This window comes from Salmo trutta, chromosome 12 (assembly GCF_901001165.1).
Source record: "Salmo trutta chromosome 12, fSalTru1.1, whole genome shotgun sequence".
Taxonomy (NCBI): Eukaryota; Metazoa; Chordata; class Actinopteri; order Salmoniformes; family Salmonidae; genus Salmo; species Salmo trutta.
The window spans coordinates 53921326-54065504 of NC_042968.1; the positions used below are offsets into that span (position 1 = coordinate 53921326).

At 42.8% G+C, this 144179-nt stretch overlaps 4 protein-coding genes, 1 long non-coding RNA gene and 1 other non-coding gene across 17 annotated transcripts; 2 read left to right on the forward strand and 4 right to left on the reverse strand.

Moving 5' to 3' along the window:
• The first annotated feature begins 19524 nt into the window (after window positions 1-19524).
• Window positions 19525-20692, forward strand: LOC115202728 (uncharacterized). The gene is made up of 3 exons (XR_003880032.1): window positions 19525-19714; window positions 20425-20494; window positions 20660-20692. It is a non-coding gene; the product is annotated as an uncharacterized LOC115202728 (long non-coding RNA).
• Window positions 20693-30834: 10142 nt separating this feature from the next.
• LOC115202572 (uncharacterized) lies at window positions 30835-32743 on the reverse strand. Its single transcript, XM_029766687.1, has 4 exons — window positions 32634-32743; window positions 31640-32118; window positions 31139-31531; window positions 30835-31006 (listed from the first exon to the last, which is right to left on the reverse strand). The coding sequence occupies exons 1-4, from the start codon at window positions 32741-32743 to the stop codon at window positions 30846-30848; spliced, it is 1143 nt and encodes a 380-aa protein (XP_029622547.1). The 3' UTR covers window positions 30835-30845.
• Window positions 32744-52453: 19710 nt separating this feature from the next.
• On the forward strand, window positions 52454-62497 carry LOC115203788 (RING finger protein 122). 2 transcript variants are annotated; one of them, XM_029768772.1, is made up of 6 exons: window positions 52454-52849; window positions 54083-54268; window positions 59775-59820; window positions 60197-60238; window positions 60380-60462; window positions 60573-62497. In XM_029768772.1, exons 2-6 carry the CDS (start codon window positions 54159-54161, stop codon window positions 60685-60687), a joined length of 396 nt encoding a protein of 131 aa, XP_029624632.1. In that variant the 5' UTR covers window positions 52454-52849; window positions 54083-54158; the 3' UTR covers window positions 60688-62497. The 2 variants fall into 2 exon arrangements, with proteins under 2 accessions (XP_029624632.1, XP_029624633.1); XM_029768773.1 differs by having other exon boundaries at window positions 60383-60462.
• A 6238-nt stretch (window positions 62498-68735) lies between these two features.
• Window positions 68736-75218, reverse strand: LOC115203791 (peptidyl-prolyl cis-trans isomerase A). The gene is made up of 5 exons (XM_029768786.1): window positions 75052-75218; window positions 72113-72143; window positions 71312-71400; window positions 70670-70842; window positions 68736-69212 (listed from the first exon to the last, which is right to left on the reverse strand). The coding sequence occupies exons 1-5, from the start codon at window positions 75118-75120 to the stop codon at window positions 69080-69082; spliced, it is 495 nt and encodes a 164-aa protein (XP_029624646.1). The 5' UTR covers window positions 75121-75218; the 3' UTR covers window positions 68736-69079.
• On the reverse strand, window positions 70915-70994 carry LOC115204808 (small nucleolar RNA SNORD35). The gene has a single exon (XR_003880476.1). It is a non-coding gene; the product is annotated as a small nucleolar RNA SNORD35 (small nucleolar RNA).
• A 1185-nt stretch (window positions 75219-76403) lies between the features above and the next one.
• On the reverse strand, window positions 76404-119534 carry LOC115203789 (zinc finger MIZ domain-containing protein 2). 11 transcript variants are annotated; one of them, XM_029768785.1, is made up of 22 exons: window positions 119022-119534; window positions 94856-94909; window positions 94570-94657; window positions 93294-93408; window positions 92712-92902; window positions 90874-91045; window positions 89979-90227; window positions 89687-89872; window positions 88997-89086; window positions 88373-88559; window positions 87805-87946; window positions 87518-87614; window positions 86563-86715; window positions 86242-86347; window positions 85942-86099; window positions 85726-85793; window positions 85551-85619; window positions 85056-85294; window positions 84862-84977; window positions 79140-79373; window positions 78639-78675; window positions 76404-78302 (listed from the first exon to the last, which is right to left on the reverse strand). In XM_029768785.1, the coding sequence occupies exons 3-22, from the start codon at window positions 94617-94619 to the stop codon at window positions 78292-78294; spliced, it is 2670 nt and encodes an 889-aa protein (XP_029624645.1). In that variant the 5' UTR covers window positions 94620-94657; window positions 94856-94909; window positions 119022-119534; the 3' UTR covers window positions 76404-78291. The 11 variants fall into 11 exon arrangements, with proteins under 11 accessions (XP_029624645.1, XP_029624636.1, XP_029624644.1 ...); XM_029768781.1 differs by having other exon boundaries at window positions 78210-78302; window positions 78606-78675; XM_029768776.1 differs by lacking the exon at window positions 78639-78675 and having other exon boundaries at window positions 88997-89083.
• Window positions 119535-144179: the final 24645 nt, after the last annotated feature.

The following is a 144179-nucleotide window of genomic DNA, read 5'->3' on the forward strand; positions in this document are numbered from 1 at the left end:
CTCCACAAGTCTGGTTCATCCTTGGGAACAATTTCCAAATGCCTGACGGTACCACGTTCATCTGTGCTGCTGTTCTGGGATTGATTTGCCCTTTTCGCACCAAAGTACGTTAATCTCTAGGAGACAGAACGCGTCTCCTTCCTTAGCGGTATGATGGCTGCGTGGTCCCATGGTGTTTATACTTGTGTACTATTGTTTGTAAAGGACCTTGTGAAGATGCTGGAGGAAACGGGTACAAAAGTATTGGTATCCACAGTAAAATTAGTCCTATATCGACATAACCTGAAAGGCTGTTCAGCAAGGAAGAAGCCACTGCTCCAAAACCACCATAAAAAAGCCATACTATGGTTTGCAACTGCACATAGGGACAAAGATTGTACTTTTTGGAGGAATGTCCTCTGGTCTGATGAAACAAAAATAGAACTGTTTGGCCATAATGACCATCGTTATGTTTGGAGGAAAAAGGGGGAGGCTTGCAAGCCGAAGAACACCATCCCAACCGTGAAGCATGGGGTGGCAGCATCATGTTGTGGGGGTGCTTTGCTGCAGGAGGGACTGGTGCATTTCACAAAATAGATGGCATCATGAGAGGAAAATTACGTGGATATATTGAAGAAACATCTCAAGACATTAGTCAGGAAGTTAAAGCTTGGTCGCAAATGGGTCTTCCAAATGGACAATGACCACAAGCATACTTCCAAAGTTGTAGCAAAATGGCTTAAGGACAACAAAGTCAAGGTATTGGAGTGGCCATCACAAGGCCCTGAACTCAATCCTATAGAACATTTGTGGGCAGAACTGAAAAAGTGTGTGCGAGCAAGGAGGCCTACAATCCTGACTCAGTTACACCAGCTCTGTCAGGAGGAATTGGACAAAATTCACCCAACCTATTGTGGGAAGCTTGTGGAAGGCTACCCGAAACGTTTGACCCAAGTTAAACAATTTAAAGGCAGTGCTACCAAATACTAATTGAGTGCATGTAAACTTCTGACCCACTGGGAATGTGAAGAAAGAAATGCATGCTGAAATAAATCATTCTCTCTACTATTATGACATTTCACATTCTTAAAATAAAGTGGTGATCATAACTGACCTAAGACAGAGAATGTGTATGTAAACTTCCGACTTCAACTGTACCTGCAGTTTGCATAGATTGCCCACCCAAGGTGTTGCCTAGGTCATTGTTCTGAGTTTGGAGGCTCATCAAGAGAATATCACACCTCTGAGTGGGTGTTTCACAAGCTATTGGCCTGGAGATTTTCTGCTGAAAATCAACAAAGGTAATCCTTATAGTAGCCTGATGAGTTGTCATTGAAGGTGAGTTTGCAAGGGTAATCATACATTTACCCTTGAGGAGCAATGCAGCTTATTTAATGATAGTGTTGTATAATCCCCTTTTTATGAGGGCTGGACTGAGACTTATTAAAGACTTTGTATTTGAAGTTATTCCTGGTTTTCTAAGAGACCAGGCCATTTATGACACTGTGACTGATGTGCATGATACAGTTTGGAAAGGTACTATATTGCATGCTTTTGAACAGGTGAAAAGTAGCATTCCAGCAGACTGTGTTTCAGTCCTAAATAGAGATGAAATTAGGGAAGATTTGTATGTATTACCGAATCTATGTATTGGCAATGGGGATAAATGGAAATCATTGTCTAGTGTCAGAACAAATGTTTTTTATAAAATGTTACTGGTTACTGACAGGCCTGCTAATGAGAAGATGTGGGTAGAACTGTTTCTGAAGTTGGATGTTAATGTATTAAGGAAAAATGTATACTTACCTGGAAATAAATTGTAATGTGAAAATAATGATTAATGGTATACAAAAGTGTATATTCACAAAAGTAGTGTTGCATAAAATTAATAAAGAAATAAAAAGAGAATGCGATATATGTGGTAGGGTACCGGAAAATGTATTACACTTGTTTGTAGAATGTGAGGAATTAAAATATTTTTTAGGAAAGTAAAGGAAATGACAAGTAAAAATTGGGGAGTGTTTTTTTGGGGGGAAAGTATGTGTGGGAGGAATTGGTTTTCTTTGGTGTGTGTGATGAATGGGATGGGGTTAATGTGCATTTGTTGAATGTTGTTTTGAGGTTGTTAGGTATGCTATTTTTTGTTGGAGAAATTATACGTATTTTGAGAGGAAGAGGGTAAGGGTGTGGAGTATTTTTATAGCATCGTTTAAGAAGCACATTGATATGTTTTATCGTTATGGAACGGAACATTTTGATTTTGATGAAGCTTTTGTTGATTGGAGTGGGGTAATTGCAAGGGTGGATGGTGGAGGAATCACATATAATTTTGAAAGCATTGTTTTGGTATATTGTTTGGTTTTTATAGTTGATAGGGGGTTGCTTTAAACCCTTTTCTTTTTGTTTCTTTTTGTGAGTGGAATTTATGTCTTAGTCTTGACTGTATTTGTATTTAATTTTTGGGGTATTTTTATTTATTTGCATTCTTTGATTTGATAGGGGGTGAATTGCTCACCTGTCCATGTTAGTCTAGAGTTTTGTGTATTGTTCATTCTATAGATATTGTAATTTAATATTTTTTTATATAATTAAAATACAAATAAATAAAAAATATGCCTGATTTCCTCTGATCTCGGAAGCTAAGCAGGGTCAGGTCTGTTTAGTACTTGGATGGGAGACAACTTCCAGGTGTGGACATCAACATCATTGTGTTGTTGTATGTGTCGAACTGCTTTGCTTTATTCTTGGCCAGGTCGCAGTTGTAAATGAGAACTTGTTCTCAACTTGCCTACCTGGTTAAATAAAGGTGAAATAAATGAAATAAAAAATTGCAGTTTCCTGTTGCAACAGGAAGTGCCTTAGATTGGGGTCAAGGGCTGTTTCGAGAGGTTAAAAAGGTCACATCTTTCCAAAATGTCATATGTGTGATTAGGCAACCCTCGTGAACGGTACATACAAGAAAAACTGGTTTTAAAGTTGTGTTCAATAGCCATCCCATCATTTGACAATAGTTGAAAGGCTGAGTGAATCATCTCCTGAGATGAGGTTACCATCCTATCAACATTCAGTTTTATTAGAGGGGGTGGGTGCGCCCCCTGTTGGCTGAACCCGGTTGGGGGGTTCCACCTTAGCAAGCAATGGACTCCAGCACCCCACTGAAGCCGTTAAGAACCATATTGAAAAACTCACCTGGTACCCAATCAATCACCAGGCGCACAGCTCAACAGTGCAATGGCTGAGGCTCTGGACTTAGACATTTTGTGAAAATTAATAAAATAAACTTGCAGCTGTCTTTGAGATGATCAAACTGAACAAACTGCTATCTTGAAATGTTACATTTGTGGAATTTCTTTCCTTCTTAATGCGTTTAAGCTAGAGGTCAACCGATTATGATTTTTCAACGCCTATACCGATTATTGGAGGCCCAAAAAAGCCGGTGCCGATTAATTGCCCGATTTTTTTGCAATGTATTTATTTGTAATACTGACAATTACAACAATACTGAATTAACACTTATTTTAACTTAATATAATACATCAATAAAATCAATTTAGCCTCAAATAAATAATGAAACATGTTCAATTTGGTTTAAATAATGCAAAAACAAAGTGTTGGAGAAGAAAGTAAAAGTGCAATATGTGCCATGTAAAAAAGCTAACGTTTAATTTCCTTGCTCAGAACATGAGAACATATGAAAGCTGGTGGTTCCTTTTAACATGAGTCTTCAATATTCCCAGGTAAGAAGTTTTAGGTTGTAGTTATTATAGGAATTATAGGACTATTTCTCTCTATACGATTTGTATTTCATATACCTTTGACTATTGGATGTTCTTATAGGCACTTTAGTATTGCCAGTGTAGCAGTATAGCTTCCGTCCCTCTCCTCGCTCCTACCTGGGCTTGAACCAGGAACACATCGACAACAGCCACCCTCGAAGCAGCGCAAGGGGAACAGCCACTCCAAGTCTCAGAGCGAGTGACGTTTGAAACGCTATTAGCGTGCACCCGGCTAACTAGCTAGCCATTTCACATCGGTTACACCAGCCTCATCTTGGGAGTTGACAGGCTTGAAGTCATAAACAGCGCAATGCATTGCGAAGGGCAGCTGGCAAAACGCACGAAAGTGCTGTTTTGAATGAATGCTTATGAGCCTGCTGCTGCCTACCATCGCTCAGTCAGACTGCTCTGTCAAATCATAGACTTAATTATAACATAATAACACACAGAAGTACGAGCCTTAGGTCATTAATATGGTCGAATCCGGAAACTATCGTCTCAAAAACAGAAGTTTTTCCTATCAGTGAAATACGTAACCGTTCCGTATTTCATCTAATGGGTGGCATCCCTAAGTCTAAATATTCCTGTTACATTGCCTAACCTTTCAATGTTATGTCATAATTACGTAAAATTCTTTTACGTAATTTTTTTAAATTGATTTTAAAGAAAGGCATTGATGTTTATGGTTAGGTACATTGGTGCAACGACATTGCTTTTTTCGCAAATGCGCTTGTTAAATCAACACCCGTAGGCTATGATTCAATGATAAATTAGCAGGCACCGCATCGATTATATGCAACGCAGGACACGTCAGATAAACTAGTAATATCATCAACCATGTGTAGTTAACTAGTGATTATGTTAAGATTGATAGTTTTTTATATGATAAGTTTAATGCTAGCTAGCAACTTACCTTGGCTTCTTGCTGCCCTCCCATAACAGGTAGTCAGCCTGTCATGCAGGCTCCTCGTGGAGTGCAATGTAAGGCAGGTGGTTAGAGCATTGGACTAGTAACCGGAAGGTTGCAAAAACGAATCCCCAAATCCCCCCTGAACAAGGCAGTTAACCCCCTTTCCTAGGCCATCATTAAAAATAATGTGTTCTTAATCTGACTTGCCTAGTTAAATAAAGGTGTAAAAAAAATTCGGTCGACCTCTAGTTTAAGCCAATCAGTTGTGTTGTGACAAGGTAGGGATGGTTTACAGAAGAAAGCCCTATTTGGTAAAATACCAAGTCCATATTATGCCAAGAGCAGCTCAAATAAGCAAAGAGAAACAACAGTCCATCGTTACTTAAGACATGAAGGTCAGTCAATATGGAACATTTCAAAAACTGAAAGTTTCTTCCAGTGCAGTCGCAAAAACCATGAAGCGCTATGATGAAACTGGCTCTCATGAGGACTGCCATAGGAAAGGAAGACCCAGAGTTACCTCTGCTGCAGAGGATAAATTCAGTAGAGTTAATAACCTCTTACATCTAGGCGTTCCGCTAGAGGAACCCCGTTCCGCCAGCGGAACCCCTAGCCAACAGCCAATCGCATGGCGCGAAATACAAAACCTCAAAAATGCAATAATTTCAATTTTTCAAACATACGACTATTTTACACCATTTTAAAGATAAGACTCTCGTTAATCTAACCACATTGTCCGATTTCAAAAAGGCTTTACAGTGAAAGTAAAACATTAGATTAGGAGAGTACATAGACAAAAATAATCAGAGCCATTTTCAAAGCACGCATATATGTCACAAAAACCCAAAACACAGCTAAATGAAGCACTAACCTTTGATGATCTTCATCCGATGACACTCCTAGGACATTATGTTATACAATACATGTATGTTTTGTTCAATCAAGTTCATATTTATATCCAAAAACAGCTTTTTACATTGGCGTGTGATGTTCAGAACATGCATTCCCACCAAAAACTTCCGGTGAATTTACTAAATTACTCATCATAAACGTTGACAAAATACATAACTGTCACGTCCTGACCAGTAATAGGGATTATTTGTTATTGTAGTTTGGTCAGGACGTGGCAGAGGGTATTTGTTTTATGTGGTTCGGGGGTTATATGTATGTAGAGGGGTGTTGTATTTATGTGTTCCGGGGTTTTTGGTGTATGTTCTTGTTTTGGTATTCTAGGTTTTTCTAGTTTGTGTATTTCTTTGTTGGTCTGTGTGGGTCTCGATCAGGAACAGCTGTACATCGTTGTTCCTGATTGAGAGTCATATTTAGGGAGCTTGTTTTCACCTGGTTGATTGTGGGTAGCTGTATTTGCTGTTGTTTAGCCTGCAAATCTGTTAGCTGTCATTCTTTGTTTATTGTTTTTTCCATGTTTGCTATAATAAATATAATTATGAGCACGCAACCCGCTGCGCCTTGGTCTCTACATTACGACACCCATTACAGAACTACCCACCAACCACGGACCAAGCAGCGGGGAAAGGAGCAGCAGGAGAATAATTATATGGACTATCTGGAAACCTGGACATGGGAGGAAATTCTGGACGGGGCTGGACCTTGGCATCAGGCTGGGGAATACCATCGCCCACTGGAGGAAATAGAGGCAGCCAAGGCGGAACGGCGCCGGTATGAGGCATTGTACGTGCCAATGGGGAAGCACGAGAGGCACCCCCAATAAACATTTTTGGGGAGGGGGGGTACACGGGTAGTTTGGCTGGGCCAAGGGTGAGCCCTAAGCCAGCTCCCCGTGCTTATTATGGGAAGCATTTGGAGCGAAGAGCGCCGGAGTATGCTGTAGTGCGCACGATATCGCCCATGCGCACACACAGTCTGGTGCGAGCGATCCCAGCCCCTCGCAAGTGCCGTGCTAGAGTAGGCATCCAGCCTGGAAGGAGGATGCCTGCACAGCGCATCTGGCCACCAGTGCGCCTCCTAGGCCCAGGCTACCCTACGCCTGCTCTACGCACGGCAACCATCAGGCCTCTGCACAGCCCAGTTCGCCCTGTACCAGCACTCTGCTCGTGCAGGGCTGCTATTACCATCCAGCCAGGACGGGTTGTGCAAGAGGTGCGCTCCAGACCTCCATTGCTTACCCATGGCCCGGTGTTTCCAGTTCCTGCTTCTCGTGCTGGCCCTGAGGTGCGAATCCCTAGTCTGGCACGTCCAGTAACAACACCATGCACCAGACCTCCAGTACGTCAGCCCAGTCCTATTCAGCCTGTTCCCGCTCCTCGCACTAGCCTTAAAGTGCGTATCTCCAGTCTGGTACCTCCACTATACCAGCCCCACGCACTAGGCTTCCAGTGCGTCAGCTCAGTCTCGAGCTTCCGATGACAGTACTCCGTCCAGAGTGTCCGACGACGGTGCCCCGTCCAGAGTGTCCGACGACGGTGCCCCGTCCAGAGTGTCCGGCGACGGTGCCCCGTCCAGAGTGTCCGGCGACGGTGCCCCGTCCAGAGTGTCCGACGACGGTGCCCCGTCCAGAGTGTCCGACGACGGTGCCCCGTCCAGAGTGTCCTACGACGGTGCCCCGTCCAGAGTGTCCGGTGACGGTGATCCGTCCAGAGTATCTGGCGACAGTACCCCGTCCAGGCATTTGTGGTAGAGGTGGACGCCTAGGATCAGGATGAACGAGGATGGGTTCGGAGGTGAAACGTCCCTTGAGCTCTATGAATGCCCTGTCAGCCTCGGGATTCCAGCAAAAACCTGCTTGAGTAAGGTGGGACAGGGCCGTATGTGTTCCGGAAGGGTTTTTGGAGAAGATCAGGATGTCATCGAGGTAAACAAAGATGAACCGATTCAACATATCCATAAGAGTGTCATTGATTAATGCTGGAAAGAATGCCGGTGAGTTCGATATTCCGAAGGTCATGACTAAATACTCAGTGACCACTAGGGGTGTTAAAGGCAGTTTTCCACTCATCTCCCTCCCTGATTCTCACCAGATTTTAAGCGTTGCAGAGGTCCAGTTTGGTGAAGAATTGGGCTCCTAGGGCCAACTCCAAGGCGGCGGACATCGGGTAGGGGGTAACGATTGTTGATCCTAATCCTTTTCAGCCCTCTGTAATCGATGCAAGGACTGAGGTTTGGGTCAGAGACAGAGGTACAAGGGATGCGTTTAGACAGGCAGCCCAATTCTGATATTTTTTCCACTAATTGGTCTTTTGACCAATCACATTAGATATTTTCGCATCAGCTATTTTTCAGAGCATATCTGATTGGTCAAAAGACCAATTACTCAAAACAATTGCTGAATTGGGCTGCCTGTCTCAACGAAGCCATAGAAACCTGGACATGCTCCAACTGAAATGTTCCCTCCTGTCAGGACTGATGTTGAATGGCATTAAATACACTTTTTTTGTTCTCTCCCATCCCCTGTAGGTTTGTTGAACATGAGTGGAAATGAAACTCCAGCACACTGGTAGCACTAAAGACGTGTGAGTATAACTGTTCCAGGTGAGGTGAACCTGCCTGTGGGTGCAGTGGGGATATTCCTGGGAGGTCTACTGATGAAGAGGTATAAGCTTGGTGTTGTGTCTGGAGCCCAGCTGTCTTTCGTCACCTCCTTCATGGCCTACCTCCTCCTCCCTCTGCAGTCTGGCACTAAGTGTGACAACGTTCAGGTGGCTGGTCTGACCGTGTCCTACAACGGGTAAATATGACATCTGATTGGTTGGTGGGTGGGTGGGTGGGTTGATAAAAACTAAAGTTTTGATCAGTGGAATATGACGGAGAGTTAGACCAAAACACACATGGGCTTGTGCCAGGGCTCCCTCTTGTGGGAATATACAGTATTGTTGTTACTGAGCCAGGATTCCTGGCTGTTTTGTCACTGTGCCTATGCCAATGATAGTTCAGCAACAATTATTTAAATATCATTATTACCAGCCATTTTCTCTGTTCCCCACGTCCCTTGGTGTATGATGGCAGCCTGTTGTCAGAGTGTAACAGAGACTGCTCCTGCTTCGCTGGGGAGTGGGACCTGTGTGTTCAGACAACGGCATCACCTACACCTCCCCCTGCCTCGCAGGCTGCTCCAGCTTTACAGGTTACGGCAAGAACACGGTACCAATACTATTAATGTACTGAGTGTACAAAACATTCACAGGGATGCTGGGCCATGTTGACTCCAATGCTTCCCACAGTTGTGTCAAGTTGGCTGTATGTCTTTTGAGTGGTGGACCATTCTTGATACACACGGGAAACGGTTGAGTGTAAAAAAACAGCAGCATTGCAGATCTTGACACAAACTGGTACCCCTGGCACCTACTACCATACCCTGTTGAAAGGCATGTAAATATTTTGTCATGCCCATTCACCCTCTAAATGGCACACATACTCAATCCATGTCTCAATTGTCTCAAGCCTTACAATATTTTTTTAACATGTCTTCTCCTTTTTATCTACACTGATTTAAGTGGATTTAACATCCATAAGGGATTAAGTGACATCCATAAGGGATTATAGCGTTAACCTGGATTCACCTGGTCAGCATATGTCATGGAAAGAGCAGGTGTTCTTAATGTTTTATACACTCAGTGTAACTCATTGGCACTGACATAAGTTATTTTCAACCATTAACTGGGGCCGTAAGTAATTGCTGATTGACAATAAAGTATTATTTTGATGTATGGAAAAAATATGGTATGCAATTCCTATGTAGAGAAGGTTCTCTCTGGTAGTTGTTCAATATGACTTCAACTTTTACAGGGCACTCTTTTTTTATTTTATTTATTAACCTGTTGGGGATAGGGGGCAGTATTTTCACAGCCGGATAAAAAACGTACCCGATTTAAACTGGTTACTACTCTTGCCCAGAATCGAGAATATGCATATAATTAGAGAATATGCATATAATTAGTATAACAGAACTCATATGGCAGGCCAAAACCTGAGAAGATTCCATACAGGAAGTGCCCTGTCTGACAATTTGTTGTCCTTCTGTTGCATCTCTATCGAAAATACAGCAACTGTGCTATAACGTGACACTTTCTAAGGCTTCCATTGGCTCTCTAAAGCTGCCAGAAAGTGGAATGGGGTGCCTGCTGTCTCTGGGCAAAGTAGAGGAGCAGAGTTTGTAAGTGGTCAGCCTGGGGACAGTGAGACTGAGATGCGCATTCACGAGACTTCTCCATTTTTTACTTTCAGTCTTTGAATAAATACAACGTTGCCCAGTTGGAATATTATCGCTATTTTACGAAAGAAATAGCATAAAAATTGATTTTAAACAGCGTTTGACATGCTTCTAAGTACGGTAACGGAATATTTAGATTTTTTGGATATATTTGGATATAACTATGGATTATTTGGAACCAAAACAACATTTGTTGATGAAGTAGAAGTCCTGGGAGTGCATTCTGACGAAGAATAGCAAAGGTAATCCAATTTTTCTAATAGTAATTCTGAGTTTAGTGAGCCCCAAACTTGGTGGGGGTCAAATTAGCTAGCCTGTGATGGCCGAGCTATGTACTCAGAATATTGCAAAATGTGCTTTCGCCGAAAAGCTATTTTAAAATCTGACATAGCGTTTGCATAAAGGAGTTCTGTATCTATAATTCTTAAGATAAATGTTATGTATTTTGTCAATGTTTATCATGAGTAATTTAGTGAATTCACCGGAAGTTTTCAGTGGGTATGCTAGTTCTGAACATCACATGCTAATGTAAAAAGCTGGTTTTTGATATAAATATGAACTTGATTGAACAAAACATGCATGTATTGTATAACATAATGTCCTAGGAGTGTCATCTGATGAAGATCATCAAAGGTTAATGCTGCATTTAGCTGTGGTTTTGGTTTTTGTGACATATATGCTTGCTTTGAAAATGGCTGTGTGATTATTTTTGGCAGGGTACTCTCCTGACATAATCTAATGTTTTGCTTTCGCTGTAAAGCCTTTTTGAAATCGGACAATGTGGTTAGATTAACGAGAGTCTTGTCTTTAAAATGGTGTAAAATAGTCATATGTTTGAGAAATTGAAGTTATAGCATTTTTGAGGTATTTGTATTTCGCGCCACGCGATTCCACTGGCTGTGGGGGCAGCTGATAATCGTTACCTCTAATTGGGGATCATACTTAGTGTGTCCTTTTTCCCACCTGCGATGTGGGATATTGTTTTGTTTGAATGCCTATGTGCGCTACGTGTTTTATGATCGTTATCGCTTTGTTGTTTTTGGAAGTTTCACTATTATTAAAATGTGAAACTCTACTCACACTGTGCCTTGGTCTAATTATTCATACAACGGCCCATGACAGCTTGAATCTTTCCAAAACATGTTTCACAGGATAAATTCTATGTAACATTTTAAATGAAACTTTCTTTACTTTGTTACTGATACAATATTTGTTAGCAATTTTCCATGCTTTCCCCAATTGTATATCACCATAGATATCTGACCAAAATAATCTTGCTGAGGGAATTGCAGTATCACAAGCAATTTTCCTAATCTGTTTATTACTACATTTATCTTTGATGTTAATATTGCCAATTAATATATTTATGTAAATCTATGTTACTTACATCAACCACAGAGGAATTTAAGAGACACCCCCCACCCTTGGAATCGCATCAAAAACAATTGCATATTCTTTCGGGGTTATTGGAATTTTAAACTTATCAAGATATTCCTCATATGAGAGTAGATATCCATCCTTATTCAGTAACTGACCAACCAAAATAATTGTATACTCAAACCAGTTATGAAAAAGAGAGTTATTTTTCAATCGTATATCTTTGTTCCATAAAAAGTATCTGTGGGTAAAAATTGTGCTTATACGCTAACATCCAAGCTAAAATTGCCTGCTTATGGAATTTGGCCAACTTTACTGGGATTTTATCAATATCAAAATTTCATCGAAGCAAAAATTCTAAACCAACAACAGAGTCAAATAAATACTTAGGGAAGACATTCCAAATACTGTTCTGGTTCTTAATACTTCAGAATCCAATTTATTTTAAAAGTATTATTTAGAGTATTGAAATCTCAAACTTCAAGACCTCCTTGTTCTTGGGTATTAGTGAGAATATCTTATCGTAGATAGTGAGGCTTGTTCCTCCAAATAAAATGATAAAGAATCTTATCTAAGTCCTTTACAATTTCAGGGGGTAAGTCAAGTGATAACGAGACATAAACCGATCTGGATAACCCTTCAGCTTTGGATAATAAAACCCGACCGTATAACGAAATATCTCTCATCAACCAGAGGTTGAATTTCTTCTTTGTTTTCTCAATAATTGTCACGGTTGTCGTTGGAAAAGGAGGACCAAAATGTAGCAGGTATGTGTATGCTCATCTTGACGTTTAATAAATTCAGAATGAACACCAAAAGAACGAACGATCAACAAAACAGTCTGGCAAGGCACAAGGATAAACACAGAACAATCTCCCACAAATGACAAACACACCCTAATATATGGGACTCTCAATCAAAGGCAAATAGACAACAACTGCCTTCAACTGAGAGTCCCAACCCCAATTAACCAAACATAGAAACAGACTCACTAGACTAAACATAGAATACATGAATATCAGACAGTGCCCAACAAACCCCGGAATACTTAAATCAAATGCCCTTCTAGACAAACACCATCCTGAACCACATAAAACAAATACCCTCTGCCACGTCCTGACCAAACTACAATGACAATTAACCCTTATACTGGCCAGGACGTGACAATAATGGGGTTAAAGTTCAATTCGCTCCTTTGTTTTTCATCCTTGGATATAACAATTTCAAGATACGTAACCTTATCTTGTCACGTCCTGACCAGTTAAGGGTTATTTGTTGTTGTAGTTTGGTCAGGACGTGGCAGAGGGTATTTGTTTTATATGGTTCGGGGTGGTGGTGTAGGTAGTAGGTCGTTTTATTTATGTATTCCGGGGGTTTTGGGTACTGCTCTGTGTTTATGTATTTCTATGTTTAGTTAGTTAGTTGTGGGTATAGGTTCTAGGTTTGTTTTCTATGCATTGTTAATTGGGGTGGGACTCCCAATTGAAGGCAGGTGTGTTGAGTTGCCTTTGATTGGGAGTCCTATATAATAGGGTGTGTTAGTCTTTGTGGTTTGTGGGTAATTGTTTTTGCACTGCGTTTGTTAGCCTGCAAAACTATTCTTGTCGTGAGTATCATTTATTGTTTTTTTCACTGTGCATGCTTTGCGTATTTTTTCATTAAAGAAAGATGAGTATCCACATTCCCGCTGCGCCTTGGTCCTCCCTTCAACAAAACAACATTTTCTGTGACATATCTTTAATTGGGATACCATATACTTCCTGTAAAACACAATCCTTGAGTGTAAATAAGACTGACTTATTGATATTAATTTTCAAACCCGAAACTAGGGAAAAGTCTTCAATACAGGAAACTGCTTTAGAAACCTCATTCCTGTCTCTTAAAAATATGGTGGTATCATCAGCCAGTTGACATAGTTCAAATTCCTTGCCAAGTGCTGAAATACCTTAAATTCCCTTTCTTGATATGAAAGGCCATAATTTGAGTAACCAATAAAAGTACAAATGGACTAATTGGGCAGCCCTGCCTAATGCCACGGCCAATATCAAATCTTTGGGATCTCCCGCGAGCTAATTTTACAGAGCTAGTACAACCACTATAAAGTTTGGACTGCTTTCAAAAAATAGTCACCAAACCTAAAAAAAACGTATTGCTTTGAACATAAACTCATGTTCTACAGTGTCAAAAGCTTTATAAAATCAACAAACATAAGAAAAATGTCATCAAGGATGAGGTCATTATAGTCAATCATATCTAATATCAACCTGTTATTACTAATGTGTCGAGCATGCATAAAACCCAGATTGTTGTTCATCAATTATATGATGCAAGCCTTGTTTCAACCTCTTAGCAAATACAAGGGCAAATAATTTCCCATCAATATTCAACAGGCTAATGGGTCTCCAGTTGTCTATATAAAGAGTATCCTTATTAGGTTTGGGAATCAAAGTAATTACACCTTGCTTTAAGGAAGCCGGTAACTCCCCTTTTTATATTGATTCTTGAAACATAGCAAGAATGAAAGGAATCAATTTATCATTGAATGCTTTATAAAACTCGCTTATTAAACCATCATTTCCAGGGGACCTATTGTCCTTAAGGCTATTAATACAGTCTTTTATCTCAATTTCAGATAACTCATCACAAAAATCCCTGAAATCATTATCTATCTTCTTAGCAATTGTCTAAGAAAAGATCGATATTGGAAGTTGGCTGGGCTGATGTATACAGATTCTGATAAAACTGGGCAACATGCTGAGAGATTTCTTTTAGATTTTTATTGGGAGTATTATTAATCATTAATTTACATATGGAAGTCTTTTCGCCTGCCCTTTTTTCTAAATTAAAGAAATATTTTGTATTTTTCTCTTCCATCCATTTGTCTTGATCTTAAAAACGCTCCCCGGGCCTTTTCCTCGTAGATACAGTCTAACTGCATTTGCAATGAATAGCTCCAGTAATTCCTGATTTAGTTCACTTTTTTTCTTGTATAATCCATTATTCCCTTTACGATGTCATATTCTTTCTCTCTCTTGGCACGAGCAATTTTTTCCCCCATTGAAATACCCAAAAGCCTTAATCAAATTTCATTAGCTCCCAGTAACTTCCAAACGTATTCATAACACAGGCACAATTCCAGTATTTATCATTAATTCCTGCTACTTCCTTCTTAAATACTTCATTCTCTAGTAAAGTCTTGTTCATTTTCCAGTAACCTTTGCTAACTTTTTTTGTTGACAAACCATGCATATTTATCTTTATTGAGATCCGTTTGTGGTCTGTTAAAATCGATGGTTCAATCGAGACTGTATCAACCTTGTCAGCCATATCTTCAGATATCAGCCTGAAATCAATACGGGATTGCATAGATAAATCTTTAGTACTCCATGTAAACATAATCTTATCTGGGTTCTTATGTCTCCAAATATCTAGAATACCTAACCTTAGACATATATTCCTTATCTCACAAACAGAATTGCTATCCTTAGGAGGCCATCTATGTCACGTCCTGACCAGTATTAGGGATTATTTGTAATTGTAGTTTGGTCAGGACGTGGCAGAGGAAATTTGTTTTATGTGGTTCGGGGTGGTTGGTTGTGTATTAGGGTGTTTGATTTGTTAGTTCTGGGTTTTGGGTATGTTCTAGGTTTGTATTTCTACGTTCTGTCTAGTTTCGTTTTCTATGTTTAGGTTTGGGTGTTGGACTCTCAATTGGAGGCAGGTGTTTCTAGTTGCCTCTGATTGAGAGTCCTATATATAGGTATGTGTTTGGGTTTGTGAGTTGAGGGAGATTAATTGCTGTGTATGGCTTTGTGCCTTACAAGCCTGTTCGTCTTCGTCGTGGTTTTCCTGTGTACGTGTTTTGTTTTCGGTTTACCTTCTTATCCATAATAAAAAGAAGATGAGTACACATAACCCCGCTGCGTATTGGTCCACTTTCTCCGACGATGATTTCTCTATATCTTCAGACGACGAAGAATGTGACAATCTATCTGATTATCATGTAATACTGTATTAAAATCTCCACCCCATATTTCTTTGGCCAATGGAAATTTAGACATAATCTTACTTATTTTCCTCTCAATTTCTCTAAATAAAATCTTGACTTGTTATTGGAAGCATAAGTATTTACAACAATGAATTGAACATGGTTGACATCTACCAATAGTTGGTTGACATCTACCAATAGTATAATCCATCTGCTTCATGACTCAATATATGACCCTTAAAGTTGCCTTTTAAAATAGCGACACCTGCTGACCGATTAGTACCAAATGAAAACCAAATATCATTCCCCCATTGACACTTCCAAAACGCAGTATCTGTGGAACAGGCGTGAGTTTCTTGAATGAAATAAAAGTCAACACTCTTACCCTTACAATACAAAAATAAAGATTTCCTTTTCAAAATATTACGGATTCCCCTGGCATTAATAGAAAAAACAGAAATGGACATTTACTATCACAGTGACTATATGAAGAATATTAAACTTGTATACGTTCACATGAATCAGGGTCTCACAAAAGAAAAGTTCTTACTAGTTGCAAATAAAAACAGTCCTTTGCACCACGCAAATGGTTGACCTAAATTATACACTGCTCAAAAAAATAAAGGGAACACTTAAACAACACAATGTAATGCCAAGTCAATCACACTTCTGTGAAATCAAACTGTCCACTTAGGAAGCAACACTGATTGACAATAAATTTCACATGCTGTTGTGCAAATGGAATAGACAACAGGTGGAAATTATAGGCAATTAGCAAGACACCCCCAATAAAGGAGTGGTTCTGCAGGTGGGGACCACAGACCACTTCTCAGTTCCTATGCTTCCTGGCTGATGTTTTGGTCACTTTTGAATGCTGGCGGTGCTTTCACTCAAGTGGTAGCATGAGACGGAGTCTACAACCCACACAAGTGGCTCAGGTAGTGCAGCTCATCCAGGATGGCACATCAATGCGAGCTGTGGCAAGAAGGTTTGCTGTGTCTGTCAGCGTAGTGTCCAGAGCATGGAGGCGCTACCAGGAGACAGACCAGTACATCAGGAGACATGGAGGAGGCCATAGGAGGGCAACAACCCAGCAGCAGGACCGCTACCTCCGCCTTTGTGCAAGGAGGAGCAGGAGAAGCACTGCCAGAGCCCTGCAAAATTACCTCCAGCAGGCCACAAATGTGCATGTGTCTGCTCAAACGGTCAGAAACAGACTCCATGAGGGTGGTATGAGGGCCCGACGTCCACAGGTGGGGATTGTGCTTACAGCCCAACACCGTGCAGGACGTTTGGCATTTGCCAGAGAACACCAAGATTGGCAAATTCGCCACTGGCGCCCTGTGCTCTTCACAGATGAAAGCAGGTTCACACTGAGCACGTGACAGACGTGACGGAGTCTGGAGACACCGTGGAGAACGTTCTGCTGCCTGCAACATCCTCCAGCATGACCGGTTTGGCGGTGGGTCAGTCATGGTGTGGGGTGGCATTTCTTTGGGGGGCCGCACAGCCCTCCATGTGCTCGCCAGAGGTAGCCTGACTGCCATTAGGTACCGAGATGAGATCCTCAGACCCCTTGTGAGACCATATGCTGGTGCGGTTGGCCCTGGGTTCCTCCTAATGCAAGACAATGCTAGACCTCATGTGGCTGGAGTGTGTCAGCAGTTCCTGCAAGAGGAAGGCATTGATGCTATGGACTGGCCCGCCCGTTCCCCAGACCTGAATCCAATTGAGCACATTGGGGACATCATGTCTTGCGCCATCCACCAATGCCACGTTGCACCACAGACTGTCCAGGAGTTGGCGGATGCTTTAGTCCAGGTCTGGGAGGAGATCCCTCAGGAGACCATCCACCACCTCATCAGGTGCATGCCCAGGCGTTGTAGGGAGGTCATACAGGCATGTGGAGGCCACACACACTACTGAGCCTCATTTTAACTTGTTTTAAGGACATTACATCAAAGTTGGATCACCCTGTAGTGTGGTTTTCCACTTTAATTTTGAGTGTGACTCCAAATCCAGACCTCTATGGGTTGATAAATTGTATTTCCATTGATTATTTTTGTGTGATTTTGTTGTCAGCACATTGAACTATGTAAAGAAAAAAGTATTTAATAAGATTATTTCTTTCATTCAGATCTAGGATGTGTTGTTTAAGTGTTCCCTTACTGCTCAAAAAAATAAAGGGAACACTAAAACAACACATCCTAGATCTGAATGAATGAAATAATCTTATTAAATACTTTTTTTCTTTACATAGTTCTATACTGACAACAAAATCTCCGACTATACCGGTCATTCTCGTTTACCTTTGACTCCATTTCAGTGAGTTTCTTCTCCTGCTTTGCAACCTGAATGTTCAGTGTTGCGTTGTGCTGCTTCAGAGTTTTTACTTCCTCAGCACTGAAATCAATCAATTTCTTCAGGTTAACGATACTGATAGTGCTCTTTTACACCAAATTCATGATGTCATCTGCGCTGTCTTTGATTTTAGCCGTGAGGATACGGACGATGTTGTCCTGTAGCTGGCTTATTGATGGTTCACTTCTCAGCTTCTTTTGAAGTTGCTCCTTGGTTGGGGTATTCGGGTATGAATCACATTCACCCCCTTTTTTACACTGCAAGCATATGAGTGAGTTTCAACAATGCCTCTTTTCTCCTTGGAAGTTTCAACATCCATTATCTCAGCAACAGTTTGGTCATGTCATGATTACATGCTACTAGCTATGAAGACGTTAGCAGGCTAACAACTACACAGGCTAAAACTTTTCGATAGCTAGCTTGTTCGTTGGAAATCATCAAAAATATATGTCAATGGTTTGATTAATTACAATATTATTCATTGTATGGTTAGATATCATTTTTTGTGACAAAAACAAATTGCAACTGCAGTCTAAAACTATAAACTTTGTGAGAAAACCCTAAAATTGTTCCTCAGCTAGAAATGTTAAAACCTCTCATGTCGCCATCTTGACCATGTCCCTGATTTCATAGAGCTCTCCTGCGCATCATTTACTTCACAAAATCCCGCAAACGTGAAAGCGCCAGAAATAAACATCGCGAGATTGTAAATATGTGTGAGAGTCAGAGATTTGAAAGCAGACGCTTTCATCCAAAACGATGTACAGTAATGCGTACATACATTTTACTTTTGGGTGGCCCAGGGAAATTCGACTTTTTCGAGCTTTTCGAAGCAATTTTTAATCGATTTCTTTGTAATACTGTATGTATTCAATCATTTCGAATTGATCACTTCCCACTGGGCACATACATCAATTCAATGTTTATTCCACGTTGGTTCAACATAATTTAATCGAAATTACATGGATATTGTGTCACAGTGAATTGTATAATCTGCAGTCAATTTCATTATGTTTTCATGTGCCATGATTCTGACATTTCACATATGATCCTCATAGGATTAGGCTACATAATTACAGTGGTGCAGTAAATGTAATCTCAATTCAATACGATGTGCATATACTGTACATATAGCCAATATAGCTATTAAACCCATGTTCAGCGACTGTAATCTGTGACGCAAGTGGCCTAATATGTTTGTGACGTTCCATGGAACCCACGGTATTGTTTAAAACTAGATTATGATTGGCTTGTAGGTCATTCTACAGTGTAAATTGTAAATGAAAACGTGCTTTTATATCAGTGTTACAGATTCACATTAACGAGCATGTCTCAACCCGTACCGCGCTTTTATCTGCCTAAAGGTATCTTCACGCACAACTGGATAGGCCTTTTGGATACGCTTGTCCAAGGTAAGGATATGGTCAGGCTATAGCCTACTTTTAATGTTTTAGTTCCGAACTCAAGTTACTCCAGTCAAGTGATTAAGCGTGAAAGTTAGTTTTTTTGACTGAGCAGTCCAATGGCCAATGCTGTTTTTGGACTATGAGACCCTCGGCTATATACTATGATGAGTCAATAACATGCATAGATTATGTATTAGGCATTGCAGGAGTCAGTGTCTAGGTCAGAATATAAAGTTGCTACTTCCGTCAACTTAAGTTACTCAAGTCAAGTGATTCATCGTAAGAGTTAATTGGTTTGACTGTCAAAACAAATAACTTTGATGGAATATTCCAAATTACAATGACAATTATGCATCACAAATTCACAATAATACTTGTATTTCAATGATTCATCCAGGCCCAAGACATAAAGTCGCCTGAAAGCTGAGTAGCAATCATTCCATTGCTGACCCATAGGATGGTAATCACATACATGATTGGCTTAATCTAGAATCATGGATACCTTTCATGTGAGTACTCACACACCAGATTTGTTTACATACCTCAGAAGGAAGATACCTCAATATCTGGAAGCACTGTCTCATGTACAATTGTTAATGCTATCTCTGAAATGTCTAACAAAATGTTGACCTGATCATTTCATCAAGACCTTCTCATCACAAGTTGGAACTAGTGGTCAACATTGGGGCAATGCAGCCCAAAATAACAGGGGCCGATATTTTCATGGAGGTAGCACTACACTTCTGATGGGTTTAAAGATTGTATTACATTATCTAAAAGTGAGAAAGTAAACCCCAGCTGTTGTTATTCTTTTCACAGAGAAGGACAATCCCCATTATGCCATGAATGTTTCATTCAAATCAAATCAAATTTTATTTATATAGCCCTTCGTATATCAGCTGAAATCTCAAAGTGCTGTACAGAAACCCAGCCTAAAACCCCAAACAGCAAGCAATGCATGTGAAAGAGGCACGGTGGCTAGGAAAAACTCCCTAGGAAAAACTCCCTAGAAAGGCCAAAAACCTAGGAAGAAACCTAGAGAGGAAACAGGCTATGAGGGGTGGCCAGTCCTCTTCTGGCTGTGCCGGGTGGATATTATAACAGAACATGGTCAAGATGTTAAAATGTTCATAAATGACCAGCATGGTCAAATAATAATAATCATTGTAGTTGTCGAGGGTGCAACAAGCACGTCCGGTGAACAGGTCAGGGTTCCGTAGCCGCAGGCAGAACAGTTGAAACTGGAGCAGCAGCATGGCCAGGTGGACTGGGGACAGCAAGGAGTCATCATGCCAGGTAGTCCCGAGGCATGGTCCTAGGGCTCAGGTCCTCCGAGAGAAAGAAAGAAAGAAAGAAAGAGAGAAAGAGAGAATTAGAGAGAGCATTGCTGAACAACCATAGATATTTTTCCTTTAATTTGTCTCCCATTCCTCCAACAGTGAGCAAGACCTGCCAGCAGAGCTCACTGGAGCAGGGAGACATCCCGTCATCCTTTTGGCGCCTGACAAAGTACACTTTTTTTCTTCTAAATAACACTATAGTAACATCTTCTGCACAAAGTTACATTCCTAATTATATTGGTGTTAAGTGAGAAAGAATCCTAAAGATGGTCCAATGGGCATGGTCTGAAGCCTCTTGTCATCTCAGTATATTGAACCACCTGATTTCTTGCAGGCTTGAGATTCAGATCCTGCTGAACGATGTTAAGCATTCGATTAACCACATGCAGGGGACACTGAACACCATGCAGGGGCAGTGTATTGAGTTGCAGACTGCCATATCTAAGGTAGTGTCAGATGAGTCTCAGATACAGAAGAATAAGACTATGATGGTATGGTGATAATGATTGAGATGGTGATTATAATAATGAAGACTAGCGGTACCCTACCCTACGGGTGGTAAATCATTGGATCTGATTCATTCAATTCAATGCAATTCAATCTTAGAGGACTGCAACCATAGAAATACAATGTATTTACACTAATAATAAGCTATTGTCAACTTCCCGTCTATGGTTATCTTGCCCATTGCTCACTGTTACCCTATGTGTGCAACTATTATTGATTTCTCACAGAAAAATAATTTGGTTGCAAATGTACCTGGGGCCATGTAAATAATTGTTAGGCTACTCATTTTGAATCCACCGGTGGAAACTTGTGTGACCATAAAAGTCTGTGCGTCTGGGCACAGTAAAATAATTTGGTTACTGACCTGCCCTACATCATAGAAGGCCCATCAAGTCGGAACTAGGAAATTCTGACATTTCTGACTCATTAACTCATTATGGAATGATGATTTCAAGTTTCCCACTTGTGAAGTATGAGAACCAACCAGTAGGAAGCTCTACACTAATAACTTACATTCATTTTAACTCTGAGGTTCCAAGTTTCCGATGGCATGTGAATGCGTCTGTCACGCATTGCGAGTGCGTCTGTCATGCATAGCGAGGTTTTTTGTTCTCTATTTTGGTTAGGCCAGGGTGTGACTAGAGTGGGCATTCTATGTCCTTTTTTCTATATTTTGTATTTCTTTGATTTGGCCGGGTATGGTTCTCAATCAGGGACAGCTGTAGATCGTTGTCTCTGATTGGGAGCCATACTTAGGCAGCCTGTTTTCCTTTGGGTTTTGTGGGTGGTTCATTTCTGTTTAGAGTTGATGTTCCTGACAGAACTGTTTGGCTGTTGTTCGTTTTCTTGTTTTGTTTAAAGTGTTCTATTAAAATTAAATGATGAGCACTCTCCACATTGCGCCTTGGTCTACTCCTTCCGACGGCCGTTACAGAACCACCCACCAAAAGAAGACCAATCAGCGTGGATTGGAGCATCGGGGAGAAGGATGGACATGGAAGTCGGAACGACGATTCTGGGAGGACAAGTTAAGGGAGCTACGGGAGCCTGAGAGGCAGCCCCCAAATAATTTTTTGTGCTTATCGTGGGGAGCAGTTGACGTGGAGAGCACTGTGCTATGCGGAAGTGCGCACGGTCTCGCCCATCTGCACGCACAGTCCGGTGCGGTCGATACCAGCAACCCGCAAGTGCCGTGATAGAGTGGGCATCCAGCCAGGGAGAAGTGCGCCGGCGCAGCACATCTGGCCACCAGTGCGTCTCCTAGGTCCAGCCTACCCTGCGCCTGCTCTACGCACGGCAGCCCTCAATCTCCAGCATAGCCCAGTTCGCCCTGTGCCAGCGCTTCACCCGTGCCGGGCTACAATGACAACTCAGCCAGGACAGGTGGTGTCAAGCCTACGCACCAGATCTCCAGTGCTCCCCCACAGCCCGGTGAATCCTGTGCCTGCTCCCAGAGCCAGGCCTTCTGCTTGTCTCTCCAGCCTGGTGAATCCTGTGCCTGCTCCCAGAGCCAGGCCTCCTGCATGTCTCCCCAGTCTGGTGAGTCCTGTGCCTGCTCCCAGAGCCAGGCCTTCTGCTTGTCTCTCCAGCCTGGTGAATCCTGTGCCTGCTCCCAGAGCCAGGCCTTCTGCTTGTCTCTCCAGCCTGGTGAATACTGTGCCTGCTCCCAGAGCCAGGCCTCCTGCATGTCTCTCCAGCCTGGTGAATCCTGTGCCTGCTCCCAGAGCCAGGCCTCCTGCATGTCTCCCCAGTCTTGTGAGTCCTGTGCCTGCTTTTCTCCAAATGCACATAGTCAATTGAAATCATCTGGAAAGGAGTTGTAGCTCGTACATGTTGCATTGGGGCCCTAGTTATTACACTGGGTTTCTTTGGTTTGATACACTTACACACATTGGTGATAAAATGTTCAATGTCATGTTGCATGTGCGGCCAATAAAAGCGTTCTCGTGCTAAGTTCAACACTCTTTCTGTTCCTAGATGGGCCATTTCAGTGTGAAAGTACTTGTAAATCAGTGTTCTATACTGACTTGGTACCACAACCTGTGCCCTTTTTGCTGTTTTCCTTTGTAATAATCCATCTGGTGAGACATGGAGCCTGTTCCACTCTTGCAGTAACGGTTTGACTTTGTATGACTCTTGTTGACATTCTGTTGGTTTAGGCTTAGTCCTTTGATTTTTTCAGTTCCAAGATTCTCGATACAGCCGCATCCTTTAACTGAGCCTGCATGATATCGTGTGGAGGCAGTCAGTCGGTCTGTAACTGTTCCCCCCCACCATGACAGCTCATCTTGCACTGATGGCCTTAGTGTGACCGTGGATATCCACGTTACACAGTCATTCTGTTGTGTCTGAACATTATTGAGTGTTGCTTTTACCATTTCAAGTGAGTGTTTCTCAGTGCATTCTTCCATGTAATGTTCAACATTTCTCCATTCCTCAGTTATGATGGATACCTGAGCCCCTGTGTCTTTACACCCCCATATAACACCACACTTGACATTTTTCTACCAATGAGCTGTGCTATATTACAATGTCCTTTGGTAGCTGGGGTAGTTGGTCCCCACTCTCTCTGTGTCATGGGACAGGGGGCGTTGTGGTCAGTCTTGCGAGCTTTCATACATGTAGGTTGGTGCTGTTTCCAATGATCTGGTTGGCACACTTTGGAACAATAGGCAGCTTTATGACACAATGAACACAACTTAAACTCTGAGATTCTCTTTACCTTTGCACTGCAGCCACTGCAACACTGGATGGAACTAGATGTATCTGAGGTCACTCCCCATTCCATGGTTGTGACCCCCCCCATGTTTCCCGATGGATGTGCGTAGCCGCTGATCCTACATCCTGCTGTCCAATGGCTATCCCTGCCACATTTGTAGCAATGATGGCAAGTCTGTTGACCAGTCTCATAACAACTTTTGCATTTTCTTTTCTCCCTGTTGGTTGGGCTTGGTTTTCTGTTGGAGCGATTCCTAACTGAACAGTCACCCTGGCCCTGCACTGACTGTACTAATGAGGCAACCTGACAGGTCAGTTGTTTGATTGCTTCATTGCTCGCATCAATTTTACTCAGGAGAGGATTGTATTTATTTTGTTTTCGGACTGTGGTCTGTGAGGGCTCTGCCTGTTCACATTCCTTTCCTTTATCCCCGTTATCCTCACTCTATATTGCGTTCACTCGTGTGAGTGTGAACTTACGGGAAATCCTGGCCTTTTGCATGCGTTCGCTTTCATTGCCCTGGGCAATTTGCATTTTCTCAAGCAATAGTTCATCATTGGTGTTAATATTCTGGAGATGCACTCTCATCTCTGCCCTGACATTATCATTTGTTAAACCTGTAACAATGGCCTGCAGGCATTGACTCTTGACTAACTCTGTGCCATATTTCAGTCCTGATTGGGCACGAGCTGAGGCTGATAACACTTTCTGTCTCAGGTCAAAGACTCGGACTAGAAAGTCCAAGGCAGTGTTGTTTTAGTCAATTTGTGATACAGTTCAGTAGCATCCCTCTTTGCATAATGTGTCCTCAAGATAGATGTGTCCCCAGATAACTCCTCATCTTAAGCCCTGGGCTCATAGCTCTGATTACTGCTTCTATGATTTCTAATTCATGGTACCCTTTTCTCCATCCATTTTCAATATGATGTTCTAGGCTGCTGAAGCTGAGCTTATCTTTTTGATTCTGATCTCCGATCTGTCCATGAATTTTAAAGTCTTTATAACTGGACATACTCACTCCATTCTCTCTCTGTGTTGGGTGCCTTTCTGGAGCTGAGACCACTTCTCTGCTGGGCTGAGGAGCCCCTCCCTCTTCTTTTCGTTCTGCCGCAGCTCCCGTCTCTCTGCTGGGTTCGCTGTCCACTTGCCTCATTGGCGCCGACTGGCTGGGACTTGTAGGCAGACTTTTCCCAGTATCCTCAGAGTCCGATATTCCTTTGATTTCGTCTTTCAGTTGAAGCAGCCAAGACATTCCCTCATCCTCTGATTCCATTAAATCCTCTTTCTCACTGTAATCTTCCATCAATTTGCGCCCCAAAGCGCGATGGCTCTTTCCTTTTACTTCAGTCATCTACACCTCCTTGTAACAATGCCTCCTAGTAGGAGGGAGGGTGTAGGAATCAGGAGTAGGAGAGCAAAGAAGTTCTAGTGTGCACACAGCGTTTAATAAGGCGGTCCCGAACTCACAAATACAAACAAGTGGGAAAAAACACGCACAAACGTAGTTGCCACCCACAGGGAATAAATCGCACACACAGAGGAGAAACCTCGACTCCAAAAACACAGTCACGAAGCACCCGGTAACATTTACAGAAAAGAAATCGAAACCCCGTGGTGCAGGCATGCACCCCTAACATGCAATACACACAAATTATCCCGCACAAAGCCTAGCATGCAGCGGGGTGTATATAAACCCACCGAAATCAATTTAACTGAACACAGGTGGGGAAAAAACAGACAGACGCAAACGAAAAGGAAAATGGGATCGGTGGCAGCTAGTAGGCCGGCAACGACGACCGCCGAGCACCACACGAACAGGGAGAGGAGCCACCTTCGGCGGAAGTCGTGACACTCCTATTCCACAACGTACACACAAGTGCTGTAAATTGTCCTCAATTAAAGTCCATACACTCTGTTTGATTTCATCCAACAACGTTTCCCTCTCTCGACTCATATTGTCCTACTCACATGGCAACAATGACAATGCAGGCAATGGCAAGATAGCTACACTCCGTTAGGTGGTTAGCCTGCTAACGTTAGCTAGCTAGCTACTCTCCCAATGTCTCTCACTCACAGGAATATGGGCCGGTGCTCACATGAAAATAAATCTCAGCGGTGCCGCCAAATTTGTTACCCTTCCAATGAGCTTATCATATAAACTACAACGCGAAAAGTACGGTTTACTTCACTTTTAATCATGTCAGCACAGGTAACAGCCATTTAGTCTTTCTTTAGTTTTTCATTTCTTACTCTTCCCAATTCACTTAAACTATATTTCTTTATTTCCCATGGTGTCACGACTCCTGCCGAAGTCGGATCCTCTTCTTGTTCGCGCGGCGTTCGACGTCACCGATCTTCTAGCCATCGTCGCTCCACCTTTCATTTTCCATTTGTTTTGTCTTGTTTTTCCACAAACCTGGTTACATCCTGTCACGCCCTGGCCATAGAGAGGTTTTTGTTACCCATTTTGATTAGGCAAGGGTGTGACTAGGGTGGGCATTCTATGTCCTTTTTTCTATGTTTTGTATTTCTTTGTTTTGGCCGGGTATGGTTCTCAATCAGGGACAGCTGTAGATCGTTGTCTCTGATTGGGAGCCATACTTAGGCAGCCTGTTTTCCTTTGGGTTTTGTGGGTGGTTAATTTCTGTTTAGAGTTGATGTTCCTGGCAGAACTGTTTGGCTGTCGTTCATTTTCTTGTTTTGTTTAACCTGTTTAGGATAGGGGGCAGTATTTTCACGGCCGGATAAAAAACGTACCCGATTTAATCTGGTTATTACTCCTGCCCAGAAACTAGAATATGCATATAAATAGTAGATTTGGATAGAACACTCTAAAGTTTCTAAAACTGTTGAATGGTGTCTGTGAGTATAACAGAACTCATATGGCAGGCCAAAACCTGTGATGATTCCATGAAGGAAGTGCCCTGTCGGACAATTTGTTGTCCTTCTAGGTTATCTCTATCAAAAATACAGCATCTCTGCTGTAACGTGACATTTTCTAAGGCTTCCATTGGCTCTCAGAAGGCGCCAGAAAGTGGAATGAGAGCTCTGCAGTCTCTGGGCTAAGTACAGCAGCTCTGTTTCTTACTGGCCTGCCTGGGGACAGTGACACTGGAGATGCGCGTTCATGTGAATTCTCCATTTTTGTTCTTTAAGTCTTTGAACGAATACAACGTCGCCCGGTTGGAATATTATCGCTATTTTACGAGAAAAATCGCATAAAAATGTATTTTAAACTGCGTTTGACATGCTACGAAGTACGGTAATGGAATATTTTTTAAATTTTTGTCACAAAATGCGCCCGCGCGTCACCATGTATTTTGTGAACGTTAATCGTGAGTAATTAAGTAAATTCACCGGAAGTTTGCGGTGTGTATGCTAGTTGCTAGTTTTGAACATCACATGCTAATGTAAAAAGCTGGTTTTTGATATAAATATGAACTTGATTGAACAAAACATGCATGTATTGTATAACATAATGTCCTAGGAGTGCCATCTGAAGAAGATCATCAAAGGTTAGTGCTGCATTTAGCTGTGTTTTTAGTTTCTGTGACATTTAAATTTGGCGCTCTGATGTGTCACTGGCTGTTGAATAGTGCAGGACGATTTCGTCCCACCTACCCTAGAGAGGTTAACAAAAATACGGAATGGAGGGGGAGCCAGGCCATTCAGGATCTTGAATACAAGACATGCGTCAGTGTATTGCACAAGATTTTCCCAACTCAGGAGCTCACCACCTGGAGCTTCTCCCCTGACACATAGACATCTGGCTCAGTAGCATCTGTTGTGAAGAACATGCAGACAGTTTTTTCACATTGAGATGCAAACACGAGTCACTGAGCCACTTTGTAACCTGGACTATTACAGTAGTGAGTTCTTGTGCAGCTTGTTGTTTGCTCTTTGCATGCACATATATCACTATCATCTGCAAACATTTGAACTTCAGACCCAGTACAGACAGAAGGCAGATCATTAATGTACAGGAGGGGCCCCAGTATTGACCCTTGGGGCACGCCCACATCATAGCTAAGAGTGAGCGACAGCTCATTGCTCACTGACACACTGAGTTCTGCCTTCAAGGTATGATTTCATCCATCTCAAGGCATCGTTGGAGAAGTTGAACTTGGACAATTTTGTGATGAGAATCTCATGGTTAACAGTATCAAAAGCCTTCCTTAGGTCCAGAAATACAGCCCCAACAACGCCCCCTTTCTCCATCTTGGACTTCACATTTTCCAGAAGAAAGCAGTCAGCCGTTTCTGTGGAGTGTTTCGCTCTGAAGCCAAACTGCATGGAGTGTAATGTGAAGGGGCTGTTGTTGAGGTGGGCAATCAGTTGTTCTGCTACACACTTTTCAACAACCTTCGACACCACAGGTAGTACTACTAATGGGCCTGTAGTTACTCACGTCAGCAGGGTCGCCCGATTTAAAGATGGCCGTTATTATGGCCGACTTCCATACCCTTGGAAACACCTCCAGACCAATAGATGTGTTGGTGACCTTAGTAATGGGGCCAATGAGTGACTCTTTGTAGTTTTTAAGAAAGGTAGAGTCCAGCCCAAACACATCTTTGGCTTTAGAGTTCTTTAGTGAGCTAATCACCTTGTTCACCTTTGACTCAGAAACCTCCCTTATGATGAAGACAGGTTGAGCGTCATTTACTAGCACTGAGCCCAAGAAACCAGTGGAGGGGTTCTGTGTCAGTACCCTGACAGAGTCAATAAAGTAGGAATTAAAGGCTATTGCTAGTTCGACTGCATCCTGTGTTCGATTGTTATTCACCATGATTTCTAGTCTTTTTGCAGTGTTACTATGGTCTTTCCCTGTTCACTTTTTTAGATTCTCCCAGATCAATTTAGAATTTCCCTTTGCTTCATCAATTATGTTAATAAAAAAGTTTACCTTGGCCTGTCTGATTTCTTTCATCACCCTATTTCTCAACATGGTAAACCTACGTCTGTCATGCTCTATTTTGGATTTTAGGGCTGTTTTTAGAGCATAATCTCGTTCTTTCATCAATTTCCAGATTTCTACATTTAGCCAAGCTAGAGTGCTCTTTTGGCCAGGTTTGGATTTGATTTTCTTTAGGAAACCATTTATTGTAGTCTGGATTGTGGATAGAAAAACCCGACTATCAGCTTCCACATCTGTATAGGACAAGAGATCATTCCAGTTAATTCCCTTAATTGCGTTTTCAAAATAGTTTAATTCACTCTTAGGAATTCTTAGTTGATCCGTCTTTCAAACAGTAGAGAGGTTAAACCTGCTCTTAGAAAGCTTTCTGGCTATAAGTGTCAGATTATGATCAGATAGCCCAGTAACCATATTGAATGATTTAGTCACTCTCTGGTTTATTACTGAACACCAAATCAATCTGTGTTTTAGAGCAACAAGTCACCCTGGTTGGCCCTTTAACTAGTTGTGTAAGGTCAAAGGTATTAGTGATCCGTTTGAGGGTTTTCCTACAAGACTTGTCTTCATAATTAATATTAAAATCTCCCATTATGATGACCTCTTTCCCAAAATCACATTCCCTAAGCATGTTATTAAACTGATCATATAAAACACACTTTTGGTGGAAGGTGGTCTATACATTCCAATAAGGGTAAAATACATTTGGGGAGACAGTGTAACGTTCAGGCCAATACATTCTAGTTCATTATCACATGACCACTCAATTTGTTTACATCGGATATGTTCTTTAATGTTCTTTAATGTAAATCATCAGACCTCCTCATCTTCCTTCAATCCTGTCTCTCCTGAAAACATTGTAGCCAGGCACAATCAAAGCAGCATATGGAGAGTTTTTATGGAGCCATGTCTCTGAAAGGCAGAAGAAGTCAAGGTTGGAGTCTGTGAGAAGATGTTGAATTGATCACTTTTTGGAATGACACTACGAATGTTCAAGTGCCCTCCTAGTAGTCCCTTGGGCTTAGCTCGTGGGTCCCAGATGACTTGAGAGTTTTTTATTTTATTATTTCACCTTTATTTAACCAGGTAAGCTAGTTGAGAACAAGTTCTCATTTACAACTGCGACCTGGCCAAGATAAAGCAAAGCATGGCATGCAAATGGCATGAGGAGGTATTGCAATAAATAGACCATAGTAGCAAAGTAATTACAATTTAGCAGATTAACACTGGAGTGATAGATGAGCAGATGATGATGAGCAGATGATGGTGTGTAAGTAATGATACTGGTGTGCAAAAGAGCAGCAAAGTAAAGAAAAACAATATGGGGATGAGGTAGGTAGATTGGGTATTATAGATGGACTATGTACAGCTGCAGCGATCGGTTAGCTCCTCAGATACGTAGTGTGATTGACACATTGAAAAAAGTTAGATTTTCTGTGTTTTCTGGGTTTAGGCCGTTTTGTTTCGTTTTGATTAGGGGCATTTCGGTAGCGCAATTAACAATCCCTCCCGCTTGCACTGGATGCTGGGAACTAATTAAAACAGCTTGCGTACCAGAAGCAAAGTGAGGGATCGCATATAGCGACTATGTTTGAAGTGTCAAGAGAAACCATGAGACCATAGCATTCCCCCACTTCCGCAGCGGCGACGATCAGTGGACGAGGCCATCCACTGCTTTCCACTTCAGTGAGTATCGCTGGCTCGGTGATGTTAGGCCCAGGATTGAGTTGCACATCCCCGGAGAGCAGGAGGGTAGTGAACAGGTAGTTGAACAGTTTCCGATAAATGTTGGACTTGTGTTTGTTACGCCTAAGCAGGTCAGTGGAATAGGGAGCGAGGTAGACTTGGCCATTATCCAGAACATTATGGTATGCTGTGTACTGTCCGCTCCCGTGGAATGGTGAACCAATGTGTTTGGTGTTGATATTCTCCGGCAGTAGATTGATTGTGTCATCCCAGCAAGGACGCACTGAGATTATAAATAGAGCAGCTACATAACTGACAATCATGGCAATGTACTGGAGATAAAACACATCATTGCGCTTTAAATCGTTGCATGAGTTACTTAGCTGGGGTCGGCGTACACCTGATGTTTTAGATAAAATAACAGCATTTGTATGAGAAGCGGCACCTGCCACACCACCCTCCCTTCCGTCTGCCATTTTCCTTTCCCTTCATTTTTTTGTTGTCGAATAATGTTTTTTAAATGTACTAAGTAAATGATTAAAAGCATTAAAATTGGGATGTTTCCCACGTATTTACACAACCTACTCCACACTTGCAAAGTGAAAGTTTATAGAAAAGTTCTGAAATTAAGTAGTAAACAGAAGAAAAGCAGAATTGAGTTCAATTATAATGCAAATAATTTAATGGTCTTATGGTTCAATCCCATTTCTGAATGTCTGATGAATAATTAATATTGTTCCTCCTCTTCCCTGTAGCAGGCGCAGCAGCACACTGCCCTCCAAAGCCTGCAAAAAAATCCAGTGTCACGTCCTTGGTGACGTGTGGGGTGACATCCGGGATGACCACAGCAACATCCTCTGGAAAGGGAAAAAAGAGGAACAGAATGTAAACAAATGCAAACCGTAGGTTCTAAACACTGGCCAGTTGAAAGGTTCTACTAAGATGTCATGACAAACGGCACCTGTCAGAGTGCTCTAAGTGTTACTCACTTGCTTGGATGTCAGCTGGCAGAGTGGTGAAGACGGCCATCGTGAGAGTCTTTTCTTCAGGTGTGACGTCCACAACATTCAGGTGGGAAGAAGCCGGGTCTGCCTCTGTATTAGGGGTGATGTCCACAACATTCACTGTTTTTGGGGTGATGTCTTGAACCTCCAGGTGGGAAGAAGCTGGGTCTGCCTCTGTTTTTGGGGTGATGTCTTGAACCTCCAGGTGGGAAGATGCTGGGTCTGCCTCTGTCTTAGGGGTGATATCCACAACCTCCAGGTGGGAACAAGCCGGGTCTGCCTCTGTTTTTGGGGTGATGTCTACAATATCTAGTTGGGAAGAACCTGGGTCTGCCTCTGTCTTAGGGGTTATGTCCACAACCTCCAGGTGGGAAGAAGCTGTGTTATGGGTGACAACAACAATCCTGATGAGCTCTACTACTACAAGTCACCAAGATGTCATCACAACAGGCATCTGTCAGAGTGCTCTCTATCATTGCTACTCACCTACTTGGATGTCAGCTGGTCGTGTAATGGAGAGGGCCACGGCAAGGACAGGGGGGACTGGTAGGGTGGCTGCAGGGGGCTGGAAGCAGCTCTGAACCTCGTTCACCACGAAGGCACAGACAGAGCTTATATAAAAAGGGATCTGGAGGTCATCCGTGGAGAAGGACTGACTGATTCTCCCGAGGATCGACCGCACAGAGTCAAAAGCAGCAGCCCGGGAGAAAGGGATGTGAGGAGAAGGGTCCTTTAACATGCAGGAGAGCTTCTCCACTACGGCCGCCACCATGCCCACGGCCATCCCGCTTATTAGGATTGGGTGCTCTGAATGGCCTTCCTCTGGTTGAAGCCACAGGGCCAGGAGGAGCCTGGGCACCACCACCACCTGAGATGGGCTGAGCAGGTTGCTACGGGGCTCATTGGACTGCTCACCCAGAATGCTCCTCACAGCTCTCTCCACGATGCTGTGGACTTTAGGATCGCTGAAATCAACAAAAAGGAGAAGACAAAGCTAAACGATGTGCAGTGTGCTCACAGAGAACACTGTCTTAGTCTGTTTCTGCGTAGTTCCAGATGTGTAGATAAATAGATTAAGTAATATGCAGGGCAGTACATGGAACTCGCATGTCAGCTGGCGAGGTGGAGTGCATGGGGCGGCGGAGCTTGCAGAAAACCTCATGCTCTATGTCCATCATTTTTAGGCAAGTGTTTACTTCCCAGGCCTGCAGTATGAAACAGGAAGTCCCATTAGTGTAATTTCACAACAGATCTATCCTAAGAGCTCACTAACTTGTAGTATGTCTCTAACTCTCATTCTCTTACCAACCGAGCGAGGTTGTTTCCCTCCTCCAGGGTTTCCTTCCACACCCTTCAAATAAAACACAGAGCAATTCAACTTTCCTGGCTTCTGATTTTTCTGTTGTTTATTTTACCCAAACCTGGAGTGCTGCTGGTGGCAGGGAATGGCAGTGAAGGTGAGTGCTGACATGGTGCTCACCTCTCCCTAAGGGATGTTTTGCCCAGAGACACCAGCCAGTTTCTCATGTGCTCCGTGGTGACATGGGGCGGGACCTGGCCTTGACTCTGGAGCAGCAGATAATGGACCATGAACTTCTGCAAGATGAGGTAAAGTGTGTGACCATGCCACGAAATACCATATCATATGCTTTCAGAAGGGCCTCTCGCAACATTTCACAACTACTCATGCCTGACAATTTGCAAGTGATATTAAGAACTCTTATGACCAACTTCTCTAAACTGTCTTGAAATACAACTCTCTTTCTGTTGTTTATGTTTTTGTGGGATGAATCTTACCTGTTTATTGTAATATGTTTCCTCCCAGCAGGCCAGCAGAGTCTGAACATAAAGGCTGCTTCTACAGAATTCCTTTGAAGATAATGAAAATAATTATGCTTTGTTATGCACAGGCATTTACACTATGCTAAAATGAATTTCTCCTAAGATTACCTTTGTGGGACCATAAGTGAACTCCGGAATGCACCAAACCCTATCCATCGTAAGATGGGGAAGAAATGCACCGCTATAGATATACGGGATGCTCTAGAGATAACAGGAATGACTTAAAGTCGCGAATGATCAATGATTGTGGAGTCGTCCAATATGCTGCACTTAGAATTGAGTTGAAGGCGATGTTTGGCAAAAAATAGAATGTTTACATTCTATTGCCATGGAGAAATGGAATGTGTAGAACCTGTATAATTGGGTATGCTTCTATCCCATAGTGGGCAAGGAGGTCTAGATGCCCCCTGAACGCATTTAAAACCTTTGAGTGTTTTCTTCCCATTCAATCACCAGGCCGACAAAAGTATGTGGACACTGACAGACTATGTTTTTTCAAACCTCCATAATTTTTGCATGCCGGCACCCATTAACTTGGGTCCGTAGTAGGGTGGTCTTACAGTGGGCATGGAGGTCTGTATGTCCACCGAATGTATTTAAAACGTTTTTGAGTGTGTAAATAGTATTGTGTTCCCATAGTGGGCAAGGAGGTCTGTATGGCCCCTGAACGCATTTAAAACGTTTGAGTGTTTTGTTCCCATTCAATCACCAGGCCGACAAAAGTATGTGGACACTGACAGACTGTTTTTTCAAAACCTCCATAAATCACTCATGCCGGCCCTCATCTACTTGGGTCCGTAGTATGGTGGTCCCATAATGGGCATGGAGGTCTAGATGACCCCTATGGATAAAATATCATTTTGAAAATGTTGTTACCCATTCATTCACCAGGCCGACAAAAGTATGAAGACACTGACAGACTATGTTTTTTTCAAACCTCCGTAAATAACTCATGCTGGCCCCGTTGACTTGGGTCCGTAGTAGGGTGCTCCCATAGCGGGCATGGAGGTCTGTATGCCCCATGAATGCATTTTAAACTTTTTTGAGAGCTTTGTTCCCATTCAATCACCAGGCCGACAAAAGTATGTGGACACTGACAGACTATGTTTTTTTCAAACCTCCATAAATCACTGATTTTGTCCCACATTGACTTGAGTCCGTAGTAGGGTGCTCCCATAGCGGGCATGGAGGTCTGTGTGCCCACCGAATGCATTTAAAATGGTTTTTAGTGGGTCCGTAGTATGGTGTTCAAATAGTGGGCATGGAGGTCTAGATGCCCCCAGAACGCATTTAAAACGTTTTTGAGTGTTTTGTTCCATTCAATAACCAGGACGACAAGAAGTATGTGGACACTGACAGACAATTTTTTTTCAAATCTCCATCAATCACGCATGCCGGACCCCATTGACTTGGGTCCATAGTATGGTGGTCCCAAAATGGGCATGGAGGTCTAGTTGCCCCCTATATGGATAAAATATCATTTTGAAAATGTTGTTACCCATTCATTCACCAGGCCGACAAAAGTATGTGGACATCCAAAGACTGTTTTTTTTTATAACCTCCATAAATCACTAATGCTGGCCGCTGTTGCTTTGGGTCCATAGTAGGGTGCTCTGGTAGCGGGCATGGAGGACTGTATGCCCACCGAATGCATTTAACTTGTTATGGATAGGGGGCAGTATTTTCACGGCCGGATAAAAAATGTACCCGATTTAATCTGATTATTACTCATGCCCAGAAACTAGAATATGCATATAATTATTAGCTTTGGATAGAAAACACTCAAGTTTCTAAAACTGTCTGAATGGTGTCTGTGAGTATAACAGAACTCATTTGGCAGGCCAAAACCTGAGAAGATTCGAAACAGGAAGCGCCCTCTCTGACCATTTCTTGGCCTTCTTGATCATCTCTATCCAAAACAGGGGATCTCTGCTGTAACGTGACATTTTCTAACACTCCCATAGGCTCTCAGAAGGCGCCAGAACAATGAATGATGACTTTGCAGGCCATGGCTGAAAAACAGTAGCGCATTTGGTAAGTGGTCAATCTGAGAACAATGAGACTGGTGCGCGCGTGCACGAGACGACTCCATGTTTTTATTTTCAGTCTTTGAACGAAAACAACGACTCCCGGTCGGAATATTATCGCTTTTTTACGAGAAAAATCGCATAAAAATTGATTTTAAACAGCGTTTGACATGCTTCGAAGTACGGTAATGGAATATTTTGAAATTGTTTGTCACGAAACGCGCCGGGCGCGTCACCCTTCTTTACCCTTCAGATAGTGTCTTGAACGCACAACAAAACGCCGCTATTTGGATATAACTATGGATTATTTGGAACCAAACCAACATTTGTTATTGAAGTAGAAGTCCTGGGAGTGCATTCTGACGAAGAACAGCAAAGGTAATCCAATTTTTCTTATAGTAAATCTGAGTTTGGTGAGTACCAAACTTGGTGGGTGTCAAAATAGCTAGCCATGATGGCCGGGCTATCTACTCAGAATATTGCAAAATGTGCTTTCACCGAAAAGCTATTTTAAAATCGGACACCTCGATTGCATAAAGGAGTTCTGTATCTATAATTCTTAAAATAATTGTTATGTTTTTTGTGAACGTTTATCGTTTAGTCAATTCTAGGGGGCAGTATTTTCACGGCCGGATGAAAAACGTACCCAAATTAAACTGGTTACTACTCCGGCCCAGAAACTTGAATATGCATATAATTAGTAGATTTTAGTAAGTACTATTTTGCTGTACTGTTTAAACTCGATGAATGGAACATTGTTGACACTTTTCAGCATGTTGTCATCATGAAATACAGAAATAAACAGTTTTTCAAAAACAAGGTCCAAATCATGTTTGATGCACTCTGTAAGTACCATTTTTGCTGTACTGCTTAATCCAGATGATAGGAACACTTTTTGACACTTTTCAGCAAGTTGCAATCATGAAATACAGAAATAAACCGTTTTTTTATAAACTAGATCTAAATCATGTTTGAGTCACTCTGTAAGTACCATTTCGCTGTACTGTTTTAAACTCGATGAAATTAACATTGTTGACACTTTTCAGCAAGTTGCAATCATGAAATACAGAAATAAACAGTTGGCCACGTTTCGAAAATCATGTTTTTCAGCCCTCTGTACAGTGCATCCACATCGGCATGGCAGGAGACACTGTGGGTCACAAATTTGAAACATATTTTTGAGCAGTTTTTCATGGACATGGACGAAAATCATGTTTTCAGGCCCTCTCCAACGTGCCTCTCGTTCGACATGACGGGAAACACGTTCTGTGGGGAAACAACGCTTCTAGGACACTAATTTGAAATATATTTTGAGCAGTTTTTCATGGACGCGGCAGAAAATAATGTATTCTGCTCTCTCCACCTTGCCGCAACTTCAGCATAATGTGAGACACCGTTTTGTGGGTCTGAAATTGGAAATATATTTTTTTGCATTTTTTTCATGGATTTGGCTGAAAGTCATGTTTTCTGCCCTGTCCACCATGCCTCAACATCGGCATGAAGGGAGACACAGTTTGTGGGTCACAAATAAAAAATACAAAAATTGCAGTTTTTCATGGACATGGCCGAAAATCATGTTTTCTGCCATCTCAACATTGCAGCAACTTCGGCGTGACAGGAGACACAGATTGTGGGTCAGAAATTTGAAGCATATATTTGAGCAGTTTTTCATGGCCATGTTCGAAAATCATGGTTTCTGCCCTCTCCACTATCCTGCATGTTTCGTCATAACGGAAAACACCATTTGTGGGGCACGAATTTGAAACACATTTTTGAGCAGTTTTTCATGGCTACGTTCGAAAATCATGTTTTCGGCCCTCTCCAACATGCCGCAACTTCAACATGAGGTGAGACACCATTTGTGGGTCACGAATTTGAAACACATTTTTGAGCAGTTTTTAATGGACTTGGCCCGAAAATCATGTTTTTGGCCCTCTCCACCTGACTCTCAATAGGTATGACGGGAGACACCTTTTCTGGGTCAGGAATTGGAAATATATTTTTGAGCAGTTTTTCATGGACTTGGCTGAAAGTCATGTTTTCGGCCCACTCCACCATGCCTCTAATTCGGCATGACGGGAGACACCTTTTGTGGGGAAACATGTTTTTCATGGACATGGCCGAAAATCATGTTTTCTGCTCTCTCCAACGTGCCACAACTTCGACATGACGTGAGACACCGTTTGTAGGTCATGAATTTGAAACACTTTTTTGAGCAGTTTTTCATGGACTTGGCCGAAAATCATGTTTTCGGCCCTCTCCACCTGACTCTCATTAAGTATGACGGGAAACACGTATAGTTGGTCATGAATTTGAAACATAATTTTGAGCAGTTTTTCATGGCCACGTTCGAAAATCATGTTTTCGGCCCTCTCCACTATACCTCTCGTTCGGCATGAAGGGAGACACCGTTTGTGGGTCACGAATTTGAAACATAGTTTTGAGCAGTTTTTCATGGACATGGCCGAAAATCATGTTTTTGGCCCCCTCCACCATGCCTCAACTTCGGCATGAAGGGAGACACAGTTTGTGGGTCACAAATGTTCAACATTTTTTCTTGCAGTTTTTTTGGGGGGCACACGGGTAGTTTGGCTGGGCCAGGGGTGAGGCCTGAGTCAACTCCCCGTGCTTTTAGTGGTGAGCATGTGCCTGCCTCTCGCACTCTCTCTCCAGTGTGCCTCCATAGCACAGTACGTCCTGTGCCTGCTCCTCGCGCTCTCCCTCCAATGCGCCTCCAGAATCCAGTACGTCCTGTGCCTGTTCTTCACACTCTCCCTCCAGGGCGCATCCATAACCCAGTAAGGCCGGTGCCTGCTTTGAGCACTCGGTCCTCAGTGTGTCTCCCCAGTCCGGTGAGACCGGTTCCTGCTCCACGTACAAAGCCTCCATTGATAATCGATGGCCTGACGCCTGTAGAGATGATCCATGGCCCGGAGCCTGTAGGGATATTCCATGGCACAAAGCCTGAAGAGGTAATCCATGGCCCGGAACCTGAAGAAATAATCCTTGGCAAAAAGCCTGGAGGGATTATAAATGGTCCGGAGCCTGTAGGGATAAACCATGGCACGAAGCCTGTAGGAATAATCCATGGCCCAGCACCTGTAGAGATAATCCATGGTAAGAAGCCATAAGCGCAGCCATGATAATGGCTCCATTGCAGCCTCCACTTCCAACTGTTCCTGATGATCTTGGAACAGAGCAGCCACCCTAGGTTAGCCTAGAATCCTACCCTAACCACAGGTTTACTGGGCTACACACAATACCCCATATTTTTCAAATATTTGCAAATTAATTAAACATAAAAAGCATGTTTACGCTGCTGCTACTCTCTGTTTGTTATGTATGCATGGTTACTTTACCTCTACCTACATGTACGTATTACCTCAATTACCTCAACTAACCTGTGCTCTTCACACATTGACTCTGTACCAGTACCCCCAGTAGCCTCGCAACTGATATTTTATTGTTGCTCTTTAATTATTTGTAATTGTTCTATTTTCTTCTTTATTTATTATTATAGTTTTTTTCCCTTCAGTTTATTTTAGTAAATACTTTCTTATGACACTCAATAAGCATTATGATCATCATAATCATATGAGCCAGATAGGCTTATCATGTACATGCCCTTATGTCAGTTATCAGTCAAAAAGAGAGTGTCTTGTCCTGCTGCTGAAATCTGCTCCTGCATTAATCCCAGTCATCAGCAACAGAGCACTGGGGTAGGTGCATGTATGACATTAATGTGTGTGCAATTACAATGATAATTGAATATGTATAAAAAAAATCTGAGTTTCCCAGTTGTTTTGAAAGCACCATAAATCCAGAGAATGCCAGACTTTGATGACAAAATTTGCCCACGGTGTACCGCCGTGCCACCTTCCTGTTCAAGTGAGCACAGCACAACAAGGTGAGTCCAAAAATGTCTTGTATGCTGCTGCATAAATATGCCAGGGAGATATGTATACCGTAGCTAAGAAAGTAATACTAAGTGTATGTTGTGTAGTAAGCTGTTAGTAGCCCATGTGCCTCACCCTAATCATTTGGTCTATTTACCTCTCTTAATTTCACCTACTGTTCTGACTTGGTTGTGCACATGTAGCCTATAACCTGTTTTAGAGAAATGTAATCATCAAATGTTGTAAGAGCTTTCATTGTCTGCTTATATGCCTTTATTTATCCTACGGTTCTGACTTGGTGTACAGGAAGAACACTGTAAGAACGGCCCATGTTCTGAATTCTGTCGCTGTACATTTCAAAAGTGCGAAACAAATAATTATATTGACTACGTCCGTCCTAGCTCGCTCTTTAATGTCTTAATCGAAATTACAGATTGCCTCTTATCTACTTAGTTTGTACATCACAATTGTCAGTAGAAACCACATTTGTTTAAGCAAGTCAGCTATATGAGCTATGTTTTTTTCAAAAGGCAGTAAATGAGGTTGAAATAACAGTTTTGCTGCAAGACAAGGCTCTGCTGTTAGCCAGGTGTTGCAGTGGAAATATGTTTTTACTGCTGTTGGGACAGCTTTATGTAGGCTCTAACAGTTTGTCACCGCTATAGTGCAATTAATGTATTGTTTAGTGTTGTGTAGTGTCTTTGCTGGCATGCATCCCACTTTTATTGTATTTTTTTGCCCCACCAAGATTTAGGCAAAAAATTGCCACTGTGTAGGTGTCATAACCAGCCATAAAATAACGCAATATATGCCACAATAGGTGCAAATATATGGGTCATGACAGTGTTATGACCATATTATGACAGGTTATGACAAGTTATGTCAGCTGTAATGATATTATGACATGGTTATGACCATGTGAATCATAAATCGTGATTTTCCATGTGGTTTTCAATAAGGGTTGCTTCAGCGTCGAGGGGAAAGGAGCGAAATTGGATTATTTGTCATTTATATTGATGCTGATTAATTATTTTTTGATACTGACATTGACATGCTATTTTAAACCTTGATTAAAAAAGCACATCCCCCTTCCTATCGCCGCATTATGCAGACGTCAAAATAGCCTTTCCTGACTCTGAAGTCAGGAAGACTTTCAGTTAACCTACTAGTCTAGCTAATACCTATATCCAGCAGAGCTCAAATTCAGTGACAAAGTTTGATTACCATTTACCATTTGTGAATAAAGGCCGGCTTAGGTTTTTCTATTTTAAATCTTTGCTTCCGTCTCATTATGCATTCTAGAGCAAACCAGCATGTGGAAATCCCTGTAGGTCTCTTCTACCTTCAGCACAGAGACATCCAGCAACAGTGCCTTTGATTTGAGGGGTTGCAAATGTGCAGTTCGGCGCGAAACGACCGTTAGACCTGATGATGTGTTTCTGCGCATAAGCTTAGCTAGCCAAGGTCACCATGACATTGCCTACAAGTGTGATCGGGGATTGTTATTGGAGAAGCAGATTCTGCCCATCTTCATACTGTACTGTCTTGGATATCTTTGCTTAAAATAATAAGCAAACAATACAGAGGATGTTTAAGAAAATATATTGAACATTTTATTCCAAGACAGTCTCACTGTTGTAACAGTGTGATGTGTAGCTTCAGACACACTCTATGCTGAGTAAAATGTATTTTGTCCAAAAATGCTAAAGTAAGTGTTTCTTGGGAGTGACTTTTCTAAGTCACTCCTTAGTTACCTAAAGTAGCAGGCATCAAAGAAACATGAAACTAGATCCCTCGCATTCTGGTCTTGACAACAACAAAAAAGTAAACTGTCTGGGGATGTTCTCTTCTGCACTGTTCAACCAATCCAGTAAATGTGGAGGAGGAGTTAAGATGGAGTGTACCCTTGTTAACGTTTGAAAGCGGAAGTCACGTCCGCTTTCTTCCATTTCCCCTGAAAACCAGAACATCTGGATATAGACGACCGTGCTCAGGCTACTCCTTAGAGCAGTCCAATCTCATTTAACCCAGAACTAAAATCTTGTGTCATTTGGTTAGCTGTGGGATTAAATTCTGGGTCCACGTGTCAGAATTGGAAGTTACGGTTTGCAAAGTCTCCACCCTCGCAAAAGGAAAGTCTCAGCCAAAGCTTTTTTGTGAGAAATTTCAATTGTCAATCTAAACATTTCTAAAGTATTTCTAAAGTATAAATAGCCCACACTTTAGATGAGGCCACGCAAAAAGACAAAAATTGGCGATATATCACTTTTTGTATTTTTTTTGTAATGTTCAAATGCTCCAATAAGTTGGTAGTGGTTATCCAATGTAATGCAAGAGTAACACTAATGCACCCCTAGCCTGCCTGAGAACCACTGTATTCACTGGTATTCATTTTCCCAGTCAGGTCAGATTTCCTGCCAGATTTTGTGGCGCATACAATGAGTGACGTTTTTTCAGTAAGTGAGAAGGCGGTGTGATAGCTAGCTAGCTGAGCCAATGGCAAACATTGCATGGCGGGAATTTTGCTTCACTATTGTTAGAGGAACCGAAATTGGTGCAGTTTGGAAATGTTTTAAAAAATGATGGGGAATGGTAAAAATGCTATCATTCCAGTGTTGATAGAAAGAAATGTCACAGCTGTATCAAGTAAAGAAAAGGCAAATGTCCTAGGTGGTGCATTTGCAGCAGCGCATAGATGCAAGCAGCTGTGTGATGAAAGTAAGAGGAGACATAGGGAATAGTTAAAGGAGCATGGAGATATTTGAAAGAAAAAAGGGGAGTCGGGAGAAGCTATGGATGCAGAGTTTTCTGTGTTTGAGATGACAAGGGCATTGGAGGGCTCTGGGCAGACTGCTCCTGGAGAAGATAGGGTGTGTTATGCAATGTTTAAGCATGTACCGGAACAGTGTGTTGGAAGCAGTGTTAGGGTTGTATAATAAGGTGTGGAGGACTGGGGTGATACCTGCTGGGTGGAAACGTGTGGTGATATTGCCGTTTATAAAACCAGGTAAAGATCCCACTAGGGCGGGCAGTTATAGGCCTATCGCGCTGACATCCAACAAGTGTAAGTTGATGGAAAACATGATAGTGAGTAGGATGATGTTAGGAGTTGGACGTTAGGAGTTTGATGAGCGTAGCACAGAGTGGGTTCAGGAGAGGGAGGTCTGCCATGGATGCCCTGGTGACAGTTAGTACAGAGATAACAAAGGCCCTGACAATAAAAGACACCTCTTTGCAGGCTAACATTTTTACCTTCCTCCTAGAAAACATCATAAAGTAGCACTTGGCCACAGACATCCCAAACCCCCATGTTAGAGACCAATCTTCCACAACTCCCACAGCTTCTTGCATCTTCCTCATCACATTTTTCACATTCCCACCTCTCTTCCGTACAGCCCCATCATCAACATACAAGGCCACACCCACTCCCTGTCCCACCTCCTTTAATATGTCTTCTATCATCAAGGTGAACAACACCAGACTAACCACATTTCCCTGAGGAGTACAATTGTACACTTCAAACCACATTGACTGTTCTGACCCCACCCGCACCTGTATGACTTGATCGAAAAGGAAGTCCATAATCCGGTTATACAGATGTCCCCCTAATGCACTCAACTTGATCAACCTTCCCTCCACATGGTATCGTAAGCTTTCTCAATGTCAAAATACACAACACACATCACCAGTCAACGGCCCTGAGATTCTGTGTGGTTGCCTTCAGGATGACACTTGTTGAGGAATTGCAGGTGGGGGACTGCCACTGAGGATAAGGCGGGACAAACTTGCATTAGCGTATTGGGTGAGGTTGAAAGGGAGTTCAAATCAAATTTTATTGGTCACATACATATGTTTAGCAAATGTTATTGCTGGTGTAGCGAAGTGCTTGTAGAAGGACATCCTGCAATCATGGCAACTGGGGAATGCTCGGAGCGAGGAGTGGGTAAGATGAGGGCGTACGGGTGGACAGTTGGGCAGAAAGTGATAGAATATGGACTGGGGATAGGGCCGACAATTGCATTAGGGAACGTTCCTCCGTGGCTGTTTCCCGAAAACCAAGTGTAAATGTGGATATGATTGAGGGCAGGAGAGAATGGGGTGAGGACGTTAGACGGTGTGTGGAGAGAGATATAGATAATCGGTATGAAGGAACATGTAAGCGGTTAACTGATTATGTGTCAGTGTATGCGGTCGAGTTGATGGCCATGATTATAGGTTTGAGATGGGCGGAGGAGGTGAAACCACTCAGAGTGGTGATCTGCTCTTATTCGGCTACAGTGTTGAGTGGTGTGGAGATCGGCTAGGGGAGACTTGTTTGTGGAGATGATGGTGCTGGTAATGGGATTGAAGAGGATGGGAGTGGTGGTAAGCTTTTGCTGGGTTCTCGCCCATGTGGTGGTTAAAGAAGGCTGATGTGGTGGCTAAGAGTACGGTGAGGAGAGAGGGTGTAGATATTCAGGTCCTGCTGGGCTGCAGGGAAGTCAAGTCCTTGATCCGAGCAAAAGGGCTCGATCTTTGGCAAAGGGAGTGGGATTCTAGTAGTAAGGGGAGGCAATTTTATCACGTGAACCAGTTAGTTAAGGAAGAGGTGGGGAGTATCGGAAGTATGTGCGAGGAAGTTGTGTAGGGTAGACTACAGTTTGGACACACAGGTTGGAATGCCACGTGTTGGATGATAGGGAGAGATAAAACAGGTTTGTGTGATGAGTGTTTAGTGGAGGAAACAGTGGAGCATGTGTTGATATTTTGTTCATATAGATAGGGAGAGATTGTGTGAAAGGGTTAAAGAGGCTGGACGGGGTTGGGGTTTGGGTGGTGAAGTGGGAGAAAGTGGTGTATAGGGATCTATTTCACTTTCTTAGAGGAACAGGACTAATGAAGATAATTTCATGTAGGTAGGCTGTGACTGGCCTCACACTCCAGTACAGTATTTATTTTTAACCTTTATTTAACTAGGCAAGTCAGTTAAGCAGAAATTCTTATTTACAATGACGGCCTACCCTGAAAAGAAATCAGCCAAGACCAATTTCCAAATGCCTGAAGGTACCACATTCATCTGTTCAAACAATAGTACGCAAGAATAAACACCATGGGACCACGCAGCTGTCATACCGCTCAGGAAGGAGACGGGTTCTGTCTCCTAGAGATAAACGTACTTTGGTGCGAAAAGTGCAAATCAATCCCAGAACAACAGCAAAGGACCTTGTGAAGATGCTGGAGGAAACGGGTACAAAAGTATCTATATCCACAGCAAAACGAGTCCTATAATCGACAAAACCTGAAAGGCCGCTCAGCAAGGAAGAAGCCACTGCTCCAAAACCGCCATAAAAAAGCCAGACTATAGTTCGCAACTGCACATGGGGTCAAAGATCGTACTTTTTTGGAGAAATGTCCTTTTGTCTGATGAAACAAAATAGAACTGTTTGGCCATAATGACCATCGTTATGTTTGGAAGAAAAAGGGGGTGGCTTGCAAGCCGAAGAACACCATCCCAACCATGAAGCACGGGGGTGGCAGCATCATGTTGTGGGGGTGCTTTGCTGCAGGAGGGACTGGTGCACTTCACAAAATAGATGGCATCATGGGGGTAGGAAAATTATGTGGATATATTGAAGCAACATTTTACATTTTTACATTTAAGTCATTTAGCAGACACTCTTATCCAGAGCGACTTAAAGCTGTAGGTGTATGTAAACTTCCGACTTCAACAGTAGCTAGCCTGGCTTGTTGACGTTTCTTAGAAGTCAAAAACTGTACCCTACCCTGTTTCTGGGGCAAGTATTTCATGACACTCATTTGCTACAACAAGGGTCAACTTTGTTTCAGAGTTTCATCATGGAATTGTAAAGCGGCACCATTATTGTGGAAACTTTCTCAACTGCACATCTCGAGTTCTTGATCTGAATGCCTCGTCTTTAATCAGCTGTTGTACAAGACATTCTAAAAATAGCTAGTTTTATCTCTGATCTAGGTCAGGGATGATCAACTCCAGTCCTCGGGGGCTTGATTGATGACACACTTTTTCCCCAGCCCCAGCTAACACATGGCTCCAATAATCATTTAATCATGATCTTCAGTTTAGATTGCAATCAGTTTAATCAGATGACCCAAGAATCCCTGAACTGCCACCAGCAACAATGGCTGGGCTGTTACAAGGAGATGTTGCTACGCAACACAGGGTGCAGTCAGCACAACTTTGAGCTGGGAACAACCAAAGCTTTCCCTGTTGTCAGACTTGGTGGTTCCCGGGAAATGTGAAAACCTACCGCTTACGAAAAAAGATTGCAGTTAGAGTGCAGTATAACTGCAGTATGCTGCAAATATTGCATCCAAAATAATTTTGCAGTGTAACTGCAGTTCAACTGCAGTACAGTGCAGTTATTCTGCAATTAAGCTGCGTCCAAAACACCACAGTCGACTGCAGTTACTGCACTTTTACTGCAGTTTCAAAACTGATATATTTTTTGTAAGGGACAGAGTACTCAGAATTGCTGTTGAAATAGGTGGGCCTACAACCGATCATATAAATCATACAAATAAGGGAAGTTTGTGTCGGCAACAATAAACTTGTGTGAGAAATAATAATTGTGCATTTTTTATCATGCGTATAGTCACCATTATTGTACATTTTAGTCATTTAGCAGACACTCTTATCCAGAGCGACTTACAGTGGTGAATGCATACATTTCATGCATTTTTTTTTTTTACTGGCCCCCTGTGGGAATCGAACCCACAACCCTGGCATTGCACACACCATGCTCTACCAACTGAGCCACAGGGAAGGCTACTTTTAGAATTGTTTTAGAATTATTTACCACACTTTTCTCTTTTCCTGGATATCTATGCTCTCAACCTGGTATCAGATCATTTCATATGATTCTGTATGTAAATCCGAGATACTTCTTTTAGTATGATATGTGATGTCATGTTTGTGGATGTACATCATCCATCTTGCATGATAAGTTAAGAATTACAATTCATATGATATGTTACAAATTTGCAAAAGTAAATTGCACATTTAGAATTTTCTAAATGTGCAATATGTTACGAATTTGCTAAATGTATGATATGTTACATATTCCAATTTGTTGTTGCTAATGTCAGCTAGGTGGTCAATGTTAGCTAGGCTAGGGGTTAGGGTTAGGAGTTAGGTTAAAGAGTTAAGGTTAGGGGAAGGGTTCGTTAAAAGGGTCAGGGGAAGGGTAAAGTAACTATATTTTGTATTTGTATTTATTATGGATCCCCATTAGCTACTCTTCCTGGGGTCCAGCAAAATTAAGGCAGTTTATACAATTTTAAAACAATACAATACATTCACAGATTTCACAACACACTGTGTGCCCTCAGGCCCCTACTCCACCACTACCACATATCTACAGTACTAAATCATGGGTATGTGTAGTGCATATGTTATCGTGTGTGTGTGTGTGTGTGTGTATGCATGTGTCTGTGCCAATGTTTGTGTTGTTTCACAGTCCCCGCTGTTCCATAAGGTGTTTTTTTAATCTTTATTAGCTCTCTGTGTACATCCAGGGGCCAGCCGTGCTGCCCTGTTCTGAGCCACGACTGAACAGTAGCCAAGGTGCGACAAAACTACGGCCTTAAGGACCTGCCTTGTTAATAGTGTTGTTAAGAAGGCAGAGCATCGCTTTATTATAGACAGACTCCTCCCCGTCTTAGCTACTACTGCATCAATATGTTTTGACCATGACAGTTTACAATCTAGGGTTACTCCAAGCAGTTTAGTCATCTCAACTTGCTCAATTTCCACATTATTTATTACAAGATTTAGTTGAGGTTTAGGGTTTTTGGGAGTGTTTTGTTCCAAATACAATGCTTTTAGTTAAAGTAGTAAGTAGTTGAAAAGTTGCTAATTAGCTCAAATGCAAAAGTTGTCCGTGAAGAGATTAGAACACGCAACCATTATGTTAGCTAGATGTTCGCATTATATGCCTACCCACCCTCCTTCATACGCCTACCCACCCTCCTTCATACGCCTACCCACCCTCCTTCATACGCCTACCCACCCTCCTTTATACGCCTACCCATCTTTTTCCAGCAATCTGCAGTATGCTTCTAGGGAAGGATTTCTGTATCTGGGCGTACAAAAGGTGGACTTGGCTCGAAAGGGTTTTTTCGTTCTGTGGGAAATGCAATTCTCTATTGTGTCACCCATAGCCTGAACACCCTTATCACCCATACTTGACACATCCACATTTGGACTCTTATCAATAATGGAGCAGAAGACCTCCCTAAGTCTCAATGTACAAAATACATTTTGAAACTGTATTGTTGTGTCAAAGTCATTACATGACGCATTGGGGATGAAAGGCAAGCCTTTACTCAAGGCCAGCTGACATGAAGTGCTTATGGGACATGAAGAAGTATTCTGACTGCATGTCCAATAGCGGCCTTGCTCTGTTCTTCTTGCCCCTACGACACTTCGTCCATGTCCATGGTGCTGCTGAGCCCTCTTGGGCCATTGAGGGTTTCCTCTTCCCCCTCGCTTGAGTCCTAAAAAATATCCACTCCCTTGGGAATCATAGCTAGAATCCGAATCTACACTCGAGTGCAGAGGTGGGGTAGCCTGTAGTGGGTTTTCTCTGACGTCACTGCGCATCTGTCTACTGCTTCACCTGGGATTGTCCTCCCACTACGAATGGAAAACCATGCAGTTTATTACACTACAGATTAAATAATTTGTGATGAATTTCACAGGGTGGTGAAAGTGCACCTTTGTTGCGCCTTTCCAATAAATATCGAGGGTTTGATTCGAGGGTTTGATTCTGGTGACATGATGATCAATGCTTGACTGCCGTTTGACAAATAAAACTATTCTCGTTCTTATCCATAATAATCTCATTATGCAGACTAGCCTACCCGCACTGTATCTGCAAACTGTTGGCTAGAGTGCACATGCCAAGACAAGAGTAGGCACATTTACTATTTAACACAACAGTTTTTGTGACAAAACTATCGGTAGAGTTGAAAATGCGATGGATATACATTGAACTTGATTTGTTTTCAGTACATGACAACTTAAACAAAGTACATTTCGTGTGCAATACAGTCTTCAAGCACATTTATTTTCTGTAAAAAATCAGTTTGGTGAAAACACCACTGGTGGGAAAATGTGCATGAAAATCCATAGCTACAAAATCAAAATTGGTACACTGGGTTTCCACTAGATAACACAGCCACAAATCTCAGAGCGTTTGAAGATGCTATGTCAGTAGCGACAACTAAAATATGCACGTTGTTTTTAAATATTCTAATGAAAATCTGTTGCCAATTGGATGGAAACCTAGCTGTTGTTGCTCAAATGCAATTGAGTTATCTTCAATCCACAGTCACAAATGAACCAACTTTGTTGGGTAGTCACAAATTAACACAGCTACAAAGTCTCAGAGCGTTTGTTGATGCTACGCCATAATTTTTTTTATTTAACTAGGCAAATCAGTTAAGAACAAATTCTTATTTACAATGACGACCTACCCCGGCCAAACCCTAATCCGGACGACGTTGGGCCAATTGTGAGCCGCCCTATGGGAGCGACAACGAATGAGAACTGGGGTTTTTGGGATATCGTATTCAACTCTAGAAGAAATATTGCCTTCTTGCCAGAGGGGTCTCTAAACCTGTACACACATTGTCATGCAGTGCAGGTTTAACAAATGATTAGTAAATGCTTAATTTACAAGCCCTTAAGCAACAATGCAGTTCAATAAATAGAGTTGAGTAAATATTTACTAAATAAACTAAAGTAAAAAATGTAATAAAAAGTAACACAATAAAATAACAATAACGAGGCTATATGCCTGGGGTGCCAGTACCAAGTCAATGTTTAGTCGAGGTAACTTGTACATGTAGGTAGGGGTGGTAGTGACTATGCATAGATAATAAACAGTGAGTAGCAGCAGTGTAAAAACAAAGGGGGAGGGGGAGTGTCAATGTAAATAGTCCGGGTGGCCATTTTATTAATTGTTCAGCAGTCTTATGGCTTGGGGGGTAGAAGCTGTTAAGGAGCCTTTTGGACCTAGACTTGGCGAACCGGTATTGCTTGCCGTGCAGAGTTTCCCGAGTCGTAGTGGGAGGACCACACACCATATTTGTATCGTGTATCAAATAAAAATCTAAAGTTCAATGTGTTTCCATCACAGTTTCACCTCTATCCATAGTTTTGTCACAAAAACGGTTGCATTAAATAGCAAATGTGCCTAGTCTGGTTTTCGCACATGAGTTCTAGCCAACAGCTCACAGACACAGTTGTGCAAGTACGTTGTGCGAGTTGACTACATGATAAGGATAAGAACGAGAATATTTTTATTTCTCAAACGGCAGTCAAGCATCGATCCTCATGAGACCCTCAATATTTATTGGAAAGCAGCATCAGCTGATCACCGTGCACTTTCTTTTGTTATTTTGTTAAAAAATATATACTTTTACCCCTTTTTCTCCCTAATTTCGTGGTATCCAATTGGTAGTTACAGTCTTGTCTCATCGCTGCAACTCCCGTACGGACTCGGGAGAGGCGAAGGTCGAGAGCAGTGCGTCCTCCGAAACACAACCCAGCAAAGCCACACTGCTTCTTGACACAATGCCCGCTTAACCCGGAAGCCAGCCGCACCAATGTGCCTGAGGAAACACCGTACACCTGGCACTTTCACACCCTGTGAAGTTTATCAGAACTTCTTTCATCGGCACCCTAATAAACTGCATGGTTTCCCGAGTCGTAGTGGGAGGACCACACACCATATTTGAATTTGTATTGATATTTTATTAGGGATCCCCAATAGCTGCTGTCTTCTTCCTGGAGTGCAAACACATTAAGACACTTATATTACACACAAAACAAAATATAAAACATCAAACACTGTTACACCACCACATTTCCACAACACAAAATGTATGATACCACTATACAACAATATTACAATGTACATGTGTAGAGAGTGTGTGCTAGCGCCCGTATGTGTATACGTGTGCCTGTACCTGTGTGTGTGTCTCTTTACAGTCCTCGCTGTTTCACAAGGTGTATTTTTATCTGTTTTTTTAAATCTGATTGTACTGCTTGCATAAGTTACCTGATGTGGAATAGAGTTCAATGTAGTCATTGCTCTATGTAGTACTGTGCGCTTCCCAAATTGACTCCAAATTGACTTTGATATGATGGTTATTATATCAATATTTGTGCATAAAGGCGTTTCCACCTCCATTTCCCAAATAATACGTTTTACCCACACAAAAATATCCCACCAGATCGAGTGAACAGATGATCTGTCTGCATTTATAAAATTACACAAAAACATCCTGTTTCCATCCCAGCTGTCATGATTTGTTTTATACAATATGATTTAAAAATATATATTATTTAACCTTTATTTAACCTTTATTTAAATAACTAGGTGGATTCATTGAAAGGACAAAAACCGAGAGTGAAAATAAGTTGTTTGACCAAAAAAACTTTTACATTTTAGTCATTTAGCAGATGCTCTTATCCAGAGCGACTTACAGTAGTCAATACATACATTTCATACATTTTTTCACCGTACTGGTCCCCCGTGGGAATCGAACCCACAACCCTGGCATTGCAAACACCATGCTCTACCAACTGAGCCACACAGGGGACAAGCATGGAGCATGGATGTAAACATCAACTAAATGATTTCAAAACCATTTTCAATATGTTTGAATTCTTCATATTATCATACAATTCAATATATTTTGTTTACCTTTTTTTTTTACTTGCATTACTACACTTTCGCTTTAAGTCCAAAATTAAATCTAGAATCGGCTTCTTATATCGCAACAAAGCATCCTTCACTCATGCTGCCAAACATACCCTCGTAAAACTGACCATCCTACCGATCTTCGACTTCGGTGATGTCATCTATAAAATAGCCTCCAACACTCTACTCAACAAAATGGATGCAGTCTATCACAGTGCCATCCATTTTGTCACCAAAGCCCCATACACTACCCACCATTGCGACCTGTACGCTTTCGTTGGTTGGCCCTCGCTTCATACTCGTCGCCAAACCCACTGGCTACAGGTTATCTACAAGTCTCTGCTAGGTAAAGCCCTGCCTTATCTCAGCTCACTGGTCACCATAGCAGCACCCATTCGTAGCACACGCTCCAGCAGGTATATCTCACTGGTCACCCCCAAAGCCAATTCCTCCTTTGGTCGTCTTTCCTTCCAGTTCTCTGCTGCCAATGACTGGAACGAACTGCAAAAATCTCTGAAGCTGGAAACACTTATCTCCCTCACAAGCTTTAAGCACCAGCTGTCAGAGCAGCTCACAGATCACTGCACCTGTACATACAGTAGCCCATCTGTAAACATTTACATTTAAGTCATTTAGCAGATGCTCTTATCCAGAGCGACTTACAAATTGGAAACAGCCCATCTATCTACCTACCTCATCCCCATACTGTATTTATTTATTTATTTATCTTGCTCCTTTGCACCCCAGTATCTCTACTTGCACATTCATCTTCTGCACATCTACCATTCCAGTGTTTAATTGCTATATTGTAATTACTTCGCCACCATGGCCTATTTATTGCCTTAACTCATTTGCACTCACTGTATATATACGTTTTGTTTTCTTTTGTTCTACTGTATTATTGACTGTATGTTCTGTTTACTCTGTGTTGTTGTATGTGTCAAAATTGCTATGCTTTGTCTTGGCCAGGTTGCAGTTGCAAATGAGAACTTGTTCTCAACTAGCCTACCTGGTTAAATAAGGTAAAATAAAAAAATAACTAAAATAAAAATATAATAATGTTTATACATTTACATTTTTTTTTCTTTTGGTACAATTATTTTGAACTCAAATTGGCTCAATAAGAGAAGGCGAGGAAAAATGAATTGTTTCCACTTTATACCTCTACAGGGTTGGTGGGTTGAGCTGAACGCAGGACGGTTGAGCTAATGTAGGTTAATGTGATTAGCATGAGGTTGTAAGTAACAAGAACATTTCCAAGGACATAGACATATCTGATATTAGCAGAAAGCTTAAATTCTTGTTAATCTAACTGCATTGTCCAATTTACAGTAGCTATTACAGTGAAAGAATACCATGCTATTATTTGAGGAGAGTGCACAGTTATGAACTTGAAATGTTATTCATAAACCAATTAGGCACATTTGGACAGACACACAACATTTTAACAGAAATACAATGGTTCATTGGATCAGTCTAAAACATTGCCCATAAACTGCTGCCACCTAGTGGGCAAAATCTACATTGCGCCTGGATTCCTAAATCATATATTGGCCATTCTCTTGCATTTCAAAGATGATGGTACAAAAACAAAAAACAAAAACGCATGGTTTCTTCTTTGTATTATCCTTTACCAGATCGAATGTGTTATATTCTCCTACATTCATTTCACATTTCCACAAACTTCAAAGTGTTTCCTTTCAAATGGTATCATGAATATGCATATAATTGCTTCAGGTCCTGAGCCACAGGCAGTTAGATTTGGGTAAGTCATTTTAGGCGAAAATTGAAAAAGAAAGGGGCGGATCCTTAAATGAATAGGCTTCCCTTATGGAATTAGCTGTACCGGTAATGTTGTGTATGACAATACCAAGGCAGGACTTCTCGCGTTACGAAAATAACAACAGATGTAGAATCCAGAAGTAAAATTGGCTACGGATGTGCATATGTCAACTTTTTTCTTTGTCTTTTTTTAAAGTCGCAAATGACCAGTATATCTCATGGCAACATTTTCATCTTTATGTCTGTTTTGGTTGGGACATTGGAAAAGAAGGACCATACAGAGAGAGAGAAATTCCTACCGAAGGAAGAATTATAGTCCAGCTGTGAGCCGCATCCATTCACGACGAGCCACTGGTGTTAATGAAGAATAAACATGTTCTACCATCGAGGGGCAGTCTGTGAGCCTTCTTCGTTATAACGGTAATAATTTTACGCATAACACATTTGTTTCTGTTAACGTTTCTTGTTTTTCAAAATATTTACTTCATCACTGCGTGCATTGTTTTGATGGTTTTGCAAGATCAAGTTATGAGCTGACACCACTATGTGACTTTTTTATTTTACTGTATGATATGCTCAATTTTCGCTCAATACACCAGGTCTACTTGCATCACTTTATGTAATCGTTTCTATTACTAACACATTGGAAATTTTGACGACACATATCCTCTGTTGAAAATATAATTATATGATCGTCAGTAATGGTATGTCGTTGTCCCTTGGTGACTTTACGTCACTGTAAGTATGCGGTGTGCGCAACTTCTCTTTTGTGCGCAGACAGTTCTTGATATCCAAGTCTGTTTTATGGTAAGTTGAGACAACAGACAAGAGTAAACTCATTGATTCTATCCTTTATATTACACACACTTATACATTTGCCTTCAAATTATCTTGGGAAAAAAAGTGGATTAAGTGTTTGGAAATCACAGTCTCATATCCAGTGGCTCTTCTAACAGTGACCCACACCAACATCCGTGCTTCAGAATGCACGCACACGCACACTGCGCACATACACATGCAGTGTGATCTCTGTTCTCTCAACCAATAAACTGAACACGTGCTGCTTGACCAATAGAGTTTAGGAATATAAACAGTCTGTAGGCAAGGGCTTACCTAGGGCAGTGTGTGCCGTGTGTGAGCAGGTTGTTGTACTTGGACCAGGGCCTGAAAATACAGCTATTCTGTATTCATGCTGTACAGGCGTTCATGCTGTACAGTCGTACATCAGAAGACTAGGGCATCAGTAAACCCATATAGACAATAGTCACAGATTTGGATCAGCTCACCTCCCCCAATCCCACCTAACATTAGATACAAACTGCCCTTAGATCAGTGTCTATTGGTAACTTCAAGTCTTTGGGGTCTACAATATCCTGCCAGCTGCACAGCACCTGAGCTACAGTATGTCTCGCCACAGACTGCATCACTTCCTGCTTTGTCAGCGCCTGTTGTCTTCTCCCTCACCCACAACAGAGACGGGCTGGGTTTCTTACTGTTACTGTTAGTGTGTTAGTGTGTGTGTGTGTGTGTTGTGTTATTCTGGTGTGAGTGCTGTGCGTTTGTTTGCATTCTTGCATTCTTTTTTTGTAATCAACATTCTTAACGTGCACGCTTTTCTGAAATTATTGAATGTTTGCGTGTGTCTCCCTCCAGGGTGTGTGTGTCTGGTTCACTGTCAGAGGGGAAGAATCATAGGTCACAGCAGGTCGGGGGCTAGAGGTTAGGGATCATGTCTGCCGTGGCGTTCCAGGACTTTCCTCTCAACATCTACATGGTCATCTTCGGGACCGGAGTCTTCGTCTTCATCCTCAGCCTCATCTTCTGCTGCTACTTCATCAGGTAAACATATCCCTCCATCTATTTGTCTGTCTGTCTGTCTGTCTGCTAGTGTTGCACGGTATACCGAAACTTCCATACCTTTTCTATACTAAAATGTGAAAAACGGTTGGGTACTAGAATTGTGGTTACTCTCGGTAATTGTGCAAAATGTGTCTCACGGATCAAGTCTGTCGATCAGCGCAGCCGATGTCCCCCACAGAGCACACTGTGCCTACTCTACATACTTATTGATAGTCTGCACTGGGAATCTGGGCTGCATCATTTTTAGCTCCCCGCTCGTGCTGCACAGAAGTTACACACTTGAATAATGTGACATGGCATGTAAAAATGTAGAAACTGTTAATTACTGTTCACAAAACAATTTCCATATAGACTAGAATAACTTTACAATGCAAGAAGACACAGGTAACTTCCAGCTTTGTAGGCCGACTTTCCTTGCAGTCCGTGAAATCCAGGATCCTTTGGATGTCACCTACCCCATTGAATTTTAAATTAGGCAAGTCAGTTAGGAACAAATTCTTATTTACAATGATGGCCTAGCAAAAGGCAAAAGGCCTCCTGCGGGGACAAGGACCTGGGGTTAAATATAAAAAATAAATACAATATAAATATAGGACAAAACACACATCACAACAAGAGAGACAACACAACGCTACATAAACAGAGAGACCTAAGACAACAACATAGCAAGGCAGCAACACATGACAACACAGCATGGTAGCAACACAGCATAACAACAAAATGGTAGCAACACAACATGGTAGAAGCACAAAACATGGTACAAACATTATTGGGCACAGACAACAGCACAAAGGACAAGAAGGTAGAGACAACAATACATCACGCAAAGTAGCCACAACTGTCAGTAAGAGTGTCCATGATTGAGTCTTTGAATGAAGAGATTGAGATAAAACTGTCCAGTTTGAGTGTTTGTTGCAGCTTGTTCCAGTCGCTAGCTGCAGCGAACTGAAAAGAGGAGCGACCCAGGGATGTGTGTGCTTTGGGAACCTTTATGTGACTGGCAGAACGGAGGATGAGGGCTGCAGTAGATATCTCAGATGGGGGAGGGAGGCCTAAGAGGGTTTTATAAATAAGCATCAACCAGTGGGTCTTGCGACGGGTATGCAGAGATGACCAGTTTACAGAGGAGTATAGAGTGCAGGGATGTGTCCTATAAGGAGCATTGGTGGCAAATCTGATGGCCGAATGGTAAAGAACATCTAGCCGCTCGAGAGAACCCTTACCTGCCGATCTATAAATTATGTCTCCGTAATCTAGCATGGGTAGGATGGTCATCTGAATCAGGGTTAGTTTGGCAGCTGGGGTGAAAGAGGAGCAATTACGATAGAGGAAACCAAGTCTAGATTTAACTTTAGCCTGCAGCTTTGATATGTGCTGAGAGAACGACAGTGCACCGTCTAGCCATACTCCCAAGTAATTGTATGAGGTGACTACCTCAAACTCTAAACCCTCAGAGGTAGTAATAACACCTGTGGGAAGAGGGGTATTCTCCTTACCAAACCACATGACAAGGTTAAGATTAGAGAAATCTTTTTGGGCACTAAGAAAGCTTTGTTGTAGAGCATTTAACACAAAATCCGAGGAGGGGCCAGCTGAGTATAAGACTATCATCTGCATATAAATGGATGAGAGAGCTTCCTACTGCCTAAGCTATGTTGTTGATGTAAATTGAGAAGAGCGTGGGGCTTAGGATCGAGCCTTTGGGTACTCCCTTGCTGACAGGCAGTGGCTGAGACAGCTGATTTTCTGACTTTATACACTGCATTCTTTGAGAGAGGTAATTAGCAAACCAGCACGAAGACCCCTCAGAGACACCAATACTCCTTAGCCTGGCCCACAAGAATGGAATGGTCTACCATGTCAAAAGCTTTGGCCAAGTCAATAAAAATAGCAGCACAATATTGCTTAAAATCAAGGGCAATGGTGACATCATTGAGCACCTTTAAGGTTGCAGTGACATGTCCATATCCTTAGCACAAACCGGTTTGAATACCTGCAAGAATACAATAGACATCAAGAAAGCCAGTCAGTTGATTATTGACAAGTTTTTCCAACACTTTTGATATATGAATCTTATAAATTAAAATTACCAAATTGGGGTGCAAACAATTAGCTTAATTTATCAGAGATCAAATTATATTTAAACAAAATAATCTTTCAGGAATGATAATCTTATCAGTTTCTAACTACAGAAACGATTTCAGAACAATATGAGACGGTGGGTGTCAAAATACTCTTTCTTGTGCTTTTTGAGGTGGAATAGGCCTAGGGTACATCTTGATTTTTACCAGTTTATCAATAGAGATTTACCATTCAAATACATTATAATCATTATGTTGTTATGTAGTTAGATTAGTAAAGACAAATTTAAATTGATAACATGATTGTATAATTGGTTAATTAAAGCATGTAGTATGCATTAAAGCATGCATACTGACGATCAAAGAATACTGACGTAAAACATTTCAAACGTAATGATATTGAACTCAAAAGATGCCCAATGATTGAATAGAGCAGTAGCTGAGTTTCTCACTCTGGATCAAGTGCCATTCTGTGACTTTGGCTAACATGCCTACCTTTTTGCCGTGGTATCGTTTTGTTATCAAATCTATCCATCTGGCAGGTGTGGCATATCAAGAAGCTGATTAAACAGCATGATTATTACACAGGTGCACCTTGTGCTGGGGACAAAAGACCACTCTAAAATGTGCAGTTTTGTCACACATCACAATGCCACAGATGTCTCAAGTTTTGAGGGAGCGTGCAATTGGCATGCTGACTGCAGGAATGTCCACCAGAGCTGTTTCCAGATAATTGAATGTTCAGTTCTCTACCATAAGCCACTTCCAACGTTGTTTTAGAGAATTTGGCAGTACATCTAAATTGGCCTCACAACCTCAGACCACATCAGGCTTCTTCACTACAGGATCGCCTGAGACCAGCCACCCGGACAGCTGATGAAACTGTGGGTTTGCACAATCAAAGAATTTCTGCACAAACTGTCAGAAACCGTCTCAGGGAAGCTCATTTGCATGCTCGTCATCCTCACCAGGGTCTTGACCCGACTGCAGTTCGGTGTTGTAACCGACTTCAGTGGGTAAATGCTCGCCTTCGATGGCCATTGGCACACTGGAGAAGTGTGCTCTTCATGGATGAATCCGGGTTTCAACTGTAGCAGGCAAATGGCAGACTGTGTGTAAGGCGTTGTGTGGGCGAGCGGTATGCTGATGTCAACGTTGTGAACAGAGTGCCCCATGGTGGTAGTGGGGTTATGGTATGGACAATGAGCACAATTGCATTTTATTGATTTGAATGCATAGAGATACCGTGACGAGACCCTGAGGCCCATTGTCGTGCCATTCATCCACCGCCATCACCTCATGTTTCAGCATGGTAATGCACAGGCCCATGTCGCAAGGATCTCTACACAATTCCTGGAAGCTGAAAATGTCCAAGTTCTTCCATGGCCTGTATACTCATCAGACATGTCACCCATTGAGCCTGTTTGTGATGCTCTTGATCCACATGTACCACAGTGTTCCAGTTCCCACCAATATCCAGAAACTTCACACGGCCATTGTAGAGGCGTGTGACAACATTCCACAGGCCACAGTCAACAGCCTGATCAACTCTATGCGAAGGAGATGTGTCGCGCTGCATGAGTCAAATGGTGGTCACACCAGATACTGACTGGTTTTCTGATCCATGCCACTACCTTTTTTTAAAGGTATCTGACCAACAAAATCTGTATTCCCAGTCATGTGAAATCCATAAATTTCCTTATATGAACTGTAACTCAATAAAATCTTAGAAATTGTTGCATGTTGCGTTTATATTTTTGTTCAGTGTAGATCCCCATGGATCTTGAAATGTCAGCAATGTGTTTGCATGAGTGTGTGTGTGTGTGACTGTTATTACTGTTACTGTGACTAAGGCTTCTCTAAAAAGCTCTTTAGAATGAGGTCCAGGCTATTGTTGTCATGGGGGACTCCTCACCCGTCCCTCTGTTTCCTCTGTCCTTAAGTATTTCCCAACTCAAACAATCAGCTGCAGATGATTATCAGCCTGGTTTGTCCCTGAGTCTATTTAAGGCCTCAGGCAGCAGCCCCACGGTTGGAAGTAAATGTAGGGTCCTCCTCCTATCCTGAACCTCCCACACATAGGGCCCTATAAAATCTGCGATGCAGAGAACGCGGACGGGATCACGGAATCCAGACATTAAAACGGAATTCAACAATATTCAAAAATGTATTTAACTTAGTAGGGAATCAACTAAATGTATTGAAAATGAATTAATTTGCCCAAGTTTATCATAAGACTATAAATAGTGATTCGTATTTCCTGAAACTTTCTGAAGAGTCAACGAGAATTGCTCTGGTCTGTGAAATGTGCAGTGCGTCTACCACATTGTGTAGCCTTTAGCAATGATGCTAATGAAAAGTCTTCTGGTAGATAGAAATTTGCCTTTCCCAAAAACCTCAATCAAATGTTAACTACAAAGTAACCTATGCTTACCTGGCAGAATTATAACATTATTATTTGCATCAATCCAGTGGGTATTTGTTTTGCAAACTCTACCGTCACAAAAAAAAAAAACACACTAGACAACAGCCTCTTGCTAGTTGCACACTGCAATTAAAGGGTAACTACAAACAAAAATCGAAATTTCTCTATTTATCCCAGACCTCAAAAAGTGGTCTCTTGATGTGGTTTAAGCATTGTTGTGGACTCACAAAACTTCTAAATTGGATGGTCTATTTAAAAAAAGTGCGATTTTGAGAGCAAAAACCAAAGAAAAACTGGAAAAAGGAAATCTGAAATAACTAAATGGAGAAAACAGAATTTGGGGAAAAACTAAACGGAATCAGGCAAAAAATAAAACTGGATATTATAGGGCCCTACACACACGTATACAAACACACACAGTAGACAAATGCACATTCACACACACACATGCACATTTTAAGACACGAATAGAAGGATGAATGTCTATTGTTTTCATCTGTTGTGACAAAGAGGATATACCACAGTGGTAACTGGAGACTGCTCTGGGTCTGAAGAGTTATTGAGCCTTAATGAAGTGAGATTGTGTTCAGTGTGAACAACACAGCACTGTGTTCAGGGTATGACCCTCTTTGCTCCACAATGTGGTCCTTTCAAAGTGGCAGAGAGGAGAGGAAAGGAGAGGCATTATGCCCATTGAAACTGAGTTGGCACAGCGGGCACGAGTCCCTTTACTACATCTGTTTGATGAAAACGTGCTACCGTATATGGTCATTTTTACACAGAATTATTATTTGGCGATCAGTGCACTTTAAAAGTAAAAATTAAATTTTGACTAGGGCCAATCGTTTCAGCTTATGTACCTCTAGGGTGATTACAGACAGGTTCATTGATGAAACCAATGTCTGTCCCTACGTCTGCCTGTCTTCTTACTCAGTTGTACTAAAAGTCTCTCCTCTCTTTCTGCTCTCCTCCCTCCCAGTAAACTGAGGCACCAGGCTCAGCGAGAGAGGTTTGGATACAAAGCGGTAAGCCACGTCACAACACCACAAAAAAAGTCACATTCCTGAACTGTCTTCTATAAGTCAGTCATGTTCAACACACTGCACGTATAACACAATTACTTCATGACACGTTTGCATACAAACTCAGGGTGCCTTCCAGGTCACCTTTTTTGCAGTCGTGCTGTGCATATAATCAGAAGCACAATGCCTGGAGAATTGTTTAAAATCTCAGGAATACATTACAGAAATATATTGTAACTGCAATGAAGACCGCCCCACATCAATCCTCAAAAACATTCCACTGATCTTTTAAACACCCCTTCATCTTGTGAATAGAAAACCTGTTTCATTCCATATTTGTCTCACAATTCTAGCGGTAATCACTGATGCTTTTTCACAGGTGGTATTCAAAGGGGATACAAAGAAACTGAATCTACACGGGGTAAGTTTGTTATTCTTCTTTCCATTATGCTTCTGTTTAGTGCAGACGCTTTTTACACTCTCCAACCACCTTCTCTCTCTCGCTCCCCTGGTTTCTCTCTTTCTCTCTCCATTGCTCTCCCTCTACTTCTCTCCATCACAGCAGACATGTGCAGTGTGCTTGGAGGACTTCAGAGTGAAAGATGAGCTAGGAGTGTTGCCATGCCAACATGCCTTTCACCGGAGGCAAGTGTCGCCTCACCTCACACCAAGCAGATGGAATTTATGTGTCAGATGTGTGTGTCTGTGTGTGCGTGTGTATATATGTGTCACTGAATTGTTGTTTGCCCCTGTAGATGCCTGGTGAAGTGGCTGGAGGTGCGCTGTGTGTGTCCCATGTGTAACAAGCCCATCACTGGACCACCTGAACATCACCACAGCCTGGGCACACTACTGGATGAACTGGTGTAGCGCATTGCTATGGCGATACAGTTCGAACGGAGTGGTGTAACGTTGCTATGACAACACAGTTGGAATAGACTGGTCTAACAGACCATACGGACTATACGTCGTTAAAGTGAATTTACCGGACAAACTGTTCTTAAGGTCCAGGGAGATAACCACAACAATGGAGAATAAAAGATTCAGATTTCAGACCCTCATGTGTTGATAACGAGACGGGACCCAGAGCATTATGGGTACTGTCATATATCATACTCAAGTGGAGTCAGTCATTTAATGACTGACTGCCCAAACCTCTACAGTGCTCACTCAACCAGTTTCAGGAATGAGTGCAGGATTCCCAAACCAAACTCTTGGACTAAAATTTCCCTCTCAACCCTCAGTCACTGTCTGGACGAGGGGCTACCTGTTGAGGGAGAACTTCAGGTAACTCATGGGCCACATTGCAGAACGCCCAGATAAAGAAATATGATGTAGAACAGACATGGCTCTCTGAAATGTAGAGTGAGGAATCATGTCAGCTCTATTTGTGGCATTTCTATCTGCAACATCCAGTATGTTGCACCCTGGGGATGATGAAATACATTTATTATTATTATGACACGTTTCCTGCCGACTATACCGTGGGTGTGTGTGTGCGTCTGACAGATCTGCATCCTGCTTATATTAAGTGTGACACACTCCTGTTTTGACCTGTCGGAGGAACCGACAACGACAATGTATTTATTCTGACCAGTATTTCCTATAGATTTGCCAAACAAGCCTTTGCAGTTTATTGTATTTAGAATGGAGAGATATTTGAACGCATTCCTTTCTGCATGGTAAACTGAACTGAAGCACTGCCCAATAGCTAAGTCGACATTCCCTACGTGTACATTGCAAAGATTTTTCTATTCAAATGGAAATAAGACTATCTGCTTTTGTAAATATGAGAAAAAGTCTATGGGTCCTGATTTGTTCTATGTTTCTGGTGTGTGAATGAACAGTCCTCTACTGTGTATGTAGAGGCAGGAGGAAGAGAAACGCACCTCACCTGCCTTAAACCCCCTCTCACCTCTGGGTCTGCTCTGAGATTCGACATGGGCCATGACCCAATACTTCAACCATTCCCCTTCTCTTCCGCAAAGTAATCACTGACCTTACTGGATGGGTAGAAGACGTTCCACCACATAGCTTCCATCAATACAGTCAGGTCAGATCTGTGAATATTTAGTAAAAGAGGTTGAAAGGGTGCATTTTTTTAAGTATTGGAACAGGTCCATGGATTTTACAGTCCTGTTTCAGTTGCCATGTTTGTGCTCCTGTGAATGTTTCAGGGGTCACTTCTCAACACCATCCATCTCTTCATCACAGAGTGTTATTAATGGACTGCCCTCATACGAACAGTTACACCATGAAGCCTGGAAGGGTCACTAGACTATTGTCACTAGAGGGCCAGTCTGTCTCTGCTTTTACCGTACTTGACATGACAATTACAAAGGAGTTGGCTGAAGCAGGCACCCAAGCTACTAAGTGGCCAGGCTAGAGCGAACAAGTGACAATATTTAATGAGAACTGACAAACAAATTTGTGTGCCATCTGTTAGGGGTTAACCCTTTACACTCGTACCTGTATACCGGTTGAAAAGTGAGTATTTGGACACTGATAAGCTCCTAAATTGGAACACAGTGGCTGTACAGTAACTTGCTATACATGACGTCAGAGCTCAGGGTCTCCACTTCACAGCTCTGTATGGGTTTTGACTGACAGCGGTTCTGAACTTGACCGCTGCGCTCGACAAGAAGTACAAATCAAAATAAAATTGTATTCGTCACGTAAACGTTTACATTTTTGTCTTTTAGCAGACGCCCTTATCCAGAGCGACGTGAGTGCATACATTTTCATACTTTTTCCATACAACAGGTGTAGACTAACAGTGAAATGGTTACTTATGGGTCCCACTTACTTATGGATTCCAACAATGCGGAGTTAAGATAAAGATCAAAAATACATTTAAAAAAAATGAAATAGGGACATGAGGAATAAATACACACTGAGTAAAAGTATACATGTAAAAGTGTAATGAGTAAAAGTAACATGGATTTATACAGGGAGCACCAGGTCGATGTGCAGGGGTACAAGATCATTGAGGTTGCTATGTACATATACACTGAGTGTACAAACCATTAGGAATACCTGCTCTTTCCATGACATAGACTGACCAGGTGAATCCAGGTGAAAGCTATGATCCCTTATTGATGTCACTTGTTAAATACACTTCAATCAGTGTAGATGAAGGGGAGGTGACAGGTTAAAGAAGGATTTTTAAGCTTTGAGACAATTGAGACATGGATTGTGAAGAAGTGCCATTCAGAGGGTGAATGGGCAAGATAAACGATTTTGTCTTTGAACAGGGTATGGTAGTAGGCGACAGGCACACCAGTTTGAGTGTATCAAGAACTGCAACACTGCTGGGTCTTTCACACTCAACAGCTTCCCCTGTGTATCAAGAATGGTCCATCACCCAAAGGACATCCAGCTGACTTGACAACTGTATTTATTATAGATCCCCATTAGCCAACGCAGCAGATACTCTTCCTGGGGTCCAGCAAAATTCAACTGTGGGAAGCTTGGAGTCAACATCCCTGTGGAACGCTTTCGACACCTTGTAGAGTCCATGCCCCCGACAAACTGAGGCTGTTCTGAGGGCAAAAGGGGGTGCAACTCAATATAAGGAAGGTGTTCCTAATGTATGGAACATTCAGTGTAGGTAGGGGTAAAGTGACTAGGCAACAGGATAAATAAGACACAGCAGCAGCAGCGTATGTGGTGAGTGTGAATGTGTGTGTGGTGTCAGTATTCATGTGTGTGTATGGGCGTATGTAGTGTGTGAGTAGAGTCCAGTGTGTGTGCATAGTGCAAGAGAGTTAGTAGGAGGATCTGAGGGCCCATGCCAAATCTTTTCTGCCTCCTGAGGGGGGAAGAGACGCTGACGGGCCCTCTTCACAACTGTGAGGACCATGCTAATTCCTTAGTGATGTAGACACCAAGGAACTCGAAGCTCTCGATCCGCTCCACTACAGCGCCATTGATGTGGATGGGGGCGTGCTCGCCCCTTTGTTTCCTGTAGTCCACAATCAAGTCCTTTGTCTTGCTGAAGTTGAGGGAGAGGTTGTTGTCCTGGCACCACATTGCCAGATCTCTGATCTCATCCCTATAGGCTTCCAGTCTGTGCTAGCGAAACAGTCCTGTTTGAGTTTTTGTTCTGGTACTTCCTGTTTGAGTTGCCCCCATCCCTCCCACCATTTGGCAATTTAGTTATTTTTTTGGTCTGAGTGAGGGAATTGCTGTAAATTATGAGGACTTTATGTATTTTGAAAGATGAGACGTTGAGGATTGTAATAAATACCACTTGGTTGCCTATGTTTGTTGTATTATGAAGAAAGATTGCCGAGGACCTGGCATCCGAATGCACTCGTGATTCCATTCTTTGCGCACCAAAATTATGATCTGCTTCTCTGAATTGCCTTGTGAAAGCCTAACACTGTATGATCATATTTTATAATTTAGCTAGTCATGTTGCCAATAGAACAAGCTTTCAAATTATGCCCACTTGACCCAGATTTGGGATTTATAATGCACCGTTTTTTGAATTGCATAAACAACAACAGTAATTGTGTAAAGGTGGGGACGCAGGGTTGTGTTCCAAACAAAACAACTACAAGTGTCCTTGCTCTATTTCCTCAACGGCACAGCTAGGAAAGCAACAAAAAAAAGCACCTTACAGTTGAAGAATCTTCTTTGAGTCTTAAAAGTGAATTTAAATTACTTAAATTGCACACTTTCGAGAATATTCTTATGTTACTGAATATATCCATCGTATTTTCAGATTTCATTATCAACAAATGCGGCGAAAGTACAGTAAATGTAAAATGCACATAAAAACAACAGTGTAATGTTTGGATTCAGGCTTGTCCGACAATCTCCAAACTATTCTCTTTTAATTGCTACCATGGTTATGCATATGCTTTACATATTTCTTCCGTAAGAAACATTTCAATTTAGCCCTATAGAGTGTAAGGGGTTACAATTATAGTTAGCTCTTTACTTCAATACACTCTACCATAACCCGATAGTGAGTTGTACTTTCCTGTGGCTTGCAGGAAAGTGTCACAAGAGGATAGGCCTATTGATGCACAGACAGTAGCCTAGTAACGCGTGTATGAGTCATCTGATTCATTCGGGGGTTTAAGATTAGAACACTTAGCACCAAAAATCAATGAATGTGGTAAATGCGTCCGAAATGGCACCCTATTCCCTATAGTACACAAAAATAGAATGCATTTTATACGTACCCTCTTTCAGACGCAGTCTTGGGGTAGGCTACAACAGGACAGCAGCTTGAGTGATGTGGGACTGGGGTGGACGTCACTATCTGGTCATGCTAGCGAGGACAGCGCTTCTCAAATGCAATGATTTTAACCATTTGGCCTAAACCTTTAGTCTTAAAGAGATTCTCTGGTACTTCTGTAGGCTTTTAAGCCAGAAGTTCTGAAAGTGGCACTCACGAGCGAAAAGTGGTCCCAGAAAATTGCGTACTACATCACATACTGTATGTGCAGATATGTGCACCATGTCATTGCTCTCTCTCTCGTGTCTGCTGAGCCGTAATGAAACGACTGTAATAAGTATTAATGAAGTTGACCAATAGTGAGCAATAGCCTAGAGGAGCTTCACATCTCACATAACAATGACAGAATATACAGACTAGACAGGACAGTGATAGGTGCAATGGACATGCCGCACAGCGACGATCCCTGTATGTAAAGTGCCTAACATTTGCAATGCGTGTGTGTTTGTTACCACCTCACCAAATAAGATTATTAAACAGAAAATGTAAAAAATCTTTGGTTGTTATCAGTGGCTTGTAAACAAGGAAGCGTCTTCATATCGCCTCATCCTTTCTCAGTATGGTGTAAAAGCAGCAGGGATGTCCGAGAATGTGGCTACCAGTCTAGATACTGCTTCGGTATAATGGCGGTCCGCAAACAAACGTTTAAGGCGCATGCCGCCATCTACTCTGCGGGTGTGTGCAATCATTTATGGTTTGCCTAAATTCTGTACTTCTAACAAACCCTCCTCCCCCCCCCCCCCCCAACTTCTACCATGCTGAGACAAAGAATTATTCGACAGTAACATCTGTTACCCCTAATTACTCTGTTGCCGTATCCACAATAATCTTCAACCTGGCATTTCTGCTTTCCACAATCCGGGTCATGTTGAGAACCTTCCCAATGAAAGCTAGAAAGTAAATTTTATTTACTATCAAAGTGTCCTTTGACACAGCACATTCATGGGAGCAAGTTCTGAACATGCCTCAAAATCATGTCAGGATTAGTATAAGTACCAGTAAATCTACTTAATACGGGAACAGCCATGGTAGCTCCATCAGTCCACCTAGTAGTTCCACCAATCTGGTTTACAGCCTCTGCATATGAAACATCATGATTTACTTTATGTCTCTGAGCCTCTCTAGCCACCTGGCATCCACCAAATGCTGCATTGTGTTCCCCCCACAATTACAACCAACACTTAGCCTTCACATTGTTCGTATAGTAACCATGATCATGTTCCCCTCCAAACTTGGCACATCTTTTATTTTCTTTACACTGAACAGATACATGTCCCAATCTTTGTCATTTAAAACACTGCAATGGGGATGGGACAAATTCTCAGTCAAACTAACATCCTGTACTTTTGCAAGCAAAACCTTCTCAAACCTCTGCAGTACTGATAAGCTTTCATTTCTTTGACCCTCTTTCCTACTGATCAACCTTTTGGCCTCAATCACTCTGCCTCCCTTCACATTTTCTTTAATATCATCTACAGACATAGTGGGTCCCCAGAAATGGCTCCCCTCAATTTAGCATAAGCTCTGGGGACATGGCTTTTGATGTTCTTCCCATTGAGTTTCCATTTGAAGAATCTTCCCATGCAGAGCATGTCTAGCACAGAATATTAGCATTCTACCATTTCCAATGAACCGGGTTAGTTTAACTTCACCTCTTTTTTAAAAGTCATTGGTTAATCGGATAGGGTGTAGCTGCGTCCCTGTGTTCACATCAAACACCTTCACAACCTTCCACTCCAACACATTTGTTCCCATCCTTCACACTCTGCACTAGAAGCGCCACTGCTTTCAGTAGCATCATGATCTCTTTCTCCAATAACTTTCCACTACAGACCATTCAGGTCCTCCCCACCCATATCATGAGCACCATCAACCATATTGATCGCATTCCAGCGCAGCTGTTGCTACTCCAAATACTCCATCTCCGCATCACACTATTCGCCGCCATCCCCACCCGCTGCCAGACTTGCACAGGCACCCATTCCTAGATACTAAATGCACTCGCACTAAATAGTAACTATAAATAGTAAGACTGTTGACCTCTGGTGGTGAAAGGTGTGAATTGCTACAAAGTTGCACACAAAAAGCAATGTCAATGATGCTCATCTAGTTAAGCCTACAGATTCTTCTAATGTAATTAATCTAGACAATGGTACGTCACCAAATAAGTCTACGGGGTGAAGAGTTAAAAAGTGAAAAGCAGTCAAAGTAAAAACATTTGCTTAACTCTGCATCATTGGGAAGGGCTCGTAAGCAAGCATTTCACAGTAAAGTCTACACAATTTGATTTGCCTGCCTTGATAGCAGTGCATTGAAATGAGTTGTGACATTTGTACTGTATTTATTAGGGATCCCCATTAGCTACTCTTCCTTGGGTCCAAACACATTAATGCACACATTTTTGGTAAATAAATTGTACATCATATAACATTTCAACAACTAAATGTATTATAAACTGGGTGGTTTGAGCCCTGAATGCTGATTGGCTGACAGCTGGGGCATAGACAAATTTCTCCCCATCATAGCTACCATTGCAGCAATATGTTGACCATGGCAGTTTACAATCCAGGGTTATACCAAGCAGTTTAGTCACCTCGCTCAAGTTCCACATTACTCATTATAAGATTTAGATTAGTAAAGGGTTTGTCCCCAATACAAATGCGTTTCGCTCTTGAAATATTTAGAAAAGGCTTCTTTTCTTACTTGCCTCCCATTCTAAAACTGACTGCAGCTACTTGTTAAGCATTGCAGTGATTTTAATTGCTGTGGCCCAGTCCAATAGATGCAGGTCACCTAAACATATATAGGGGTATGGTGACTAGGCATTGGGGTATATGATAAAGTATAGCAACAGCATATATGATTGTATCTGAATGTGTGTAGTCAGCATGAATGCACAAATTAAGTGTGTGTAGTGTGCATTGTCAGTGCAAAAAGACAAGGAATATAGCCTGAAGCCATTTTGTTAGCTATTTAGCAGTCTTATGGGTTAGGGATAGCAGCTGTTCAGGGGCCTGGTGGTGTCAGACATGCTCCGGTAGCATTTGCCATGCGAAAAACAGTATGGCTTGGAAGACCTGGAATTGTTGGTCTCCAGCCACCCATTCACACCACCTGATAAGAGGTCCTGGATGGCAGGGAGCCCAGCCCAAGTGATGTACTAGGCTGTCCGCACCACCCTCTAGCGCCAAGCGATTGAGGGTGGTGCAGTTGACATACCAAGCAGTGCGGCAGCCAGTCAAGAAGCGCTCAATGGTGCAGCTGTAGAACTGTGGATTTGAGGGCCCATGCCAAATCTTTAACATTCTGAGGGGGAAGAGGCGCTGTTGCACCTTCACAACTGTTTGCGTGTGGACCATTGAGTCCTTAATGATTTGGACACAGGAACCTAACGCTCTCGACTCACTCCACTGCTACCCTGTCAACGTGGATGTACCCCAACCAAAACCTGGTATCAAGAAAATAAAACTAGCCACCTGAAATTCCCCACATGGCCCCTTCATTGTTGCTAGCCATCCAGAGTCACAACACACAGCCTTCTGCCCCATTGAAGTGTGCGCATCATGTGACCTCAGCTCACTAGTCTATGCTGGAGAAAAATAACAAAAAAATTAAACACTTGAAACCATACACATTTGATCCACTCTTACTCAATGACACACAGTTATGGAATCTTTTGCCACTTTATTCAGAATTTGCTAAACAAATGTGGTCCTGATGGAACAATCCAAAAAATAAATAAAAAAAGCAAGCCAAATGAAACTAGTTCAGACAGGACAAACCGTTCAGTAAGGGAGAGGAATGGTTAAAAAAAAAAAAAATCTCACTTAAAGGGAATGTTTTCGATTATGGGGGAGGGAAAAGCTTAAGGGAGGGATAGGAAGGAGAGGTTGATGCTTAGAGCTGTGTGGAGGGAGGGACCAAGGGATGAAAAGCTCAAAGCTGGGTGAAAGGAGGCAGGGTGGGAAGGAGGGATGAAAGCGGAAAGAGCAAGAGGGAGGGACAGGGTGCTCAGAGCTCTCCACAGTCAGCGATGACGACCTTGGCGGAGCATTTGCCACTGCTGGAACCCTTCTTCTCCATGTTAGAGACAATGCTGAGCCCCTCCACGACCTTGCCGAACACAACGTGCTTGCCGTTCAGCCTACAGAAGCAGAGAGCAAGATCAGCGCATCTAAGGAATAGTTCCTAACTGGACAAACAGACAGAAGTAATCCTGAGACTTAGGGCAACCAGGAACACAAAAATATGTTTTTAGTCACAGGCTGTGAATCATGGACTATGGGTAAGGATTATTTGTTAGTCAAATGACGGGCATCGCTATAACCATTCAAAATACACTTTCTCCTGTCCTTCTGCCTGGCACTAGCAGTAGGCACTGCAGCAGTAGGCACTGCAATATTTAGAAAAGGCTTGCCTCCCATTCTAAAACTGACTGCAGCTACTTGTTAAGCATTGCAGTGATTTTAATTGCTGTGGCCCAGTCCAATAGATGCAGGTCACCTAAACATGTATAGGGACATTTTCAGCTTCCAGGGATTGTGTACAGATCCTTGCAACATGGGCCTATGCATTACCATGCTGAAACATGGAGGTGACGGCGGCAGATGAATGCCACAACAATGAGTCTCGTCACCATCTCTGCATCTTTATCGATGGCAATTGTGCTCATTGTCCATAGCTTATGTCTGCCCATAACATAAGCCCACCGCCACTATGGGGCACTACGTTAACAAACTGCTAGCCCACAACGCCATACACGTGGTCTGCGGTTGTGAGGCCTAAAAACTACACTGAGGCAGCTTATAGTATATAAATTAACATTAAATTATCTGGAAACAGCTCTGGAGGACATTACTGCAGTCAGCATGCCAATTACATGCTCCCTCAACTTGAGACTCCTGTGGCATTGTGTTGACAAAACGTCACATTTTATAGTGGCCTTTTGTCCCCAGCACAAGGTGCACCTGTGTAATGATCATACTGTTTAAATCTGCTTCTTGATATGCCACACCCTTCAGGTGGATGGATTATCCTGCAAAGGAGAAATGCTTACTAACAAGGGATGTAATTTCGATAAAATTGGAGAGAAGCTTTTTGTGCATATTGAATTTCTGGGACATTTTATTTCAGCTCATGAAACCAACATTTCACATGTGGCGTTTATATTTTTGTTCCGCGTATATCTACTTAAAGTAGATATGATCGTTAAGAAAATAACTGTCTTCATCCATGATCTGCTACACAATTACTGTACCAGCCCCACTGTTGGTAAGAACATATTCACAGACCAGTGGTGCACTGCCCTGAAGGACACTACTTTACAGTTGTTGGCCACATCACTAGTGAGGATGTGTCTTAGTTTCCGCAGTTTGTGCGCGCATGTATCAGAGAGAAACCATTGAAGGGTATGAGGCGTGTTGGGAAAGGTGGACTGCGTCAGTTTTGTTACCATTAAGCAGTGTCGTCACAACCACAAGGTTAGGAAGACCATCGTGAGATAATCACTTGCAGAGTACGCATGTAAATTATTCACAAAATTTCAAATGAACCAGTCTCACCAATTAGTGTAAACTTTGTGTGTGTGTGTTCGCCCCTCACCAGTCGGTGTTAGCAGTGCAGATGAAGAACTGGGATCCATTGGTGTTGGGGCCAGCGTTGGCCATGGACAGACAGCCCATGCCTGTGTGCTTCAGGGTAAAGTTCTCGTCGGGAAACTTGTTGCCGTAGATGGACTTGCCCCCAGTTCCATTGTGGTTGGTGAAGTCGCCACCCTAGGGGAAGGCAAAGCATAAGGGACATCATTTATTTTGTAAAGCTTTCCCCTTTCTCTAACAAGGCTCCTGTATTCTGCAATGTTGCCATTAGGCAGCGTCATCACAACCACAAGGCTCAGAAGACCATTGTGAGAAAAACATCACTTGCAGGGAATGCGTGTAAATTATTCACTCAATGAATAATATGGCTGGTAGGGGCCCAGCATTGGGCCTGGTTGCAGCAGTCAGATCAGGGCCCATATTCAGAAAGTCTCAGAGGATAAGTACCAATCTAGGTTCAGTCCCCCCCCAATATAATTAATTATGATCTAAAAGGCAACAACTGATCCTAGATCAGCACTCCTTCTCTGAGACACTACGAATATCAGTGCAGATTGAGGAGCAGAAGCAGCCTTCGGGACTGTTAAATTTAGTCTGGAAACAGCAACCCAGATTCTGCTGCCAACCACCCAACCCCCCCACTCACCTGGCACATGAAACCGGGGATGATACGATGGAAGCCGGAGCCCTTGTAGCCGAACCCCTTGTCCCCGGTGCACAGGACACGGAAGTTCTCTGGGGGGGCGACAGGCACCCTGTTATTATCAGCAATGTGTGCATAGCTGCTTAAAGGGATATCTCTAAATATTGCCATTGAGGCCCTTTAGCAACTTCCCCAGTCAGATGGATGAAAAGAAAAATGTATATCTCAGTGTCCACTATGACTAGCATTAGCGCAATGACTGGAAGTCTATAGGTATATGCTAGCATGCCGATACCGCCAACTTCCTTCATACTGGACAGAGACAAAACTGGTATCCACAAGTTCAGCCAACTCTGGGGAAGTAGTTTAAGGGCCTCATTGGGATTTTGGCAAAGTATCCCTTTAAAGGCTGCATGAAGTCAAAATAGTAGTTCTGCTCCTGATCACTGAAATCTATCAAGACTGACAAGGTAGGCCAGGGCCACTCAATGCTACTTAATTACAGACAGCCTTGCATCAGCTGTTGCATTGTATATGATATCTGATCATGCAGCGACACATTTTTGTCATGTAGTGTAGATGGATCTAAATGCATGCTGCTGGCCTTTGGGGACCAGGGCTCACTGATGACAGAAAAGGTGCCATTGAAGGGGGTGAGGAATGTGGGGAAGGTTGGACAGCATCCATTGTTGCCATTAGGTGTCATTCCAACCACAAGGCTTGGAAGACTATCGTGAGATAGTCACTTGCAGAGTGTGTGTTTGTTAATTATTCAGGAATTGTCCATCGTTGAAGCCGTCTTACCTGCAGTCTTGGGGACCACATCAGCAAAAAGCTGAAAGACGAGGAGAGAGGGCTTTTCATTAGTATACACAATCAATGAAGGGGAAACAGCATGCAGCTCAATGGAGGTAGAGCTCAAGTTGTCACTAATGAATAACGTGATAATTATAAACCAGGGTAATAAAAAAGACAACCGCTAAAGCATTGACCACAGGACCCAAAGCAGACGGAGTCTAAACCTCTTTGGTTCTAGGTGTTGCTTCTAGACTTGTTCTGTTCCAATCTAGAACAACTCCCATGTGAGGACCATGAGACAGTAGGCAGGTTTCCATTGACTAAGGTTTATTAGACAAACGCAACATCAAATTATGACGTGTGTAATGGAAACAGCAGATAGAAATTCTAAAGAGCGACAATTTCTCTGTTCAACAGGGATGGATCTTTTGGCCAACATAATTCTGACAAATGAAAGTGTTCTTCCAATAAGTGATGATTGCCATCACGTAACTAACTAGAAGCTCTACTCCACATTTAATTCTGAATGCCTACTGCTTCAATTTTCAAAATCCAACTCTAAAAATAATTGTTATTTGCAGGACGAGGATTGTCCTGACTTTCAAGAATGACTGAATTGCTGCTTCCTTACTTTTCTGGTAAGCTGGCAAGTTTAAACCAACTATTTCAGATCTACAGGTATGCCTGTTTCAGCATAGCACAGGCCTTGATGCGTTGCCACAAATATTAGTATATTATTGCATTCTATACTGGCTTTCTCAGGCTACCAGAGGTATGAAACATAGGTGGCAGGGCATACAGGCTACCACCAATTTATTATGGCACAATTTGCCTAAATGGGTAAAGGAAACACTTCAACCACTAAATTTTAGCGGACGTTGTTAGTGTGATGTCATTACTTAGATGTTTTTAAAATCGACACAAGACAGTTAAATGGAAACATACTCTAGCAGGCAATTGTTGCATCTACAGAAATTCATGTCAACCCCCCCAAAAGGAGCAAAATTAAACAAAAAGTTCACTGGACAAGTTAATGGAAACAGCGACTGACTGTGTGAGACAGGTGAATCACTACAGACGTCATTTCCAACCCATCACTTGACAGTCAGGGGCAACAACTGGCCACCTAGAACACTAGCGACAGGTATTGACTTCACTGAATTCCACAGGATGACACATGTCAAGTGTAGTGTGTACCATCTCACGTCACCATGAAATTACTCTTCCCTTAAGGATCTGATCAAGGATCAGATCACAAAATCCTTTAAAATGCATTAGGAGGGATGGGATTAGGTTAGATCAATGTCTAGAGCCAATTAGGCTATATTCTATTCCTGCCAAGTGTCAACCACCTGTGAAACGTGAATGTTGACATATAGGCGGTTTACAACATGCCTTTCCCTCCACCAGGTTCCAGCTGACACAGCCACTCTTCTCACTTCCCTCCCTACCTCCTCCAGCCCCAGACACACCCCAGTACTTTTCCACTCCTTAGACTAGGAACAAGTCAAGGAAAAAGGAAGTCACCACTGCTGTCATTGGGCCAATGCTGTAGAGGCTGGTCTGAGGTCAGTTTTGAGTCTCACGCACCCTAATGTGGAAGGTAAAGATTTAGGGAGCATAGACTTCTCCTGGATCTGTGATTTTGACCAACCTCTGTACTACACTAGGCTGGATAGGCTACAATGTTTAGCTTAGCAAGCAGCACCAGAGCTACTGGGATCATGGCCTATAGGTCATAAACAATGGAATCAACTGCACGGCCACGTGCTCCCTCCCACGTGATGACAAAAGGTTTGGAGATCAAATTGACCAAAACGAAGCAAAAGCTACAATAGTCACCAAGTACCAGTCCATTTTGCCATTTGGAAGCTACTGTGTAATGTTTCATCTTAAAAGGGGAAAGGCGGATTAGCCTTTTTATCCTCCTGGATTTCACGGTGATATCTGGCCTTAAATGCTTTTCGTGTGCGCCACTGCACCTAGTCAGCAAAATCTTGAGATTGAATACCATTCACAATATCCTCATTATTTAGGAGGGAATGGGCATGCAGGCTCTCTAGTGCCACGTGCTGTTTGAACGGAAAACATGATTGCAGCAGCTAACAGCAAGGTTTTAGAGGTTTATAGAGAGAAAGGCCAGGCAGCTGAAAATGTACGACCTTTACAGCATATTTCATAACAATTAACAGTTAGCATAACGTTACACCGCAGTACATTGGATTGCAGTGGGACCATGGTCCACATTCTCCTTGGTGCCTTAGAATGCTAATGGATATGGGCAAATTACCAGATTAATCAACTCATTGATCGCAGCCAATACTTTGATTTGGTGCGATGTGCTTTTAGGTACATTGTGTTCCCGGCCTTCCAACCCTACATCCCTTCTTTCTCAAAATGGCATCTGGCGCTATGAAAAAAAAAAAAAAAAAAACGCTGAAAATGGCGACTGGTTAAAAATTGCATGTCCGGAAACTCTAGTGAAACAGAAACTAACGTTATCTAGCTATGTTAATCTAAACAACGCAATTGACCATTTACGCGCTCATTTTGGAATTCCAAGATCGTAGTAATTATCAATGCTATTACAAAAACTATGGACAAGACCGTTATTTTACATCACGATTTAGATACCGACAAGAAAACAATGCCAAAGTAAACGCAAGAACAGCAAAAACAAACCAATCATTGTGGGAAAATTATGCAGATCAACTGAGGTTGGAGCAAAATTGGAGAGCTTTCAATGAAACACAATAGCTAGCTAACATTAGCTAGTTAATCAACATGTCAAAGAGGAAAGCACGTGGGCCCGAGTCTGACAGCATCCCGGGTGCATGCAACTGCCGGGCAGCTAGTTAAAGCAGACCCTAACGAGATTTAAGCAATCCTTTTGAAGTTAAAAAGCACATTTATTCCCAAACAAGACGATTTGCTCTGCTCCTTACCTCAATTTCAATCCTGCCGGCGGGGGAATCGCCGATAGTGATGTCGAAGAAAACTCTGGGGTTAGGCATGATTGGGATTAAAGGTTTTTAATTTCGTGAAAATACACGAGTACAGGCCAAGTTTACTGGACCGTGCCGCAGTTGACTCGGAACAGAAACACTGCTGTGTACACAAAATATATATGCTTACCCCAGGGAAGCCTCTGGAGCCAATGCAAACCAATTAGAAGACTGGGACCACTGAGTGGCATGAGTTTAAACCAATTAGATGTCTCTGGGGGAATAAATTACAACAATGGTCCCTTCCCTTGCACGCCGGTTTGATCAGCGAGGTTTGGGGGACGTACTCGTGATTGGCTCATTATGATGCATACAAATGACAATAACACATACTGCCCAATGCTCTGCCAGGGAAAGTCTAGGCGTGTACTGTCGCTGCCTGGATTGTACAGGGCGTCTCCCGCCGAATAAAATCGCCATTATGGCTCAAATATAAAACTGAGTCACCAATGGCATTTTATGGCGCAACGGATACGAACTGGCAAGTGTTTGTCTTTCACCACTGGACAAAGCGCTCGTGGAATGTATGCGGCATGATCACGAATTATTGTAGGCCTAATAAAATACACCGCTATCTTGTATGTATGCCGGATTAGCAAGTGTTGTATGTGTGCCAGGGTAAACTACCGTGCTGGGGGCACGCCTAAAATGTTGCGGTTGTAGCGTGTTGCTAACTCGAGCCTGGGTCATGGTTGGTAATATCTAGATGGGATGCAGTTTATCAAATTTACGTCCAAGGTTTTTTGTTGTGCATTTTAGCTAACCTTAACCTGCCGCGTAAATTCTAAACCTGCAGTGGAAATTAAATTATGACAAAAGCATGATCTTTTCAAGCCATGACCGTCATATTGGCTAGAAGGTTTTTTTTTTTACTTTTGTGAAACGAATGTCACTGGCAATTCATGTGTAGTCATTTGTTTTTTTTTGTATTATTTTATTGCTTAATTTATTTTATGCTTCATAAGAAAATATATTTGTAGCGATGTCCTGCTTTTGTATTGTAATATAAAAACAAGGGATGTTGCTAATGTCAAAGTAACAGGTTCGAGTCGCGTCGGAGTCAATTTTTGCATTTTAGCAAACCCTAAACCTTTTCCTAACCTAATTCAACCAACCTGCAACATAAATTCTCATAACCTGCTACGAAGTGTCACTGCTGCATCCTATCTAGACAAAGCCTGGTTTCTGCTCTCTGGTTCTGCTGCACATGGGATAAGTCGGGGTGTTCTTTCCTGTAGCCTACACCTGCTAGCTAGGGGGACAAAATACAGTAAAGAACTAGGGAAACATAATCAGAAGTGACATTTTTTACTTATAAAACATAATGGAAATATTTCACATTTTTAGAAAAACTGGTGTGCAGTTAATAGGACAATTTAACAGTGTATTAATTGTATTCACTGACATGGGCCTCTTAAGCATAATCATCTAGACAATAAAACATGAACAATTGTTACCTTGCAGATGCTGGTGTTGTCTCTGAAATCCCTTGTACAGTCTCATATAGTAACCAGGGCCCGTATTCACAAAGCAGCTCAGAATAGGAGTGCTGATCTAGGACCTAGACCCCCCCCATATATATAATTGTATTAATTATGATCTGAAAAGGAAAACTGATCCTAGATCAGGACCTTGAGACATTTTGTGAATGCAGGCCCCTGTAAGTCTACTGACATGAATTTGACATATTTCTGAACTCATGACCTCTGCTAGTTTAAACACATATAGGACAGATGTGCACAGCTTCACCAACTCTGGAATTACTCTAATAACAATATGGTCATGACTATAAAACAATTTATATCATACAGATAAAAAAAAACATTGCACATCCAACTTCTGGTGCCATGAACAGTAAGGCCTATCATACAAACACTTTACAAACCAATGACAACCTCAGAAAGGAGTGGGGACAGGTAGATAGTCCCTTCAGGCTAAAGACCCAGAGAGAGGAAGCAGAAAGGCTGTTTAAACCTTGGTATTGTTTCAAATGTGTCTTACGGGGCTGGAAAGAGATGGGCTGGACAGGAGGAAGAGAGAGATAATACACATTCACTTCCTGACATAAGGGAAACAACTTCTCCCCCTCCATCAATGCACAGGACTTTACTGGGGATCCCTTCTTGAAAGTGTATGTGTGTACAATTGTGCATGTTTAAATGTCTCAGCAGTATAGTTATCTTGAAGGAGGGAGAGCAAGAGAGAAGGGAGGATTACCAGAGACAGGGTGTGAATGGAGGTGAGAGTCCCATCTGGCTTCGCACTCATCCGACTAACCCTCTTCTCCTCTCACACCCTCTTTGTGCCCAACCCAGTACAAAAATAACACCTCTCTCTATATCTCTTGCTCTACAAGTCTAGATCAGTGTAAGTGAAAAAATTCCATCCCATCTCCTTTTGTGTGCTGGCTTTGTATGATCTAAGTGTAGATACAGTAAGCTGAGTACTGTATGTATTGTATGTATATGTATTGTATGTATATGAGGCTGCATATCCTGATTTCAGCATTCATAACTCCCCTTTAGGATGAACACCACCTCTTACTTTCTTTATGACACTAAGTCATGTCAACAGAGATCCACTATGCCTATTCCACGTGTATTGACAAGATCCACAATCATAAATACACAATGGAAAGTCGACATAACACTTTCTTTTTCTTGTTTCTAAAAATATCCTTTAAAAAGTTAAATCCTTGGGCTTGTGATTTTTTGAGAACATTGAATTACAATTATAGCGGCTGGCCTGTGCAGGCAGTCCCATGTGTCAGTCACTCAGTCTTGGACAGACAGTCATTCTCTTTCTCTGAATTTTTAAAAACGTACTTGATGGATCCAGAGTGCAATGGGACGCTTTACATTAAGTCTAAAAACACTATAGTCTTGACAGAGTTCCCAGACAGAAACAGTCATGTCTCTCTCACTACCCTCTGCACCTTCCCTTGGAAAGCCTGTTGGTCTGGTCCACAGAGAGTATACAAACATGGATCCCTCGGTCTGTACCCGCTCTCTTTTTTTTCCCCCCTCTCCTCTGCTCTTCCCCCTCTAGAAGGATGAAGCTTTCCCTTAATGAGAAGGGAGTCTTCAGTTGTTCTCGAACAGTGAGAGCAGGTCATCGTTGTTGTTGCTAGGTAGATCTGGAGGACCTAGGTAAGACAACAGCTCATCTGGATTGGTCAGCTCAGGGAGAAGCTGGAAATGGAAAAGAGAAGAGGGGGAGAAAGTGTTATTGTTGTCATTGTTTGCTTTGACATGTTCCTTCGCTTTTCATGCCAATAAAGCCTCTAGAATTGAAATGAATGAATTTTAGAAAAGCAGAGAGAAAGGGGTAGAGAGGGAGAACAAGAGAGAGGAAGGTTTGTTTGTGGCACATGGATGTGGCAAAAAACAAGCTCTTTCCAAGAGTGAAGGTAGCTTCAGTTCCACATGCCCAATATCACTCAATCCACATTATCGCTGAACGAGCAGCTAGCTGGCTCTGTGTGGTTGCCTTACAGTTGTCTAACGGTTGTCTTATGGTTGTCTTACGGTTGTCGTAGTAGATTGATCTGTGGAAGTTCCTCCCCTGCACCCGGTTCGCCCCGTCCCCAGTAAAAGAGGGAGGGTGGGGGTTAGTATAAGACCACCCACATGGGCACAGGGCCACGGTCCAATATCCACACTAGCAATATCACTTAGCATGCATGCGCAGCATGCCCAATATAGGATTTCAGTCTAAGTGATATTGCTAGAGTGGATATTGGAACAGAGCCCACGGCTAAAAATCATAATGGCATCGCATGCATCATATGTACACTCTTAACTCACACCTGCATGAATTATCACCACTTCGTCATTGGTGATGAATCTTCAAACTGTTTGTGTAAATTTGCAAAAGTGACTGTTTGCTATCGCAGCTGTTGCCCGAATATCACAAGGAAAAAACGTGGTTTTGCCATATCTGTATTAGCTACCATGGTCAAGAACATATCAGTATCGGACCGCATTTCCATATGGGTGTGTCTAGACAGGGCTGAGGTGGTGACTTACATCCAAGGCGTGATCCGCTCCCTCTCCTCCTCCCGCTACCCCCGTTCCTCCTGGACCCCCCTGGCCGAACGAGCCCTCCGCCTGTAGCCGGGCATTCTGGGTATTGGAGTTCCGCTGCTGCATCTGTCCGCCAATGCTGCTTCCGAGACTCTGGTTACCATGGAGACCCTGCTGGTGCTGCTGTTGTTGCTGCAGGGCATTATGGGAAGGGTCCATACGGCCAGAATGGGACATCTGATGGTGAGAGAAAGAGGGAGACAGGAGAGCGATAGGAAGTGATAGGAAGGGGGAAAATAAAAGGAAGAAAAAGAGAGAGGATATCGAGTTTCACATTGTATGACGTTACATGGAGGTTAAGTTCACGATCGCTGAACAGTTGTGAACGCGCTCAAAATGGTGCAATCCTGTTCGACTCCACAGTGTGTGTGTGTGTGTGTGTGTGTGTGTGTGTGTGTGTGTGAGTGAGTGAAAGAGAAGTGAAGAGAGAGAATGGTCAACATTTTGTGTTCCTCTAAAAAGCTTTCTTGGACAACTGAGCGCCTGTGTGTAAGAGTGTGTGGGTATGAGAGTAAACGCTGTCTCCTCCAGGCCCAGTCAAAAGGCTCTTTACTGTACATACGAGCAAGGGCATGACAGTCACTCTTACATAACTAACATAGATGAATACATCACTTATATAAAAAACACCACAGTAAGTGGCTTCAGGAAAAACGAATGTAATAACATGGTCAATCAGCTGATGCTTTTATCCAAGTCACTTATGGTGAACACAGACACACAATCTTCGCCCTACTCAGAAATCCACCCAACTGGTGTTGCTCTAACCAACTGTGCCACTGGAACCAAAGTAAGACAAAATGTCTCTGACTACTCTACTGTGTCAAGGACAGTCACTGGCTGAATCCCAAATGGCACCCTATTCCCTATATAGTGCACTACTTTTGACCAGGGCCATAGACCTCTGGTCAAAAGTAGTGTACTATAGAGAATAGGGTGCCATTTGGGACATAAACAATGTGCGTAATTAGAAGCACGAGACGGTAATCTGATATGGGACACATTCCTAGGAGTAACTCCATTACTATACTAGCGTGTGTCTGCCCTATGTGAAGTGCCACTTTTACTCATTGACTGTTAGGCACTTCAAGATGCCCAATATGTTCATATTTAAAACAAAAAGTGCACTATGCAAATATAAAGTATAGAGGATGCCTAAGCCATAACAAGTGTGCATCTGATAAGGGAACATTCCAATTAAGTTTTCAGTAGTGTGCCAGTATCCATGCAAATATATTCTTTCATGCGTCTGTATATCTATATGCTTCGGTTAAGTGAATGTATCACTAGGGTTTATTATGCACATGATTTAAAACACCAGGTAAAGAATCAAAATAGTACCGTAAAATGAAGCTGAGGTACCCCAAATATTGTGTGGTTCACAGTCCCAACACAGGAACAAATGTGTATGTTTTACTTATCTGTACTGAAATAATTTTAGTTGATACATTTCAAATGCAAATAAAGTTAACTAATTCCATAAACTGAGCAGATCACAATGGAAAATAAATACGTTTTCAAGTGCTTGTTCGAGGATGAAAATGTAGCCAATGCTTTCCGAGTACTCCAGAGTCCATTTGCAAATGCATGTTCACCATTAAGTGACCTACTTGGAGCATGTGATAGGTCTCTTTATAGAGATGAGAGAAGCCTGATGTAAGAACATCAGGTGTGTACTTTGGCCTTGTATGTGTGCTCATTCCCTCCCTTTCTCTGACCCTGACTGACTAGAAATGGAATTGACCCCCGAACCTAGTCACTGTGTCCCTGTATGCGTTTGTGGTGAGCTGATAAACCACATTTAAGTTATTTCTTGTTTTTTGAACAACTAATTGACCAATGTCTGTTCAATTATTTGAATTCCATCTAGATTTTTTTATGTGAGCTAAAACTGCAGTTTCTCTAGTGATAAATCAGATCAAGCCCCAACTTTGCAATTTAACAGGGAGTTGTATTCTACATAGCTTAGCACAGAAAGGGTGGTAATTAACTAACTACACTGAACAAAAATATTAATGCAACATGTAAAGTCTTGGTTCCATGTTTCATGAGCTAAAATAAAAAAGACACCAGAAATGTTCCATACGCACAAAAAGCGAATTTCTCAAATTTTGTGCACACCCTTGTTAGTGAGCATTTCTACTTTGCCAAAATAATCCATCCACCTGACAGGTGTGGCATATCAAGAAGCTGATTAACTTCTTTGGGATAGGGGGCAGTATCATCATGGCCGGATAAAAAAGCGTACCCGATTTAATCTGGTTACTACTCCTGCCCAGAAACTAGAATATGCATATAATTAGTAGATTTGGATAGTGTCTGTTTGAATGGTGTCTGTGTATAACAGAACTCATATGGCAGGCCAAAACCTGAGAAGATTCCATACAGGAAGTGCCCTGTCTGACAATTTGTTGGCCTTCTGTTGCATCTCTATTGAAAATACAGCATCTCTGCTGTAACGTGACATTTTCTAAGGCTTCCATTGGCTCTCTGAAGCCACCAGAAAGTGGAATGGGGTGTCTGCCGTCTCTGGGCTAGGTACAGGAGCTCTGTTTGTGAGTGGTCAGCCTAGTGGCTCAGAGGCAGGAGATGCGCGTTCATGAGAAGTGGCCATTTTTTTCTTTCAGCCTTTGAATGAATACAACGTTGCCCGGTCTGAATATTATCGCTATTTTACGAGAAAAATCGCATAAAAATTGATTTTAAACAGTGTTTGACATGCTTCGAAGTACGGTAATGGAATATTTTGAATTTTTTTGTCACGAAATGCGCGTCACCCTTCGGATAGTTACCTGAACGCACGAACAAAACGGAGCTATTTGAATATAACTATGGATTATTTGGAACCAAAACAACATTTGTTGTTGAAGTAGAAGTCCTGGGAGTGCATTCTGACGAAGAACAGCAAAGGTAATCCAATTTTTGTAATAGTAATTCTGAGTTTACTGAGCCTCGACGTTGGCAAGTGTCTGAATAGCTAGCCTTGATGGCCGAGCTATCTACTCAGAATATTGCAAAATGTGCTTTTGCCGAAAAGCTATTTTAAAATCTGACACCGCGATTGCATAAAGGAGTTCTGTATCTATAATTCTTAAAATAATTATGTATTTTGTTAACGTTTATCGTGAGTAATTTAGTAAATTCACCGGAAGTTTTCAGTGTGTATGCTAGTTCTGAACATCACATGCTAGTGTAAAAAGCTGGTTTTTGATATAAATATGAACTTGATTGAACAAAACATGCATGTATTGTATAACATAATGTCCTAGGAGTGTCATCTGATGAAGATCATCAAAGGTTAGTGCTGCATTTAGCTGTGTTTTTGTTTTTTGTGACATATATGCTTGCTTTGAAAATGGCTCTGATTATTTCTGGCTGGGTACTCTCCTGACATAATCTAATGTTTTGCTTTCGCTGTTAAGCCTTTTTGAAAATCGGACAATGTGGTTAGATTAACGAGAGTCTTTCAAATGGTGTAAAATAGTCATATGTTTGAGAAATTGAAATTACAGATTTTTTGAGGTATTTGTATTTAACGCCATGCGACGCCATTGGCTGTTGGCTAGGGGTTCCGCTGGCGGAACGGGGTTCAGCATGATCATTCAAAGACTCAATCATGGACACTCTTCCTGACAGTTGTGGCTGCTTTGTATGACTTGTTGTCTCTACCTTCTTGCCCTTTGTGCTGATGTCTGTGCCCAATAATGTGTGTACCCTGTTTTGTGCTGCTACCATATTGTTGCTACCATGCTGTGTTGTCATGTTTTCTGCCATGCTATGTTGTCTTAGGTCTCTCTTTATGTAGTGTTGTGATGTGTGTTTTGTCCTATATTTTTATTTAATACATTTTTAATCCCAGCCGCCGTCCCCGCAGGAGGCCTTTTGCCTTTTGGTAGGCTGTCATTGTAAATAAGAATTTGTTCTTAAATGACTTGCCTAGTTAAATAAAACGTTAAATAAAGTAAATTACACAGGTGCACCTTGTGCTGGGGACAGTAAAATGCCACTAAAATATGACGTTTTGTCACAACACAATGCCACAGATGTCTCAAGTTAAGGGAGTGCTCAAATTGGCAAGGTCGACTGCAGGATGGTCCACCAGAGTTGTTGCCAGAGAATTGAATGTTCAGTTCTCTACCATAAGCAACATCATTTTAAAGAATTTGACAGTACGTCCAACCGGTCTCACAACCTCGGACCACATGTAACCACGCCAGGCCAGGACCTCCATATCCAGCTTCTTCACCTGCGGGATCGTCTGAGACCAGCCACCGGGACAGCTGATGAAACTGTGGGTTGGCACAAACAAAGAATCTCTGTACCATCTGTCAGAAACCATCTCAAGGAAGCTCATCTGCATGCTCGTAGTCCTCACCAGGGTCTTGACCTGCAGTTCAGCGTCATAACTGACTTCAGTGGGCAAATGCTCACCATTGATGGTCACTGGCACGCTAGAGAAGTGTGCTCATGGATAAATCGTGGTTTCAACGTTGTGAACAGAGTGCCCCATTGTGGCGGTGGGGTTATGGTATGGGCAGGCATAAGCTACGGACAACAAACACAATTGCATTTTATCGATGGCAATTTGAATGCAGAGAGATACCGTGACGAGATCCTGAGGACCATTGTCGTGCCATTCATCCACCGCCATCACCTCATGTTTCAGCATGGTAATGCATAGGCCCATGTTGCAAGGATCTGTACACAGTTCCTGAAGCTGAAAATGTCCCAGTTCTTCCATGGCCTGCAAAGTCACCCATTAAGCATGTTTGGTACACTCTGGATCAATGTGTACGACAGCATGTTCCAGTTCCCGCCAATATCCAGCAACTTCGCACAGCCATTAAAGAGGAGTGGGACAACTATCCACAGGCAACAATCAAAAGCCTGATCATTTCTATGCGAAGGAGATGTCATGCTGCATGAGGCAAATGGTGGTCACACCAGATACTGACTGGTTTTCTGATCCATGCCCCTACTTAAAAAAAAAAAAAAGTAGTCAATTAGGGCCTAATGAATTTATTTAAAGTGACTGATTTATTGTCCCCAGCACAAGGTGCACCTGTGTAATTAATGTTATTTTATTTAACTAGGCAAGTCAGCTAAGAACAAATTCTTATTTACAGTAAACTCTTTGAAATTGTTGCATGTTGCGTTTATATTTTTGTTCAGTGCATAATGACCATAATCCATTGCCCGCCTACTTGTCCCGTCTGTGTTTCTTTTACGCCTGCTACATAAAAGAGAGAAGATTGCTGGATATACAGCAGATAGAGATCAGTTGATTTGGGAGGCATCTTTACCTGAAAATGCACGATCTAAGTGATTGATAGTTGGTATTCAGCAGTCATAAATGTAGGCCTTACATTGAAGTGATTGTCAGGCATCAGCTCAAATGTAACTAAAATATTTTATTAAAGTAATGTTAATAGATTATGGTTAATAAGCAGTAATGGGCAGTCACTACCATCATGGGACTTGTATTAATTGTTTTATTCTGTGTTACAGCATTCAATCCACATTTTTTTTAAAAGTGCAATTTTTTTTTAAATAATCGAACCGACCTCAAAAAGCACTAATCGCTCAGCACTACTGCCTGTTTATCGCTGTGAGTGTTTTCCTGTGTGTCTGTGCATTAGTGTGTGCCTATCTGTGGGTGTGTTACCTGGTCCTGTTGGTAGATGTTAGGGGGTCCGGGGGAGGTGAAGTCTCTCAGGGTGGGAGTTCCAGGGGTGTTGGGGAAGTCAGAGAAACCTGACTGGCTGGAGTATCCTGTGCCTGCTGGATGAACACCACAAATATAAGGACACGTTTGTGTGCGTGTGTGTGCGCACACGCATCTGTCTGTCTCCTCCCTACCTTGGCTGTTGTAGTCAGGTGTGTTCCTGCCCCCTGGTGGTTGACCCTGGTAGGGTGAGGCTGGTCCCAGGGCAGCGATCATCTCCATGACGCTGGGCATCATCATGTGACTGGGGCTGACCGTCCGGCAGCGTTTTAACACCGGCCCATCTGCTTCCTCCTTTATGTGGATATCTGGTTTGACGGGCACCGGCCTCCAGCCACACACTGGGTCAATGGTGATCTCCTCATAGTCTGAACTGAGGGAAGAGGTTAGACAAGGAAGAGCAAGATAAGGCAAACTGTAGACCTAATTATGGTTAAGCTAAAGAAAAACGAAATATGAACATAGTAGGGCAGGCAAATTCTGTTGATTTTCATTCTTCCCCTCTAAATGGACACCAGGTGGGTTCAATTAATTATCAGGTAGAACAGAAAACCAGCGAGCAGTACTCCGGACCTCCAGGCTCAGATTTAAATACCCATGTAGTAGGGGATTTGCAGACAGACACTTACTTCTGTATGTATATTAGAATGCCCAACATGTACTGGTCCACTTCTAGGCCCTCCAGTAGCGCCGTCTTACTGTGGAGAGATACACATGGTCCAGATGACAAAAAAAACAGCAGGTCTTTGTCTATGGGAAAGATAAGGCATGCTAAAAAATATGTAAATTGTTGCGTTAACATACTTGCACACAGGGCATCTCCAGGTCCCTCTCTCACAGTTCAACTGCAGGTACGACTCCAGGTCAAAGCACTGCCGAGAGAGAGAGAGAGACAGAAAGAGGTTTAGGGTGTGTGTGTGCGGACGTTTGTCTCTCACAATATGTTAAGAGTGATGATATGCGCGTGTGTATGCGAGCACGTGTTTTCACCTGTATTTGTGCGTGTGCCTAGTCTCTCACCTGTATGTGTCTACAGTCGTGTCCACGTGCAGGCAGCTGGATGCGCCTGAAGGTGATAGGACATTTCAGGGAGACTTTGATTGCCGTCTGTTCCACACCGTCCTCTCCGTTCAGCCCTGGGGTCCCGGGGATGGTCCCACTACTGAAGTTCCTCTTAACTGAGAAGAGGGAGAGAAAGAGAGAGGGAGAGGAAGAGACAAGAGAGCAGGGAAGAGAACAGGTGAGAATTGCAGTGAGAAGAAGTCTGTTTTTCTGAGAACCAACCAACCAGTCAGGCGTATGTGTGTGTGTTCCACTCACTCTTAGTGACACAGTGCTCTGCAGGCAGTAGTCTCTTCTTCATTAATCCCTGAAGAACCGAGCGTACTGACGGCCTGTGGACCAGCTGCAACACAAACAGGTGGGACTAGAGAGAGAGGGTGAGAGAGAGAGAGAGAAATTGGATTACAAACAAGTAAATATGTCCTTTCGTGACTAGATAAAGATATGGGAAAGAGGTCATATTTTGGTTGCTATCAAAGATCAGAACCAGATGAAGACTTAACAAAACATCCTTATACAACCAGCACGCAACCGGACTAGGACTTCATAAGGCATTTTTGCCTGTATGGTACTACTTACGCAGCAGCAGGCGGTGACAGTGATTTGGATGGTGTTGCGTCCCGGCTGACACACCTGCTTGAGGTAGAGGGGCTTGTGGGACGTCTTGTTGTCGCCCCTCTCGATGGTGAGCGGTGTGGCATTCACACTCACCTGTAAGCAAGGACCAGACACCTACATGACAGACAGGTGAATGGAGGATCGGCTAACACGCTAGTCACAGTCGTCACACTGGGCTCAGAGTAGGAGTTCTGACCTAGGATCAGCCCCCCCATCCATATAATCTTATTTGTTATGATTCAAAAGACACAATTAATCATAGATCAGCACTTCTACTCGAGACGCTTTATGAATACAGGCCCTGGGCCACCTTTAGTATAGGGTGCAATATTGTGGAATGTTTAGATAGAAATACGTTGTGCAGAAAAGACATGCAGAATAGAGATGTAGAGTAAGGAATCATCAGTTCTATTGATGGTATTGATCCTCTGTACAGCACTTTGATATATCAGCTGATGTAAGAAGGGCTATATAAATAAATGTAATTTCTACCTAAAACGTTCAGTTTGTTGCACCCTCCTGAACGCAACCCTGTCTAGCCAATGAAGTACTCAACTGGGAAGCCAATCAAGTTCAATGTCATCACCTTGCTAACCCAGATATAAGGCTGGATCTCCACTCCACTAGTTTTCCATAAAGGCTTCATGACTTCACCACCTGTATGGAGGGCTCCACACAGAGATGTCAGTGCATGGTAGAATGTGTGACTTTACGCAAGAGAGCAGTGAGAGCACTTGGGGGAGTATAAACCCAGCCTAACCCATTGTAATAGGGATGTATGTAAATGCACAAAGATCAGGTTGTATGTAAAAAAATATATATATATCTTAACACACAAAACACTTATCTTGGGAAAGGTCTGTAATATTGTGTTTTGTTTGATGTGGCATTTACATCTGTGTGTGTGTGATTGTACCTGTAAGTGTGATTGTACCTGTACGGAGGCGGGCCAGTTAGTGTTCATCTGTCTGTCCTCATGGTGATAACACTTAAACTGCAGCTCCAGGTCAGGCCTAGAGGACACACATGCAGTCAACAGATCCACACAGGCAGACACATGAACACACACACGAACACACACAGACACACACACCAGAATCGTCAATTAATAAATGTGGAAAAAATCCAAACTATGGTATTAAAACACTGGATCACGTCACAGTAACTGCTGCTTTGATTGGCTGAGAGGCGGTGGGCTCGGACCTCATCATGAGGGTCTTGTAGACGGAGTCTCGCAACTGGAAGGCATGGTTGCTGACTGCCAGGTTGTGTTCCAATCGGAACGGCTCAAGCACCACGCCGTCGCGCACCGGGAAGGTCAGCCGCAGGTCGTCGCTAGGGTTACCTGGAGGGTGAGGGGAGATGAGAGTATTTAAAGTACTCATTCGGCCCAGGGTCCTCTACATTAGGGAATGCAACAAAAAAATTATTTCTTATTGGACAAGTCCCTTCCCGTTTCAGTCCTTTTTTCTTCCATTTGCTGTCTAATAAACACGACTCAGGTCTGATCTCTATATACATTTCCATCAATCCAATGAGTTAGGGCTCTATTCAATCCGTATCGTGGAAGTTCAGCGTTACAGCGTCATTGAAATTTAAATGCAATGTTCCCGCGTTAGTGGATACTGCATTCACGGTAAATGCTGCATATGTCATCTCAAGCGGGGGGAAAAAATGACCTTTACATTTCTCCAGCGCAACCTGTAACGCTTCAGCGATACAGTTTGAATAGAGCCCTTAATAAAGGAGTGCTGAAGTAAGTGGGTCTCACCAGTGGGGGGCTGAAGGGAGTTGATGTTGGGCTTGACGTCAGGGCCTTGGGGGAGGTAGGGGGGCTTGGTGTCTGGTCCTGGCCCACCGGGGGAGAGGTAGGGGGGCATGCTGCCCGGAGTCATGGGAGGGGTGGGGTTACCACCCAGAGGAGAACTGGGGTACCCCGGCATCACCCGGCTACCCTGCTGAAAGAGGGAGGGAGAGAGAATTTGAAACATAGAAAAACATCATCCTATATAAGGCTAGGGCCACAAAGATGTACGGACACATGAAATTGTACATGAATTAATCAATTGTCGGTTTGTGTCCAATCAAAAGTTAAAACTCCAGTTAACCATTTTCGGACGCGTTACATACGGCATGAGGGCAGACATATTGTTTGTTTGACGGACAATCATCTCCGTCCATTATCTGTCAACGGATGACTCGTATTGAAAAACATTTATATCAATCTGTAATTTGCGGACACAAAAACCACAAATTACATTACATTTGCAAAGGACCCAAAAATTACAAAGGTCACACGGAAGCCTGGACAATGTCATGGAAACAAAAAGCACCATCTCCTCCACACTGCCAAGGCGCGCACACACACACAGACACAGACACCAGGTTGGCTTACCGCGTTGACAGCAGCCTGTGTGAAGGCATTGTAGCCTCCTGATGCTCCTGGTGGCATGTTACCCTGCTGCCCGTTATACTGCTGCTCCTGCTGAAAACACACACACAAACATTAACAGGCAAAAATGATCCTAGATCAGCACTCCTATTCTGAGACGCTTTGTGAATACAGGCCCTGGTCAGATTTGATGCTAGATCCTGTCTCTACACTATAAACATGTAATGGAGAAGTCTCTTTGGAGCCGGGTTCATACTGGCAGTGTGTTAAAAGACTCTAATCCTTTGAAATACACATTCATAGCTTAACGCGGCAATCAGCAGTAGAAACAATAATGAAGCATTTTTCCCTGCCCGTTTTGTTAAAAGCTGAGGGCTGGAGAAATGTAACCACTGAAATTCACAGACAGCACTATAGATGCAAGGACTGACCATCCATGTCATCAAAATTATAGTTTTAACCAAGTTTATAGGCTGTATAGTGTTTGTTTACATTTACTTTGTTTATAGACATTGGAGTAAAACAAGTTTATATTTTGAGTTTTGATGGGGTACAACAGTTGAACTAAGACCGTGGGGCATTTAGAAGTCATGTTCTTCAAGAATGAAATGGGTACATAGCATTTAAAAATAAAATAAGCAACTGCTGATTGCTCCTTTAACTAGTGTTTGTGTGTGTGGTCGCACTGTTTACCTTGTAGTACTGTGCAGGATTGGGTGGACCTTGCTGGTACTGCCCCATTGGGGGCATACGCTGGCTGGGGTGGTAGGAGGGGGACTGGGGCTGGTGCTGCTGGGGGCCGGGGGGATACTGGAGGGGCTGGCCACCGTGGTACGGAGACATCCCCCCTGAACCATACTGCTGCTGCCCTGGGAAACCCTGGGGGAGGGACAGAGGAGATATGGAAGGGATGAGTGTGTGGCAACTAGTAAACAATTTATGTGAAGTGTGTTAGTAAGTACCCATGTGTTTTCCAGCTTTGTACCTCTGATTGGTAGGGGCGTTTGAGCCCTTGTTGTTGGCCTCCTGGGTAGCCTGGGTGTTGCTGAGGCATCCTCTGGCCCTGACCCTGGGAGGGGTGCGAGGGGTACCCCATGCCCCCCATGGAGGGGTGCTGCCCGGGCCGGGACTGGATCATCCCACTGGGGCTCATGCCCGGGGGGCCGCGGGGGCCACCCTGCTGGGGGCCCTGGTGGGACAGGAACTGGGTACTGTAGGAGGGGCCTCCACCCATCTAAAGAGAGAGAAGAGGAGGAGAACAAGGGGGAAGGGAGGCTAGATGCTATAAAAATGCAGAGCACACACACACCTAGTGGCAGAATTGGGGTTTGAATTGAAGTCAGTTAATTCAGGAAGTAAACAGAAATTCCAATTCAAACATAGAAAAAAGGGCATATATTTCCAATGAGTTCTCAAACTGAAAAGGAGAAGCTATTTGTTTGAAATGTGTTAGCATTTTTAAATTAAAATAATGTGTGACTTCAATTAGAATAGACATCAACCCTGATACACAATACTGTGGCAGGAGACAGAGAGCAAATTATGGAAGACTCCCTGTAGGATTTACAGTGTGGTTTCACCCTAGAGACAGAGTGTAGACGTGTAAACAGTCTGCTAGAAAATACTTATGTTCTCTCTCTAATCAAAGCCATGTCTCTGGAGTCTGGAGAAAGTGTGTGAGTGTGAGTGAGTGAGTGAGTGAGTGAGTGAGTGAGTGAGTGAGTGAGTGAGTGAGTGAGTGAGTGAGTGAGTGTGTGTGTGTGGCAGAGCTACTGAATGATATCAGCAAAATGTCCACGTTGTGGTCGTGTCGATAATTTGGGGTTTATCGTCCCAACTATAACACGCGTGCGCACAAACGAGGAGGCTTAGCCGCATACCTGGCCATAGTTCAGTTCCTGGTTCTGCTTCTCCTGGATGGCAGCAACAGTAGCCGTAGCAGTGGCGGTCGCCGTGGCAGCAGCAGCGGCAACCGCAGCGGCAGCAGCCTGGGTGAAGTCAGAGGGAGGGCGTTGGCCCATACCTCCTCCGCCACCACCATTATTAGAGTAACTAAGATACAGAGACAGAGATAGAATTATTTGGAACTCACTCCCAAGGTCAAGCACTATAAACAATGGCATTTCCTTGATTCCTTGAGTCCTCTCTCCTCAGCTCCTTTTCCAAACCCATTGGATGAGAAGGTCAGAGGGGAAAGACCTCTAAGCTTCTCAACAAATGGGTTTGGAAAAGGAGGCAACTTGAGGAGAACGTAAGGAATTAATGAAATGCAATTAACATTATCCCCATGTGTTTGAACGACTGAATGGAGCCCTGGGTTGTTTTCATTCAGGCAATGAAAATGAACAACTTTAGCAAAATAGTTTGCAAAAGAAAATGAGCGTTTCCTATATACAGTTGAAGTCATAAGTTTACAAGTCTGGTTCATCCTTGGGAGCAATCTCCAAATGCCTGAAGGTACCACGTTCATCTGTACCAACAATAGTATGCAAGTACAAACACCATGGGACCACGCAGATGTCATACCACTCAGGAAGGAGACGCGCTCTGTCTCCTAGAGATGAACGCACTTTGGTGCGAAAAGTGCAAATCAATCCCAGAACAGCAGCAAGGGACCTTGTGAAGATGCTGGAGGAAACAGGTACAAAAGTATCTGTATCCACAGTAAAACAAGTCCTATATCGACATAACCTGAAAGGCTGCTCAGCAAGGAAGAAGCCACTGCTCCAAAACCTCCATAAAAAAGCCAGACTACAGTTTGCAACTGCACATGAGGAGAAAGATCGTACTTTTTGGAGAAATGTCCTCTGGTCTGATGAAACAAAAATAGAACTGTTTGGCCATAATGACCATCGTTATGTTTGGAGGAAAAGGGGGGAGGCTTGCAAGCCAAAGAACATCATCCCAACCGTGAAGCACGTGGGTGGCAGCATCATGTTGTGGGGGTGCTTTGCTGCAGGAAAATGATGTGGATATATTGAAGCAACATCTCAAGACATCAGTCAGGAAGCTAAAGCTTGCTTGCAAATGGGTCTTCCAAATGGACAATGACCCCAAGCATACTTCCAAAGTTGTGGCAAAATGGCTTAAGGACAACAACGTCAAGGTATTGGAGTGGCCATCACAAAGCTCTGACCTCAATCCTATAGAACATTTGTGGGCAGAACTGAAAAAGTGTGTGAACAAGGAGGCCTACAAACCTGACTCAGTTACACCAGCTCGGTCAAAAGGAATGGGCCAAAATTCAACCAACTTATTGTGAGAAGCTTGAGAAAGGCTACCCGTAACGTTTGACCCAAGTTAAACAATTTAAAGGCAATGCTACCAAACACTAATTGAGTGTATGTAAACTTCTGACCCACTGGGAATGTGATGAAAGAAATAAAAGCTGAAATAAAATCACTCCACTATTATTCTGACATTTCACATTCTTAAAATATAGTGGTGATCATAACTGACCTAAGACAGGGCATTTTTACTCTGATTAAATGTCAGGAATTGTGAAAAACTGAGTTTAAATGTATTTGGCTAAGGTGTATGTAAACTTCCAACTTCAACTGTATGTTCAAGTAGTCTGTCCCTCTTTCAGTCTATTTTCTTCCATTTCATGCCTAGTGAACACTTCCCAGGTAGTACGTCTACATTTCACTCTGTTTGGTGCCCAATAAACAAGACCCTGGTGAACATATACCATAAAAACAAGTCAAAAGATGTTTACCTCTGTCCATATGGCGGTGCTTGGTTATAGGCGGTGTTGGGGCGGCCGTAAAGGCCTGGTTGTCCGTAGCCCTTATCACCATAGCTCTGGTACTGGTGGCTCATACCAGGACTCATCCCCCCACCGCCACCGCTGCTCTGCATCATGTGACCTCCAGAGTTCCCGCCCGGACCCATGGGCGCTCCAAACACCTAGACGGGGAAACACAGGAAGTGGACAGAAAGTGAGGTAGTGGAAACAGTAAAGTGTTAAAGAAAAAGAAAAAGTCCATGTGACATCCCAGACTGTCTGCTTTACATATTAAATAATTAATGAATGTCATGTCATATCACATATTGCAATACCATTGATGCGGATTCTGATAGTTATACACTTCATTCAGGCCTTGTGAGTTTTGGTGCACAGCTGCTATGTAGGCAACCTGGAACGTGGCAAAAGATATTTGCTCTCCTTGATAAATTAAGGTTAAATAAATAGATGGACTAGTTGAAAGGAGGGGATGATAGAATGATGGATTAGAGACAGTTAAGAAGGATGGGTGAGAGAAAGGAAGGAGGAGAGCCATGATTGGCTGGTTGTTACCTGGCTGTGCGAGGGATTGGTCACGCCCCAGACGGTTGTTACCACGGAGAGTGCTCCTGGCTGTTGATTGGTGCCTTGTTGCCAGGAGGCAGAGTCATACAGGAAGTTACCGTCACTAAGGAAGATAGCGCCAGGAAGCAAAGACATTATGGGATGGATTCATGTACAGCAGTAGGCTTCCTCTCCATCTGCACTGATCGTGAAAGACCCGTGCCTTGTGCATCAAGCATGTCAGAGTCCGGGTGCTGATTTTTAGGATCAGTTTTGAGTTTTAAATCAAAATGAATAAGATGGGTGGGGTGGGGGCTGATCCTGGATCAGCACTCATACTCTGAGACGCTTGACACATACAGACACTGGACAGGGGGAAGCAAATACCTGGTAGGTGGAAGTATACACACCACAGTACTCTCACCTATATAGTTCTTTTCAGATTAGTGCAGATAGAACAAACTTAATCCAGATTTCAACTTTCTCTTGAAAGTTATTTTAGTAGAAAACACTAGTATAATCCTCATCATGTCAGCCATAAAAGACCTTAGAGTTATTTATAACTTCTCAGAAATGTCCAAATCAACTAGCCCATGTCAGTTAACGTTTTTTTTAGCCCATAGATTTTGTTGTAATGTTTGAGTCACTCAACACATGAATACACATTAGACAATGCAAAATATATAGAATTGCAAGAAAACTTGCTTTAAAAACGGCAACATTTTATCTGCACATCCTGACAAAATGAGTACAATTGCTGGAAGTAAGCTTTAACACATGCAAAAAGTTCTCTCCGCCAACAAGATGGGTGTGAACAGTTTGTGTCATGAACAGTGCTGGAAGGGAGGCCTGAGTGAAAAACTTTTGGAACCCCTGCATTAGACCATTTGTTTGTTGAAGAGGAAAAATAGTGGGAGTCTTTGTAAGAGTTGAATGACTTGTGCCACAGCACATCCTCAAGAGGCACTCCACAACATTTCCATAACAACATAGTTGTCACGTAGAAACTGGTAAGGGTAGCCCTGCTGACAAGAGGCGGCCCCTGAGTGTGTACGTGCATGTGTGTGTGGGGCTGAGGTTACCCTCCACTCCCTCAACTGAAATCACAGGACGTGATCTCGCTGGTACATGAAACCAGCGCTCCAGCGCCAGCAGCAGCCAATGAGTCCTAGAGCCCAGCCAATAGCGGGAGCAGAGAAAGCCAACCAGAAGACAACTAACGGTTTGTCTGAGGACAATGCGCTCAGCACTCCCTCTCTGAGTCATTCAGTGTGTGTGTGTGTACCTGTGCGGAGTGGGAGGCAGACCGGGTTTCATGGAGTTGAGGGGGTTCATCGGAGGAACGGGGGATCAACGAGACCCTGACAGGCAGCCTAAGAGAGAGAGAGAAGTATTGAAACGGTATGTTGTGTTGTTGCGTTCTTATTTTCGATCGTGTAATTATTCATTATGCCATGTATTATAGTGTTCTTGTTATCAGCAATATCATGTAAATAAAGCTGATCGAATCAACTCATCGCATTGAACTGAAGCAGTGACTTCACCACCATCATAGCCACACACACGCTTACCTTCCTCTTCCCCTTTAGCTTCTGCTCTGTGTGTATCTCGGTCTGTCTGTTGGTCTGTGTGTGAGAGAGCGAAAGAGTTAGCCTATTACTGCCCGGCATAATGGTTCTCATAGAAGGGAGGGGCAGGCAGCAGGGTCTAAATTTAGCTCGTTGATTTCTACAGGAATTCAAGAGAACAGCAAATGAGGCGGCTGCCTACACACAGTAATAGCCAGGCTTTTGGGCCCAAAAAATATATGAAGAGCTGATAAATAAAATTGCCACCGCCAATTGCCAGGGAGAAGAAAATAAATCCCATTGCGAAAATAGATTTTTCCCTATTCATTGATTGAAATACCAGTCGATGTAGCGCGAGAGCTGCTGCTACAGTTTGTTGCTGCTGGAGTAAAACGTGCTTTTATTAGCCCCATCATTGCGCAACAATTCTAAACGCAATCGCGTGTTAAAAACACTGATGGCCATGATTTAAAAGAGCTACTAGTTTTATTTCTCAACTGGTAATTGAAGCTCGCTTCCCATTTGCCATTCAAGTGCTTAGGCAAAGGTAGGCAGGCTTTAGCTCATCACACAACACTTTGCAATGAGCTGGAGGAAGTATGCATTTACAAAGCATACTTGTTTGAACCTTGAACGTTTTACTACATATTATGAGGCATGGCTTACCTTGCTTCAAAGTAGCCTAGACAAAATACAACCAAACGTGCAGGCAATTATTTTATAGACTGGAGAATGCCATTGAAACCAGTATAGCCTATTTCTCTCATGTTCTATTGGTTTTCAAATCAACTTCCATTGTCCAGTAGCCAAAGGCACAATCCTAGTCATATTAGAAACCCATGCTAGTTGTCGCAACTTTAGAGCTCCCCTTTATCCACATTTCTAAACAGATATTTTAATCTCAGTCTCATGAAACCGCTCGCATGGTGCGGTGCGCTTCTGACAATGTTTTCCCGCTAATCGCATTATGGAACTAACATTTATGCGTAGCCAATTTACTGCCTTGTGCCAATACTTGTGCACACTGCTGCGCTTATAATGTGAATGAATAATAGTTTATCAACATTTTAAGCTAAATGTTCTGATCTGTTGCATGAGCCTCATTGCTTCTTACATTTTTTTTGTTTACTTAGCACACTGGTTGTATGAATATGGGCTCTATCGTCCCACAACTGTCCGGAGTTTGTTTGAATAGGTTATTTCTTCCTCGCACAGAACAGCAAGCTAACCAATAGAATATATACACGTTTCTACTATGGGGGATGGTAGGCCTACATTGATATCGGCTAGTGATTTTGCTGTTCCTTACTCTTGTTGGCTGAGGAAAAGTAAACGTGGACAGATATTCTAATCTCTAAAATTGCGCCACAGAATTCGTTAAATGCACACGTTGTGTGTGTCTGGCGAAACATTTCACTCATAGAAACACTGACACACATACAGCTTGTTAACTGCCGAGAGATCACAGGTAGAGGTCAACCGATTATGACTTTTCAATGCCGATAACGATTAAATTGGCCGATTTTTTTTATTTATTTAATTTGTAATAATGACAATTACAACAATACTGAATGAACACTTATTTTAACTTAATACATCAATAAAATCAATTTAGCCTCAAATAAATAATGAAACATGTTCAATTTGGTTTAAATTGAGTGTGCCATGTAAAAAAGCTAACATTTAAGTTCCTTGCTCAGAACATGAGAACATATGAAAGCTGGTGGTTCCTTTTAACATGAGTCTTCAATATTCCCAGGTAAGAAGTTTTAGGTTGTAGTTATTATAGGACTATTTCTCTTTATACGATTTGCATTTCATATACCTTTGACTATTGGATGTTCTTATAGGCACTTTAGTATTGCCAGTGTAACAGTATGGCTTCCATCCCTCTCCTCGCTCCTACCTGGGCTCGAACCAGGAACACATCGACAACAGCCACCCTCGAAGCAGCGTTACCCACGTAGCGGAAGGGGAAAACCTACACCAAGTCTCAGAGCGAGTGACGTTTGAAACGCTATTAGCGCGCACCCTGCTAACTAGCTAGCCATTTCACATCGGTTACACCAGCCTAATCTTGGGAGTTGACAGGCTTGAAGTCATAAACAGCGCAATGCTTGAAGCACTGCGAAGAGCTGCTGGTAAACGCACGAAAATGCTGTTTGAATGAATGCTTACGAGCCTGCTGGTGCCTACCGTCGCTCAGTCAGACTGCTCTATCAAATCATAGACATAATTATAACACACAGAAATACCAGCCTTTGGTCATTAAAATGGTCGAATCCGTAAACTATCATTTCGAAAACAAAGCGTTTATTCTTTGTGAAATACGGAACCGTTCCGTATTTTATCTAACGGATAGCATCCCTAAGTCTAAATATTGCTGTTACATTGTACAACCGTCAATGTTATGTCATAATTATGTACAATTCTGGCAAATTAATTACGGCCTTTGTTAGGAATAAATAGACTTCACACAGTTCGCAATGAGCCAGGTGGCCCAAAATGCTGCATATATCCTTACTGCTTGCACGGGATGCAAGAGAAGTGACACAATTTCCCTAGTTATAAGAAATTCATGTTAGCAGGCAATATTAACTAAATATGCAGGTTTAAAAATATATACTTGTGTATTGATTTTAAAAGAAAGTCATTGATGTTTATGGTTAGGTACAGTGCCTTGCGAAAGTATTCGGCCCCCTTGAACTTTGACCTTTTGCCACATTTCAGGCTTCAAACATAAAGATATAAAACTGTAATTTTTTGTGAAGTGGAACGAAATTTATTGGATATTTCAAACTTTTTTAACAAATAAAAAACTGAAAAATTGGCCGTGCAAAATTATTCAGCCCCTTTACTTTCAGTGCAGCAAACTCTCCAGAAGTTCAGTGAGGATCTCTGAATGATCTAATGTTGACCTAAATGACTAATGATGATAAATAGAATCCACCTGTGTGTAATCAAGTCTCCGTATAAATGCACCTGCTCTGTGATAGTCTCAGAGGTCCGTTTAAAGCGCAGAGAGCATCATGAAGAACAAGGAACACACCAGGCAGGTCCGAGATACTGTTGTGGAGAAGTTTAAAGCCGGATTTGGATACAAAAAGATTTCCCAAGCTTTAAACATCCCAAGGAGCACTGTGCAAGCGATAATATTGAAATGGAAGGAGTATCAGACCACTGCAAATCTACGAAGACCCAGCCGTCCCTCTAAACTTTCAGCTCATACAAGGAGAAGACTGATCAGCGATGCAGCCAAGAGGCCCATGATCACTCTGGATGAACTGCAGAGATCTACAGCTGAGGTGGGAGACTCTGTCCATAGGACAACAATCAGTCGTATACTGCACAAATCTGGCCTTTATGGAAGAGTGGCAAGAAGAAAGCCATTTCCTAAAAATATCCATAAAAAGTGTCATTTAAAAGTTTGCCACTAGCCACCTGGGAGACACACCAAACATGTGGAAGAAGGTGCTCTGGTCAGATGAAACCAAAATCAAACTTTTTGGCAACAATGCAAAACGTTATGTTTGGCGTAAAAGCAACACAGCTCATCACCCTGAACACACCATCCCCACTGTCAAACATGGTGGTGGCAGCATCATGGTTTGGGCCTGCTTTTCTTCAGTAGGGGCAGGGAAGATGGTTAAAATTGATGGGAAGATGGATGGAGCCAAATACAGGACCATTCTGGAAGAAAACCTGATGGAGTCTGCAAAAGACCTGAGACTGGGACGGATATTTGTCTTCCAACAAGACAATGATCCAAAACATAAAGCAAAATCTACAATGGAATGGTTCACAAATAAACATATCCAGGTGTTAGAATGGCCAAGTCAAAGTCCAGACCTGAATCCAATCGAGAATCTGTGGAAAGAACTGAAAACTGCTGTTCACAAACTCTCCATCCAACCTCACTGAGCTCGAGCTGTTTTGCAAGGAGGAATGGGCAAAAATTTCAGTCTCTCGATGTGCAAAACTGATAGAGACATACCCCAAGCGACTTACAGCTGTAATCGCAGCAAAAGGTGGCGCTACAAAGTATTAACTTAAGGGGGCTGAATAATTTTGCACGGCCAATTTCAGTTTTTTTATTCGTAACTTTTTTTTGAAATATCCAATAAATTTCGTTCCACTTCATGATTGTGTCCCACTTGTTGTTGATTCTTCACAAAAAAATTACAGTTTTATATCTTTATGTTTGAAGCCTGAAATGTGGCAAAAGGTCGAAAAATTCAAGGGGGCCGAATACTTTCGCAAAGCACTGTACATTGGTGCAACGACAGTGCTTTTTTCGCAAATACGCTTGTTAAATCATCACCCGTTTGTTGAAGTAGGCTGTGATTCAATGAGAAATTAACAGGCACCGCATCGATTATATGCAACGCAGGACATGCTAGATAAACTAGTAATATCAACCATGTGTAGTTAACTAGTGATTATGTTAAGAGGCAGTTAACCCACCGTTCCAAGGCCGTCATTTAAAATAAGAATGTGTTCTTAACTGACTGCCTAGTTAAATAATTTTAAAAAATTATGAAATCAAAATTATATAATTAAAATGTAAAAAAAAATCGGTGTCCAAAAATACCGATTGTTGTGAAATCGGCCCTACCGATTAAATCGGTCGACCTCTAATCATAGGCTTTCAATACAATTTCCCCTCAATCACCCTCTCCATCCCGATCTCTTTCGCAGTAAATTACGACTCATCTCAGAGTAAACTACTGTGAGGGAAAAGTCCATAGTTGTGAATTTCCACAACACTCCGCTAATTGACATGCTAAGGTGGCGCTAGGTAGCCTAGCAGTTAGAGCATTGGGACAGTAATGTGGATGTGGATTAAGGCAGCACCCCGCACCTCTGATTCAGAGGGGCTGGGTTAAATGCAGAAGACACATTTTGGTTGAATGCATTCAGTTATGCTGACTAGATATCCCCTTTCCCCAATTTGTTGCCAATATCAGTGTTCCTCTCCTCACAGAATTGGGTCAGACACCCCGCAGATGGAGCAGAGTGTGTATATTAGCCTCGCTATTGTTATTTTACTGTTGCGCTTTAATTATTTGTTACTTTTATGTCAATTTTTGGGGGGAGTATTTTCTTAAAACTGCATTGTTGGTTAAGGGCTTGTAAGTAAGAATTTCACTGTAAATTCCAAACCTGTTGTATACGATGCATGTGACAAATAATATTTGATTGTGTGTGTGTGTGTGTGTGTGTGTGTGTGTGTGTGTGTGTGTGTGTGTGTGTGTGTGTGTGTGTGTGTGTGTGTGTGTGTGTGTGAGAGAGGGGATATTATTATTTTTAATTAACCTATATTTAACTAAGCAAGTCGGTTAAGAACAAATTGTTATTTACAATGACGGCTTAGGAACAGTGGATTAACTGCCTTGTTCAGGGACAGAATAATAGATTTTTACCTTGTCAACTCGGGAATTCGGTCTAGCAACCTTTCGGTTACTGGCCCAACGCTCTAAACACTAAGCTACCTGCCGCCCTATGTAGAGTGACAGTTACCAAACAGACACCTTCTATATCGATATTAGTTCCCTGGCCATTTCCATGTAAAAAGACCCAACATGAAGTTCATAGGAGCATGTCAAATTGGGTGACAAATTGAAAAATGTATAGAACAGCAAATAAGGAAGCTGCCTACGGACCTAAACTTGACGACATGGTAACCAAATTTGTGCAATTTAAAATTGGAAATCATAGTAGTCAAATTACAGTTGGGTTCACAAGTTTGGACAGTAAAGAAAAGTATAACGTTAGTTTAGTACAGTCCAGTACAGCACAGAGTAAAGTAATGTATAGTTGAGTACACCATAATGTACTGAACTATACTAGGGTTGTCGCGGACCAAAAAAAAAAATATTGGTCGACCAAGTCTGTTCTTTCAACTAATCGAAATTTTAAAACGTGTATTTTTCCATATATATATATATATATATATATATATCACAGATTCTGACAATAAAGGTTCTGCATGGTCCATCCAATGTCTGCATTGGCCATGCAGCATTTATGGTGATATGGCCTCTGCAGAAGTCAGGGCATACATACTTTTTACATTTCGCAGAAAAAAACAGAGCTTTTGTAAAAGAAGTTGTCAAGGAAGCGAGTTTGTGTTTATACAAGACCTCCCGCCCACCAATCAAGTCAATGTGGAGCTATTCAAAGCCCTCTGCATTGTTACAAAATTTGAGAGGCGCATGATGATGCGGTACGGAGCTCAATTTGGCCTCTGCGTGCCATCAGAGGCTCCGCTATTGCGCCACACCATTCATATGGTGCCTCTGACCACATTTTCAGATCAAGCATAAATTGGCTCTTACGCTCCCGAAGTTGACGGTAAGACTACACCGGAGGTCGGCAACCATTCCCATTTGGAGCGCCAATTTATCTTTATCTACCAATCAGCGTGCCAGTTATGATTTTCATACGCACATTCATTTATTTTATAAAAGTCTTCGTATTTCAAAATCAATGTCATGTAATTAATACTAAATATATCTAAATAAAAATTATACAAATCTAAAAGTAACTTCTATTGCTATTACCAACTATGTCAAATAGCCTACAAAGCAAACAAATAAAGACATTGCAGCCTGCAGGTAGAAAATATCCTGATAAAACAAATCACTGGCAAAGCATGGCCTGTCTGCAAAGAACATGAAACTATCAATTTGGTCCAGCCAGCTTATGCTAACAAACGTGCAACATTGTATAAAATATTCTGAATGAAAGAAATTATTTAATAAGAATTTTTTCTTTACATAGTTGAATGTGCTGACAACAAAATCACACAAAAATAATCAATGGAAATCCAATTTATCAACCCATGGAGGTCTGGATTTGGAGTCACACTCAAAATGAAAGTGGAAAACCACACTACAGGCTGATCCAACTTTCATGTAATGTCCTTAAAACAAGTCAAAATGAGGCTCAGTAGTGTGTGTGGCCTCCACGTGCCTGTATGACCTCCCTACAACGCCTGGGCATGCTCCTGATGAGGTGGCAGATGGTCTCCTGAGGGATCTCCTCCCAGACCTGGACTAAAGCATCCGCCAACTCCTGGACAGTATGTGGTGCAACGTGGCGTTGGTGGATGGAGCAAGACATGATGTCCCAGATGTGCTCAATTGGATTCAGGTCTGGGGAACGGGCGGTCCATAGCATCAATGCCTTCCTCTTGCAGGAACTGCTGACACACTCCAGCCACATGAGGTCTAGCATTGTCTTGCATTAGGAGGAACCCAGGGCCAACCGCACCAGCATATGGTCTCACAAGGGGTCTGAGGATCTCATCTCGGTACCTAATGGCAGTCAGGCTACCTCTGGCGAGCACATGGAGGGCTGTGCGGCCCCCCAAAGAAATGCCACCCCACACCATGACTGACCCACCGCCAAACCGGTCATGCTGGAGGATGTTGCAGGCAGCAGAACGTTCTCCACGGCGTCTCCAGACTCTGTCACGTCTGTCACGTGCTCAGTGTGAACCTGCTTTCATCTGTGAAGAGCACAGGGCGCCAGTGGCGAATTTGCCAATCTTGGTGTTCTCTGGCAAATGCCAAACGTCCTGCACGGTGTTGGGCTGTAAGCACAACCCCCACCTGTGGACGTCGGGCCCTCATACCACCCTCATGGAGTCTGTTTCTGACCGTTTGAGCAGACACATGCACATTTGTGGCCTGCTGGAGGCATTTTGCAGGGCTCTGGCAGTGCTTCTCCTGCTCCTCCTTGCACAAAGGCGGAGGTAGCGGTCCTGCTGCTGGGCTGTTGCCCTCCTACGGCCTCCTCCACGTCTCCTGATGTACTGGCCTGTCTCCTGGTAGCGCCTCCATGCTCTGGACACTACGCTGACAGACACAGCAAACCTTCTTGCCACAGCTCGCATTGATGTGCCATCCTGGATAAGCTGCACTACCTGAGCCACTTGTGTGGGTTGTAGACTCCGTCTCATGCTACCACTAGAGTGAAAGCACCGGCAGCATTCAAAACTGACCAAAACATCAGCCAGGATGCATAGGAACTGAGAAGTGGTCTGTGGTCACCACCTGCAGAACCACTCCTTTATTGGGGGTGTCTTGCTAATTGCCTATAATTTCCACCTGTTGTCTATTCCATTTGCACAACAGCATGTGAAATTTATTGTCAGTGTTGCTTCCTAAGTGGACAGTTTGATTTCACAGAAGTGTGATTGACTTGGAGTTACATTGTGTTGTTTAAGTGTTCCCTTTATTTTTTTGAGCAGTGTATATTTCTAATAGGCTACATTGAGGAACTATTGTCATTCTCAATGGATGTAAAAACAGAGTTAATTTCCTTGCTATTTGAGGTGAAGAAAAAATTACTCTGGAGAAGCTCCACGGCTCATTTTTAGTGGCGAGTTAAAAATATATTTTTTTGAAATACAATACTATCAGATCCCCATCAAATGGGCACATTTATAAGCCTACATTTGCGTGCAGGCCACGTAGCCTTACTTCTATGCGTAATCAGATGTGCGTCCTCCTTACTCAACATCGACAGGAGCGCTCAAAACAAAACACAACGAATAAATTGACAACTTGTAAATGGAATGAAATAAACCAAAACTTGTTTCTCACAAGTGTAGCCTAGGTTGTGCGCTCTGCAAACAACGTGTCCACTACAACAATGAGAACTGTAAAAAGACTAGCGCCCCCCCCCCCCACACATTCTGATTTTGCATTTTTGCCCCCCCAGCTTTATCATTGAATGTGATACAAAACGAGGCAACAGTGTGCTTTACGACCATGCAGACGCCTCAGTGGTCAGGGAGGTTGTTAGGAGTGTTTATCCGACTGGATCAAAATAAATATCTATACACACAAAAGTTGACACACCTACTCATTCAAACGTTTTTCTTTATTTTTACCATTTCATACATTGTAGAACAATAGTGAAGACATCAAAACCATGAAATAACACATATGGAATAATGTAGTAACCCCCAAAAAAAGTGTTAAACAAATCAAACTATATTTTATATTTGAGATTTTTCAAAGTAGCCACCCTTTGACTTGATGACAGCTTTGCACACCCTTGGCCATCGCTCAACCAGCTTCATGAGGTAGTCACCTGGAATGCTTTTAAAAAGTTACATTTGTGGAATTTCTTTCCTTCTTAATGCATTTGAGCCAGTCGGTTGTGTTGTGACAATGTAGGGTTGGTAAAGGGATATCGAAGGTTACGTATGTAACCACGGTTATGTGAGCTATTTGGATCATTCCAATAAACTCAGCAAAGAAAGAAATGTCCTCACTGTCAACTGCGTTTATTTTCAGAAATATTTACACATGTTAAGTTTTGTATAAAGATTCAACAACTGAGAAACTGAACAAGTTCCACAGGAGATGTGACTAACAGAAATTGAATAATGTGTCCCTGAACAAAGGGGGAGGGTAAAATCAAAAGTAACAGTATCTGGTGTGGCCACCAGCTGCATTAAGTACTGCAGTGCATCTCCTCCTCATGGACTGCACCAGATTTGTCAGTTCTTGCTGTGAGATGTTACCCCACTGCTTCTACGAGCAGTATGGCTGGAGGGTCATGTCAGGATGAGCCTGCAGGAAGAGTACCACATGAGGGAGGAGGATGTCTTCCCTGTAACGCACAGCATTGAGATGGCCTGCAATGACAACAAGCTCAGTCCGAAGATGCTCTGACACACCGCCCCAGACCATGACGGACCCTCCACCTCCAAATCGATCCCACTCCAGAGTACAGGCCTCGGTGTAACGCTAATTCCTTCAACGATAAACACGAATCCGACCATCACTCCTGGTGAGACAAAACCATGACTCGTCAGTGAAGAGCACTTTTGCCAGTCCTGTCTAGTCCTGCGACAGTGGGTTTGTGCCCATAGGCGACGTTGTTGTCGGTGATGCCTGGTGAGGATTAGGGTCCAGCCTCTCAGCCTATTGCGGACAATCTGAGCACCGATCGAGGGATTGTGCGTTCCTGGTGTAACTCGGGCAGTTGTTGTTGCCATCCTGTACCTGTCCCGCAGGTGTGATGTTCGGCTGTACCGATCCTGTGCAGGTGTTTTTACACGGTCTGCCACTGCGAGAACGATCAGCTGTCTGTCCTGTCTCCCTGTAGTACCGTTTTAGGCGTCTCACAGTACGAACATTGAAATTTATAGGCCTGGCCACATCTGCAGTCCTCATGCCTCCTTGCAGCATGCCTAAGGCACATTCACGCAGATGAGCAGGGACCCTGGGGATCTTTCTTTTGGTGTTTTTCAGAGTCAGTAGAAAGAGTCCCGGCACAGTCCCCGTAAGGGGAGGCGACGCACAGGACTGCTGAACCAACCGCAGAGGGAGGTGCCACAGTTACCCGATAGTACCTAGCAAAGGTGTAAGAAGCTGCTCAGCTGGCCACACCACAGATATCAGCGAGGTGCGCTCCTCTCAGTAGAGCCCAGGACGCAGCCATACGTCGTGTTGAATGTGCCACCACAGATCCCAGCACTGGCCTGCCAGCCAGGCGGTATGCTGTCATAATCGTTTCCACGATCCAGTGAGAGCCTCTGCTTTGATAGCCCAGCCCAGCCCCCAGGACACTCTCATCATAGCAGACAAAGAGCTGGTCTGTTGTTCTCACTGACCATGTCCGCTCCACATAGGCAGCCAGTCCCCTCACAGGGCACAGCATGCCGGAGGGAGGCCCAGACTCCCCCGCCGGGAGATTGTAAGCAGACAGGATAAAATGGATGTTCACATGCCTGTCTGACAGAACCTTCGGGAGGAATTAAGTTTTGGGGCGGAAAGATTTACCCTCCTCCCCCCAAGGGTCCATCCGGTAGCACTCAGAACTTACCGAAAGAGCATGGAGCTCACCCACCCTCTTCATGGAAGCATTCGCTACCAAGAAAGCCTCCTTCATAGCGAGGTGTTTCAGGTAGGCAGACGGTTCGACGGTTCGAAAGGCGGCGTTGCCAAAGCTGCCAAGACCACATCCAGATCCCAGCTTGCCATTGAGCAGGTCCTAGCTGGATGCAGGCGACAAACCCCCTACATAAACCTGGAGACCAAGGGATGGCACCCCCCTGTCCTGTCCACCCACCCCACATGGCAGGCAGATATAGCAGCCAAATACCGTCTCAGTGTAGAGGCTGATGTGCCTGTCGCTCCAAGGGGGTAGCCAACAGCCGCTGGCCGACCGGCCCTTGGTCACACCCCCATGCGAACTGGGAGACGTCTGTGCTGACCAGCTCCCGGCAGCACATCCTCAGCATCTTTCCCTCAGGTGAGGTGGAGGAGTGACAGCCGGTGGGAGTTGAACCACTTTTGAAGAGACCGGAGATGGAGCAGGCCCAGGGGAATCAACAACGAGGCCGCTGTCAGCAAGCCCAACAGATTTTGGCAGGTTAGGACAGATACCATCCGCCCTTGACGAAAGTGGTCGAGGCAAGATAAGATCGCCTGAACCCTTCTGGTGGGCAGGCGTGATCTCATGAGGACTGAGTCCAGTTCCATGCCAATGAAGGCCACGACTTTTGTCGTTTACAGTACTGCCCAGCCCGCCAATGTGGGTCAGAAGCTTGTCTCTGTCTGACAGGACCTGGGTCCTGGTTGGGGCACAAATCAGCCAATCGTCCAGGTAATTGAGGATCAACAACCCTCGGGACGTAAGAGGTGCCAAAACAGTGTCCCACACTTTGTGAAAGTGCGGGGTGCCAAGAAGAGGCCGAAAGGAAGAACCATGAATTCGTAAGCACTGCCAATGAACTGCATGAACAGGAACATGGAAATACGCATCCCTCAGGTCCAGCGTCACAAAACACTGGTCCCTGGATACGGTCTGGGGACAGCATGTGGCGCGATATTCAAATACCTTAGAAATGCTTTTACTTCAATTTCTCAAACATATGACTATGTTACACCATTTTAAAGACAAGACTCTCGTTAATATAACCACATTGTCCGATTTCAAAAAGGCTTTACAACGAAAGCAAAACATTAGATTATGTCAGGAGAGTACCCAGCCAGAAATAATCACACACCCATTTTTCAAGCTAGCATATAATGTCACAAAAACCAAAACCACAGCTAAATGCAACACTAACCTTTGATCTTCATCAGATGACACTCCTAGGACATTATGTTATACAATACACGCATGTTTTGTTCAATCAAGTTAATATTTATTTCAAAAAACAGCTTTTTATATTAGCATGTGACGTTCAGAACTAGCAAACATACCAAAAACTTCCGGTGAATTTACTAAATTACTCACGATAAACGTTCACAAAAACATAAATTATTTTAAGAATTATAGATACAGAACTCCTCTATGCAATCGCGGTGTCAGATTTTAAAATAGCTTTTCGGCAAAAGCACATTTTTGCAATATTCAGAGTAGATAGCTCGCCATCACGGGCTAGCTAATTTGACACCCACCAAACTCAGGTTTACTATAAGAAAAATTGGATTACCTTTGCTGTTCTTCGTCAGAATGCACTCCCAGGACTTCTACTTCATCCACAAATGTTGTTTTGGTTCAAAATAATCCATAGTTATGTTCAAATATCCTCTGTTTTGTTCTTGTGTTCAAGACACTATCCGAACAGTGACGCGCGGACACGTATCGTGACCAAAAAAAAACTAAATATTCCATTACCGTACTTCGAAGCATGTCAAACGCTGTTTAAAATCAATTTTTATGCGATTTCTCGTAAAATAGCGATAATATTCCGACCGGGAGACGTCTTTTTCGTTCAAAGACTGAAAATGTAAAATGGCCCCTTCACGTGCATGCGCGCACCCGTCTCATTGTTCTCAGATCGACCACTATCCAAATGCGCTACTGTTTTTCAGGCAGGGGCTGCAAAGTCATCATTCAACGTTCTGGCGCCTTCTGAGAGCCTATGGGAGCCTTAGAAAGTATCATGTTACAGCAAAGATCCTCTGTTTTCGATAAAGAGTATAGAAGGCCAAGAAATGGTCAGAGAGGGCACTTCCTGTACAGAATCTTCTCAGGTTTTGGCCTGCCATATGAGTTCTGTTATACTCACAGACACCATTCAAACAGTTTTAGAAACTTTAGGGTGTTTCTATCCAAATCAAACAATTATATGCATATTCTAGTTTCTGGGCAGTAGTAATAACCAGATTAAATCGGTACGTTTTTTTATCCGGATGTGAAAATACTGCCCCCTACCCTAGAGAGGTTAAGCATTCTAGTACAATTAAATAGTTAACCTGTTTGGGATAGGGGGCAGTATTGAGAATTTTGGAAAAAATATGTGCCCATTTTTAACTGCCTCCTACACCAACTCAGAAGCTAGAATATGCATATTATTGTTCAGGTTTGGATAGAAAACACTCTGAATTTTCTAAAACTGTTTGAATGGTGTCTGTGAGTATAACAGAACTCCTATGGCAGGCAAAAGCCTGACAAGGTTTCATGCAGGAAGTACCCTGTCTGACAAGGAGTCGTGCGTCTTGCATCTGTTTATTGAAAAGTAAGGATCTTAGCTGTAACGTGACAATTCCCAGGGCTCCGATAGGCTCTCAGAACCCGGGAAATACCTGAAGGTTGACGAGGCAGCCTCAGGCTGAAACACATTATCGCCTTTGGTAAGTGGCGGATCAGAGGACCTTTGAATGAGGCGCGTGCACGATTCGCTCCTGAGGAGAAATTTAATTCGGCTGTTTAGGCTCAATGCATATTCCCGGTCGGAATATTATCACTTTTCTACGAGATAAATGGCATAAAAATTGATTTTAAACAGCGGTTGACATGCTTCGAAGTACGGTAATGGAATATTTAGAAATTTTTTGTCACGCCAATGCGCCATGCGCAAGACCGTGATGCAGCATTCTGATAGTGTCTAGAACTCACAAACAAAACGTCGCTGTTTGGATATAACGATGGATTATTTGGGACCAAACCAACATTTGTTATTGAAGTAGAAGTCCTGGCAGTGTATTCTGACGAAGAACAAGCAAGGTAAGAACATTTTTCTTATAGGAAATGTGATTTTGGTGGAGGCTGACCTGGGTGGGTGTCTAAATAGCTAGCCCTGTGATGCCGGGCTATGTACTTAGATTATTGCAAAATGTGCTTCATCCGAAAAGCTATTTTAAAATCGGACATATCGAGTGCATAGAGGAGTAATGCATCTATAATTCTTAAAATAATTGTTATGCTTTTTGTGAACGTTTATCGTGAGTAATTTAGCAAACTGTTAGTAAATTCCCCGGAAGTTTGCGGGGGTTATGCTTTTTCTGAACGTCACATGCTAATGTAAAAAGCTGTTTTTTGATATAAATATGAACTTGATTGAACAGACATGCATGTATTGTATAACACAATGTCCTAGGTGTGTCATCTGATGAAGATCATAAAAGGTTAGTGCTGCATTTAGGTGTGGTTTGGGTTTATGTGACATGATATGCTAGCTTGAAAAATGGGTGTCTGATTATTTCTGGCTGGGCACTCTGCTGACATAATCTAATGTTTTGCTTTCGTTGTAAAGCCTTTTTGAAATCGGACAGTGGGGTTAGATTAACGAGATTCTTGTCTTTAAATAGCTGTAAAATAGTCATATGTTTGAGAAATTTAAGTAATAGTATTTCTAACGATTCAAAAATCGCGCCACTGGATTTCAGTGGCTGTTACGTAGGTGGGACGAGTTCGTCCCACATGCGCCAGAGAGGTTAACGCACACACAGGGGCGCAGAGGTCTAAGGCACTGCATCTCAGTGCAAGAGGTGTCATTACAGTCCCTGGTTTGAATCCAGGCTGTATCACAGCCGGACATGATTGGGAGTCCTATAGGGCGGCGCACAATTGGCCCAGCGTCGTCGGGGCCTTCATTGTAAATAAGAACTTGTTCTTAACCGACTTGCCTAGTTAAATAAAAGGTTGCACACACACACAACCAGTAAAATATAATCAAAACCTATTTCTTTCACTTACTTGCTCTGCCGTTTCGTTGTTCATTTGTTCAGCCGTTTCATTCTTAACCTCTTATGGCTAGGGGGCAGTATTTTCACGGCTGGATAAAAAACGTACCCGATTTAATCTGATTATTAGTCCTGCCCAGAAACTAGAATATGCATATAATTATTAGCTTTGGAGAGAAAACACTCCACAGTTTCTGAAACTGTTTGAATGGTGTCTGTGAGTATAACAGAACTCCTATGGCAGGCAAAAACCTGAGATGCTTCTGTTCAGGAAGTACCCTGTCAGACCTTTTATTTTCTTTGTTTGACATCTCTCCCAAAAACTAAAGATCTCTGCTGTTACGTGACACTTCACACGTCTCCAATGGAGTCTCAGAGCCCGGGAAAAACAGGAATGACGTAATTCAAAGCCCTGGCTGAAACAAAGGAGAGCAAAAGCTAAGTGGTCACTCAGTGGACTAAGCCTTACGCTCGCGACCCGCCCCGCCCCCGGCTTTCGGTTTTTCCCTCAGTATACAGACAGGCAGATTCCCAGTCGGAATATTATCGCTTTTCTACGAGATAAATTGTATAAAAATTGGTTTTAAACAGCGGTTGACATGCTTCGAAGTACGGTAATGGAATATTTAGAAATTTTTTGTCACATTCTGCGTCATGCTCGTGGCCGAGATTTAGCGTTGGGATAGTGTCTAGAACGCACGAACAAAACGTCTTGATGGAACATAACGATGGATTATTTGGGACCAAACCTACATTTGTTATTTAAGTAGAAGTCCTGGGACTGCATTCTGATGAAGAACAAGCAAGGTAAGAACATTTTTCTTATAGGAAATGTGATTTTGGTGAAGGCTAAACTGGTTGGGTGTCTAAATAGCTAGCCCGTGATGGCTGGGCTATGTACTTAGATTATTGCAAAATGTGCTTCATCCGAAAAGCTATTTTAAAATCGGACATATCGAGTGCATAGAGGAGTTCTGTATCTATAATTCTTAAAATAATTGTTATGCTTTTTGTGAACGTTTATCGTGAGTAATTTAGTAAAATCACCGGAAGTGTTCGGTGGGAATGCTAGTTCTGAACGTCACATGCTAATGTAAAAAGCTGGTTTTTGATATAAATATGAACTTGATTGAACAGACATGCATGTATTGTATAACATAATGTCCTAGGTGTGTCATCTGATGAAGATCATAAAAGGTTAGTGCTGCATTTAGCTATGGTTTGGGTTTATGTGACATGATATGCTAGCTTGAAAAATGGGTGTCTGATTATTTCTGGCTGGGTACTCTGCTGACATAATCTAATGTTTTGCTTTCGTTGTAAAGCCTTTTTGAAATCGGACAGTGTAGTTAGATTAACGAGAATCTTGTCTTTAAAATGCTGTAAAATAGTCATATGTTTGAAAAATTGAAGTAATAGCATTTCTAAGGTATTTGAATAATGCGCCACGGCTGTTGAGTAGGTGGGACGCAAGTGTCCCACTGGCCCAGAGGTTAACAGAAAGTATGGTAATCAAACAAACATTGTAGATTACAAGTGGGAATTCACGGTAAATGTACTACTGGTGATACTGGTGTGCCATCCCTTCGGCCTCCGCAATGGATTAGTCCACTGAGACAGGTGTCAATCGAGACATGTGGCATAAAACAATTTTTTTGCAACTGCTGTGACTAAAGAAATTCTCAGTCAACCAACAGCCTAACGACCAAACAATCGACTAAATGGGGTCAGCCCTAAACTATACGTTACTGTACGCTACTGTTCAGTATTGTGTTATGCTGTACTGCACTTTGATGTCCAAATTTGTGAAACAGACATCTATGATTGGTTCAGATTTGGTCCGGACCAACCAAATTGCGTCTTGTTTGGGGGCAGATCTCATTAAAAATAATAGCCAGTTTGTAGTATAACACCCAAATATTTTAAGGAAGATATTGCATATTTCTACCTTGTGTAGAAATATAGGATACATATTTAGGATACATCACCATGAAGAGAATTACATTCATATCATTATGTATTTGTGTCGTACAGATCAGGGACCCATGATGAAATTCCATTACTGTAGATCAAGAGAGAGTCAATGTGTCATGTCATAGCCGACACCCCATTCTTTCTGCAGACATCATTAAAACTTAACCGTTAAATATCTGCTACGAATTATTGAAGGTGTTACCTTTTCTTTTTACGTGAACACAAAATGTATTTGACCGAAATTCCAGTAAATGTAACATTTTTAATTTAAAAATTGTTAAAAAGTGTACTTATACAACTCTATGCAGGTTTGTTAAACTTTTAAATCAATGTTTGCTTGGTACACATTTTAAGTGAAAAATCAGAAGTCAGAGCAATTCCGTTACCGTGGAATTGCCCCCCGTCAACCTTGTGTCAGTGTGCGCTTGTGAGGGAATAGCAGCTCAGACTGTTCCAGCGCTGTGATGAACAGAACACACTGTTCCCTCTCCTTCCCCCTCTCCTCGCACTACCATCTCTCCCAGACCAAAACACCACCTGACTGTCCAACCACTGCCTCTTGTTTTCCCTCTTACATAGACAACGTGTGCCTCCGTCATCTGCGTCACTGCTTTACGAGGGGGTTTTGCATGGAGACAGAACAGCTACGTGTGTCAGAGGGAGTCCCACCCACATTTCTGACTCACTGACTGAGCCGCACACACACACACAGTTTGAATATCTATAATATCCTGTCTGTCACTCAGTGTGAGTAGAGCTACTAGCAGCAGTAAGTCCTCCATACACAATTCATTCACTCGTTGGGACAATTTAAATTGGGTATCTTAATAGTGTCATTACGCATCTAAGGGTATGCAGCCGGTGGAAAGGCAATCAGAAATGACCTCAGAACACTGATACACACAATGTCAGGAACCTGGTTAGCAAGATTTACCACCCAAAACCACTCCCTTTCCCGTGATAAATAACAGAATAAATGTGAAAAGCCTGAGGTCAAACTGTTATTGTATGCAATGTTTAAATGTAGCTTTTCTTCTGCCTTCTCTCTACGTGATGAATCATCAACGCTCAGGGTGGGGACAGACAGCCCTTCTCAGTATGGAGCGCAGTTCACAATACATGTAGACCCATCATCTCATCATGGTAACTTTGTGACAGTTAGGCCTATGCTACTGTCATGACATGGCCCTCTTTGGATGTAGCAAGCACCATCCCTCTCTCACCACCCCTCTCTTCCCCCTACACCCAGGCTCTGTTATCTCAGGTCGTAAATTCCTGGAGGAGACTCTCTTCCACCCCCGGCCATGCAGTATAGAGCGAGGGTTCACAGTAGAACAAAGGAACTTCTACTTCACAGAACTTGAGAACTGAACAATATCCATGTTTTGGAGAATGTGTAAACGGTCGGTGGAGAATCCAGCTACGACCGGTCCATTTTGTCTAATGTTTGTGACCTCATTATTGTATAAAATGAATGAGTAAAGATGAAACTATTTGTGAAATTATGTAATGGGATTTTAAACTGTTTAATGAAAGAGAACCCAATTCCCTTTAAAATGTAACTAAGTCATTGGCCCACCCCATGAGCACAGACATTGATCTGGCGTCATGGGACAGCCTTTTCAGCTGTTCCGAATAAAAAACCCACATAGAGAAATCATCGGCAGAACATGCGCACCTCGATTACCGAGATGGCTAAGGTTTGAGTAGAGACCATGCATTCCTCGGTTGTTGAAATCCTAACCAAACCACGTGGAGCATTGGCTACACTGGTGGAAATGGTTAAACTCAGACTATCGATACCGACAGAATAAGAGCAAATCTTCGATACTAATTACTAGGTCTGCAGCTAAAATTTATGTCAACTGAATGCGAAGACCGACAAAACATCTATTCTATAAGAACATTGCTGAATGTTACTCTGAAGTATCCATTCTAACCAAAGACTTCGTGGAAGAGGGGCGAATTAACTTTCCAACAGAAAGACGGACAATTCCAACAGAGATCACGATGATACACTGAGCTTAAATATATATTGATTGTAATTATTCCCGAATGAGTGAGCGTTCACGTGCAAAGGATTAGCATTTCAATTATTATAATTATCAGCTGTGTAGTGACTTGTCTTTCCTGTCCTCAGTCCACACCCACTTCCCTTATTTCCTTGTAACCATATATATTGGTGTTTGTTTATGCATTTCTGTGATTATTCAGTTAGTAAATAAATGATTAAGACAATTGATGTATGGATGATTCATAGCAAAGACTTGGTTCGTGCAGATAACCAACAACTTTCGACATTTGGAATGAGACTAACGTGAGGTAAAGAATGATTTATTAATTAGAAGACTAATTGGTCAGATATTAAAATATCTGAAAAGTTATATTAGGAAAATTATAACTTTGTAATCTGAAGATTTTCCTTGGTGCCCCGACTTCCTGGTTAATTACATTTACATGATTAGTTTCATCACGTAATAATGATTACAGAGAACTGATTTGATAAAATAAGTCTTCACTTTAATGATGCCAAAGACATGACAATAATATAAAGACCGAATGCACGTCTTTACACATCTATATCTGGCTTTCAGGGGTCACCTTATTTTTGTATTGTAAATTGCTTTATTTATTGCAGCTGCAGAGTTTTAACAGCCTATCACTTAAATATTGTTGCTTTAAATCAGTGCACTACCGTGCACTCTCCATCAATGCCATTCAAATTGCATCCTAAATAGATCATCCTCTTCAAGATTGATTGGCACGGTCATATATAAAAAAGATGTCCTGGCCTCTTTCAAGTAATAAATTCAATGCAGTACTAGCCTTATATTTAGCCAATGAACTATGGGTTATACATAATAAGCCTCGGTCTCTTGCGCCACACGGATGCAACTGTGCTCTGCTTGCCTCTCCTTAGCTTTTAGTCTCATGTAGGAAAAGCTACACGAGAATAGCTTGCTGGAGATTATTTTCTTTGCATTTCTTATACCAAAAGACTATTTGAAGAGGGACACAAGCCCTTGTTTTGCTAAATACAGCAGCCAACAGAATTCACGGGTCATCTGAAAGAAGAGCAAACGCGCAATGGCGGTAGGCCATAGGAGTTATTTATTCAGACCCAAAACCATTCAATCTTCATGAAGTGAAAGCCTTCTGCATCTAATTCAAGTCCTATATTATTCAAGCATGTCATGAGATTATCTTCACCAATGTTGAAAGCGAGGAAATAATGAAGCAAAACTAGAGGGCAAAAGAGGTAGGCTAATAACATTAGGGGGAAATATGGAGGAGAAAAAACAAAACACTACCAGTCAAAAGTTTTAGAACACCTACTCATTTAAGGGTATTTCTTTATTTTTACTATTTTCTACATGGTAGAATAGTGATTACATCAAACACTCTTAAATGACACATTTGGAATTATGTAGTAACCAAAAAGTCAATGTATTTTATATAAGATTCTTCAAAGTAGCCACCCTTTGCCTTGATGACAGCTTTGCACACTCTTTCACTGTGCAGTCCAACTCATCCCAAAACAGCTCAAGACATACCCTTGAATGAGTAGGTGTCCAAACTGTTGACTAGTACTATGTACACACACACACAAAACGCATCTGGAAAGTGTTCAAACCCCTTGACTTTTCTCACTTTGTCACGTTAAAGCCTTATTCTAAAATTTATGAAAATTATCCCCCCTCAATCTATACACAATACCCCATAATGACAAAGCAAAAAGAGGTTTAGAAATGTTTGCACATTTTATTGAAAATAAAAATAGAAATCACATTTACATAAGTATTCAGACCCTTTACTCAGTACTTTGTTGAAGCACATTTAGCAGCGATTACAGCTTTGAGTCTTCTTGGGTATGACGCTACAAGCTTGGCACACCTGTTTTTGGGGAGTTTCTCCCATCGTTCTCTGCAGATCCTCTCAAGCTCTGTCAGGTTGGATGGGGAGCATCGCTGCACAGCCATTTTCAGGTCTCTCCAGAGATGTTTGATCGGGTTCAAGTCCGGGATCTAGCTGGGCCATTCAGAGACTTGTCCCGAAGCCACTCCTGCGTTGTCTTGGCTGTGTACTTAGGGTCGTTGTTCTGTTGGAAGGTGAACCGTCGCCCCCAGTCTGAGGTCCTGAGCGCTCTGGAGCAGGTTTTCATCAAACAGCTCTCTGTACATCTTTCCCTTGATCCTGACTAGTCTCCCAGTCCCTGCCACTGAAAAACATCCCCACAGCATGATGCTGCCACCACGCTTCACCATAGGGATGGTACCAGGTTTCCTCCAGATGTGACGCTTGGCATTCAGGCCAAAGAGTTCAATCTTGGTTTCATCAGGCCAGAAAATCTTGTTTCTCATGGTCTGAGAGTCTTTTGGCAAACTTCAAGCAGGCTGTAATGTACCTTTTACTTCAGGAGTGGCTTCCGTCTGGCCACTCTGCCATAAAGGCCTAATTGGTGGAGTGCTGCAGAGATTGTTGTCCTCATGGACAACAATCATGGACAACAAACATCTCCACAAAGGAACTCTGTCAGAGAGACCATCATCTTCTTGGTCATCTCCCTGACCAAGGCCCTTCTCCGCCGATTGCTCAGTTTGGCCAGTTGGCCAGCTCTAGGAAGAGTCTTGGTGGTTCCAAACATCTTCCACTTAAGAATCATGGAGGCCACTGTATTTTTGGGGACCTTCAATGCTGCAGAAATGCTTTGGTACCCTTCCCCAGATCTGTGCCTCGACACAATCCTGTCAGGCACACACCTTCCAAATCATGTCCAGTCAATTGAATTTACCACAGCTGGACTCCAATCAAGTTGTAAAAACATCTCAAGGATGATCAATGAAAAAAAGAATGCACCGGAGCTGAATTTCAAGTCTCATAAAGGGTCTGAATACTTATGCAAATAAGGCATTTCTGTTTATTTTTAATACATTTGCAAAACAATATAAAAACCTGATTTTGCTTTGTCGTTATGGGGTATTGTGTGTCGATTCATGAGGAACATATTTCATTTAATCCATTTTAGAACACGGCTGTAACGTAACAAAACATATTTTTACAGCTGTTTGAAACTGGTGATCCAAAAACTATAAGTAACTTTCGTTTTGGTCCAGCAGCTTCAAAAAAACAATATTTTTTGTTATTAAAAAGATATTTCACAGCAATTTAGATAGTGAATGGTGTAGGGAATCATACTGCTTGTTTCTCACATAAACTGAAATTGAGCGAACAGTGTAGAATTTTTGCAACCAGGAAAATGACAATTTCCACTAGATAAACACAGCCAAAGTCAGAACAGCTTTCCCATTTTGATAAGATGCCACTCCGATGGGAGAAATCAATAGGCAAATATCACAGCCAATCACAACACTGGCTGGTAAGTAATACTGTGAAACACTACCATTCCACTATTAGCGGCAGATGCAATTTCAGAAAATGTCCATAATACAAGCAAAGATTCTTCAAAAAATGTTATGTGTAGCACCTTTAAGGTCTGAAAGGCACTTGCCCATTTTTGGTTATAATATTATAATATTATCTCAAAGGTATTCTGGAGTTCCTGCACCTAAATATAAACAGTGTCAGCACCCATGAGCATGCACTTATTTCAGTCTAGCATTGAGCAGAAAGGTATACAGTGCATTTCAGATACATAAATTCAGCACAGGACTACAGATTACAAAATCATTGTATCATATTGACGTGGTTCCTGAGTTCAACACTTATCCAGGCATTGTAAAGATCTAATATTCCACACAGCCCTGTACAGAATGTGTGTATATGGAATATGCCTAATCTCATCCACCTCCGGGTTGAACTCCATCTAGCAGGTCAGCCAATAGGCACCCATATGCCATTTGTTCTCACCTAGTCTCACCTTTAACCTCTGCCAGCCAGCTGCCTCACCTAGCTGCAGCTGGACCCCAAATCACCTGGTGCAACATCGCTCAACCCCTCAGTCTCTGAACCAGCACTGGTCCCTGGGATGGTGCTGACAAGTCATTCAGATGGTTGTCTTGTCTGACTCACTCCAATTTAGTCTGTTTTCAACTCTACAAGTAGGAAGATCCCCTGGTCCACAGGATACAACTGATTTTAAACAATTTCCCGAGTGTTGTTATTGGTGTATCGTTATACTTGTAGGTCTGGGTATAAGTGTGCAAACACCGCCATTTACAAATTCCTCATTAATAATATTCTTTGACTGCGTTAAATTGGTGTTTTTAAAGGAGCTAAATTACTACTATTCTCATGATGGGTGAAGCTTTTGGGCGCTAGGCTACTTAGCATCTCAGATCTCATCATGACAAGAGATGGATCACTAGATACACAACTGACAGTTTATTTGTTGTAGCCTAATACGAAAACATTCAACCCAATCCACACACACACCTGAAAAACATCGACCATAGCCTCGCCTACTGTTGCAGGGGTATTATACTTTGCACAGATACAACGTAGCTAACGCACAGACGTGTTTCTACTGAAATCGTACATCGCTTAACGTTACAGATGTCAGAGAATTCCAAAGCAGTCAGTGCTACATTGTAGCCACCATGTTAAACGTGCTGCTCGGCTTGAAGTAACAATGGAAGACATTTTGTTTCACCTTGCAATTCCTTTATCAGGAGGCTGCCCAGAGGTGTTGCAACACGGTTTGTTTAGGCCTACAACCAGCCTCTATCTTCCTGTCATTTATGGTTTCCCCATGCGATAAACGGACTCAACAGCGGAATTAGGCTAGCTACTATGTAGCTAAATTAGCGTATGCCTTGTTAGCTGAGGAACGCTCAACTCCGTTCTCTCATATCGAGGCGGAGTCGAGTTTTGATAATTGGTCGATCGATTTATTTGCAGCAACATTGGGTCACCATCAGTCGATACTTATAAAATTGTCAATTTTCAAGACGCTTACCTGTACCTGTTTGTCCTGTACAACAGCGGTCCTGAAATTCATACTTTTAATACAAACTTATCGAATAAACCACTGTTTTTTTCCTAATTTGTGTTGCTCAACTTGAATAATGAACGGTAGGTAACGTTAGCTAACAAGGCATTACTAAACAACGTAGATGTGTAACGTGTACTGAGCGCTTGTAAAAACCAACCGAAATTCACACTGCTCTAACATTATACAACCTTTTGACTCCATATTTAGGCTGGGATATATTAGCAAATAGCTTAAGCTAGTGGCTAAATTAGCCTATTCAACAATGCTAGCCTAGCCATCTGGTTTTATGCTGGGGGCTTACCTTTGACTCTACCCGTGGTTAGAATTGTATACTTGATTCCGTATTCTTCAGCTGCTAGATAGCTCCAATAAATATCGGTGGGTAACAAGAAAATTAGGCTATGTTCGTTATTTTTCCTTGTATCCGCAACAGTTTGTCTAGTCTGTCTTCAAGTTGTAGCTCCCATGTCTGCAATTGTGGCGAATCGTTTCCCTTTCAAAACTGTAGCTGGCAGCGTCTTCCAATGCAACTCAAAAAAAAGATTCGTATCACTACTTAATCCGCGTAGAACCGATCGTCACTACTCGGAATGTAACCATGCACAAAACTGAGACGAATCGCTGTGTAGTTGGTCCTTGCTCTGAGCGGCCGTGTTCGCCTAGAAACTGGATTGCATACCTCCCTGACTATTGCACAATGGTCAACCAGCTATAATATATTCAAGAGATCACGGGTCTTGTTTCTCTGACGGGAGAAAGGCATTTTTCACACACCCTCCACAAGGCTCGCTCCCGGCTGACTTCTCGCCCCTAGACCAGAGTAGCTGATCATTACAGGAGTCATCGACAGAGATGTCACCCCTGCCTCCACGGTGACGTCGTTTCTGTAACGATCGTTAATTCGATTCCCCCTGGCGATTACGTTTTGTTTTGGCCTATCGTATATTATACCTATTTCAGAATAATCTAATGGTATGCTTATTATAGAGAGAAATAGTCATGGAGTCTTTTTGTAGGCACTACCTCCGCCATGGTTTGTTGACAAAGAATATGGTGAAATTAATGGCGTTTTTGAAGGGTTTTTGAATAAACTCTGAAAATAAGGTCTGTGGTAAACACAGGTTTATGAGATTTTATACGATTTCTTCTATGGGATAATCTCCATCAGCTATTTTTTTGTGAATTCTCATAATATTCATCAAGGTCATGTTAACTGACTGATTATATCATAGAACAAAATTTCAGCGTTTATCCCAAAACCCATTTTTTTCCCCCCATTAATTTCCCCCATGGGGATGGCAAAGGTAACTCATTTCTGGGTTTTAGAAGTACAAGCTGGCAGGCTCTATTCAGAGGAAACAATTTAAAGGTTGCAGGTATAAATGTAGGCCCTGCTCTATTGAATATAGCCCTATAAAGAGAGAGTTTATTTATTTAACTAGGCAAGTAAGTTAAGAACACATTTATTTGTATTTGCTGTCATTGTATTTACAATGACAGCCTACCAGAAGGCAAAAGGCCTCCTGCGGGGACAGGGACTATGATTAAAAATAAACAGTTAAATAAAAATATAGGACAAAACACACACCACGACAAGAGAGACACTACAACACTACATAAAGAGACACCTAAAACGACAACATAGCATGGTAGCAACATATGAAAACACAGCATGGTAGCAACACAACATGGCAGCAACATGGTAGAAACACAACATGGTAGCAGCACAAAACATGGTACAAACATTATTGGGCACAGACAACAGCACAAGGGGCAAGAAGGTAGAGAACAATACATCCCGCGAAGCAGCCACAACTGTCAGTAAGGGTGTCTATGATTGAGTCTTTGAATGAAGAGATGGCGATAAAACAGGGTTTTTTGCAACTTGTTCCAGTTGCTAGCTGCAGCAAACTGAAAAGAGGAGCAACCCAGGGATGTGTCTGCTTTGGGGACCTTTAACAGAATGTGACTGGCAGAACGGGTGTTGTATGTGGAGGATGAGGGATGCAGTAGGTATCTCAGATAGGGGGGAGTGAGGCCTAAGAGGCTTTTATAAATAAGCATCAACCAGTGAGTCTTGCAACAGGAAATACAGAGATGATCAGTTTACAGGGGAGAATAGAGTGCAGTGATGTGTCCTATAAGAAGCATTGGTGGCAAATCTGATGGCTGAATGGTAAAGAACATCTAGCTGCTCGAAAGAACCCTTACCTGCCGATCTCTTAATTATGTCTCCGTAATCTAGCATTGAACGGATTGTCATCTGAATCAGAGTAGTTTGGCAGCTGGGGTGAAAGAGGAGTGATTACCATAGAGGAAACCAAGTCTAGATTTAACCTTAGCCTGCAGCTTTGATATGTGCTGAGAGAAGGACAGTGTACCATCTAGCCATACTCCCAAGTACTTGTATGAGGTGACTACCTCGAGCTCTAAACCCTCACAGGAAGTAATCACACCAGTGGGGAGAGGGGCATTCTTCTTACAAAACCACATGACCTTTGTTTTGGAGGTGTTTAGAACAAGGTTAAGGGCAGAGAAAGCTTGTTGGACAGTGTTTAACACAAAATCTGGGGAGGGGCCAACTGAGTATAAGACTGTATCATCTGCATATAAATGGATGAGATAGAGTCCTACTGCTTGAGCTATGTTGTTGATGTAAATTGAGAAGAGTGTGGGACCTAGGATCGAGCCTTGAGGTACTCCCTTGCTGACATGCAATGGCTAGGACAGCAGATGTTCTGACTTTATACACTGCACTCTTTGAGAGAGGTAGTTAGCAAACCAGGCCAAAGGCCCCTCAGAGACAACAATACTCCTTAGCCCGGCCCACAAGAATGGAATGGTCTACCGTATCAAAAGCTTTGGTCAAGTCAATAAAAATAGCAGCACAACATTGCTTAGAATCAAGGGCAATGGTGACATCATTTAGGACCTTTTAAGGTTTCAGTGACATCCATAACCTGAGCAGAAACCAGATTGCATACCCGAGAGAATACTATAGACATCAAGAAAGCCAGTCAGTTGATTATTGACACGTTTTTCCAACACTTTTGATAAACAGGGCAAAAATGGAAATCGGCCTATAACAGGATCAGCTTAATCTCCCCGTTTAAATAAAGGACGCACCATGGCTGCCTTCCAAGCAATGGGAACTTCCTCAGTGAGGAGAGACAGGTTAAAAAGGTCAGATGATGGCAATGATAGGGGCAGCAACCTTAAATAAGAAAGGGTCTAAACCATCTGACACAGATGTTTTTTTGGGGTCAAGTTTAAGGAGCTCTTTTAGCACCTCGGACTCAGTGACCGCCTGCAGGGAGAAACTTTGTAGCGGGGCAGGGGAAAAATAGGGAACCGCATTGGGGATAGTCATATCAGAAGGAATGGGAGATGAGGAAATGTTGGACGGGCAACACAGAGTAAGTGAGGCATATCTGTCCTATGCATTACATTTCTATTTGACGCGTTGCACCCTCTGCTCCGAAAAGGAATTATAAACTGACTTATTTAGTAAACTGTGGCCTTAATTTGTTTCCCTCAATAAAATCAGCAGTGAAAACGTTCTCCTGGACACCAAGCATCAGTGGTGGGTTATTCATTTGCTATTTGATAGATTGGTGTGTCAATTTATTACAGGAAAGAGGGGTCATGAAAGGACAAAGTCACACACCTGCCCCCTGCTGTAGGAGAACAGGGGGAGGAGTGCGAGAGAAGGGTAGAGAGATGGGCCGGCACAGAAAGAGGGAGAGGGCGCTATGCCTGTCAGTTTTAACCCTCTCAGGTGTGATCCCATTACTCTGCCTGTTCTCATGTATTCTGGGAATGTCCCTTACATGTACTATACTGTATGTGTCTCATAGGGGCTAAGTATCTGTCTAGCAGTGTCTAGCAGGTAGTTCTCAGCCATACAGACACTTTACCTGAGTTGTGTTCAGTATGACACTAGCACCACGTCTTGCAACCGAAAAACCCAAACGTGCTCTTATTGGACATATTCAGTTTTACTCTGTGCTTCAAAACACTTTCTCCCATTTTATACTTACTGAACATGACCCAGGCTAAGAGGATCAGCTCGTACCACTGCAGATTGAGAAAGGTGGAGATGGGTAACACCATGTGGAATAAAGTGTGTGTGACAGAGAGAGATTTGGCATTGGGAGTGTGTACTGTACAGTTGAAATCGGAAGTTTACATACACCTTAGCCAAATACATTTAAACTCAGTTTTTCACAATCCCTGACATTTAGTCCTAGTAAAAATTCCACGTCTTAGGTCAGTTAGGATCACCACTTTATTTTAAGAATGTGAAATGTCTGAATAATAGTGGAGAGAATGATTTATTTCAGCTTTTATTTCTTTCATCACATTACTTAGTAGGTCAGAAGTTTACATACACTCAATTAGTAATTGGTAGCATTGCCTTTAAATCGTTTAACTTGGGTCAAACGTTACGGGAAGCCTTCCACAAGCTTCCCACTGCGTTGGGTGAATTTTGGCCCATTCCTCCTGACAGAGCTGGTGTAACTGAGTCAGGTTTGTAGGCCTCCTTGCTCGTACACGCTTTTTGAGTTGTGCCCACAAATTTTCTATGGGATTGAGGTCAGGGCTTTGTGATGGCCACTCCAATACCTCGACTTTGTTGTCCTTTTAAGCCATTTAGCCACAACTTTGGAAGTATGCTTGGGGTCATTGTCCATTTGGAAGACTAATTTGCGACAAAGCTTTAACTTCCTGACTGATGTCTTGAGATGTCCCTTCAATATATCCACATCATTTTCGTTCCTCATGATGCCATCTATTTTGTGAAGTGCACCAGTCCCTCCTGCAGCAAAGCACCCCCACAACATGATGCTGCCCCCCCTGTGCTTCACGGTTGGGATAGTGTTCTTCGGCTTGCAAGCATCCCCCTTTTTCCTCCAAACATAACGATGGTCATTATGACCAAACAGTTCTATTTTTGTTTCATCAGACCAGAGGACATTTCTCCAAAAAGTACGGTCTTTGTCCCCATGTGCAGTTGCAAACTGTAGTCTGGCTTTTTATGGTGGTTTTGGAGCAGTGGCTTCTTCCTTGCTGAGCGGCCTTTCAGGTTATGTCGATATAGGACTCGTTTTACTGTGGATATAGATACTTTTGTACCTGTTTCCTCCAGCATCTTCACAAGGTCCTTTGCTGTTGTTCTGGGATTGGTTTGCACTTTTCGCACCAAAGTGCGTTCATCTCTAGGAGACAGAACACGTCTCCTTCCTGAGTGGTATGACATCTGCGTACTATTGTTGGTATAGATGAATGTGGTACCTTCAGGCATTTGGAATTTGCTCCCACGGAAGAACCAGACTTGTGGAGATCTTCAATTATTTTCTGAGGTCTTTGCTGATTTATTTTGATTTTCCCATGATGTCAAGCAAAAAGGCACTGAGTTTGAAGGTAGGCCTTGAAATACATCCACAGGTACACCTCCAATTAACTCAAATGATGTCAATTAGCCTATCAGAAGCTTCTAAAGCCATGACATAATTTTCTCGAATTTTCCAAGCTGTTTAAAAGCACAATCAATTTAGTGTATGTAAACGGTGGATTATAAGTGAAATAATCTGTCTGTAAACAATTGTTGGAAAAATGACTTGTGTCATGCACAAAGTAGATGTCCTAACCGACTTGCCAAAACTATAGTGTGTTAACAAGAAATTTGTGGAGTGGTTGAAAAACGAGTTTAAATGACTCCAACCTGTGTATGTAAACTTCCGACTTCAACTGTATATCATTGTTTCTCAACAAACTTGTCCTCAGGGACCGCAAACCCATAACTGTTTAATTCCATAGACTGATTCAGTGAATGAGCTAATCAGCGAGCCATACATTAGCTGAATCAGGTGTGCTAGTGGTGGAAGTTAACGGTTATGTGAAATGACTGGGATTTCCTGACGATTACATTGAGAAACACTGCTGTAGTAGAGAACACAGGCTTTAAAGTGTGTCAAGATGGAAACAAAACGGCTTTCCTTCCTTTCTGTGCCTTCCCTCTTCCTTTGGTCTAGTGCGGTCTAGTGCGGTTGGTATGTTCCATCATGTTCCACCCTAAGGCAATCACATATCAGGAGAGAGAGGGGGGAGGAGCGTTGTAGCGGGAGAGAGAGGGCAGAGTGGTGTAGAAAGAGAGGTGATGGAGAGAGAAGGGGGTGGAGAGGCAGAGGGGGGGTGGAGAAATAGAGGGAGACAGTGCGGTGGACAGGGAACGACAGAGAGGGGGGTCATGAGGGAACGACAGGAAGGGGTGTGGAGAGGGAGAGATAAATAGAGACAGAGGGCGGTGAGGACTGAGGAGAACAATAGATGAGAGGTGCTGTTAAGCATAGCTGAACAGAGCTGCCCTCATGATGTCAGGTCAGAGCTACAAGGTAGCACGTATAGTGAACAGGTCAGGGTTCCATAGCCGCAGGCAGAACAGTTGAAACTGGAGCAGCAGCATAGCCAGGTGGACTGGGGACAGCAAGGAATAATCAGGTCAGGTAGTCCTGAAGCATGGTCCTAGGGCTCAGGTCCTCCGAGAGAAGAGAGAGAGAAAGAGAATTAGAGGGAGCATACTTAAATTCACACAGGACACCTGATAAGATATGAGAAATACTCCAGATATAAATGATCCAAGACCTGCTCAGTTAATCCCTACCATTGTGACAATGAGTCGTCATAATGCTGCATCAAATGTAGGGGCATTGGCAGACACAATGTAAGTAATTTAATTTATGTACCCCTAATTGCACCGAATACATCTGTTTATCCTACAGCTATTGTAAGCAGTAATCATGAGCCTATAAACCAGAGTTACACTGTTAGCACTGAGGCGGTGTGCAATAGTAGGAAGACCACTTTATGCAGCTCACCCTGAACTATCAGCTCCAATGTAAATAACATGAGTAAGTCTACCTCTGTTTTAAATGCTTTACTGGGAAGCTTACCAATTAAGCAACCCGGAAAAGTGCTAAAAATAGCCCATATTAACATATGTAGCCTAGGAAACAAGGTCCATTAAGTCAATAACTTGCTTGTAACAGATGACATTCATATTTGGACGATCTCTGAAACTCACTTAGATAATACCTTTGATGATACAGTGGTAGCAATACATGGTTATAACATCTACCGAAAAGACAGAAATGCCAACGGAGGCGGTGTTGCAATCTATATTCAGAACCACATTCCTGTAAAGCTTAGAGACAATCTAAAGTTAAATAATGTTGAAGAAATATGGCTACAGGTTCATCTGCCTGCCCTAAAGCCCATTCTTGTGGGAAGCTCCTATAGACCAAAGTTCCAAAGGCTGGGCCTAATATAGTGTAAAAGAGGTCATACAAGAAGTTTTGTAGTGATTCATATGTTGATGATGTAAAGAATATTTGCTGGTCTGTGGTGTGTGTAATGAGGAGCAACCAGACGCTGCACTTAGTGCATTTATGAAACGACTTATTCCAGTTACTAATAAGCACGCACCCGTTAAGAAAAGGACTGTAAAAACTGTTAAATCTCTTTGGATTGATGAGGAATTGAAAAATGGTATGGTTGAGAGGGATGAGGAAAAAGGTATAGAAATTAAGTCTGGCTGCCCAACTGATAGGCAAACGTACTGCAAATTAAGATATCATGTGACTAAACTAAAGAAAAAGAAACTACACTATTGTCACGCCCTGATCTGAGAGATCCTTTTTATGTCTCTATTTAGGTTTGGTCAGGGTGTGATTTGGGTGGGCATTCTATGTCTGTTTCTCTATGTTTGGGATTGCTTTGTTTCGGCCGGGTATGGCTCCCAATCAGGAACAGCTGTACATCGTTGTTGCTGATTGGGAGTCATACTTAGGCAGCCTGTTTTTCCTTTGGGTTTTGTGGGTGAATATTTTCCTGTTTAGTTTTGTTAACCTGACAGAACTGTTGCTGGTCATTTTTTGGTTTATTTTTGTATAGTGTTCATTCGGTCCATTAAAATCATTCACGATGAACACATCCTCCGCTGCACCTTGGTCTCATTTTGACGACGGCTGTTACAACTATGAAACAAAGATAAATTATATAAAGAATGATTGTAAAAAGCTTTGGGGCACCTTAAATTACATTTTGGAGCAATAAAGCTAACTCAGCTCCTTCATTCATTGAATCAGATGGCTCATTCATCACAAAGCCCACTGATATTGCAAACTACTTTAATGACTTTTTCATTGGCAAGATAAGCAAACTTAGGGATGACATGCCCGCAACAAACGCTGACACTACCCATCCAAGTATAACGGACCAAATTATGAAAGACAAGAATTGTACTTTTGAGTTCTGTAAAGTCAGTGTGGAAGAGGTGAAAAATTATTGTTGTCTATCAACAATGACAAGCCACCGGGTCTGGATTGAAAATTACTGAGGATAATAGCAGACGATATTGCCACTCCTATTTGCCACATCTTCAATTTAAGCCTACCAGAGAGCGCATGCCCTCAGTCCTGGAGGGAAGAATGTTACAATCTCTGATGTCTCTGGAAGGCAACCCTTCCTCGAAATTTGTCTACCTTGTTGTCAAGAGATTGGACATTGGCGAGTAGTATACTCGGGAGCGGGGAGCGGTGGGCGATGTGCATGTCTACAGAGCCTGACCAGGAGGCCGCTCTGTCTGCCCCTTCTGTGACGCCGTTGTCTTGGGTCTGCTTCTGGGATTAGATCCATTGTCCTGGGTGGTGGTCCAAACAGAGGATCTGCTTCAGGATAGTCATATTCCTGGTTGTAATATTGGTAAGTTGACATTGCTCTTATATCCAATAGTTCTTCCCGGCTGTATGTAATAAGATATAAGATTTCCTGGGGTAACGATGTAAGAAATAATACATAAAAAAACGAAATACTGTAGAGTTTCCTAAGGACTCGAAGCGAGGCAACCATCTCTGTCGGCGCCATCTTGCTATCAAGAGGATAAACTTTTTCCCAAACACAAAGTGGATTAACTCTGATGCCCAAACACTAGGCATGCCCTGGGGCTGTTGTCAGAGGACAGACTAAGATCCCCTAGCCACATCATAATTCACACAGGTGCAAATGACCTGAGGACCCAGCAGGAAACTGTGGCAACAACACTCAAGGGAGTGATTGAAAAAGCTTCTTCCTCTTTCACCCACCACTCAACCCTGGGCTTGAACAGCCTTTATGACCAGTTCCACCTCTACAAGGCAACAATCCCAACTTTTGCCAGGACCCTGAAGGACGTCACCCTCAACCGTAGCCCCAGCACCTCACACAGGAGCAACAGAGCAACGGACACCCCGCCCAGACCAGCAAGATTCCCTCCCAGACCTGCAAGGCCACCTCCCAAATGACCTGCACAGAGAGAGAACCCATGCCAAGAGGACCTACTCCCAGACCACAGCATCACTAGCCACACCCCAACCAGCTAAGACCCACCAATAAAAACCTTGCCACACCCTATATAGCCCCCCCATTTCAGACCTATGCCCCTTCTGCCCACCCCATGTCCCCGCCCCTCTGACAAGGACCTCAACATGACAGCAGGACATTTACCCAGGCCGTGAGCAGAGCAACAGGCCCAACCCCCACTATTACACCCGCCAAAGGCCCCTCCTGCGACCTAAGAGGTATGTATCAGATGCTCAACATGCTCTGCTCACACCTACTGTTATGGTCCGGGCCTAAACTACACAAAAACAAAACTAGACACTATGGAACACAAAACTTTTACTATCTCATCATGGAAAATACAGTGAGGGAAAAAAGTATTTGATCCCCTGCTGATTTTGTACGTTTGCCCACTGACAAAGAAATGATCAGTCTATAATTTTAATGGTAGGTTTATTTGAACAGTGAGAGACAGAATAACAACAAAACAACCCAGAAAACGAATGTCAAAAATGTTATAAATTGATTTGCATTTTAATGAGGGAAATAAGTATTTGACCCCTCTCAATCAGAAAGATTTCTGGCTCCCAGGTGTCTTTTATACAGGTAACGAGCTGAGATTAGGAGCACACTCTTAACGGGAGTGCTCCTAATCTCACCTTGTTACATGTATAAAAGACACCTGTCCACAGAAGCAATCAATCAATCAGATTCCAAACTCTCCACCATGGCCAAGACCAAAGAGCTCTCCAAAAATGTCAGGGACAAGGCTGGAATGGGCTGCAAGACCATCGCCAAGCAGCTTGGTGAGAAGGTGACAACAGTTGGTGCGATTATTCGCAAATGGAAGAAACACAAAAGAACTGTCAATCTCCCTCGGCCTGGGGCTCCATGCAAGATCGCACCTCGTGGAGTTGCAATGATCGTGAGAACGGTGAGGAATCAGCCCAGAACTACACGGGAGGATCTTGTCAATGATCTCAAGGCAGCTGGGACCATAGTCACCAAGAAAACAATTGGTAACACACTACGCCGTGAAGGACTGAAATCCTGCAGCGCCCGTAAGGTCCCCCTGCTCAAGGAATCACATATACATGCCCGTCTGAAGTTTGCCAATGAACATCTGAATGATTCAGAGGACAACTGGGTGAAAGTGTTGTGGTCAGATGAGACCAAAATGGAGCTCTTTGGCATCAACTCAACTCGCCGTATTTGGAGGAGGAGGAATGCTGTCTATGACCCCAAGAACACCATCCCCACCGTCAAACATGGAGGTGGAAACATTATGCTTTGGGGGTGTTTTTCTGCTAAGGGGACAGGACAACTTCACTGCATCAAATGGACAATGGACAGGGCCATGTACTGTCAAATCTTGGGTGAGAACCTCCTTCCCTCAGCCAGGGCATTGAAAATGGGTCATGGATGGGTATTTCAGCATGACAATGACCCAAAACACACAACCAAGGCAACAAAGGAGTGGCTCAAGAAGAAGCACATTAAGGTCCTGGAATGGCCTAGCCAGTCTCCAGACTTTAATCCCATAGAAAATCTGTGGAGGGAGCTGAAGGTTTGAGTTGCCAAACGTCAGCCTCGAAACCTTAATGACTTGGAGAAGATCTGCAAAGAGGAGTGGGACAAAATCCCTCCTGAGATGTGTGCAAACCTGGTGGCCAACTACAAGAAATGTCTGACCTCTGTGATTGCCAACAAGGGTTTTGCCACCAAGTACCAAGTCATGTTTTGCAGAGGGGTCAAATACTTATTTCCCTCATTAAAATGCAAATCAATTTATAACATTTTTGACATGCGTTTTTTTTATTATTTTGTTGTTATTCTGTCTCTCACTGTTCAAATAAACCTACCATTAAAATTATAGACTGATCATTTCTTTGTCAGTGGGCAAACGTACAAAATCAGCAGGGGATCAAATACTTTTTTCCCCTCAATGTACAAGGTCTGAGGTCATCTGCCTTTGGCCTAAAGAGCAGGAACCCAAACTTCAAAGAAATTAGAAATACAGACATTATCATTCTGCAAGAAACATAGTCTAAAGGAGACGGACCCACTGGTTGCCCTCAAGGTTACAGAGAGTTGGTAGTCCCATCCACCAAACTACCAGGTGTGAAACAGGGAAGAGACTCAGGGGGTATGCTAATTTAGTACAGCGCAGATGTAACCCACTCTATGAAATTAGTCAAAACAGGAACATTTTACATCTGGCTATACATTAATAAGGACATTTTCTCAGAGAAAAATATCCTCATGTGTGCTACCTATATCCCCCAATAGAATCCCAATACTTTAATGATGATAGCTTCTCCATCCTAGAGGGGGAGATCAACCATTTCCAGGCTCAGGGACATTTAATAGTCTGTGGCGACATAAATGCCAGAACTGGACAAGAACCCGATACACTCAGCACGCAGGGGGACCAACACCTACCTGGAGGTGACATCATTCCCTCCCCCATATGCCCCCTAGACACAACTACAACAACATAACCAACAAAAACAGGACACAACTCTTGCAGCTCTGTCGGATGCTGGATATGTACATAATCAATGGTAGGCTTCGAGGGGACTCCTATGGTAGGTACACCTATAGCTCATCTCTTGACAGTAGTACTGTAGACAACTTTATCACTGACCTCAACCCAGAGTATCTAAGAGCGTTCATTGTCAGTCCACAGACACTGCTATCAGATCACAGCAAAATCACACTCTACTTGAACAGAGCTATGCTCAATCATGAGGCAATAAAGCCAATAGAACTCAATAATATTAAGAAATGCTATAAATGGAAAATAGTGTGGAAATGTACAAAAAAACAATTAGGCTACAACAAATTCAATCCCTTCTTGACAATTTCCTGGACAAAAGGTTTCACTGTAATAAGGTGTAATAGTGAAGGTGTAAACATGGCAGTAGAAAACCTAAACAGTATATTTGACCTTTCAGCTTCCCTATCAAATATATATTTTTAAAGCAGACAACCTAAGAAAATTAACAACAATGACAAATGGTTATAAGGGCACAGGGCAAGACCCAGATGCAGTCAATGGAGGCAGATGGTTTGAGTCTCTGATATTTATTATAATCCAAGGGGCAGGCAAAAGATCATAACCAGGTCAGAGCCCAGGAGGTACAGGGTGGCAGGCAGGCAGGCTTGGTCAGGACAGGCAGTATGGTCAGGCAGATGGGTTCAGAGTAGAGACAGGCAAGGGTCAAAACCAGAGGACTAGTAAAAACAGAGAAAAGGAAAAAACAGGAGCACGGAAAAACCACGCTGGTTGACTTGACAAGACGAACTGGCAACAGACAATCAGGAAGCACAGGAATAAGTACCCAGGGACTAATGAGGAAAACAGGTGACACCTGGAAGGGGGTGGAGACAACCTCAAGAACAGGTGAAAACAGATCAGGGCGTGACAATGGTTTGATGAAGAATGCAAAAACCTAAGAAAAAAATGGAGAAACCTATCCAACCAAAAACATAGAGACCCAGAAAACCTGAGCATACGACTTCACTATGGTGAATCACTAAAACAATACGGAAATACACTACGGAAAAAGAAGGAACAGCATGTCAAAAATCAGCTCAATGTATTTAAAGAATCCATAGAATCTAACCACTTCAGGAAAAATTCGAAAACTCGAAACAAACTTGAACACGAAGAGTTATTTATCCAAAACCGAGATGTATGTATAAACCGCTTCTCCAATCGTTTTGGCTCTATAGCAAAGAACAAACAGCAAAAACATATACATGATCAAATACAAATCTTAGAATCAGCTATTAAAGACTACCAGAACCCACTGGCATTACGATAAGACCCAGATGCAGACAGTTCAAATAACAGGCGTTTATTATAAAACAGGTGGCAGGCAAACGGCAGGCAGAGGTCGGTAGTCCAGGGCAGAGTCCATCAAGGTACAGAGGCAGGCAGGCTCAAGGTCAGGGCAGGCAGATGTCAGTAATCCAGGCCAGAGGCAAAAGGTACAGAAAGGGCAGGCAGGGTCAGGACAGGCAGAATGATCAAACCCGGGATAACTAGAAAACAGGGGCTCAAGAAAACAGGAGTAGAAAAAACACGCTGGTAGGCTTGACGAGACAAGACGAACTGGCAACAGACAAACAGAGAACACAGATATAAATGCAAAGGGGATGACAAAGGGCTGTGAGACATAGGTTTAATCCTAGACACATGAAAAGTGGGATGTATACGGAGGGTACGGGTCAACAGAAGACGAACAGCAGAGGGGCTAAGAACCGTGGAGATGGGGAAAGGGATGATAAAATGGGGGGAAAGTTTGTGTGACTCCACCCAGGGGGGCTGATCCTGAGTGGACAGCCATACCATCTGCCCGAGACAATAACTGGTAGCCGGGGTCCGGTGGCAGTCCGCCTGTCGATACCTGGAGGTGGTCTTGAGGAGAGCCGACCGAGCTCTCTTCCAGGTACGGTGACAGCGGCGGACAAACATCTGGGCAGAGGGTATGCTGACCTCAACCTCTTGCTCCGGGAGAGCGGGGGAAGGGTGTTGCGGGCGTACTCTACCCACACGAGTTGCTGACTCCAGGTGGTGGGGTTGTCAGAGACAAGGCAATGAAGCATTGTCTCCAGGTCCTGGTTGACTCGCTCCGACTGGCCGTTAGACTGGGGTTGGAACCCGGAGGACAGGCTGTCTGACGATCCAATGAGCGTGCAGAATGCCTTCCAGAACCGGAACGAGAACTGAGGACCCCGGTCGGAGACCATGTCCACCGGAAGTCCATGGATCCGGAAGATATGCTGCACCATGAGCTGGGCCGTCTCCTTAGGTGAGGGTAGCTTGGGGAGAGGAATGAAATGGCTGGCTTTGGAAAAACAGTCCGTCACTTGAAGGATAATGGTGTTTCCATCAGATGGGTGGAGACCAGTGTCCAGGGATATATGTGACCAGGGACGGTGAGGGACAGGAAGTGGTTGGAGGCCAGCCAGATCTTGCCGAGGAGTCTTATTCTGCGCACAGATAGTGCAGGGGGTGACGAATGAACGGGGAGACATCGGGGTTCATGGTGGGCCATCAAAAGCATTGTTGCACCAAGGTCAGGGTCCTACTGGAACCCGGGTGACAGTCAAGCCTGGAGGAGTAAGCCCACTCCAGGACCGAGGAGCGGACAGCTTCTGGAACAAACATCCGGTTATCTGGGCCCCCACCGGTGTTCGGCTGGGAACACTGCGCCTCGTGGACCTGGTTCTCTATTCCCCAAATGAGTGCCGCTGCCAGACACGAGTTAGGAAGGATGGTCTCGGGGACCGAGGGTGTAACAGGGCTATATCGGTTTGAAAGCGCCTCCGGCTTGACTTTCTTGGATCCCGGGCGGTAAGAGAGGAAGAAGTTGAACTGGGTGAAAAGCAGGGCGGTGCAGAGATATTCCAGGTTCTTGTGATCCGTCCACACAGTGAAAGGAAGTTCTGCCCCCTCCAACCAGTGCCTCCATTCCGCCAACACCTTCTTCACCGCGAGAAGCTCACGATTTACCACATCGTAATTCCTCTCTGTGGCATTAAGACAATGGGAGATGAAGGCGCAGGGATGCAGCTTAAGGTACAGGGCAGAATGCTAGGACAGGACAGCCCCCATTTGGTCTGTCCAAATGGAAATGTAACACAGCTGGAGAGTCATCTGAAGCGTCGGCCTCCACCACGAACTGACGGGATGGGTCAGGATGGACTAATATGGGAGCTGTGGTGATGCGGTGCTTGAAGTCCTGGAACGCCAAGTCAGCAGCTGGGGACCACGTGAATGGAACCTTGGGAGAGGTGAGTGCAGAAAGGGGGGAAGCCAGGGTGCTGTAACCACGGATAAAGCGGCAATAGAAATGTGCAAATCCCAAGAAGCGTTGCAGCTGCGCTCTGGATGTAGGTTAGGGCCAATCCACCACCGCTCTCACCTTTCCGGGATCCATCTGCACATTACCCGTAGCGATGATGTAATCAAGGAAGGAGATGGTGGAGCGATGGAATTCACACTTTTCCGCTTTCACAAAAAGCTGGTTCTCCAGGAGGCGATGGAGGACTTGTCGGATGTGGAGCATGTGTTCTTGGGCTGAGCGGGAGAAAACGAGGATGTTGTCAAGGTAGATGAACACGAACCAGTTCAACATGTTGTGGAGAACGTCATTAAAACCTGTTGGGGATAGGGGGCAGTATTTGCATGGCCGGATAAAAAACGTAGCCGATTTAATCTGGTTACTACTCCTGCCCAGTAACTAGAATATGCATATAATTGTTTGATTTGGATAGAAAACACCCTAAAGTTTCTAAAACTGTTTGAATGGTGTCTGTGAGTATAACAGAACTCATTTGGCAGGCCAAAACCTGAGAAGATTCCAAACAGGAAGCGCTCTGTCTGACCATTTCATGGCCTTCTTGATCATCTCTAACCAAAACAGGGGATCTCTGGCATGACGTGACATTTTCTAAACCTCCCATAGGCTCTCAGAAGGCACCAGAATGATGAATGGTGGCTTTGCAGGCCCTGGCTGAAAAACATTAGCGCATTTTGTAAGTGGTCGATCTGAGGACAATGAGACTGGAGGTGCGTGCACGAGCCGACACCATGTTTACTTTCTCTCTCTTTGAACGAAAACAACGACTCCCGGTCGGAATATTATCGCTTTTTTACGAGAAAAATAGCATAAAAATTGATTTTAAACAGCAGTTGACATGCTTCGAAGTACAGTAATGGAATATTTTGAAATTGTTTGTCACGAAACGCGTCGGGCGCGTCACCCTTCTTTTCCCATCGGATAGTGTCTTGAACGCACGAACAAAATGCTGCTATTTGGATATAACTACGGATTATTTGGAACCAAACCAACATTTGTTATTGAAGTAGAAGTAATGGGAGTGCATTCTGACGAAGACAGCAAAGGTAATCAAACTTTTCTAATAGTAAATCGGAGTTTGGTGAGTACCACACTTGGTGGGTGTCAAAATAGCTAGCCTGTGATGGCCGGGCTATCTACTCAGAATATTGCAAAATGTGCTTTCACCGAAAAGCTATTTTAAAATCGGACATAGCGAGTGCATAAAGGAGTTCTGTATCTATAATTCTTAAAATAATTATGTTTTTTGTGAACGTTTATCGAGAAATTTAGTAAATTCACCGGAAGTGTTCGGTGGGAATGCTAGTCACATGCTAATGTAAAAAGCTGGTTTTTGATATAAATATGAACTTGATTGAACAAAACATGCATGTATTGTATAACATAATGTCCTAGGATTGTCATCTGATGAAGATCATCAAAGGTTAGTGCTGCATTTAGCTGTGGTTTGGGTTTATGTGACATTATATGCTAGCTTGAAAAATGGGTGTCTGATTATTTCTGGCTGGGTACTCTGCTGACATAATCTAATGTTTTGCTTTCGTTGTAAAGCCTTTTTGAAATCGGACAGTGTGGTTAGATTAACGAGAGTCTTGTCTTTAAAATGGTGTAAAATAGTCATATGTTTGAGAAATTGAAGTAATAGCATTTCTAAGGTATTTGAATATCGTGCCACGGGATTACACTGGCTGTTGAGTAGGTGGGACGCAAGCGTCCTACTGGCCCAGAGAGGTTAACCAGGGCCTGGAACACAGCTGGAGAGTTGGTCAGACCAAATGGAGCAACCAGATATTTGTAGTGTCCGCAGGCCGTGGTGAAGGCTGCCTTCCACTCGTCCCCTTCCCGTATCCGCACCAGATGGTAGGCGTTTCGCAGGTCCAACTTGGAGAAAATGGTGGCCCCCTGGAGTGGCTCGAAGGCCTACGCTTTGAGTAGTAGCGGGTAATGGTTCTTAACTTCTATGGGCTAGGTGGGACTCCACCTGCAGGACACAGCCAGTGAAATATCAGGGCGGCAAATTCAAAAACAACAAAATGTCACAATTCAACTTTCTCAAACATACAACTATTTTACACCATTTTAAAGATACACTTCTCCTTGATGTAACCACATTGTCCGATTTCAAAAAGGCTTTACAGCGAAAGCAAAACATTAGATTATGTTAGGAGAGTACATAGACAAAAATAATCACACAGCCATTTTCCAAGCAAGGACATGTGTCAATAAAACCCAAAACACAGCTAAATGAAGCACTAACCTTTGACGATCTTCATCAGATGACACTCCTAGGACATTATGTTACACAATACATGTATGTTTTCTTCGATAAAGTTCATATTTATATCCAAAAACAGCATTTTACATTGGCGTGTGATGTTCAGAAAATGTATTCCCACCAAAACCTCCGGTGAATGTGCACATCAATTTACAAAAATACTCATCATAAACGTTGATAAAATATATAACAATTATTTAAAGAAGTATAGATAGCAGTTGCATCCAGGGGTAGTCTATGTCAGATTTTAAAATAGCTTCACGGAGAAAGCACATTTTTCAATATTCTGAGTACATAGCTCAGCCATCACGGTGAGCTATTCAGACACCCACCAAGTTCGGGGCAACCTAAACTCAGAATTAGTATAAGAAATATTCTCTTACCTTTGCTGATCTTCGTCAGAATGCCCTCCCAGGACTGCTACTTCCACAAGAAATGTTGTTTTTGTTCCAAATAATGCATATTTATGTCCAAATACCTCCGTTTTGTTTGTGCGTACAGATCACTTATCCAAATGCATAACGCGCGAGCGCGGAACCAGAGACGAAAAGTCAAAATGTTCCATTACTGTACTTAGAAGCATGTCAAACGCTGTTTACGCTGTCACCCTTCGTCACCCTTCGGATAGTGTCTTGAACGCACAACAAAACGCCACTATTTGGATATAACTATGGATTATTTGGAACCAAACCAACATTTGTTATTGAAGTAGAAGTCCTGGGAGTGCATTCTGACGAAGAACAGCAAAGGTAATCCAATTTTTCATATAGTAAATCTGAGTTTGGTGAGTACCAAACATGGTGGGTGTCAAAATAGCTAGCCCGTGATGGCGAGCTATCTACTCAGAATATTGCAAAATGTGCTTTCACCGAAAAGCTATTTTAAAATCGGACATAGCGATTGCATAAAGGAGTTCTGTATCTATAATTCTTAAAATAATTGTTATATTTTTTGTGAACGTTTATCGTGAGTAATTTAGTAAATTCACAGGAAGTTTCGGTGGGTATGCTAGTTCTGAACGTCACATGCTAATGTAAAAAGCTGTTTTTTTATATAAATATGAACTTGATTGAACAAAACATGCATGTATTGTATAACATAATGTCCTAGGAGTGTCATCTGATGAAGATCGTCAAAGGTTAGTGCTGCATTTAGCTGTGGTTTTGTTTTTTGTGACATTATATGCTAGCTTGAAAAATGGGTGTCTGATTATTTCTGGCTGGGTACTCTGCTGACATAATCTAATGTTTTGCTTTCGCTGTAAAGCCTTTTTGAAATCGGACAGTGTGGTTAGATAAAGGAGAGTCTTGTCTTTAAAATTGTGTAAAATAGTAATATGTTTGAAAAATTGACGTTTTCAGATTTTCGAGGACTTTGTATTTCGCGCCACGCCCATCATTGGATATTGGAGCAGGTGTTCCGCTAGCGGAACGTCTAGATGTAAGAGATTAAATTGGGTACGTTTTTCATCCGGCCGTGAAAATACTGCCCCCTAGCCCAGACAGGTTAACCGTGATGTCAATGATGCCCCAGTAGTCGATGCACAGGCGCAGGGTTTTGTCCCTCTTCTCCACAAAGAAGAACACTGCGCCAGCGGGGAAGGCAGAAGGACGGATACACCCTGCAGCCAGGGAGTCCTCGATGTACAGGGAACCAGTACGGGGGGAAAAAAATTAAAAATGTATGAAAACGTATGAAATGTATGCCTTCACTACTGTAAGTCGCTCTGGATAAGAGCGTCTGCTAAATGACTAAAATGTAAATGTAAAATGTCTATAGCCTTGGTCTCCGGACCCGACAGTGGATATAGTCGTCCCCGGGGTGGTATGGTGCCTGGGAGAAGATCAATCCCACAGTCATAGGGTTGATGTGGAGGAAGTGAAGTGGCCCACTGAAAACCTCCTGGAGGTCAATGTACTCCATGGGAATGGCGGAGAGGTCCGAGGTCCGATCCAATTACATTGAATGAACTACAGGACAAAATACCATTCTTCCAACACAAAAAGGCCTGTGGGGTTGATGGTATCCTAAATGAAATGATAATATGTACAGACCACAAATTCCAATTGGCTATACTCTTTAACATCATCCTCAGCTCTGGCATCTTCCCCAATATTTGGAACCAAGGACTGATCTCCCCAATCCACAAAAATGGAGACAGATTTGACCCATTAACTTCCGTCAGTGGCACGTCGTTAGTAAACATTTTAAAAAGCAAGGGGCCTAAACAGCTGCCCTGGGGAATACCTGATTCTAACTGGATTATATTTGATAGGCTTCCATTAAAGAACACCCTCTGTGCTCTGTTAGACAAGCAAAAATATCCTCTGTGTACAACGCAAAACACCAAATAATGCATGCATAGCAGAATAAGGCCGATACCAGCTAATTATCAAAATCCAGAAAAGAGACATTAAATTGTTCAACCACCTAAATGGAAGCGATTCCCAAACTGTCCAAAACAAAGCCATCCCCTACAGAGAAATTAACCTGGAGAAAACCCCCTAAGCAAGCTGGTCCTGGAGCTTCATTCACAAACACAAACAGACCCCACAGAGCCCCAGGAGAGCAACACAATAAGACCCAACCAAATAATGAGAAAACAAAAAGATAATTACTTCACACATTGGAAACAGAGCAATTTAGAATGCTGTTTGGCCCTAAACAGAGACTACACAGTGGCAGAATACCTGATCACTGTGACAGACCAAAAATTAATTAATAGCCTTGCTTTTGAGAAAGACCGCCGAAGCCAGACCTGGGTCTCACGAGCAGATAGGCTATGTGCACACCGCCAAAAAAATAAGGTGGAAACTGAGCTGAACTTCCTAACCTCCTTCCAAATGTCTGACCATATTAGATACACATATTTCCCTCAGATTACACAGACCCACAAAGAATTCAAAAGCAAATCCAATTTTGATAAACTCCCACATCTATTAGGTGAAATACCACAGTGTGCCATCACAGCAGCAAGATGTGACCTGTTGCCATAAGAAAATGGCAACCAGTGAAGAACAAACACCAGTGTAAATACAACCTATATTTATGTTTTTTCATTTTCCCTTTTGTACTTTAACTATTTGCACATCATTACAACACTGTATATATACATAATATAACATTTGAAATGTCTTTATTCTTTTGGAACTTTTGTGAGTGTAATGTTTACTGATGATTTTATTGTTTACTTTTGTTTATTATCTATTTCACTTGCTTTGGCAAGTAAACATATTTTTCCCATGCCAATAAAGCCCCTTAAATTGAACATCAGGCTGATGCGCGTCGCTGGAGACCTCGTGCTGAAGGGCAACTCTGGCTGCGCCAATTCCGGACTGTAGGGCGACTCTGGCTGCGCCGATTCCGGACTGTAGAGTGACTCTCGCTGCGCCGATTACGGACTGTAGGGCGACTCTCGCTGCGTCGATTCCGGACTGTAGGGCGACGCTCTCGGTTCCGGACTGTGGGCCTTGTCTCTCAGCTCCGGACTGTGGGCCGTCTCTCTCGGCTCCGGACTGTGGGCCGTCTCTCTACCGGGCACTGTCGCCGGACACTCTGGACGGGGCACTGTCACCGGAAGCTCTGAACGGGGCACTCTTACCGGAAGCTCTGGACGAGGCACTGTCGTCGGAAGCTCTGGACGGGGACTGCGCAGTGAAGACCTGATGCGTGGGGCTGGCTTAGGACGCGCCAGACTAGGGACACGCACCACAGGACTAGTGCGAGGAGCAGGAGCAGGACGAGCTGGACTGGGCTGACGCACTGGAGGCCTGGTGCGTGGGGCTGGTAGTGGAGGTACCAGACTGCTGACACGCACCCCAAGGCTAGTGGAGGAGCGGGAAGAGGACGTACTGGACTGGGCTGACGCACTGGAAGCCTAGTGCGTGGTGCTGGCTTTGGAGACGCCAGATTGGAGACACGCACCTCAGGGCTAGTGCGAGGAGCGGGAACAGGGTACACCGGGCCATGGGTAAACACTGGAGGTCTGGAGCGCACCTCCTGCACAACCCATCCTGGCTGGATGGTAATAGCAGCCCTGCACGAGCGGAGTACTGGCACAGGGCGAACTGGGCTGTGCAGAGGCCAGATGGTTGCCGTGCGTAGAGCAGGCGTAGGGTAGCCTGGGCCTAGGAGGCGCACCGGTGGCCAGATGCGCTGCGCAGGCATCCTCCTTCCAGGCTGGATGCCCACTCTAGCACGCCACTTGCGAGGGGCTGGGATCACTCGCACCGGACTGTGCGTGTGCATGGGCGAGATCGTGCGCACTTCCGCATACTCCGGCGCTCTCCACTCCATATGCTCCCCATAATAAGCACGGGGAGTTGGCTTAGGGCTCACCCTTGTCCCAGCCAAACTACCCGTGTGCCCCCCCCCAAGATGTCTTGGGGGTGCCTCTCGTGCTTCCCAATCGGCGCGTATAAAGCTTCATACCGGCGCCGCTCCGCCTTGGCTGCCTCTATCTCCTCCGGTGGGCGACGGTATTCACCAGCCTGGTGCCATGGTCCAGCCCCGTCCAGAATCTCCTCCCATGTCCGCGATTCCCTGTAGTCCACATAATTCCTCTCCAGCTCCTTACCCCGCTGCTTGGTCCGTTTGTGGTGGGTAGTTCTGTAACGGGTGTCGTATGGAGTAGACCAAGGTGCAGCGGGAAAATGTATACTCATCTTCTTATTTATTATAAAAGAAGGAAAAAAACTAAAGAAATACGTATACAAAAATGAACGAACGAACGACACTACACAGTCCCGTCAGGTGCTACATACACTAAACAGAAAATAACTACCCACAATTCCCATTACCAAAACACCCCTATACATAGGACCTTCAATCAGAGGCAACGAGGAACAGCTGCCTCTAATTGAAGGCCAAATCAATAAACTAAACATAGGACTAGAAAGACTAGAACATAGAAATATACTAACATAGAACATAAACCAAAACCCTGGAACACTTTAATCAAACACCCCTCTACAAAACACATAGCCCAACAAACCCCGAAACACTCTAAACAAATACCCCCTGCCACGTCCTGACCAAACTAATATAACAAATAACCCCTTTACCGGTCAGGATGTGACAAGTAACTCTTAATCCACATTATAGCAGGGGGTGTAAAGCCATAACACATACGTTTTTCCAGCAGCAGACCATGATCAATAATGTCAAAAGCTGCACTGAAGTCTAACAAGACAGCCCCCACAATCATTTTATTATCAATTTCTCTCAGCCAATCATCAGTCATTTGTGAAAGTCCTGTGCTTGTTGAGTGTCCTTCCCTATAAGCATGCTGAAATTATGTTGTCAATTTGTTTACTGTAAAATAGCATTGTATCTGGTCAAACACCATTTTTTCAAGAAGTTTACTAAGGGTTGGTAACAGGCTGATTGGTCAGCTATTTGAGCCAGTAAAGGGGGCTTTAATATTCTTGGGTAGGGGAATGACTTTATAGCTTCCCTCCAGGCCTGAGGGCACACACTCTCTAGTACGCTTAAATTGAAGATGTGGCAAATAGGAGTGGCAATATCGTCTGCTATTATCCTCAGTAATTTTCCATCTAGATTGTCAGACCCTGGTGGTTTGTCATTGTTGATAGACAACAAGAATTTTTTCACCTCTTCCACACTGACTTTACGGAATTCAAAAGTACAATTGTCTTGTTGGCGTCTTGTCTTTCATAATTTGGTCCGATATACTTGGATGTGTGGTGTCAGCGCTTGTTGCTGGCATGTCATCCCTAAGTTTGCTTATCTTGCCAATGAAAAAGTCATTAAAGTAGTTTGCAGTATTAGTGGGCTTTGTGATGAATGAGCCATCTGATTCAATAAATGAAGGAGCCGAGTTGTCTTTTTCCCCAAAAATGTAATTTAAGGTGCCCCAAAGCTTTTTACTATCATTCTTTATATAGTTTATTGTTGTTTCATAGTGTAGTTTATTTTTCTTTTATTTAGTTTAGTCACATGATTTCTTAATTTGCAGTACATTTGCCAATCAGTTGGGCTGCCAGACTTAATTGCCATACCTTTCGCCTCATCCCTCTCAACCATACCATTTTTCAGTTATTCATCAATCCAAGTGGATTCAACAGTTTTTACAGTCATTTTCTTAATGGGTGTGTGCTTATTAGTAACTGGAATGAGTAGTTTCATAAATGCGGTTACTGGCCCAACGCTCTAACCACTAGGCTGCCTGCCCTATATGGTTGTGAGGTATGGGGTCCACTCACCAACCAAGAATTCACTAAATGGGGCAAACACCAAATTGAGACTGCATGCAGAATTCTGCAAAAATATCCTCTGTGTACAACGCAAAACACCAAATAATGCATGCAAAGCAGAATAATGCCGATACCAGCTAATTATCAAAATCCAGAAAAGAGACATTAAATTGTACAACCACCTAAACGGAAGCGATTCCCAAACTGTCCAAAACAAAGCCATCCCCTACAGAGAAATTAACCTGGAGAAAACCCCCTAAGCAAGCTGGTCCTGGAGCTTCGTTCACAAACACAAACAGACCCCACAGAGCCCCAGGAGAGCAACACAATAAGACCCAACCAAATAATGAGAAAACAAAAAGATAATTACTTCACACATTGGAAACAGAGCAATTTAGAATGCTGTTTGGCCCTAAACAGAGAGTACACAGTGGCAGAATACCTGACCACTGTGACAGACCAAAAATTAATTAATAGCCTTGCTATTGAGAAAGACCGCCGAAGCCAGACCTGGCTCTCAAGAGAAGATAGGCTATGTGCACACCGCCGACAAAATGAGGTGGAAACTGAGCTGAACTTCCTAACCTCTTTCCAAATGTATGACCATATTAGATACACATATTTCCCTCAGATTACACAGACCCACAAAGAATTCAAAAGCAAATCCAATTTTGATAAACTCCCACATCTATTGGGTGAAATACCACAGTGTGCCATCACAGCAGCACAATGTGACCTGTTGGCACAAGAAAAGGGCAACCAGTGAAGAACAAACACCAGTGTAAATACAACCTATATTTATGTTTTTTCATTTTCCCTTTTGTACTTTAACTATTTGCACATCATTACAACACTGTATATATACATAATATAACATTTGAAATGTCTTTATTCTTTTGTTTACTGATGATTTTATTGTTTAGTTCACTTTTGTTTATTATCTATTTCACTTGCTTTGGCAAATAAACATATTTTTCCGATGCCAATAAAGCCCCTTAAATTGAAATTGAAATTGAATTGAGAGGGAGGGGGGGCAGGAGGGGAGAAAGTATCTGGGGACGACAAAGCCAGCGTGTGCAGACCACGTTGTCTGATGAGACCGTCACACAAGACTGAGTACACAATTCATAAACATATAGTGATTATAAACTAAAGCTGGGGGGGGGGGTCAGACACACACCTTATATATACAGTCCTAACCTTATGTTCAACACAAAGTTAGGCAGTGGCAGGTACATAACTGTTCACAGCCCATCACTGGCAGAGAGATTTAGAAGCAAGGACACACTGCTCAGTATACACTGACTGAGGTAAGTGTGTGTGTGTGTGTGTGTGTGTGTGTGTGTGTGTGTGTGTGTGTGTGTGTGTGTGTGTGTGTGTGTGTGTGTGTGTGTGTAGAAGTGTCTGCAGTATTCTGCTAGAGGGCAGCATAGCGTGAAGAAAACACTCCGACCTGCAGTTTTCCGTTGCCCTGGAAACAGGTAGATATCCTTTCCTTTTCTTCATATTTCTCTCCGCTATCCATATCAGTGCACCCTCCTCCTCCTCCCTCCATTCCTCTCTCCCTCCTTCTCCAGCTCCCTCCTGTGCCCCCTCCCCTCACAACCTGCTGCAGCGCGAACACACACATACACCACACACACCACCTCCCCACCATTCCAGTCCACTGCAGTAATTTAGCAATGTCACAGGGAACTCTTCCCGTCTTCCACTTCACA

Coding starts and splice junctions, on each gene's coding strand:
- LOC115202572 (XM_029766687.1), bottom strand. CDS start 32,743: ATGGTCCATTATCTGCTGCTCCAGAGTCAAGGCCAGGTCCCGCCCCAT. Junction 32,119..32,633: donor AAAACATCCCTTAGGGAGAG/GTGAGCACCATG, acceptor TGTTGATTTCAG/CGATCCTAAAGTCCACAGCA. Junction 31,532..31,639: donor ACCAGCTGACATCCAAGTAG/GTGAGTAGCAAT, acceptor CCCATAACACAG/CTTCTTCCCACCTGGAGGTT.
- LOC115203788 (XM_029768772.1), top strand. CDS start 54,159: ATGTCTGCCGTGGCGTTCCAGGACTTTCCTCTCAACATCTACATGGTC. Junction 59,821..60,196: donor AGAGGTTTGGATACAAAGCG/GTAAGCCACGTC, acceptor GCTTTTTCACAG/GTGGTATTCAAAGGGGATAC. Junction 60,239..60,379: donor AGAAACTGAATCTACACGGG/GTAAGTTTGTTA, acceptor TCTCCATCACAG/CAGACATGTGCAGTGTGCTT.
- LOC115203791 (XM_029768786.1), bottom strand. CDS start 75,120: ATGCCTAACCCCAGAGTTTTCTTCGACATCACTATCGGCGATTCCCCC. Junction 72,144..75,051: donor CCGGCAGGATTGAAATTGAG/GTAAGGAGCAGA, acceptor CTCGTCTTTCAG/CTTTTTGCTGATGTGGTCCC. Junction 71,401..72,112: donor TGTGGTCCCCAAGACTGCAG/GTAAGACGGCTT, acceptor TCGCCCCCCCAG/AGAACTTCCGTGTCCTGTGC.
- LOC115203789 (XM_029768774.1), bottom strand. CDS start 94,619: ATGAACCCCCTCAACTCCATGAAACCCGGTCTGCCTCCCACTCCGCAC. Junction 87,947..88,372: donor CTCCCTTCAGCCCCCCACTG/GTGAGACCCACT, acceptor CTCACCCTCCAG/GTAACCCTAGCGACGACCTG. Junction 84,978..85,055: donor ACCTGACTACAACAGCCAAG/GTAGGGAGGAGA, acceptor GTGTTCATCCAG/CAGGCACAGGATACTCCAGC.